The 144,179-nt window shown below is 35.8% G+C and overlaps 1 protein-coding gene across 1 annotated transcript; it reads left to right on the top strand.

The window, feature by feature from the left end:
- Positions 1-24,263: 24,263 nt before the first annotated feature.
- DTWD2 (DTW domain containing 2) lies at positions 24,264-141,631 on the top strand. The gene is made up of 6 exons (XM_059919425.1): positions 24,264-24,547; positions 48,691-48,781; positions 52,764-52,858; positions 55,681-55,873; positions 135,971-136,099; positions 141,454-141,631. The coding sequence occupies exons 1-6, from the start codon at positions 24,330-24,332 to the stop codon at positions 141,622-141,624; spliced, it is 897 nt and encodes a 298-aa protein (XP_059775408.1). The 5' UTR covers positions 24,264-24,329; the 3' UTR covers positions 141,625-141,631.
- The last annotated feature ends 2,548 nt before the right edge of the window (positions 141,632-144,179 follow it).

Here is a 144,179-nt window from a genome sequence, read left to right as displayed (position 1 = left end):
TGTAAAATATCATTAAGAAAAATGTTACTTTCTCATATTTATATTTAAATTCTCAGTTCTTCCTTTTTATCATAAAATAGAATTTTATTATTAATATTAGGTTTATTTAAGAGTTAACTTATAGGCTAAAGGAAAGAGGGGGGAAAAGGAAGGATGCAAAGAAGGAAGAAGGAAGGAAATAAAAGACAGGAAGAGAGAGAAAAAATAAATCTATTTACAAGGTGAATGTTCTATCTTTAAATGACTTTCGTGAATCATGTACTTTAGCAATATGTCATTTGACCCGCAGATCCATGCCTCTAAGGAGCAAATATAAGAGTAAATGAGCACTGAAGCCCTGACTTAAAATTTTTTTTATCGAAGTATCATTGATGTACAACATTATATAAGTTACAGGTGTACAATGTAGTGATTCACAATTTTTAAAGGTTATACTCCATTTATAGTTATTATAAAATATTGGCTATATTCCCTCTGTTGTACAATATATCCTTGTAGCTTATTTTACATAGAATAGTTTGTAATAATTAATCCTCTACCCCTATATTGATTACCCCTCCCCACTTCCTGCTCCCCACTGGTAACCACCAATTTGTTCTCTGAAGCCCTGATTTTGATCTCAGACAAAAAGGAGGTAATATCACTTCATCAATGAGCTACTTATTAAAAAAAAAAAAAGCTTCATTAAAAAAAAAAAACCTCTTATTTTTTGCCTGTCATCTCTGGTTCAGTTTTAGAATAGAAAGGAATAAACACAGGTGCATTCTCAGACCAGTACTTGCTTAATAAGAACGGTTTATCGCATGATATAACAAAACATCTCTCAACCCTTTAGAGAATAAAGAAAAATGCAAGTCTTTTACTCTAAAGCTACTATAGAGATAAAATGAAAATGTAATAGAGAAAACTGTAAACACACTATGAGGAAATCTGTATTAAAAATTAATTATAGTTAAAAAATTAATTGGAAATGTAAAAAAATCGTGGGGTATTCACAAAAATATTCACAGTAGGACTCTTTACATACAGTCTACTTCATTTTACTAACAAAAATGATATTATAAATTAGTGGGACAGATCCAACCCTCTTAAAGTAGAAATGTCCTTTGATCTTCTATATTTGTCTATATGGAAAATTCTATCATAAAGAAACTTTGTGGTGAAGAATAGAGAGTACAGTTATTTATGAGGCTGCCCTTTAATTCAACCAATGAGTTTAGTGGAAATGGTTTCCTATGACTTCCTTTGTCAGTCAGTGAGGTGCCCCTTCTCTTCCAGTTGGAGACGTCTTCCTCCTCAAGTTCTTAGCTGTGTCTAGGATGTTATGAGTGATTCCATCACTTGGAACCAGAATGCTGGCATTGATCTATTTGACCATCATCTGCCATTTGAACACCTGAAATCCCAAATAAGTCATGAAACAGTTCTGAGCTTGCCATAGCCATTGGATCTGGCTGTTGTTTTCACTCAACCAGGGTTAGCTTTCCAACTTCTACCTGGATTCTAAAAACAAAAGACCATGATTTAAGTCCTTGTTCTGCCACTATTTTTGGTGAATGAGTAAAGAGAAGTTGGATTGTCCAATAAATGACTGTAGAAGTCCTCTCTGGGTTGTCTGGATGAACTAGCTGGGGCAGGGGACCCTGCTCCCCTCACCAGTGGAAGGGGCTGTGTCTCAAACAACTTCTTGTGGCACCAGTGGTTTCCTTTCTCCCCATGGGAAGAGCTGCACAACAAGCCAACTTCCCACAGGAGCTAACGGCTAGTGTTCACAGACAAATGACACCTAAGCTCAGACTATTCAGCGCCCAAGCCCAGACTTTATGTCCCTTGCTTCTAAGTCCACTCTCATCTTGCCCTATAAAGAGAGAGCAACAGGGGGTGGTATCCCTCTCTTGAAGCACAGTCCTGTTATACATCCCACTTCACCCTGGCCCTACCTAACTCATCTCTTTGCAAGATGAACAGAGTATGGGGGACCCTTCTGCCTAAGGCATACGCAGAGTAATACTGCTGATGTTTGCAAAAGTGGTTGGCTTTTGGTATGATATTTTACTTCTTTGACCTTTAACTTCCGACTCTGTGAAAAAAGGAAAAAACAATACTTATCTCACAGGATTGTTTTGAAAGTTAAATTTATCTAGTCTTTCAACCCATTCCCAAAACACTATTGAGTTAGCTCTTGTTAAAGAGAAAAACCACAGGCCCCAAATGGCATCACTTTACTAAAGCCCATGATACCAAAGCTAGATTTAATACCTAACCTAATTGCAGTTTTTCAATCTTCACCAGAAATGTAAGCTGAATCAACCAGTCTGGAATTTTCTGGTTAGCACCAATGAAGTAATCTGCCACGTGGGCCCTCTTTATCCCCCCCCCCCACCCCAGGGGAAATAGGCAATTTGCATGATAAAACTCTTTCACCTTTCCCTTCTCCCCGACAAAAGATGTCCTGGTCCCAAATTAATCCTTTCTTTTGCTAATAGCTTCCTTGCCCCATCTATACAACCCCTCCAAGCTCCCTTCCAGTTGCTAGATGGAATGTTGCCCAATTCCTAAGTGGCCTAATAAAGCCAATTAGATCTTCAAATGTACTCAGTTGAATTTTGTTTTTTAAGACTTGCTTGCTGCACTGGTTAAAATAAATCACCATTGAGAGAGTTGTGGTGTTATGAAGAGGGAGTGGACTTTTGAGTTAGAATTGGCTTTATAGTCTAAGTTTGTTGTTTTGTGCCTTTGTGACCTTGAGTAAGTCCTTAACTCTCTGAACTTAAGGGGGCATGAATATTAAATATGATGTGTATAAAAGGAATGAGCACACTTGGTACCTAGTACATGCTCAATAAACTGTTAATTTGCCTTCCTGCTTCCCTGCCTTCCTTTCTCCTTTCCTCCTTACTTCCACTCAGGCTTGCTTGCTTCTTATACCATTCTGACTTCTTCTTTGTTCCACTTATCCTGACTCTTTACCCCACCAAATCTTCCCCAGATGGATACGAAATGCTTTTCAACATTCCACAAATTCCTAATATGCTGCATGGAATGCAGGCATGAATACTTAGCTGATGTGGGCATAGGTCTGAAGGCACTTTCTGGAGGGAGCCCTGACTTACTACACATGAAGAGGCCGAGCAAGGAACATCCGTGTTTGTGATAGTCATTTTTAGTTCACCAAAAAGTGTGGTTAATTCTCACATCAGTAGTGAGAATTTTCATTTTCATGGATATCTGGGCTGTTCTTTGCTTCCTTCTTCTGCTGAGTTCCTTTTTAGATTTTTTTCAGAGTGCATCTGTAATTTGGAGGGATGTAGTACAAGGGTTGCAGTACAAGTCAATAATTCCAGAGTAGCATTCAAATGTCACCCCTTCCATCCCCTACTTTCTTGGCATCTGAGATGGTGTTGTCGTTTCACACAGTGGACTTGCTGTATCAATGGAGCCAGAAAGACTAAGAGAAACTGAGACTTGGAATTAGACATTCTGTTGAGGTACTGGGTAAATAGAACCCAGCTGGGATGATAATGAGAGCTCAGTTACGTTGTTGGAGGGGGACTTCCCTGGTGGTGCGTGGTTAAGAATCTGCCTGCCAATGCAGGGGACATGGGTTCGATCCCTGGTCCAGGAAGATCCCACATATCACGGAGCAACTAAGCCCTTGCGCCACAGCTACTGAGCTTGTGCTCTAGAGCCCACGAGCCACAACTACTGATCCTGCGCATCACAACTACTGAAGCCTGTGCACCTAGAGGCCGTGCTCCACAACAAGAGAAGCCACTGCAAGGAGAAGCCCATGCACAGCAACAAGGAGTAGCCCCCACTTGCCGCAACTAGAGAAAGCCCGTGCACAGCAACGAAGACCCAACGCAGCCCAAAATAAATAAAATTTAAAAAAAGATTCTCTTAAAAAAATAATAATCTTAAAAAAAAATGGTTGTTAGAGGGGCTCTCTCTCTAGAGGTCTAACTCAGATGGCTTCAAGTCTCAGGCAGTTAAGCAAATTAATAAAGGGGCAGGTGTAATACAATAGGGAGTGCTGGAGACTGTGGCAAACTGGAGAACATATTTTTGGCCTAAAGACATTCACCTTTTAAAATTTCAAATACTGATAATGCCAAACCAACTGTTAGTGGGCCAAATTTGCCCTTTGGGCCATCTGTTTGTTACCTCCCCAAGACTTAACAGAACTTAATCCCTAGGAGATATGACAACAGATAATAGTGGTGAGCCACAGAAGTGGTCACCATCAGGAAGGCTTAACCAGATGTAAAAGGAGTGACCTGAAAGTGATGTTATAGCAAGCATTAAGAGGGAAATAAGCCAGCAGTTAATGGGTTTCAGGAATGAGACTGGCAAGAGGCAGGCTCAGTGAAGGTCTCTAAGCCCTCTGTGATAGTGGAGGGAAGAAAATAGAGTTCCCAACCAGGAAGGCCTAGGGTCTGAGAATGGTGATCATTACTGGGAATCAGAACTAGGATGTAACAAAGGGCAAGACCAGGTATCACTTATTACTGAATCACTTGCATATTGAACTCGTAATCCTTAAATCCTTTAAAAGTATTTTTATTGCTTCTTAAAAACTGATTTTTAAACTTGCTTATATAGAGAATTTAGAAAATACAGAAAAGCATAATAAAAAAGAACTTTTGAACTGTCCCACTGAAGGAAAGACAGCACTGTCTGCAAAGCATGGGGCCAGGCAGGGAATCAACAGTTTCTGTCTTTGGGAAGAGAACTTTGGGATATGGGGGCAGGAAACTGTGTTAAGAGCTAGAAGTGTGTTGGCTAGCCTTCATGGGTTATTTAGAGCAGGACTGATTTCAGACTATTTTAGATAATTCATCATGATTTTTGGTTTGAAAATATTGTAGTTAAGAACCAGAATATAAAACCTCACTCCTAGGACTTCCCTGGTGGTCCAGTGGTTAAAACTCCACGCTTCCACTTCAGGGGGAATGGGTTCGATCCCTGGCTGGGGAACTGGGAAACTAAGATCCTGCATGCTGTGCAGCCGAAAAAATTTTAAAAAACCCTAGCTCCTGTCTAGTTAGATCTTCAGTATTCATAATACAACCTAATCTTTTTAAGGAGTTGTGAATTCTCAGGATGTCAAATATCCATGTCTTACTAAAATGCATGTCCTAAATTCCTTTTTGGAAATTATGGACTATTTTGGATCATATACACCACTGATGTTTCACATCATTGGATTATATTGTCTTAGAATAATTTTGGTTTGGCTAAATATATGCATAGAAAAATATGAATTTTTTTGGTCTTCAACTATTGGCCTGTTTTATGTAACAGGTGTGGGTCAATGTATGTGTTTTTAGTATAAGAGCACTTCCAGGGCAAGTAACAAGTCATTGTGACTATAACCATATGTCTCAGACCAAAATTAATTCTTGTCAACTAAGATGTTACCGTATTGAGTTCTAATTCTGGAGTTTGTATTCAAAAGCTATTATTTGACAATGATTTTGTACAAAAAAAAAGAGATATTTTAGAAGAGAAAGATGATACTTAGAGGAGAAAATTTCAACTTACGATTTTCTGGGCTAGTCTTAAATGGTACTCACATCTTTTCTAAAATAAACTACAAAAAATCATCCATCATATGCCCATATAATGTGATTTTCACTGAATAGGGGCTTTGTGTATAACAGGTCTCAAAATGGAACATGTAAAACGTCAGATTTCCCATATGTGACTGCCACAATGAGTCTACTCAAGCATCCTAACACCTGATATTCTAACATTTATTTGTACATTTAGTTTTTCTTAAACTTCCTCTTTTTTTTTGGCCACAGCCACAACTGCTTCAGCAATTTTGTGATTTTTAAACTTCCTCCTGCAAGAGAGTTTTAAAAACATGAATTATCTCTGGAAACTTGAAAAAAAATGTAGTAAAAGTGGTAAGAAATTGAATTATAAGCATTCTTAAGAGAATTGATGCCAGGTATATTTTGCTCATAGGTTTTAGCTCAAGGTATTTATGTAGTAGAAATGATTTACAGTGGTAAACATCTCTAGCTGAATCATCAGTGAATGTTTAATGGATTAGTTAAGAAACAGCACCTTAGGAAATGTAGGTTCTAATCTTAGCTCTTTCCTATATAATTTCATGGTGTAAAGACACTCATTTCACTCTAAGTTATCTCAATTTTGTTTATTATGAAATTAGGGAAACGATTAATAAATATCCACTTAACGGTGTGGAAAAAATTAAAGAAGTTTTATGGTATCACAGAAAGAAACAGCCTCAGAGTTAGAAGATCTGGTTTTTGAACACAGTCTTGTCACTTAAAACAGCTATTTTTTCGATCCCTGGTCTGGGAAGATCCCATATGCTGCGGAGCAGCTAAGCCCCTGCGCCACAACTACTGAGCCCACGTGCCACAACTACTGAAGCCTGCACGCCTAGAGCCCACGCTCCGCAGCAAGAGAAGCCACCGCAATGAGAAGCCCGCCCACTGCAACAAACAGTAGCCCTGTAGCCCCCGGCTCGCGGCAACTAGAGAAAGCCCGTGTGCAGCAACGAAGATCCAACGCAGCCAAAAATAAATCAATCAATAAATAAGTAAATAAATAAATAAATAAATTTAAAATAGCCATTTTAATTTAGACAAACCATTTCATTTTCAGAGGCTGTCATTTTTCCTTATCTGGCAAATAGAAATAAAAATAAACATCTTATTTACTTTGTAAGGCTGTAGGGAAAAACAAAATGAAATAATGTTGGTAAAGAGACTTTATAAATTGTAAAGTGCTATATAAATGTAAGTTATAATTTCAGAAATAACACCAGGGCTTTACTATAGTACCATCTGCTTCAGCATGGAATTCAATATAATGCTGCTCTATTTGAACTGTTCAAAGGGTTATGTCAGTGGCATGGCTATAGCACATTCACCTTTGCAGAAATTTTGAGGTTAGTGTTATAATGAAATTCAAAAGATATTTATTTTAGAATTCTAGTTCTGTTAAGTCATATATATGCTATTTCAATGATTTACATTTGTTTTGAGAAATATCAGATTTTTCCCTGTTCATGTGTTCTCCATTCCTTTCACTACCAGTCTTACTCCCGAACAATAAACTAAAAACAGATATAGAAGCATCAATGGTCACCTTCATGTTCCAGGCCTCTTGAAAATATATAATATAATCAAAGGGATTGGAAAAGATCTATGGAGCTGGCTATAGTAAAAGCGACATATAGTACAGTGATGGCTTGTTTTATTTGCCGTTCCCTCTCAAATCAGACAAACCCCTGGTATTTCTAGGGTATAGCTGAATCTCTGGTTGTTTTTTTTTTAAATCAAAAGCACATTTAGTAACATCATGAATATAACTAACGCTGCTGTATGTTGTATATGAAAGTTGTTGAGACTAAATCCTAAGAGTTCTCATCACAAGAAAATATTTTTTTCTGTTTCTTTCATTTTGTATCTATATGAGGTGATGAATGTTCACTAAACTTATTGTGATAATCATTTCATGATGTAAGTCCAATCATTATACCTTAAACTTACACAGTGCTGTATGTCAATTATATCTCAATAAAACTGGAAGGAGAAAAAGCATATTTAATGTTTCTATCCCTGTCTTCTCCCTCATAGTCCAGATTCTTATATCCACTGCATACTTGATATTTCTGTATTAATTTCAGTGTTGGTACTTGAAACATGGCATGGACAAAACAGCATTCTTGGCACCCTGTTTTGATACCCATCTCCCCCAGACATGTTCATCACTCCAGTCTTCCCTATCTCAATTGATGACAGCATTATCACTCAGTTACTCCCATCACTAATCCCCCACAGGTTTGCTGGGCCAGGCAGAGACAGTGCAACACAGAGAGCAATTTGTGTGTGTGTGTGTGTGTGTGTGTGCTTTCTAAGGTCTTGAAGTGTTTTAATTTTTTTAAAAAAATTGGCATATAGTTTACTTACAATATTGTATAAGTTTCAGGTGTACAGCATAGTGATTCACAATTTTAAAGGTTATGCTCTATTTATAGTTATTATAAAATATCGGCTATATTCCTTGTAGCTTATTTATTTTAAGCATAGTATCCATAGTTTGTACCTCTTAATCCCCTACCCTTATCTTGCTCCTCCCCCATTCTCTCTCTCCACTGATAACCACTAGCTTGTTCTCTATGTCTGAGTCTGTTTCTTTTTTGTTATAGTCACTAGTTTGTTTTATTTTTCAGACTTCACTTATAAGTGGTATCATAGATTATTTATCTTTCTCTGACTTGTTTCACTAAGCGTAATACCCTCCAAGTGCATCCATGTTGTTGCAAATGGCAAAATTTCATTCTTTTTTACGGCTGAGTAGTATTCTGTGTGTAAGTGTGTGTGTGTGTGTGTGTGTGTGTACCACATCTTCTTTATTCATTCATCTATTAATGGACACTTAGCTTGCTTCCATATTTTGGCAATTGTAAATAATGCTGCTATGAGCATTCGTGTGCGTATATCTTTTCGAATTGATGTTTTCCTTTTCTTCGGATATATACCCAGGAGTGAAATTGCTGGATCATATGGTAGTTCTATTTTTAGTTTTTTGAGGAACCTCCAGACTGTTTTCCATGGTAGCTGCCCCAATTTACATTCCCACCAACAGTGTAAAGAGGTTCCCTTTTCTCCACATCCTCTCCAGCATTTGTTATTTGTGGTCTTCTGATGATAGCACAGAGAGGAATTTTAATAAGTCGACTTTGCTAGGTTCCTCCCTGTCTACTACACCTAGTTCACACTATAGTTATCTACAGTGGTAGTTTCCTTCTTGGAATAGGTCCTCTACATTCTTTAGGCAGTTAAGGGAAAAGTCAAAATTTCTTCCTGATTCTTTTGGGTTTTCATTGTTTTCAGCTTGGAAATAATCCACATGCCAAAGAGACATCTTGGGGTGGCAAATTTTGTTCCCCTACAGGACCTTTAAGAAAACACATGAAAGGAAGTAAGGACTTGGCCCTATCTAGTACTGCATTGCTGTCAGGTCTTTCATTAGTAACTTAAGATGTGTGGTCCTCAGTTTTCTTAGCTATAAAATAAATAGATTATAGAAGGTTATCTCTGAGGAGCGCAGTGGTTCTAGAATTCCATAATTCCATGATGATGATTTGTGTTTCCATATTTTTGTTGCCGGAAAGAAAGTGGGGCTGGAGAGGATGGTCACTTCCCAGGTCTCAGGTGAGTGCGCTGCCAAATGTGGGTTCTTGGCTTCTCCCAGGAAAGAATTCAAGTGTGAGCCATAGTAAATGAAAGGTTTATTCAGGGAGATACACACTCCACAGACAAGAGTGTGGGCCATCCTAGAAGGCAAGAGAGGCACCAGGGTACAGGGTTGTCAGTTTCTATAGGGCTGGGTAATTTCATAGGCTAATGAGTGAGAGGATTAGTCCAACTATTTTGGGGAAGGGGTGGGGATTTCCAGGAATTGGGCCACCGCCCACTTTACTGCCTTTTATGGTCAGCCTTGGAACTGTCGTGGTGCCTGTGGATGTGTCATTTAGCATATGCTAATGTATTAAAATGAGCGTATAATGAGGCTCAAGGTCTAGTGGAAGTCAGCTTGTCCGCCATCTTAGACCTATTTGATTCTAACCAGTTTATGTCGTATCCTCCGGCTATGTCATTCTTTTAAAGGTTGTGCCCTGCCCCCTTCCTTTCTCATTTTCACCTCAGGATGAATTCTAGCACCATTTTGAAGCTCCTTGTTAATGGATGGGCTCACTACATCAAGAATAGGGTGATGAAAGGCACAGTTGTTGAGTTCAAGGTCCTAGCAGGTTGCTATAGGAGCTCACATACAGGGTTGTTGCTTTGAGTAAGGAAGATGAACAAAACCTGTCCCCTCTCTCTGCTCAAGGATTGTGACTCTATATACTGGTTTTGGAACTTCAACTTTGAAAACTAAAAGTTATTTAATAATTACTTTTGCAACATTTTCCCTCAAGGATATTTGAGGATGAAGAGCAAAACATAATTGCCAGGTTGCTTTTAAGCAAAGTTCATATTTCCCTCTATACTTCAATTCAAAACACAGAGAGAATTAAAAGGAGAACTAGGGTTGGGGCATATGCCTTTTAGTTATTGGCTCAAATGAGGTATTGCCAACAGATGACTTGTTAGATCAAGATGCCCTGCAGCTCAAAGCTACCAGGAGGTGTTTTTCCTCAAGGAATTTCAAGGTTGAAATTTTTTTTATCCCCTTAGAGAGACGGTTTAACAGACAGGATGTCATTTCAGGATGTCCCTGAAAGCAGAAAATAAATTTCTCATATGGAAGGTGCATTCCCTGCATCTGGAGGTAGAAGGACAGGCTTATCACCGGAGATAGGGAATTTAGGGTGGAGAAGCCTATATAAACAAACATTGTTACTACTTTAATTTATTACCCCAACGACAAACTGTTTAGGTTCTTCACTATTTAAGCACCCAAAGCCCAAGTTTCTTTGTCCTCTCAACTCCTCACAAATTTACTGTTTCTTCATCTCAAAAGTATAAAAGCTGTATGCTTTGGTCACTACCTAGATCCCGTTTCAATGAGACCTCCATGCACATTAATTAAAATTGTTTCTTTTTCTCCTGTTAACCTATCTTGTGTCAATTTTATTATTAGTTCAGCCACAAGAACTCAAGAGGGGTAGAGAAAGTTTCTCCCTCCTCAACAGTGGTAACAAATTATTGTGGTGAAAATGTCCCCTTAAATAGGATTGTAGTATATTAAAAAACAATTATATCTGCCAACAAAAGCACAGACTGACAATTTTAAAAGATAGAGGAGAGAAATTATGATTACATTCTGTTCTTTTCCTATGAGAAAAATCACCACTTTAGGTAAGATGCAATGATTCTCAACTTTGGTGCTCATCTGAACTACCTAGGGAGTGACCGATTCTGCTTCATTAGGCTGGAGGTAGAACTTTGGGCTTTATCAAGTAGTTATGACTGTTCTAAAGAGGGTCCTAAGCATCCCTGTCTGGGAGGGAGAGATTTTCCTCTACCCTCCAGGTTCTTCAGGCTGGTCTAAAAATTGACACGAGCACATTAACAGAAGAAAAATCGAACAAAAGTGTAATAACATGTATACATGAGAGAGACTCAGGAAAACTGAGTAACTTGCCAAAATGGCTGAAACCCTCACCTTAAGTACCATTTTCAGTTGAACATAACGGAGCGTGTTGGAGGTGGCGGTTTGGGGTTTCTAAGGGGAAAAGGAAATTGACTTCTAGTTAGAAAAGCAAATGTTTGGCAGACAAATGTTTGCTGGGCCGTGCAGAGTCAATGGGACACAGAGGAATTCTAGCAAACAGACTTTTCTGTCTCCTAGTTATCTATAACTGGAACAGGTCATCTACCTACATTCTTTTAGGCAGTTAGGGGGAAAGTCAAAGTTTCTTCCTGAGTCTTGGGCCTTGATCATTTTTTCAGCTTGAAATAATCTGCATGCTAAAGAGACATTTTAGGGTGGCAAATTCTGCTCCCTGACACCGCAAAGATTGGGAACAACAAGGGCAGGGGAAAACTCACTAGGTTAGAAGTCAGGAGTTTAAAATTTTCTACCTGGCCATTTCCCCTCTTTGGGCCTCAGCTTCCTCATCTGTAAAAAGCAGGATTTTAGGATTAGTGGTTTTCAACTCAAGCTGCAAGAAGAATACTGATGCCTGGGGTTCCCTCTTTCTTTCCAGGTTCTGATTTAATTGGCTTTGGGTGGGGCTCTTCCTCTGATTCCCATGTAAGACAGGCTGGAGAAGCACCGTGTTAGATGATCTTCAAATTCCCTTCCTGCTCTAAAACTCAGTTGTTTCTAATAATAGAGGTAATTCTTGGCCATAAAAATAGTTAAGTTAAAAAATTTGCCAGTCATCTGAATTGGATTTATAAATTTTAATTATTTAACTCTATGCAGGGATATTTAATTCAAAATGTAAAAATGAGTGTCTCCAAAACTAATTGGTAAAACAAACAAATCTAAGCAAACAAGATGCTTTAAAAATAAAAAAATCCTGTGAGCAGAGGATCAAAGTTGTATGTGTAGATAAGGGATAATAAATTTCCAAGTTAATTAAACCTAGAATTTTTAGAAAATATGAAAGCATAACTGCATAGTCAGGAAATATAAAAATTAGAGTAGATCCTTGAGGAAAACCAGGCAGAAAAGCAAGCATATTTTTATATAGAGTCATATTCAGGAAAATTAAAGAAAGAAAAAGACAAGCATTATACCAATGATGTAACTACTGAAGACATGGTGCAGGTGGTCTGGGAGAGAAGCTGGGTTAAAAGCACAAAGCTGTGAAGGAAGGCCTTACCCTGAGAAGAAGAATCTCAGCCCCTTCACTGGAGTCAGAGGGAGCAGCAAAGGGTCCAGTGACTTGGGGGTGAGGGAAACGCAATCACCTCCCTATCATCAACTGGGTCACTTAAGAGCAATTTATGTCAAAATAAGCATGACACATGTACTTAGGGAACTTGCATTAAATAAAAGAATCACTAGACTCACTACTAATTCACATAAAAAAGGCCCAAAAATACAGTCTTAAGGAAAGGTAGCCTAAGGAAAACAAGGAATGGAATTAATAGAAACCATCTTCCACTTTATATTACTTGCCATTAATCATACCATTTAATATTCTGATATCTAGTTGTTAATGTTCTGAATTCTTCTTTCTGAAAATGTGGTTTACATGGTCATTGTGCAGAACATTTGTAAGATAGAGGAAAACACACACTCACACAGAGACTTCTAATCCCAGCACCTTGGTGTAAGTATCAGTAATACTTTGGGTATATATTTTTCCTTTTTCTTTTTCATGTGAAGTTTGTATGAATTGCATCCGTAGATTTAGATGTGCAGATATGGAAGGTAAGATTTTGGCCCTCAAGTTCTGCACTCTCTGGTGTTATGCCTGAGACTATGTTACTTTACACAGCAAAAGGGAATTAAGGTTGCAGATGGAATTAAGTAGTTAATCAGTTGACTTTAAAATAGGGAGATTATCCTGGATTATCTAGGTGGAAAAGGAAGTGGAAAAGGAAGTGGAAAAGGAAGGCAGAGAATGAGTCAGAGAGATGTGACTATGGAAGAAGAGGCAGGAGAGAGTCAAATCATGGAGGGATTCAAAACCTGCCATTACTGGCTTTGAAGATAGAGGAAGGGGATGAGTTCAGAATATGCTCCCCCAAATATATGCCTCTCTGGCATATTGACTCTTTTGAGTTAAAGCCATGTGAAAATCTGCAGATAGAAGAAAACCACTCTGACTTTACTTTTTTTTCCCTAAAAGCAGGAAGTGAAATTCCTATGTGAAAGATATCCTCCCTATACCAGAAGGAAGGTACATTCTAATCATCAAGGACAGGAAGTTAAGATCAAGAGAATGCTATCCAAACAGACTTTGTTAAAATAATTCTTATCTTCCTTTAGCTTGCCCACATAGTTGAGTCACTTTTCCACGACTGCCTCTTTGTTCAACCTAATATAAAAACAAGTTGGTGTCATATCTTTGGATCTTATTCCTTATGAAGGGTCTCGTGTGACAAAAAGCTTGTATTAAAAAAATTTGTGGGGCTTCCCTGGTGGCGCAGTGGTTGAGAATCTGCTTGCCAATGCAGGGGACACGGGTTCGAGCCCTGGTCTGGGAAGATCCCACATGCCGCGGAACAACTAGGCCCGTGAGCCACAGCTACTGAGCCTGTGCGTCTGGAACCTGTGCTCCGCAGCAAGAGAGGCCGCGATAGTGAGAGGCCCGCGCACCGCAATGAAGAGTGGCCCCCGCTTGCCACAACTAGAGAAAGCCCTCGCACAGAAACGAAGACCCAACACAGCCAAAAATAAATTAAATAAATAAATTATTTTAAAAAAAGAAAAAAAAAGTATGCCTTTAAAAAAAAAAATTGTATTCTTTTCTCCTTTTGATCTGTCTTATGTCGATTTAATTCTCAGGCCCAGCCAAAAAGAACTAGTTGGGGAGCGGGATATTTCCCCCTCTACCCCTCTTGAATTTTTGTGGCTTGACTAATAGTAAAATTGACACAGACAGATTAACAGAGAAAAAGAAACAATTTTAATTCACGTGCATGGAGGTCCCATAGAAATGAGACATGGGAAGTGGCCAAAGCAGGCACTTTTTATACTTGTTAGGTGACTTTGTGAGAAATTGGCAGGACAGTGAAATGTAGGTTTTGAGTGCCCAATTAGTGAAGAATTTAAACAGAGTTTGGGCTTGACTAGTAAATTAAAGAAGTAACAATGTTTGTTTACACAGGCTTCTAGGCTGGAATTCCTTATCTTTGGCGACAAGGGCGGCCTTCTACCTCCAGATGCAGGGGTGCACCTTTCACATGAAACACTTATTTCCTGCTTTCAGCGAGACAGAAAGGAAGGTCGGAGTGTCCCTGTTGTGTTGGCTGTTTCTTAAGTAACTTTAATTCAAAATAATCAATATGCCCTTGAGGCACACTTTGCACAACCTACTCTGGGCCCCAACAGTTCCCTCCTCTGAAACTTCCCTGGAAGTTTCACAGAGTCAGAGCTGAGCTGGTGACGGTGGAGAGAGAGAACAGGTTAGCAGAGTCCTCCATTCCATTGAACCAGTTTCTTAGTTCTGAGAACAGGTCATTTAAACAGTTGTATCTCATTTCAGTGATGCAGCTGGGCTCCCAAAGCTAGGTCTATGGTGCAAGGAGTCGGGTATTTAATAAGAGGCACTTCTATGGCAACAAAAGAAAAACAAAGGTTAAGAATTGGAGCAGATTATAAACCAGTTTTTTAGCCCAGGGGGCAGTCAGTCAAGAGGATTTCTAGATATCAGTGTCCAAGCATATTTGCAGTTTGAAATGTCTCTGATGATGTCATTGGGTGTTCAGGTAAACTTTCTGCGTGACTCATACAGTAACAGGCACAAGGATTAATTAAATATAAGCTGTTGTGGCAATTTCTCTGAAGTTTATATCAAGTCGTTTAGCTTCAGTTTGAAGGGCTTCAGGAAAAGTTTTAGGTCTCCGTGATTCCAAGTCAAAAGGATGGGAAGAAATTGGAAAAGTTAGTTTAGAGAGTTGTAGCCAGATATTGGAGAAAACTCAAAAAATTCAGTCTAGTTTTTAGGTAAATTACAAAACCTCAAGGAAAGTTAATAGCAAAAAAATCTAATATCTACAAGTATGTATTATAATTTAATTGAAACGTAACTATTCTCTCTAAAATCTCACCCTAATTTCTAACAAAGATAGCCGAATTAACACTAATTTGTTTGCAAAGTAAGTCTAGATTTAATAAACTTGACCTGATTATTTGTATAAGTCTAGCAAGAGTAGTGACTAACCATATAGGATCCTTTAAATCTGTATTGCTTGAACTTTTATAAGGAATCTCTGGATTGAATTTTTAAATGCCTTTTGAGGCCAGGAATCCATACCAAAGACTTGCTTATCAGACTTGCCTGTAATACCTATAGATTTGGGTGAATTCCTCCCTTCCTGAGGTCCCCCCAATATCCTGAGTTTCCTGCACCTGCCAGGATGCAACCTTCCTTACTCACCTGGTAAGGCTGCTGGGACCCCTGTAAGCAGGGGATTAGGCTGTTTTTACAAGGGGCTTTATTGGTTCCATAAAGTCAACCTTAGTTCCTTTAAGCTGTCTGGTCATATCTGAATCTACATGTGTCTCTCTCAAATATGACCATTCTTGGGAATTCCCTGGTGGTCCAGGGGTTAGGACTCTGTGCTCGCACTGCGCGGGCCCCAGGTTTGATCCCTGGTGGGGGAACTAAGATCCCGCAAGCCGCAAGGTGTGGCCAAAAAAAAAAGACCATTCTAGTCAAAGCCTTGGTAATATAATCAGTGCTTCCAATTGTGTTCTGTTATAAGGAGAAAAGATTCTTCTTGAACTTATGCAAATAACTATATTGCCAAAAAATAAGGATACTCACTGAGAGTTTCTGAATTCTGATCAGGTAGAGAGGAAAAAGATGTTTCATTTCTGCTTACAAAGGTATAATTTACCAAACTGCTATAAACCTTTAAAAAAATAATTCCTTGTATCTGGAAAACAAAAGATTTAAAAATCAGTAATATTTTAGACAAAAAGTCATAAAAATTGTAACCGTATTCATTAGTTCATTCAATCCCATGTAATTAATTCTTGCTCTTCGAGTCCAGTTTTTCCATTAGTTCTGTTGTCCTTGCCTGATAATTGAGAGTGACAGGGGCAGTGATAATTCCAAGAAGTTTGCAAGGCTTTTGTTAAGGCTGGTATGATTTACCCAGTGAAGTGGGTACGTTGATCACTGGAGATTACAGAAAACCTCAACTGGAAAACATGTTTTTTTTTAACTGTCTCTTTGCCAGTGTGAGGGCATCAGCCTTGCAGCGAGGGAAGGCTTCAAGCTATTGGGAAAACATACATATAGTAACAAGAACATTTTGATAACCCATACTAAGTGGCAGTCGAATGAAGTCCAGCTGTAGGTGTTCAAAGTTACCAGAGAAAGGAGGTCTGAGGTCTCTGGGGACAAAAATAGTTTTTCCCAGGATTATGGACCTGACCTGTCAGACATTGCTGATAGGCTGTTTTTGCAATTTTATTTTTATTTTTTAAAAATTATTTTTGCAAGTTATCACACACTAGGTGTAAACCTTTTTTACTTATATTATCATTCTTTTTTTTTTCTTGTTTTTGGCCCCCGCCATGCCACATGCAGGACCTTAGCTCCCCGGCAAGGGATTGAACATGCGCCCCCTGCAGTGGAAGCGCAGAATCTTAACCACTGGACAGCCAGGGAAGTCCCTGTTTTTGCAATTTTATAGAAATCTTCTTACCAATGTCTGTTTACAATTCGAGTCATTTTAAGTGAACTGTGGTGAGGGAGGAATCCAAGAAAAAAAAAATGAGGTTTGCCACGGGGCTGGGAAAAATCAAGTGGCTGTCTTGGGTTTCCCATAACCCAACTCTTTGTTTAATTTATAGCTATTGTTTACCCATCTTAATTTCTCTGATTCAGGAGCAGACTGTTGCTATGGTACGAGGATATCAACATGGCAAAAGTTTGGCAATAAGCAGTCAATTTTTTTTTTTTTTTTTTTTCAGAAGCAGAATGGACTTCATTCACACGTGTCACCATCCTCACAGATTCTGGTGTTGCTGCCTTTGAGTGAAAGTCAGTTAGGGCATTTCCCTGATACCTGGGTTCAGTCCCTTTAGTGTGAGTCTCAATTTTGATGACAGACAACATTTTATGCCAAGACATATACAACTTCCAGGAATTTCACATTATTTTTGGAACACTTATAATTCATATCTATACAGACACAACATAAAGAAGGCTTAATGTTACTTTTTATTTGATGACTCTTCCTATGTAATTTAACCTATCAAATACACCTAATTAGTTTAATCTTTGTCTTTTTATAAGGAGAGAGAACAAATTTTTGAGATATTTCAGGGGCCCTATGAAATATTTCATATTCCAAAGTTAGTTCTAAGTCAAAAAGACTTCATTTAGAATTTGATTTTTGGGAAGTTTGTCAAAAATATCAAAAATGTTTTAAAATGCTTAGTTAAATAGGTCTCTGTGAAACAATGCTTAGTTATTCATTTAACCAAAATAAGAATTAAAGATTTCATAGGCAAATTTAGAAGGTTATATAGTTCTGAGCAGAACTTAGCTCTTTTAAAATTGAGAGGATTTGGTTTACTTAAGTAATCAAAGACCTGACAAAGACACCACAGAACATAAGTGATTATTTTGACAAGACATAAGATCTATTTTATTCCTAGGCAGATTACTTAAACGTAATGAAAAACCTTTCCTAATCTCTTATTAATATCAAGAGAAGACCAATGGGGGGAAAAAAACTTTGTCTTTTTAACAGAGAGAAAACCAAATTCCAATTTTGCACCAGTTTACTTTTGATATTAAAACTCATTTACTTAATTAAATTCATTCCAGTCTTATCCAGTCCTAGACACATATAAAATTCCTTCCCAAAGACTCCTTTATTTACAAACCTTTTATAATTTTCTATGTCCATGTTAGTTAGTCTCTTGTTTTCTTTCCCACTTAGAAGAAATCGCACTTGGACAAAATCACTTTCTTTTTCCTTAACAAAAACATCGCCATACCTTATACCTCTTCTTACTCCCAAACACATCCTATTTCTATTATTATATCCACATATATTTAACCACAGCTTTAACCACATATATTAATTAAAATTATTAATCCTTTGAAATCTTAATTTTTAAAAAAAATTTATTTATTGTTTATTTATTTTTGGATGCATTGGGTCTTCATTACTGCACGCGGGCTTTCTCTAGTTGCGGTGAGCGGGGGCTACTCTTCGTTACGGTGTGCGGGCTTCTCATCATGGTGGCTTCTCTTGTTGCGGAGCACGGGCTGTAGGCGTGTGGGCTTCAGTAGTTGTGTCACGTGGGCTCAGTAGTTGTGACTTGCAGACTCTAGAGCGCAGGCTCAGTAGTTGTGGCTGGCGGGCTTAGTTGCTCCATGGCATGTGGGATCTTCCCGGACCAGGGCTCGAACCCATGTCCCCTGCATTGGCAGGCGGATTCTTAACAACTGCACCACCAGGGAAGCCCTGAAATCTTAATTTTTTAAGTGAAAATAAAGAAGTAAACACGTGTGAACTGAATACATTTTGTGGCTTGGCAAACTTACAAATACGTTTTAATTTTTAGAAACATATGCTACTTCATAGTACAATCTTTCCATAAAGCACAAGATATATTTACTAACAGAGCCAAGCATACTTAGTCTTGAAACTGAGTCCCCCTAAAACGAATTTCCTTTGCCGAGTTTATGTTTAATCTCTCGATCCAAAATGTCATTCCCTGTCTTGTCCAACACCTGTTCCCCTCAAGATTGAGCAGTATCAAAGAAAGAGGGGACACGGAAAGACTTTTGTACCCGGGAGGGCCCCAGAGTGTCCTGCTTGTTTCAATTCCCCCTTTTCTCCTAGTAGTTTTGGGGTATATTTGTCTATTATCATAAGTCTTAGGGTAATTATTATTAAAATTTTTTTCTTAAGTACAGGACAATTTTGCTCCAATATTCTGATCTTTTATAATGCCTATAAGCTTTTTGAGAGGAATAGGTAAGGTCTTGAGAAGAGTAAAGATAGGTGGGCCCTGACATGCTTCTAGAGTTGTACTTCTGGTTTTGTAGACATTTACGAGACACAGACAGTTGTTTCTATTAGCCCTTGAATATTGGCCTCCAGCTGATTTATTTCCTGATTGTTTGTAGGAGGGTCTGGAGAATTGCGTTGGAGATGGGGCAGTTTTTAAGAAGGGAAATTTATGTTGGATTTTTGTTTCAAGTCTAATTTCTGTTCTTTCAGCTTAATAAGGGCTTCTTTAAGGCTAGTTGTTATACCTTTTCTCTCCTTTTGATTCTCCCATGAGTACCAATATGACAGCTGTTTATGATGAGAGCTCTCAAAATATATTTTCTTTTTAAATACAGCCAATTTAAAGGATCCATCATCTGGCCATTGATGAGTAGAATCTTGTATTAATTTCAAATAGTGACTCAAACCAATAAGCATTTTATTATGGCTTAACTAAAGATTCAAGAGGTGTCTCACAAGAGAGTGTATATAACCCTAACAAGATCCAGAAAGTTCACTCCTTGTGAACTGCTTGTGACTTCATGTCTCAGAACACCAGTCTTTTTGACTGGCCACCAGGTACACCCTGGTAAGTGCACCTTTAAGATGGCGGAGACCAGAAAGAATATTCTCACTAGAGACAAAGCCAGGATTTCAGGACATAGAACAAGATGGAAAGAAAAAGGTCATCCAGTTTTTCATGGAGGACTGACAACAAAGTTTGTCTCAATAGATACCGACCTGGTAAGAGCTGTTAGTTAACTCATTGCCTGTGAGACTGGCTCTAACAGCAGGCTTATGAGGCTTATGCCTGTGTTCTGCCCTGTGCTTCTTCCTCCTTATGACCAACAACACAATAGACAGGGACAAAGAAAAACGGTGACCATCTCTGGGAGGAAAAGAATCCTCTTGAGTTGCTAATCCAAGGAAATAGCTCCACAAATATTTTCTCTTGCGTATCTAAATTGAAAGAGAGAGAGAGAGAGAGAAGAGGGACCCTCACCACTTTCCCTTCTAACAGACTTTGCAGGCAGAGATCCTGGAGGCTGATGTGATCAGAAATCTTACCTTCCACAGGCCTTTGTCATATGTGGCATGATATCTTGGCTGTAGCAGCCTCAGGACAGAAAGCAAGGTCCAACCAGCTTCCTGGTTGGCTCACCAACTTTCGGGGGGGGGCGGGGCAGGAAATTTCCTCCTCTACCCCTCCTGAGTTCTTGTGGCTGGGCTAATAATGAAATTGACACAAGACCGATTAACAGGAGAAAAAGGAACAAATTTTAATTCATGTGCATGGAGGTCCCACAGAAATGGACCTAAGAAGTGGCCAAAGCAGGCGGCTTATATATTTTTTAGACAAAGAAACAATAAATTCTCGAGGAATTGACAGGACAAAGAAACAGATTTTAGGTGCCCAATTAGTAAAGAATCTAAATAGAGTCTGGGCTTGGGGTGTTACATTAAAGAAGTAACAAGGTTTGTTTATATAGACGTCTAGACCTGAATTCCCAATCTTTGGTGAGAAGTATGTCCTTTTACCTTCATATGCAGTGAGTGCACCTTTCAAATGAGAGATACGTATTCTTTCAGGGAGACAGAAGGGAGGGTCAGAGTGTCCCTCTTGCGTTGGTCATTTCTTAAGTAACTTTAAGTCAAAATAATCAATATGCCATTGAGGCACATTTCGGGGTGGCCTGCTGTGGGCCCCAACAAACTTTAAGAAGTTTAGTAAATATAACAATTTGCCTCCTCCATAAGTCAAAGAACATGTGTGACCTTTAGGAGCTGGGAACAGCCCTCAGCTGATAGCCAGCAAGAAAATGCTAACCACTAAGAACTGAATTCTGCCAACAACCTGAAGGATAAGCAAGGAAATGGATTCTGCCTTAGAGCCTCCAAAGGAATGCAGCCTGCCACCGCCTAGATTTCACCTCTATGAGATCTTGTTAGATTTCTGACATACAGAACTATAAGATACTAAATATATATTATTTTAAGCCACTAAATTGGTGGTAATTTGTTACAGCAGCAATAGAAAAGTAATACAGCAAGGAATGTTTTGTCTTTACTTCATTTAAATCAAAGTTTATCCAATACTGAATCCTTATTCTGTTGGGCTGGCAGGGTATTCAATCCGAGACGTTACTGAGGCCCTTTCCCGTACCGGTGACACACAAGGTTCCAAGGATCTTACCATGAGCCAAAATATCAGGGAGGCTCCCTTGGACCTTCTGTTATCACCGTTATCATCTGCTACCAATGAGATGCCATAGTCCCTGCTTTCTTGGTCCCATGTAGTCTGGTGGCAGCAGCAGGATCTTCACAAGGGGGGGAAACCTGGGATCTAGGGTTCATCTCCTTTAGGCATACAGGAAGTCATCCCCTCATTCCTCCAATCTGGATGCTCCATCATTACCTGGGAGCACTGGGGGGTTAGGAGTGGGGTTTTGGTTACCCTTTGTCCCTTTCTGAGTTAGGGGAAATCTTCCCTCTAACAGTCTATAACAGTTTTTGCTTTTATCCTAAGGACACATCCATCTCACCCCTAACATACATGTGCACAGACATCAGGCCTGATACTGAGGTCATCGCTAATCTGTTTTTACCTCTCAAACTCCCTTGAAGCAAAGAATCATGATGGTCTGGTTACTAGGAGTTGGGAGATAAATAAAATATAAATTAACATCTCAGTAGATTATTTTGCAATATTGATGCACTGGTAAGTTGGTTGCATCCCTTAAAGGAATTTTTGCTTGCCTTTCTAGTATCTTGGTATTTCTCAGAGGTTTGGTCACTGACGGTCTTTATTTTGATACCAGGGTCTGTCCCAGGCTGGTAACATAAAGTAGCAGCTCGCTGGATGGGTGATACATTTCCTCAGGCTTCTCAAGGTCAGGGTTCATAAACCTGGATTCTTGCTTCCAGAGAGAAAAATGACTCTCTTTTCTCCCAGCTCTGGCTGTATCCCTCCCACATGGGAATTTTCTTTGACTCTGGTCAACCTCTGGGAGAATGGACTACAGAGAAGCAAGGATGGAGCAGGGGACCACTTATGTGCTTATGGCAATAGTCTAGGCAAGAGATGACAGGGGCTTGAATCAGGGCAGAAGTAGTAGGAGAGATAAACGGTTGGATTTTGAATATTTTGATGGGTAGAGCCAGTGATCTCATGTGGGGTATTAAAAGAGAAAGCCAAATATAAATAGGCTTGTTAGGACTCACCTGCCCTCACATAACTCATAGTTGGGAGTCTGGAGTGACCTTAAATGACTTAAGAGAACATTCCCCATCTTGAGATTGGAGACGAGAGTTTAAGGGTTGTCACAGGAGAATTTAATTTTGGTAGTTAAAGAACTGGTTCTCCAACCTAAATCTGCAGCCATATTTCTTTATTTTCGGATTCACCTCCTTTTCTGTAGTCTCTGGGATTTCATTATCTCCCAACTCCAGTTGGCATTAAGTTCCAGTTTTTTCTTCCATCCTACGTCCATCACCAGGCAGGTTTTTCAGCCTTTTTCTGTCCTCCCTTAGAGTACTCCAAAATAAATGACAGGTGCCATTTCCAGGGGAAAAGAATGCGGGAAAGTTGAAAACAATAGCCCTGTTTTCTATATACAGACTTGATTTTAAGATGACTAAAAACTTAATAGTGAGATAAACACTTTATTTTAAGAAATACAATACTGCTCTATTACTGTTAGTGATAAATCTACTTTGTTTTATATTTAATCTTTCATAGCTCTAGAATCAAGATAATTATGATTGCAAAACTTAGCTCATATGACTGGTGAAAACTTAATTTTTTTGTTTAAAACGATGAATGTTGGTAGAAGTAACAAAGTATTAATAAATTAAAAGAATCAGCACCGATATAGGGCAAGAAGTAGTCCCACTTTCATTCTAACGTGAAGTTCATTCTGGCTTTTAAAAAACTGCGGGTATATTGCTGTTTTCAAGAGCTGTAAAAACTTGGGCAAGGTAGTTATCTTTCTGTGGCTTATTTTTCCCCTCATACATGAAATCTCAGCTCTCTTACTGCCTTGGCTCTTAGGGGCCTCGGACAATTTAAAAACCGCATTTAAACAAATGTTTAGTGTCTAGCGTAAAATAGTATGCTTGATGACGAGTAGAAATACCAAGTACAAGACACAGGACACAGGTCCCTGCCCTTCTAGAGCAAGAAATCCGCTGAGGCAGACCAGCCGTGAATTCAACTTTCAATCGGTACAACCTCTCCTTTGTAAGCCTGAAACAAGTACACAAGCTGATCAAGTACATCAGATGCTGAGACTGCTGTGCGCACTCACCCAGCTAATTATTTTTTAAAATTTAAAAATTATTTTTTAAAATTTTACATTAATTAATTAACTAATTAATTTTTGGCTGCATTGGGTCTTTGTTGCGCGCGGTCACCCAGCTAATTCTTAAACTGCCATCCTAAGGCGGAAAACGCAGAATTCCATTTTATTTTCACTTTTTTTTTTTTTTATAAGGAATAGCAGGGTGTGGGAGGGAAGATTGCAGTTTTATTTTTCATTTTTTAAATTTAATTAAATTTATTTATTTATTTATGGCTGTGTTGGGTCCTCGTTTCTGTGCGAGGGCTTTCTCCAGCTGCAGCAAGCGGGGGCCACTCATCATCGCGGTGCGCGGGCCTCTCACTATCGCGGCCTCTCTTGTTGCAGAGCACAGGCTCCAGACGCGCAGGCTCAGTAATTGCGGCTCACGGGCCCAGTCGCTCCGCGGCATGTGGGATCCTCCCAGACCAGGGCTCGAACCCATGTCCCCTGCATCGGCAGGCCGACTCCCAACCACTGCGCCACCAGGGAAGCCCTATTTTCACTTTTAAAGGGGTGAAAATAAAGAAAGTACATTCAAGTTTGCCACCTGAGGTGTTTTCAGAGGAGATTCCTTTACTTCTCCCCGAGACGCTTTCCTAACCTCACCTGCTCCCCAGAACAATCCACACTTTCCTTCCGGGTTCTAGGTGAACTGGCCCACTGGGAACAGACCAATGGGTTCATTCCTTGTCCGCTGCGGGGCGGGATCTCCAGCCTGGGCTTCGGAGACCCGCCCCCCGTACGTGGCGTGCGTGCGTGGCGCCAGGCGGCGCAGGCTGGTTTCTCCAGCTTGTGGCGCCCCCTGGCGGCAGCGGGGCTTCAATGTGACGGTCGGACCTGAGCGCCTGCCATGGAGCCGCAGAAAGAGGCGCGAACACCCAGGGACCCCGTCGCGCGGCTACCCGGGGCCTCTAGCTCTCAGAAGCTGGACGAGGAGGAGCGGCGGGAGGGCGGCTCAGCGCCGGCGGCGACTGCCTTGGACGCGGAGGCGGACGGGGCTAGTGCGGCCGGGCTGTGGGAACTGCCCGTGGAGCCGGCTGAGCGGAGGCCCGAGTGCAGCCGCTGCAGGTGACCGCCGGGCGGGGGCGGGGGCGGGGACTGAGGCCGGCGGCCGACTTGGAGGGGGTTGTGTGTCGCGGTGGCTGCCGCGCCCTCTGCCGGGGAGGCGGCTGCTGCGGCTCCAGTCCGGGGGAGCGCCGGTTCTGGCATCTCCGCGCTTGGGGCGGCAGGGTCCACTGGTTGACCTTGGAATCACTGTGAAATACCTGTCACAGCTCTTTAGTAAGAAGCCATTTCTCCAGGTTCAGGATTATTTAGCCTTACCTCCTGCAAGACACTGAGCGGGTCATGGGATGAGTAGACAGAAGTTCCGCTGTCAAGAAGCTTGAGCGTCTGATAGGGGAAGTAAGGCGTAATGACAGTAATATTTGTAAAAACACGTTTATGCTTATGTGACATAGTCATCTCACAGTAAAAAAAAATAAAATGGATCAGAGGAGACAATCAAGGTGGCTATTACAGTAGTTGAGATTGTATTCAGAATTATGAATTCACTTAGAAATATTTATTGAGCACCTACTGTGTGGCAGGCACTGTTCTAGGTTCCTAGGAACCTAGGCATGGATAAAACATACGTTATCTCTGCGCTCACTGGGTCATTTATAGTCTAATGGGGAGAGAGTTTATTAACTAGCAACACCAACAATTAACATTATTTGACCATTGAATTACGCTGGTGTACTTTCAGGATTGTGAGGATTGCTTTCCCTGCTTGTTTGAATCTCATGCTATACAGATATACTATTATATTTACCTCCTGGGTGTTCAGGATCATTTATCTTGGTTACTACCTCTCTGTTGTCCTTCACACTTTTAACAATTAGTGTCTCTACTTCCTCACCTGGGAATCACTCTGTAATTTGTTCTCAGATCCTACGTGCTCTGAAATGGCTCTCACTAAGGTCACCATTAACCTTAATGAGGTGAAATCTAATGGATCATTTTCTGTTCACTTTTTACTGGACCTCTTGGCAGAATTCTGCAGTTGAAATACTCCTTGAAACACTCTCTCTTTGGTTTCGCTTTGATTTATCTGACTTCTGTATCCTAGTCTTCTTTGCCTGTTCTGTTAAAACTCTAAATGTTGGGCTACCTCAAGGTCTTGGTTCTAGGTTCTCTTCTAACCCCATACACTTCTCACAGGTGATCTTACCATTTTTCATGGCTAAGTTAGCACCTCTACCCCAGTCTCTCTAGCTCAGACCTTTCTCCTGAGCACCAGATGTACTCATTCATTTAATCATTGAGTACTGAGTGCTTTGCTGATTACTGGTAATATGGTGGAGTCTTTGTCCACATAGAGTGTTCAGTTTGTTATTGGATACAGATGATAAACCAGTAAACAAGCAACTAAATATGTAATTACAGATTGGAAAAAAAAAGAACAGCAATGAAAGAAAGAAGTGGGATGCTGCCATAGAAAATAGCAGGATGGTGTCAGCAAAGATTTGTGAAGAGATAGTCTTTATATTGAGACTTGAAAGATAAGGATTCAACCAAGAGAGAAGTGTTCCAAGAAGGGGAACAGAAGGGCAGGCTCGTTGATTGTCTTTAACATTTGCATACTTGGAGTCTCTCAGGGCCATTTTGACCTTTTCCCAGAGCTGAACTGTAAGACCTCAGAGGAAGGATCTTGAGTGTAAGGATCTTCTTATATTTTCTGAATGTACTATGTGCAGTAGATACTCAGTAGACCTTTGACAAGGGTAAATAATTTGTGTCTAAAAGAGACTGTGTGTTGGAACAGAAGGGGTGTGTGAATACAATTTATTTAAATAAGTTTTCTAAAGTTGTTAGGAGATAGCACTTAATGCTTCGGGGCTTCCCTGGTGGCGCAGTGGTTGAGAATCCGCCTGCCAATGCAGGGGACACGGGTTCGAGCCCCGGTCCGGGAAGATCCACGTGCCGTGGAGCAACTAAGTCCGTGTGCCGCAACTACTGAGCCTGCGCTCTAGTGCCCGCGAGCCACAGCTACTGAAGCCCATGCGCCTAGAGCCCATGCTCCGCAACAAGAGAAGTCACAGCAGTGAGAAGCCCGTGCACTGCAACGAAGAGTAGCTCCCGCTCGCCGCAACTAGAGAAAGCCTGCGCACAGCAACGAAGACTCAACACAGCCAAAAATAAATAAATACATAAAATTAAAAAAAAAAAAAAGAATGCTTCGAAGGGGTCTCACTAGGATATGGAAAGAAAAGTGTTTCAAATACAAATCCAGAGCTAAATTATGCTAGCTTTATCATGTAGTTTTTAGTCTACTCAGAACTGCTAGTTATAATAGTTTAAAAATTAGTCTTCTATAGCTAGCAAAGATTTATAATTTTTCTGATCTCCTCCTCTCTGCCCCATTAATAGACTTTATTCTTTAGAGCACTTTTATTTATTTTTAAAAATATTTATTTATTTAATTTATTTATTTTTGGTTGCATTGGGTCTTTGTTGCTGTGCCCTACTTTCTGTAGTTGCAGCGAGCGGGGGCTACTCTTCGTTGTGGTGCACAGGCTTCTCATTGCAGTGGCTTCCCTTGTTGCGGAGCACAGGCTCTAGGCACGCGGGTTTCAGTAGTTGTGGCTCGCGGGCTCTAGAGCGCAGGCTCAGTAGTTGTGGCGCATGGGCTTAGTTGCTCTGCGGCATGTGGGATCTTCCCAGACCGGGGCTCGAACCCGTGTCCCCTGCATTGGCAGGCTGATTCTGAACCACTGCGCCACCAGGGAAGCCCTAGAGCACTTTTAGATTGACAGCAAAACTGAGAGGAAGGTACTGAGATTTCCTATATACTATCTGCCCCTACACATGCATAGCTTCCCGGTTATCAACATCTCCTACCAGAGTGGTACATTTGTTACAATTGATGGACTCCATTGACACATTATTATCACTTAAAGTCCATAGTTTACATTAGGGTTCACTCTTGGTGTTGTACATATTTTGAGTTTGGACAAATTTGTAATAACATATATCTACTATTATAGTATTGATAGCATACAAGAGTGTTTTCACTGCCCTAAAAATCCTCTTGCCTCTGCCTTTTCATCCCTCTCTACCCTCTAACCTGATCTACTGTTTAAAAACTAAAAATGACTTGCTGGATTTTAGCTTGTTTTCAGTTTCATTTAGTTAATCCTTTAGAATTATAATTCATTCTGACATTTCTGCACTTTGTTTTTTCTAGTGAAATTTTCTACCTTTTAAAGACTCTTCTCTCCCTTGGCATGCTATGCATTTTGTTTGTTTTAATTGGTTAGAGTGCAGTTCTAGAATTATGGAGAATATTTAGGTGTCATCAGTATAATATTTATAGCTCTTTATATTTTATTTTATTAGGCGGTTAGGGTTTTAACTAGTTCCCTGAGTGAACTTCTTTACATTTATGCTTATAGTAGTTTTTAAAATTAAAATGCATTCTTAGATTTGGGTGATCAGTAAGTCACAATTATTTGGCCATTTATTTAAAACGCTATTCATTTCTCTAAACACATTACTATAATTGTCACAGCCTAAAGAGTTCTAGAGATTGGTTTTGTTCAGGAGGTGCAAACTCAATTTAACTTCTCAGCAGAATCTTGCTCGTTAGAAATACAACGTATCTTAAACATTAATGAAATATTCTTTAAAAGATCCCAAACTAATTTGTTATTGCAAGATACAGATTTTATAAAAAGTGTGTCCCTGTTAGAAGGAACAGCATGTACAGGAGTACATTGTATAGAGTACAGTGTATTTGGAGAGCTTGGCAGAAAGGAAGGAGAGATGAGGCTGCAGAGATTAATGGTGGTTGCACTGGGAAGGGCCAAATAAACTGTGTTAGGGAGTTTGAGCCTAAAGCACTAGAACCCAACAAAACAGCCACTGAAGTATTTTTATATTTGAATGGAGGTTACAACTTGACTTCTATAGGTGCCTTTTATCACAATTTGTACTCTGTTTTATATATTAAGAAAAATGCAAACTGAATGGTGATACAATGGTAAAAGGCTTGACTGGGAAGAGTTAGGGCCTTATTCCAGTAAAATGCCAGACACCTAAATTATTTTTTTATCTCTTCTGTTTATATTCCTGCCTGAGGACAAGAGTTAGAAACCACTTGAAATTCATTGATCATAAGAATAATGGAATAATGTCTAAATACAGAGTATTTTTTAATTTGTCTGAGGGAGGAAGACAGCAGGGAGAACATGTACACAAACTGACACAGATAGGCCCTGAGACAGAAATTTTTCTCTCTCCAGTGCTTTCTTCTTAAAAAAGTACAAAGTTGTAAGGATTATAACAAGCCACATCAATATATTTAGCACCTGTTTATTAAGCACTGGTCATCTGCAGGTTATTCACCAAGCCTAGGTGCTTTATGTATAATATTTTATTTATTTCTCATAACAGCATTCTAGAATTGATGATATCATTAGCTTTTAAATGATAAGAAGGTAGAGGTAACAATCAAGTAGCAGAGTTGGGTCTCCAGCTCCAGTCCGCTTGGCTCCCAAGCTCTTGCAAACGCTTGGCTTTGCTCTTGCTCCATGCTTGCTGAAGAAGCCTTATGATTTTGTTTGCTGAGTGGATGTAGTCACTAGTTGAAGTGGAGCCACTAAGGCTGCAGGAGTAGCTCTGATTTTCATACTTTTTAAGCTGAAGTATGTTTACTTCAAGCTTAGTAACAAGATTCCTGAGCTTTGGTGTTCTTTAGCTCCTTTTTTTAAAAATAAAAATTAAGATATATTTGTTGTATAATTTTATATAAGTTTAAGGTGTACATCCTATTGATTTGATACATTTATGTATTGCAGTATGATTATCACTGGTAGTGGTTAGCTGTTTTCACCTAATTATCATTTCTTTTTTTGTGCTGAGAAGATTTAAGATGTAGCCTCTTAGCAACTTTGAAGTATATTAGACAGTATTGTTGACTATATCACAATGCTGTGCATTAGATCTCCAGCATTTATTCCCCTTCTAGTTCCAACTTTGTACCCTTTAACAACGTCTACTTCTTTATTCCATGTCTTAGCCTTTTCCGTATTCTTTAGGCTTGGTTATTCTGGAGAAGAAGGTGATGGGGAGAAAATAATGAGAAAGCCAAGCAGGGAAGGTTGCAGGTGTTTAAGAAGAATACAGGAGCCACAAACTGGCAGCCCCACGGAAGTTTTGTTTAAAACTATATTTTTACCAGTTTTAAATTACCAGTTGCTAATAGTTAAAAATGAAGGTGTTTTATATCAAAATCCAGATTTCTGTTTTCTGTGAGAATGGGAAGATCTAGCAGCTCGGGGGCCAACTTCCTGAGCAGTAGTTGGCTGCGCGGAGTATTGGTTGTGCCTTTAGATTGGGTGTGATCTGTCCAGGTCATCATTGCTCCCAGTCATTCCTGCTTAATTCAACTATGATTAACTGCCTGCCTCTCATAGGCATTTGCTTTTTGATCTGGGTCTCATGTACATCATTGTGGGCTGGTCAGCCTGAGCAAGAGGGTAAATCAGTCTGCAGGTTTTGCAGGTAGAAGTGAAAAATGGTAATTCCCAAAGCAATTAGTTTACAATAGTTAAGATTGTTGAATTGGTATCAACACTTAGAAAACCAACTGTTTTGGTAAATTTAAAATAAACTAGATTATTGACGGTAATTTTTAGGGTAAAAATTTTGATGGTCTGCAAATTTAATTCTTTGTGCATTAACTAAGTTAATTTGTTATTTCTTGTTAATATAGAAAATATGTTTATTCTTTGAACTAGTTCGTTCCTAAGATATGTGGGAAGCTAACTGATTTACAAATTACTGTGCAAGCTAATCATATGTTCAAAGTTGAGCAAAGATGATATATCTCAAGAGGAAATTTTTTTCTTAATTAAGTCTCCAAAGAGGAGTGACCAATTTTAAGAAACCACTTTAGAGCTTTCTAAATGTTTGATTTATTTTCCCCAAGAAAAATAAGAACATTATTATTACCCTGTGATAGATAGAAGTGTTCTTCAAAGAATATCAAAGCACATTAATTTTTTAAGTGTGTTTACATTTGCCCCAAATTAATAATTCATAGCTCTGTTAGTGCTTATGTAGTGAGAGAATATATTCCTTAATAGTCTAGTCTAAAATTTGTCTTTTTCATTTATTTTTAAAAATATGTAATGTATTTTATTTTTTTCCTCCAGTTTTATTGAGATATAATTGACATACAGCACTGTATAAGATGTACAATATGATTTGACTTACATACACCATGAAATGATTAAGTTTATTGAACATCTATCATGTTATGTAGATAAAAAATAAAAGAAAAAAAATTTTTCCTTGTGATGAGAACTCTTAGGATTTACTTTATTTATTTATTTATTTATTTAGATCGCTCTGCGTGGCTTGTGGGATCTCAGTTCCCCGACTGGGGATTGAACCTGGGCCACAGCAGTGAAAGTGCCGGATCCTAACCACTAGACTACCAGGGAAGTCCCAAGATTTACTTGATTAACAACTTTCATTTATAATTTACAGCAGTGTTAATTATATTATGTTGTACATTATATCCCTGATACTTATTTATCTTACAACTAGAAGTTTGTACCTTTTGACCACCTTCATCCAATTCTCCCGCTCTCACCACTCCTCGCCTCTGGTAACTACAAATCTGATCTTTTCCTTTAAGTTTGTTTGTTTCTTGAAGTATAATTGACCTTCAGCACTATGTTAGTTCTTGGTGTACAACATGGTGATTCGATACTTCTATACATTAGAAAGTGATCACCACGATAAGTCTAGTTACCATTGTCACTATACAAAGATATTACATAATTATCGACTATATTCCTCACACTGTACATTTCATACAGGTAACATTTATTTTGTAACTACAAGTGTGTACATCTTGTATTTCCCTCACCTTTTTCACTTATCCTCTCACCCACCTCCCCTCTGGCAACAACCTGTTTGTTCTCTGTGTCTAAATAAATTTGGCATTATTTTAAAAGACTTCACAGGTTACAAAGTGCTTTCTTACATGTACGTTTTTATTTACTATATAAGACAACTTTGTGACTTAAATAGTTATTCTCTTTTATATATTCTTAAGGTCAGGTGAGTAGTAGAGGCAGAGCTGCTTTAACTTTCATATTTTCATTACTGCATCACGTAATAATGAATTATACTGAAATGAACAGTATGACTTTCTTTGTTTTCCTGTTGCATAGAATACATACTTCCAGTGAGGTGTTCCTTTGCCTTCTTCTAATCCATAGATTCTTTTCCTTTTCCTTTTCCTTTGTCCATGGCTATTTTTAATTATTTTGAGATGGGCAATTTTATTGTCTTTTTTAAGGTCCACCTTTTACCTCCTGAATCCTTTACCTGCCTATGGTCAGCTTCTCATTTCACTTGGTGGCTCTCCACATTTCAATTAGAAAGGCAAATTTGAAGGTATGATTGATTGATAGGATTTTTTTTTTTTTTTTCCTCTGCTGAGTTTTTAGTTTGCTTGTTTCTTGTTTTTCGTCTGCTGGAAGCCTAGTGGAAAAGTTGTGGGGAAAAAGGGAGCAGTGAAGTGAAGTAAGTAGAAGTGTTCCAGGATTAATCAAGGAAAAAAATGGAAAGGTTTGGAATGATTCTCCTGACCTTGCAAAGAGTTAGAGAGATTGACCTGATAGAAATGTGTCTGATCTCACAGGTGTGACCCCTAGGAATAAATAAAAATAAGAATTAAAAAAAGAAAAAAATACTGAACAGACATACCAGTGACTCCACACTACAAGAGGAGGGAGTCTGCAGGTTAAGTCCAGGCAAGTTTCCAAAGAACAGCAGCCAGAAAAATTAAATAGAATCCAGAGTTTCTACACTATACTGTCTAAAACGTCTAGTTTTTAACCAAAGCTTACTAGACGTGCAAAGAAACAGGAAAGTGTGACTCACATACAGGGAAAACAACAGCAAATAGAAACTGTCTTTGAGTGGATCCAGATTTTGGATATAGTAGAAAAATACTTCAAAGCAACTCTTATAATAGGTTCAAAGAATTAAAGGAAAAAAATATAATGACCATGACTCAACAGAGACTCAATAGAGAGTTAGAAATTATTTTTAAAAGTCTATGCAAACTGTCAGTGTAGGTTCATCATTTGTAACAAATGTACCACTCTGATGGGAGATATTGATAATGGGGAGGCTATGCATGTCTTGGGGCAGGGGGTATATAGAAAATCTCTGTAGCTTCCCGTCAATTTTGCTGTGAATCTAAAACAGCTGTAAAAAAAAAAAAAGTCTTAAAAAAAGAGATGTGTATTATCTACTTGTTTATGTAAATCTGTTACTTGGCAGGTCAATTTAAAAAAAAATCATGTTAATATGTATATAACATATTTATCATTTGAACCGTTTATAAGTGTACAATTCAGTGGCGTTAAATACATTCATAATGTTGTGTAACTATCACTACTATCTATACCCAGAAAATTTTCATCATCCCCAGTGTAAACTCTGTACCCATTAAATAATATCTTCTCATCCCCTCCTCCCCCCAGCCCCTGGTAATCTCTATTCTCCTTTCTGTTTCTATGAATTTACCTATTCTAGATACTTTGTATAATCATACAATATTTGTTCTCTGTCTGACATTTCACTAAGAATAATGCTTTCAAGGTCCATCCATGTTATAGCATATATCAAAATTTCATTTTTATGGCTGAATTGTTTGTATATGCCATCTTAATTTATCTGTTTTCCATTCTTTTGTTGATGGACACTTGGTTTGTTTCCACTTTTTGGGTATTGTGAATAGTGTTGCCATGAACGTTGGTATACAAATATTTATTCTAGTTCCTGCTTTTAATTCTTTTGGATATATACCTAGGAGTGGAATTGCTGGGTCATATGGTAGTTCTGTGTTTAACTTTTTGAGGAATTGCCAAGCTGTTTTCCATAGCAGCTGCAACCATTTTACATTCCCATCAGCAATGTACAAGAGTTCCAATTTCCACAAAATTGAAGGTACACAGTTATCTGAGTAGTTAACAAAGCATATATATCACCCTTAATGTACTTGAAATTGAATCTTTAATGCAAACCCTCAAAGAAAGAAATCACTGAAAAAATGCAGCAATTACCATTGCTCCAGCAAAACATGGATTCTTTTTTATATTTTTATTGAGGTATAATTGACATATAACCTTATATTAGTTTCAGGTTTATAACATAATGATTTGATATTTATATACAATGCAAAATGATCACCACAGTAAGTCTAGTTAACATCTGTCACCTTAAATAGTTAAAAGTTTTCTTTCTTGTGATGAGAACTTTTAAGATCTACTCTCTTAGCAACTTTCAAATATGCAATTTATTTTATCACTGAAAGTTTGTACCTTTTGACCACCTTTATCCATTTTTACCACCCTCTCAACAAATAATGAATTCTTTGAGAGGAGAATCTAATGTAGTATGTACAAGTTTTACAGTGGCAATGATGACTCATTATTATTATTACTTTCTTTTGGAGTATAGGAGTTGGAATTTGGCTACTGATTGATTTAATTTTACCTGAAAAATAATTTTAGACTTACATGTTGTAAAAATAGTACAGAGAGTTCCGAATACCTTTTTGTTTTGTTAATAGTTTCCCTTGCTGTGCCAAAACTTTTCAGATTGATGTAATCCCTTTGTTTCCCTTGCCTGAGGAAATGTATCCAAAAAAATAGTGCTAAGACCCATGTCAAAGCATACAGCCTATGTTTTCTTTTAGAAGTTTTATTTATATATTTATTTATTTTTAAAAATAAATTTAATTAATTAATTAATTTATTTATTTTTGGCTGAGTTGGGTCTTCATTGCTGCACGCAGGCTCTCTTGAGTTGCGGCGAGCAGGGGCTCCTCTTTGTCGTGGTGCGCATGCTTCTCATTGTGGTGGCTTCTCTTGTTGCTCAGCACGGGCTCTAGAGCACACGGGCTTCAGTAGTTGTGGCATGCGGGCTCAGTAGTTGTGGCTCGTGGGTTCTAGAGCTCAGACTCAGTAGTTGTGGTGCACGGGCCTTTTAGAAGTTTTATGATTTCAGGTCTTACATTTAAGTCTTTAATCCATTTTGAGTTCATTTTTGTATATAGTGTGAGAAAGTAGTTCAGTTTGATCCTTTTGCATGTAGCTGTCCAGGTTTCTCAACACCATTATTGAAGAGGCTGTCTTTGCCCAATTGTATATTATTGCCTTCTTGTCATAGAGTAATTGGTTTATTTCTGGGCTTTCTATTCTGTTCCATTTATGTATGTGTCCGTTTTTGTGCCATACCATACTGTTTTGATGACTGTAGTTTTGTAGTGTACTTTGAAATAAAGGAGCGTTATACCTCCAGGATAGTTCTTTTTTCTCAAGATTGTTTTGACTATTCAGGGTCTTTTGTCCTGCTATAAAAATTTTTAGAATTATTTGTTCCAGTTCTGTGAAAAATGTCATTGGTATTTTGATAGGGATTGCATTAAATCTGTAGATTACCTTGGATGGTATGATCATTTTAACAGTATTAATTCTTCCAATCCGTGAGCATGGTATATCTTTCCATTTGCTTGTGTCATCTTCAGTTTGTTTCATCAATGTCTTATGGTTTTCAGTGTATGGGTCTTTCACCTCCTTGGTTAGATTTATTCCTAGGTATTTTATTCTTTTTGATGCAATTATAAATGGGAATTTTTTCTGAAACTTTTTTTCTAAAAGTCCATTGGTAGTGTATAGGAATGCAACAGGTTTCTTTACATTAATTTTGTATCCTGCAACATTACTGAATTCATTTATTAGCTCTAATAGTTTTTTTGGTGGTGCCTTTAGGATTTTCTATATATGGTATCGTGTCATCTGTGAACAGTGACAGTTTTACTTCTTGCTTTCCAATTTGGATGCCTTTTATTTCTTCTTCTTTTCTGATTGCTGTGGCTAGGGCTATGTTGAATAAAAGTGGTGGGAGTGGGCATCCGTGTCTTGTTGCTGATATTAGAGAAAATGCTTTTTACCTTTGAGTATGATGTTGGCTGTAGGTGTTTCATAAAAGCCTTTATTATGTTGAGATATGTTCCTTATATATCCACTTTCTTGAGAGTTTTTATCATAAATTGATGTTGAATTTTGTCAAAAGCTTTTTCTGGATCTATTGAGATGATCATATGATTTTTATTCTTAAATTTGTTAATGTGGTCTGTCACACTGATTGCTTTGTGGATATTGAACCATCTTTGCATCCCTGAGATAAGTCCTACTTGATCATGGTGTATGTTCCTTTTAATGTATAGTTGAATTTGGTTGGTTAATATTTTGTTGAGGATTTTTTTTTTAACATCTTTATTGGAATATAATTGCTTTACAATGGTGTGTTAGTTTCTGCTTTATAACAAAGTGAATCAGCTACACTGTTGAGGAGTTTTGTTTCTATGTTCATCAGTAATATTGGCCTGTAATTTTTTTCTTGTTGTGTCTTTGATTTTGGTATCAGGTTGAAGCTGGCCTCATAGAATAAGTTTGGAAGCATTCCTTTTTCTTCAAATTTTTGGAATAATTTAGGAAGCAAAGGTGTTAACTCTTCTTTAACTGTTTGGCAGAATTTACCTGTGAAGCTGTTTGGTCCCTGACTTTTGTTGGTGGGAATTTTTTTTATTACTGATTCTATTTTGTTGCTGTTAATTAGTCTATTGATATTTTCTGTTTCTTCCTGATTCAGTCTTGGGAGATTGTATGTTTCTAGGAATTTTTCCATTTTTCTTAAGTTCTACATTTTATTGGTGTATATAGTATTATATCGGTGTTCATAGTGATCCCTTATGATTCTTTGTATTCTATGGTGTTGGTTTTTACTTCTTCCCTTTCATTTCTGATTTTATTTCCTTTTTTTTTGGCCGCACCATTCAGCTTGCAGGATTTTCCCCAACCAGGGGTTGAACCCAGGCCACTGCAGTGAAATCCTGGAATCCTAACCACTAGGCCACCAGGGAAGTCCCTGATTTTATTTATTTGGGTCCACTTATTATTATTTTTTGATGAGTCTGGCTAAAGGTTTATCAATTTTGTTTATCTTTTCAAAGAACCAGTCTTAGTTTCATTGATATTTTCTTTTTTTTTTTAGTTTTTATTTCATTTACAGTTGACCCTTGAACAACGCAAGTGTTAGGTGTGCCAACCCTCTGCACAGTCGAAAATCTGCACATAACTGTACAGTTGGCCCTCCTATCCGTGGTTCTGCATTTGTGAATTCAGCTAGTTACAGATCTTGTAGTACTGTAATACAAATTTATTGAAAAAAATCTGCGTACAAGGAGACCCATGCAGTTTGAACTCATGCTGTTCAAAGATCAATTGTATTTTTGCTCTGATCTTTGGTATTTCTTTTCTTCTACTGACTTTGGGTTTTGTTGTTCTTTTTCTACTTCCTTTAGATGTAAGGCTAGATTGATTGTTTGAGATTTTTCTTATTCCCTGAGATAGGCTTGTATTGCTATAAACCTTCCTTTTAGAACTGTTTTTGCTGTTTCCCATAGATTTTGGATTGTTGTGTTTCCATTTTCATATGTCTCCAGATATTTTTTGCTTTTCTCTTTGATTTCTTCAGTGACACATTGGTAGCATATTGTTAAGTGTCCATGTGTTTGTGTTTTTTGCAATTTTTTTTTATTGTATTTGATTTTTAGTCTCATATCTTTGTGGTTAGAAAAGATGCTTGATATGGTTTCAGTCATCTTAAATTTGTAGAGACTTGTTTTGTAGCCTAGCATGTGATTTATCCTGGAGAATGTTCCATATGCACTTGAAAAGAATGTGTATTCTACTGCTTTTGGATGGAATGTTCTTTCTTTGAGCTTTCTTTGACTTTGACTTTTTGCTTCTTCCTTGTCTCTTTCAGACTCTTAGGTTTATCACCAAATATTTTAATTTTAGTGCTAGGCCTTCTGGGACCTAGGGCAGCTCTACAGAGTTATGTTAAGACTTTTCATTGACATTAAATGCTTTTATGGAATCAACAAAATGTATTGGTTAAGGGCATACACTTTGGAATTAGAACAGGGTTCTAGCCCCAGCTCTGTTTTCTCTTGAGAAAGTTATTTAACCTTTCATAGCCTTGGTTTCTTCATCTGTAAATTAGGGCAATAATACTACCTTTCTTTGACAGGTTTTGTAAGAATTAAATGAAGGTAAAGTATTTAGCATAGTGCCTATAGCATATGCACATATGCACAAAGTTGTGCAGTTGTTAAACTCTTCCTCTTTCCCTTTCCTCCTTGTTCTCATCTCTTATCTTTTTCTCTTTCCTCCTCTTCCTTCTCCTTTCTTCCTTCTCCTCTTTTTCTCCCTCCTCCCTCGTTCTTTTTCTCCTCCATGAATTATCATTATTATTATTTATGAAATTGGTTTATTTTGTAGTTAGTCAACTTCTTCCCTGTTTGGGTTGTTTTTCTAGATTCAGAGATTAAGGGCAAGTAAATAACTTTGCATGTGTTAATGTTGCAGGTCACCATAATTAAATTGCCTCATGATGGAGATTTTATAATCCTAGGACTTTTAAAATACTCACTTTCCAGCTACAAATAAATATTCCATTGATGAAAAATACTTTTTTTAGGGACATCAAAATCGGTGGCTTATTCATAGCATTATTGTGTTCTCTTATGTAGTAAAGTAACCCTATCTTAAACCTTATGTATTTTTCTCTCTTATATCAAAGAAAATTCTCAATTCTCTTTTGAAGAAATGGACCTTTATATAAATTTAGGAGGAATATTTCCTTAATAAATCAGGTATTCCAAATCTGCATTTTAAAATATAGACAGCTTTTAGGCAAGGGAAAGGAGAAGAAAGAATAAAGAAAATGAAAATGTTTTCTAGTAACATGGTCCCTTCATTCTATGCTATTCTTTGTAAAATATCTCTACTGAGCTATAGCTGGTCCTTGGGACAGTTTAACCTCTGACTCCTTGCTTGTCAGGATGGCCGTTCATGCTGTTCCCTTTAGTTGACCAATGGCTAAGGAGCATAGAATTCTGCTGCACATGGACCTGGAGGCTTAATTTGATGAATCATATGGGTAGTCTTTGTTCATTCAATCATTATTAATTCAGTATCCAGTAAAGGCACAGCTTGGGTCATAGAAAAATAATTAAGAAATTGTTTCTTCTAGAATTCATAGTGAATTGAATGTGAGGGAAAACATGTCTATGTAATAAATATTTAAGACAAATTATGAAAGTATAAAGTAAGAGTTTGTAGAGCAAAGAGTGATTTACTTAACTTGCTATTAAGAAAGATGTTTATTTTTTTATATTTGTTTTATTTCTATATAAGAAGACAAAGTAAATAATAGGATAATTGACTATAGATGATTACTTTATGACAAGATTCTCAGTTGATCTGTCATTTTGTCATTGCAGCTCTAGTAGGGGCTTTATATAGATGCTGCATATAGTCATCTCTCTGGACACAAGGCTTTTGTTTTCCAAGCATCTGGCTCCTCTGAAGGCTTCTTTAATTATAATAACACTTACTAAAATTTTTCTTAGTTATAGATCTTGTAGTAGGAACAAGCTTATCTCTAGGCCAGTGATCTCTAAATTATTTTGAATACATACCACAGTTGGTTAAAATATTTAGGATGTAATTCTAATAGGTATACATATTTATCTATGATAATATACATTTATCATATACTAATGTATGACTTGCATCTTAAACCATAAAAAAACATAGATAAAAGGGAAGAGATAATGGTGAAATAAACTATTTAAAAATGTTTTACTAATTGTGATGGAGTCCTAGTCTTATTATTTAGTATTTTTGAGACATAATATATACTTACAGTAAGGTTTATGATAGTAACTTACTGATAGTAAGATGTGATTTCGCAGTTCAAATAATCTTTATAATTTCTACTTTTTAAAGTTATTGTCATCTGATTAGATTTATTAACTCTAATGAAGAGTTTGAAGTAGCTGTAAGAAAGGAACAGCTCTGCCATATACTTGTTTATTTGTGATTATGTAATTAGAATTTCTTCAGTATAGACTCTTTGTGGGTACATACAGTTTCTTTGAGGGTGCTGTTGTTAACACTTCATGTTTTGAAACTCCTTCTTTTCTATTAGGATACTGCATATCCTGACACATTACCATGTGATATACATCCCACAGAGGGAGTGTTATTCTATGTACTAAATATTAGTTGTTTAATTAAAAATAGAAGTGATAATATTGATACTATCTTCTTGCACCCCATTGGGATATTTTACTTAACTCACTTTGGATACCACTCTTCTAAGCATGCCTAGGTCAATATGTCTCATCTAAAGATATTATTGTCTTTAGAGAGTTACTTCCTCTCCTATGACAGTGATTTTTTTTTCTAAGTCTATTGTTCCTCTACTGAAGGCATTTATAAAATAAAATAATGTAGTGATAAAAAACAGATTTAAGGGGTTATGAGAATATCATTTTTTTTACACTTGAAGCAATCAGACATGGTTGAGATTGCTTCTCTTTATGAGATGAAATTTTATTATAATATTATATTAATAATGAAAAACTGTTTCTTCTTTCATTGATTGTATTAGATATAGTTTCAAAAATGTAAAACCTAGAGTTTATTTTACAGATTATTTGTTTATTTAAAGTGACAGTAGAGGGCACTGTGGCATTTTGTTTTTCAAAGTCTGTTTTAAAATTAGAAAGTTGTTGCCATTTTTATGTGTAATGCAGTGTATCTATTCAACTGATCTATTGAAAAGTAATGAAACTCTTTGTTCTTTGCTTTTTCACTCTATGGGACTAAAAATTTTTTGTTCAGTGTTGGAAAATTTGAGGTGCGTTATCTTTCTGGGTTCTACATTTGCTTTTGTTTAGTGGGTAAAATAAATTCTTTTTAAGATAGTGATTCTTGTAAATCTATTCACTGATCTTTTTTTTTAAGATTTAATTTTATTTATTTTTGGCTGTGTTGGGTCTTCATTGCTGCGTGCGGGCTTTCTCTAGTTGTGGCAAGTGGGGGCTACTCTTTGTTGCGTTGCATGGGCTTCTCTTTGTGGTGGCTTCTCTTATTGTGGAGCATGGGCTGTAGACGCGGGAGCTTTAGCAGTTGCAGCACGTGGGCTCAATAGTTGTGGCACGTGGGCTCTAGAGCACAGGCTCAGTAGTTGTGGCGCACGGGCTTAGTTGCTCCGCGGCATGTGGGATCTTCCCCGACCAGGGATCAAACCTGTGTCTCCTGCATTGGCAGGTGGTTTCTTATCCACTGTGCCACCAGGGAAGTCCCGTATTCGCTAATCTTTAAAGTATGCCTTATTAGTACTATGAGAAAAATAGCTTTCAGTGAATATTATGTTAGAAATTAATTAAACTTTCAAATATTAATTAAACTTTTGGAAGATGTTTTTGTAGGTTTTAGCATCTCTAGTCATATGTCAGATATAATTTTATTTCCCTGCAGGCTGTCAAAGATAGCATACCCAGAGTGACAGATTACCCCTGTTTTACAGCATTCACTTCAGAAGCCAGTCAGTCCTAGTCTGACAGAAAGCCTACGTATTTATTTCTACAACCTTATTGAGAAAAGAAGAAAAAAAGCTTATTTCATAAAATTTGTTCAGGGAAATTATTTGAAAATTCCATTTATATGTTAAGAATATAATTAACATTAATTGGTTGTATAGATTTTAAAGAAGATAAACCCCAGTGATAGAAAACAGTATTTATAATACATTTCAGTGTGTTGTAAGTGTAGAAGAGGGAAAAATCTCAGCTCTTACTTTGGTCATTCTGTTATAAGTTAGTTGAAAAATAGTCATAAATGATTACATTTTTATTACATTTGCCTGTGATTCAGTAGTTATTCACCAGAACTTTCTTGGTGCCTTATTACTAGTTCTATGAAGAAGGAAATTGAAAACCTCTGACACAGTCAGGATCACATAGCAAGACAATGATATTGTCAGTGACATATCTTAATAGTTACTCCCTAAACCTATACCCAATTTACCAGTTGATATTTATTCAGATACTAATTTTTCTTCCTTAGATCTATATAAATTCTAGAAGTAGTTTGATTTTTATTTTAAGATGAATGTTCATTATTTATTAATAATGATAAATAATAAATAATAAGTTTTGATGTGTAGTTATCTGATCTGTTTTTTTCCTATCATCCATAATAGTTCATAGAAAGCAAGGAACTTTTAAAAAATTTTTTCTGACACAGTGAAAACATACACATTCAATGAAAGCAGTAATCTTTCTCTCTTTTATTGTCCCAAGTGCCTAGTGTCTGGTACATAGTTAGATGTACAGTAAATATTTGAATAAAATTTTGTTGAATTTACAAATTATTTAATCCATTATTGAGTTGAAATATTTAAACCTTCAAGGATTAAGTTTGAATGTAGGGAGATTTTTTGTTCTTTGGAAAAAGATTTTATTTTTATTTAAAAATTTTACTTACTTTTTTGTTCAATTTTTTTAAACTAAAAAATACAAAAACAGTTCATCCATTTCTCCCCCTTCCATCCCCTGCCTCTGGCAGCCAGCAATCTTTTCTCTGTATCTATGAGCTTAGGTTTTTTTGTTTTGTTATGTTTTTTTAAAGATTCCATATATAAGAGAGATCATATGGTATTAATCTTTCACTGTCTGACTTATTTCACTTAGCATAATGCCCTGGAGGTCCATCCATGTTGTCACAAATGGCAAGATTTCATTCTTTTTTTATGGCTGAATAATATTCCATTGCATATATATCACAATTTCTTTATCCATTCACCCACTAATGGACACTTCATCTGTTTCCATATCTTGGCTATTATAAATAATTCTGCACTGAACATGGGAATGCAGATATCTTTTTTTTTTTTCATAGCACCATTAATTATTATTTATTTATTTATTTTTTGGCTGTGTTGGGTCTTCGTTTCTGTGCGAGGGCTTCCTCTAGTTGAGGCAAGCAGGGGCCACTCTTCATCTCAGTGCGCGGGCCTCTCACTATCGTGTCCTCTCTTGCTGCGGAGCACAGGCTCCAGACGCGCAGGCTCAGTAGTTGTGGCTCACAGGCCTAGTTGCTCCGCGGTATGTGGGATCTTCCCAGACTAGGACTCGAACCCGTGTCCCCTGCATTAGCAGGCAGATTCTCAACCACTGCGCCACCAGGGAAGCCCAGATATCTTTTTGATTTAGTGTTTTCATTTTCTTTAGATAAATATCCAGAAGGGGAATTGCTGGATCATATAGTGGTTCTATTTTTAATTTTTTAAGGAATCTCCATACTGTTTTCCATAGTGGCTGCACCAATTTATATTTGCACTAACAGTGTAGGAGGGTTCCCTTATCTCTACACCTTCTCCAGCATTTATTGCTATTCTCTTTTACAGTAGCCATTCTAACAGATGTGAGGTGATATCTCATTGTGGTTTTGGTTTGCATTTCCCTGATGATTAATGATGTAGAGCATCTTTTCATGTACCTGTTGGCCATCTGTATATCTTCTTTAGAAAAATGTCTGTTCAGATTTTATGCCCATTGTTCAATTGGATTGTTTGGTTTTTTTTTTTTGCTCTTGAGTTGTATGAGCTCTTTATATCCCCTTATGAGATATATGATTTTCAAATATTTTCTCCCAGTTTGTAGGTTGTCATTTCATTTTGTTGATAGTTTCTGTTTCTGTGCAGAAGCTTTTTAGTTTGATGTAGTCCCACTTGTTTATTTCTGCTTTTGCTTTTGCTTTTGGTGTCAGATTAAAAAAATCATTACCAAGACCTAAGTCAAGGAGCTTACTTCCTATATTTTCTTCTAGGAGTTTTATGGTTTCCAGTCTTACACTCAAGTCTTTAAACCATTTTGAGTCGATTTTTGTGTATGGTGTAAGATAGTAGTCCATTTTCATTCATCTGTATGTCTAACTTTCCTAACACCATTTAGAAGAGACTGTCCTTTCCCCATTGTATATTCTTGGCTCCTTTGCAGTTAATTGACCATACATGCATGGGTATATTTCTAGGCTCTGTGTTCTGTCCTGTTGATCTATGTTTGTTTTTATGTCAGTATAATACTGTTTAAGTACTAGGGCTTTGTTAGTATAGTTTGAAATCAAGGCAAACGATGCCTCTAGCTTTATTTGTCTTTCTCAAGATTGCTTTGGCTGTTTGGTTTAATGGTTCCATACAAATTTAAGGAATTTTTGTCCTATTCCTGTGAAAAATGTCATTGGAATTTTGATAGGGTTTGCATTGAATCTGTAGATTGCTTTGGGTAGTATGGACATTTAAAAAATGTTAATTCTTCCAATCCACAAGTACAGAATATCTTTCCATTTATTTGTGTGTTCTGCATTTCCTTTCATTAATGTCTTATAGTTTTCAATATACAGATCTTTCACCTCCTTAGTTAAGTTTATTCCTAGGTATTTTATTCTTTTGGAAAAAGATTTTAAATTGAGGAGAGCAATTTCTCTGCACTTATTCACTAGTTTGGTAAGAGATGGTTTAACATTTGGATAGCTAGTCACCAGCATAGTACATGCAGACAATTGTGGAGTAGGAAAGTATGAGAAAAATTGCTGTTAATAATAAATAAGCAAAATTCTTAATTAATTAATAAGGTTAATAAAGGGGACATGCTTTCAAATAAATGGGTAATGATATTTTATGAGCATGTTAAAGCATAAACCAAAACAACTAAGTTTAGCTTAAATCACAGTTACAGTGTTTGTACGTAAAGTGCTTAGCTGTTTTTTTTTTTTTAAGTAAATATTTTCTTCAGTAAATATTTTGGCCCCCTATATGGTATTGCTTACCAGAAAGATCACAAATGATAACAAAGGAAGATCTGAGGGAATTCCCTAGTGGTCCAGTGGTTAGGACTTGGAGCTTTCACTGCCAGGGTCCAGGCTCGATCCCTGCTTGGGGGACTAAGATCCTGCAAGCTGGACATTGCGGCCAAAAGGAAACAAAACAACAAAAATGTCAAAGGAAGATCTGAGACTCTGAATTTCATTTATAATACAAACTAATTGCTTTAGTACTAGAGAGGAAGTGAGGGAGAGATCAGTATTTGATATGCAAGAAAATGAAAGGATAGGATAAGAAATTGTGTAGGAGGAGAAAGGAATTTCAAGGTTGAGGTAAGAGGGAATGCAAAGGTATTCCCTCATGTATTCAACAGTATTTATTGATAGTTGACTATGCTAGGTGCTGGGATATAAAAGTGAAAAAAGTAGGTCAAGTCCTTGCTCTTAGGTAGCTTACATTGTAGAGAAGGAAACCTACCTTAACATAACATGATGTCAAATAGTGGTAAAATGCCTCTTTCTTACTAATTAGGTTGAACATTCTTTTTTCATTGCATTTTTATATTAAAAAAAAAACAGCTTTATTAAGATACGATTCACAGACCATGGCATTTATCCTACTAAAGTGTATAATTTAGAGGTTTTCTGTTATATTAGCAAAGTTGTGCAAACACCACCAGTATTACAATGATTTTAGCAGATTATCTTTGAGTATCTCTTTACAACATCTTTCTTTAAAGCTGCCTTCTTCTTTTGGTATTGCATCCTGTCCATTAGGCTCCACTAATTATCAGTTGATCATTTTATCATTTCCATACAGTGCCCTGGAGAATAAATTGCTCAGCAGTCTGATCCAGTTAAATTTGGAGAGGGGTAGTTTTTGAGGCCACTCTGAGTTTTTTTCTGACTGCATGTGTGTTCTTCTTAGCTGTCTCTTTCCATGGTTCTTTCTGATAAACTAGCTGGCCTATGATTTAGCTGTTGCTCTTAATTAAGAAGAGTTATTGTTTTTGAGAGCACCCTTAGGCTTGAACTTCTCACACTCCATTTCAAATAAAGTCAGTTACTTTGGGGAGAGCTTCAGAGCTCTCTTTTCTTATAGTCTGCCTCTCCTCTAGGGTGGATTCTCTGAGCCACTGTTCTGGGCACAGGGCTGGTCAGTAGCCTCTGACTTGCTGCTTCTGGTGTAGAACTTCTGTCCTACAAGTGAACTGGGGTGAGAACAGTTGGGGTCCCAGCATTTTCAGCCTACTGCACTGTGGTAAAGCTTCTGTTTTTTAAGTGGAGGCTGGGTGGAGGAAGGGAGACTGCTCTGTTGGCCACACTCACCAGGAATTTATTTTCTTCAATTTGGAGTTGGAGGGATGAGAAATGCTGATGGTCTACCTTTCTCTGTGACATATGGTAAGTCTTGATTGAAAGCTGAGAGGAAGCTCTGTTCTCTTGGCCACACTTACCTGGAGTGGAGTTTCTGTCAACCTAAACTGGGGCAAGGTAGTAAATGGGTTATGGATCAAATGCCACAAACTATCCCAATACCAAGTTTTCATAGATTTTCTTGAATAATGTTTCTTCATTTGAATATGCCCTTAGGACAATTTCCAGAGACTTTATTTATTTTTTTAAGTTTTTAAAAAAAGATTTATTTATTATTTATTTGTTTATTTTATTTATTTTTGGCTGTGCTGGGTCTTAGTTGCAGCACGTGGGAACTTCTTTGAGGCACGTGGAATCATTTGTTTGTGGCGTGCGGGCTCTTTGTTGTGGCGTGCGGGTTTCTCGTTGTGGTGCGTGGGCTTCTCTCTAGTTGTGGCGTGTGGGTTTTCTCTTCTCAAGTTGTGGCACGTGGGTTCCAGAGTGCATGGGCTCTGTGGTTTGTGGCACGCAGGCCCTGTAGTTGAGGCGCACGAGCTCAGTAGTTGTGGCATGCGGGCTTAGTTGCCCCGTGGCATGTGGGATCTTAGTTCCCTGACCAGGGATCGAACCCGCGTCCCCTGCATTGGAAGGCGGCTTCTTTACCACTTGTCCACCAGGGAAGTCCCGCCAGAGACTTTAAATGGTTGTTTTTTAAAACAGTATTTGTCAGTTTTGCTTGTTTCACTGGAGAGTGGGTCTCTGAAGCAACTTTCCTTGTTATCCTGGAAGCGGAACTCTCCAAACTACTTAATTCTAAATCTTCCTAAAGATCAAACATGTCCTTCCAGTAAAGAAATTACTATCCCAGGTAACTTTTTTCCCCCCCATGAACAGAGGTTTTGGTCAGACATGAAACCCAGAGCTATCAATAGCTAAAGCAGTTCTTTGCACTATCCTGTCATACTAAGGACTTTTATAATTACTATATATGTCATGAGCTAAAGATGTTATTTTTAGTGTTTATTTTACCTAGTTTTCTGCTCCCCGCAGAAATCTACAGCTTTCACTCAGCTTGTTTACTTGTTGGGTTTTGCAGTTCTTTGGCCCTGCTGATATGTAGATGCTTCCTACATAAAACATATGACATTTTTGCACTCTTTCATATTCTTAGAATCATATAATTTATAAATATGTAAGTTGATATCCAGTTAAATTCTGATTTTTTAAAAATGGCTTCATCTGATCTTAAATTACATTTTATGAAAGAATTTTACTGACATCTGATCATGCATTGCAGTCATATGCAGAGTTTCATATAAAAAAATCAGAAACTTAGGGACTTCCCTGACAGTCCAGTGGTTAAGACTTTGCCTTCCAATGCAGGGGTTGTGGGTTCAATCCCTGGTTGGGGAGCTAAGATCCCACATGCCTCGGGGCCAAGGGACCAGAACATAAAGCAGAAGCAGTGTTGTAACAAATTCAATAAAGACTTTAAAAAAATGGTCCACATCAAAAAAGTCTTTATAAAAAAAATCAGAAACTTAAACTTTTAGAATTCTAATGTATCTTATTCTCTTCCTCCTCCTGTTGAATGGGAAATCCTTTCTAATTGCAGCCCTTGATCTGTTTGTCAGTATACGTAGTCCCATCAGTCACTGCTCCTGTGTTTACTTATGTTTAAGTGGTCTTCTTGGGACCACTGAAAGACTCTCCATTCCTATAAATCTGCTCACATTCCTGAGAAGGAACCCATTGTAGGACTGAGTAGTCACACGGAATCATTTCAGACATCACTGGAAAGCAAGTATATTGATTTTCCTTTGGTTAATCATCCACTCTGGGTTCAGTGGTGGAGAGGGGAAGTGGGGTCATGTTGTACAATACATTTCTACCTCTGCGTAAGATATTATCTAGATGATTTCTTCAGCAGGAACAAAGGTTTGACAGTTTCTTGCAGAATGAGGTGGTAGATATAATTGAACCAATTTACTCACACTGTGTTTTATTAATATAAGTATTTCTTACCTTAGGCTATAACTCAACATAAGTAAAATTGAGGGAACAGTTGATAACGATCAGTTTTCTAGTAGTAAATATGCTGTTGGGAATTCCCTTTAATATAACATTCACTTGTATACTGTTGTAATGGCATGTAACATCTGCCTATAATAGTGATCCACTGTGAAAATTTACTTCCATCATATACTGTATCTGGCCGTTTGTTGAATTTCATATTATAAACACACATATTAAATATAGGATATAATGGTAAACTACTTCAGTACCTTTGGAAGGACACACAAGAAACTAATCACTGGTTGTCCTTAGGGAAGAGAATGCACCAGGCTGGAGGACTGAGATGGGAAGTATACCCTTTTATTCCATCTGAATTTTGTAATAAGTATTTTTGAAACAATAGTAAAGCACTAAAAAGTAAGTAAAACAAAAACAACAAAGTAAACAATAACAAAAGGGAAAACAAATGGATAGACTGGCGTTCTGTGGATATAATTCTAGCCAAATATACTTTGGTGGCCCGTTTGGGTTTCTTCTCACAATTGGTAAGCTCTCCATGTTGACTGATGGCTAAGTTTGATTAGAACTCTCTTCTAGGTGGTAATTATATTCTAATATTTTATCATCATTTTGTTCCCTCCAACTTCAGATGATTTAGATCAGTTGCCAGGTTTCTCTTTGACATGAGATCTGTTCTTGATTTGGAATGCAAATTATTAGAAGTATTTCTTCATGAATAAAAAGACAATGGTGGTGACTTATGAGTATTCTTCCATTGAAGATAATTAAGGCAAGATCTTTTGAGGTACTTTGATCTATATGGATGGTAAAAAATTTACTTGAGTCTTTTTTCAAATTCTCATATTGAAAATATGATTGATTAAATTCATTCTTGGTATCATTTTAAAAGAAGGCAGCTTTAGCAAATCTATATAATGAAGTGAGATTATATTCAAATTTTAGGTTATTGTTATATAATTTTATTTTAAACATACAGGTTTTCATTTTTTTTCTGCCCTTTAGCCGACCTCAGAAAGTGTGTTTGTGTCCATTTCTACCAGTGCATCCTCTACACATCTCTACCCACTTGTACATAATTCAGCATCCAGCAGAGGTAAGATGTCATAAAATGCACAATTTCAGATAGAATATTAGGACACAAGAGGGAGCATACGGATGAACATACTCGTCCCTTTCAGCTCTTCAGCATTTTTGAAAATAAATTGATGATAAATGCTTTCTCTTTGGGAAAAAATAGTTTCTTTTATATATTATATGATAGTATAGTATCATATGCTTTATAGACAGACAAAAATTGTGTAATTTCATAAAAAGTACATTACTGAATTGTATAATGAATATTGAATATATAGAAATTTAGAACTCCAACAATTTTGTATGGAGGAAAAAAAGAGATTTTGTGAGTAGAGAGCTAAGAAATTATTGCTTTTTAAATTTTGGTCATAGCTTGTATCCTTTGATGTCTTTTCTTGTTAGGGCAGAGGTAACGCTCAGCATTTTAGTGTTATAAAATGAATGCGTAAAATAAATTTTTTACTTCTTTAAGTGAATAGAACAAATATGTATATTTTACATGTATATATAAAAATAATTATATAAAATATGTATACGTGTTGTATAGAAAGACTTTTTAGTTAATTTCATCTGTTGGTGAGAATTATGCATGTGCTAGTGTGTACGTATGTTAGTAACTCTTGATTAACTGCAGTAATGAAGAGAGGAGAGAAGGAGATCATAGAAAACCAGAAATTATCATCAATACCAAACTAGTTGATGCATGGTACAAAAATGGGTTTAGTGTAAACTGAAGTTAAAACTCTTCCAGGCTTTCGAAGGGGGAATAATTTTTTTCTTAAATTTCTGAGGTGTATACCACTTGAAGACTTTAACAAAGACATTAAAGGATATTAATCTGTCACTTTCCTTTTCCAAATGATGAAGCAATTATTCTTTTATTGCAAATTGTTAAATATTTCACTTGTCGGGCAACCTTTTTTTTTCAGTGTTAACAACATGCTTTTGTCAGGATTGTGACACTTTAATCACTAGCATTATTTTACTGCGTTTAAACTTACAACACGGTGCAGCTCAAATTTACATAAAATGATAGCTTACTGGCCATAACAGTTGTGGCTAAAACTTGACTTTTGATGATGAATGCTGTTTTCATTTTGCCATATACATAGTATGGGGCCTTTTCATTGTTGTATGGTTCCAGACATAAGATGGCTTCTAAAATGTAGGTGTTTTCATTGATTTGTGGCAGTTTTAATGTTTTCATATCTCTTATTTGTTCCTTTTTTTGTTCATTCCTCTCTTGTCCTCCACATCCCCTCCCCCACTTTCTCCTCCTCTCCCTCCTTCCCTTCCTTCCTTCCTTCATAGTTAATTCACAGTTTAGATGATTCATCCATAATTGTGTGTGCTATAAATGTATTTTATGTATGTACAAGTACATCCATATTGTTTTTCCTTAAAGTTCCAAGGAACTTTACAATCTTAATCTACGTCAGTCATACTTGGCTGCCTTGTGCTTAATCTCAGCATACTGTTTTCAATAAAAGAATAGGCCAATTTGATGACTTCCCCTAAAAAGTGATTGAAAACCATTTGGATAGGCTCTAGGAGGGGGCTTTGAGAAAAGAAGACTTGATGGAGTGGATGAAATGGAGGTGATATGATGGAGCATTTAAAGAGTAGGTATATGCATATAGAAAATTACTTAAGGATAAAAACAAAACAGTTATCTCAAGAATAACAAAAAACTTTACAAGAAAGAAACGTTGTGTTAAATTGCTTGGCCTTTTGTGAACAACGTATATGTAGGCATTAATGATGTAAATACTGTTTATTGATTTAACTAAAAATATTAGAAGATGTAAGGGTAAGGAGTGTTGTCAGAAATCTAAATTTTCATTTATTACGAGAGGCTGTAGTTATAGAATGCTGTAGTTAAGAGTAAGGCTCAGGAGTTTAAATCCTTAACAGCTCTGTAAACTCTGTAACACTGGGCAAGATAATTAACCTCTCTGTGCTTCAGTTTTGTCGTTAGTGAAATGGACATAATAAAAAATATACTTCATTACTTGTTTGTGGTGCATAGTAAATGAATAATATATAAAATGCACTTAGAATTATATACGTTAAAGTTAGCTATTATGATGATAATAAATGGTAGTTTGTAGATAATATCTAAAATTGATAAGAAATAGCAAGACATATATAGAAATATGGACATAACTACTGGAAGAAATAGCTAGAAGAGTTAAAGTGATTGCCTCTAGGAAGTAGTATTGGGGAGTGTATCTGGGAACATTACAAATCTTTAGGCACCATTTAATTTGACTATTATACATGTGTTACTTTGACAAAAGTTTGGAAAGTGATTTAATTATGTGTCGAAGTCTCAATAGTGATGGTAAGGAGGGAAGAAAACAGTATGAGACACTGGAAAATGTCCTGAAACTTCCCTCTCGCCTATCTCCTGCTAGTCCCATTCATCATAGGAGCTGCTCCAAATAGCTGTTTTCAGGCTTCTGCAGAGTGCCAGCCTGCTACATGTTCTTTTTAGTTAAAATCCCAGCAAATTCTGACTCTTCTGTTTCCTTTTTGAACTTTTTATTAGGTAGATCAGTTTAACTACTCTCAGCATCTGTAAATTTACCTTTTACATGTTATTTTGATCAATACTTCCAAGACCCAGGGGTGAAAGAGGTAAACACAAAAATGTCCCTGAGGGTATATCTATGTGTGTGTTTGTGGTTGTTGAATACTGTTACTACAGTACTTTTGGTTTCTGTTTAAATGTAAATAATGTAATTATAAATTTATTTTTAATTACTTTTATAAATTCATATATAACTTTATTATTTTGTATATCAATTTGCTAAATAACTCTGATATTCCTAAAGGAAAGTAAGTAATATTTGATATTCCTTTAGTACATTGTCTTTTTTACAGACACAAGTTATTCACTGTGAGGATATATATATGCAGGATTATATAAACTGGTAAAGATAACATTGGGCTCTATGTAAGTAAACTGATTAGAGAGGGCCTCTGTCACTTATTTGATCAAGCATGACATTCCCAGATGGGCCAGTGGAGAAGAGCCAGGCAGTGACTGAGCACTATAGACCAAAATAACCAAGAAAAGTACGAGGCTAAAGCAGAATAGCTAAGCACCTGACTTTACTAGGATTAAGAATGGAATTCTTGTGGCAACCAGAAAGGTGGTTTTTAGTGTTGGAAGTTAGGATGTTGAAAAAAACCCACTGATTTATGGTGAACATTAACTATGATGATAGTTAATGCAATTTACAGAAATGGTCACCAGCTTTTTTCACACTGAAGTTATAACTTTTTTCTCTTTCCATACTTTATTCCTTGGAAGGAAAGCCATAAATCCAGCCCACACTCAAGTAGGAGGGAGAGATTAAACTCCACCTCCTGGAGAGGGGAGAGTTTATGTTTATTACTTGGAATTCTTCTATGAGGAAGATTTGTCACTTCTCTCCCATTTATTTATTCATATCAGTCTAGACTCTGTATTTATTTTATACTTTGGGTTATAATCCAAATACTGTTATTTTGTTGCTTAAGTTGTTCCATTGGGTGCTCTTTAAGATTGGCTTCTGTGACCCTTTGATATGCCCTATTGTTTTGTTTTTTTTGAGCACTTCCTTGCTTTCGGGGCATAAATATCTAGGCAGTTATCTTCAAGTTGACATACTACAAAATGTAATTACTAGTGAAATAAGAAGTTTGTCAGAATAAATGATTCAACTTAGTTAAACACAAATTTACATTTTTCATAATCTTTATTATTTAGATTAATGTTATCCTTTTTGATCAGTAAACATGTAAACACACCCAAATCAAATAAAAATATACACTTGTATTATATTTAATACTGATAAGTCAGAGAAACTATAGCTCTTTTTATTAAACTGTGGTCTGTAGTAAAAGACTTGTGAAAATTATACATAATGCTGTGAATCAGATGTTCATCAAAAAGTTTTAAAAGCGTGTTTATCTAATTAGAATCTACATTTTAATAAATTTTTTAATTACAGGAAAACAAGGTGTTGCGGACAGTTCCTCTGCTAGCAGCTTGTCTCCCCCAAGATAAGTGTAAAGTCAAGATTGGTCGTCGCTTCAGTGAGGAAAGGTAAATTAACTTTTAGGGCAATTTAAACAAATTCTTTTTTTACTTTAAAAATGGTTTCCTTCAAGTTATCTATTAGACCTAGAACATGGTACATTGGAAATGGTTAAAAAATTTAATTTCTGCCTTTTCTCTCAAAATAATACAAGATAAGCAAAACATAAACAAAAACAGACCAAAATGGAATAAACAAATTATAGCATTATCTAAATTCCATGGTATATATGTTGAGCCTAAAAGGCATGTATATTTCCTGTTTATTTCATTTTTGTTAAGATATTTTATTTCAGGATGTTAGGGTACTTGTATTAGATTTAGTTAATCTTTTTCTTTTACAATTATATATGATACACATTTACATAAACATATATTCATTTCTAGCCCATGAAGGCTTTCCTAAGGTACAGTGACTAGGACTATATTTAGTGTTCCAGTTACAGGCACATCCATATTTTAAAAAAATGATAGAATGCCTTCTCTTGTTGTGTTTAAAATATATATATATATTTTTTGATGAGGCCCAGTATGTGCAGCAGTTTGTTAGTTGATATCTTCACAGACAGTTCTGTAATATTCTTGGATCTTATTTTACACTGTATTACAGAACCCATTATTATAAATATGTATAATATGCTGGATGTATATTGAAATTTTTCTACAAGTTGTTTCTTACCTTTGAAGCATATTTGTTGCTTTTCTACCTATTCACAGGCTTCACAAATTACCTTGATCCTATCTACACAGTTAAATATATTTTTAGATGCAAAATTTAATTTCTCTTGAAAATATTGAGATTTCTTTTTCAGTTCACTTATGAAAATGCTAAGTAAGACTAGTGCCAGCACCAAGCCCAAGGAATTGACCAAACTTTTTCCTTCCTTTATTATTTTAGCTTTATATTACAAAAATAACATCATGTTAGAACTTTATAAAATCATTTTTTCCTTTCTCTGAAACTATTGGTTAGGCATTCTTTTCTCATATAGATTTTTCTTTTGCACAGTTTGCATTGCCTTGTCCCCCAGAGGTGAGCTTTGCTCTGGGCTTGGTGCTGCTGTTGCAGATTCTGCTGTTTCGTTGGGAGTGGAGGCACCATCCAGAGCTCTTCACATGGGGAGCAACCACATAATTTACACTGTGACACTTCTTTCACACAGAGGCTCTTTATAATGATAGTTTCTCTGTAATTCTTGGATAGGTGTGGATATATAATCTGCCAGCTTGGATCTCGGTTATTTTATTGCAAAAATGGTGAGCATCTATGGTGGTAGAAGTGGAAACTATCTGAGTCATCCCTGACATTTGGCTATCTAACCCTTCCACAGATGTGCGTGGGGATGAGAAACTTGATATTTTTCTAAATAGCCTATCCCATTTTGAGCCTATGATATTAAGTTCAGTATTTTTGATGGTACCAAATATAGTGCTTACTCAGTAAATTATTATTCACTTATGGATTTTAAACTAAAGCTGGTTAAGATTATTGACTTTATTAATCTGGTAATTGAATGATTGATTTATTTTTTTCATAAATGTATTTATTTTATTTATTTATTTTTGGCTGCATTGGGTCTTTGTTGCTGCATGCGGGCTTTCTCTAGTTGCGGCGAGTGGGGGCTACTCTTCGTTGCGGTGCGCAGGCTTCTCACTGCAGTGGCTTCTCTTGTTGCAGAGCACAGGCTCTAGGCGTGCGGGCTTCAGTAGTTGTGGCACGTGATGTCAGTAGTTGTGGCTCGTGGGCTCTAGAGTGCAGGCTCAGTAGTTGTGGCGCACGGGCTTAGTTCTCCACAGCATGTGGGACCTTCCCTGACCAGGGCTCGAACCCATGTCGCCTGTAGTGGCAGGCGGATTCTTAACCACTGCACCACCAGGGAAGTCCTGAATGATTGATTTAGTTTTTTGTTAGAGTATGTGATGTAACCATGGGGGAATGATTAAGAGACTTACTACTTTTAGTATCCTTTGTAAATGGAATTTAAAAATACTTATTTTCAGTTTTTTGCCACTAGTATATAAGAAAGCAGTTGGGCTTTGTATATTAACCCTGTATACTATGACTTTCTAAATTTATTTGTTAGTTGTAGAAATTGTTTTGTAGATTCCCTAGAACTTTCTATGTAAGTAGCATTATCTGCAAATAGAGTCATTTATATTTCTTCCTTTCTGATGTTTATGCCTTTTATTTCTTTTTCTTGCCTTATTGTAGTAACTGGGACCTTCAGTACAATGTGTATTATGAGTGGCGAAAGCCCCTATCTTTACCTTGATCCCAATCTAAAAGGATGTTGTTAGAGCTGGTATTGGCTGTATATTTTTGTAGATGCCACTTATTATTATAGTTTGAAGATTATACCATTTATTGTCTTTAATTGACTTTTAACTTGTCTCCTTCCCCCTCAAGTTTGTTTTGTTGCTTGCAGAGAGAGGCTGTGTCATTCTTTTTTTTTTTTTTTTTTAATTTATGTATTTATTTATGACGTGTTGGGTCTTCGTTTCTGTGCGAGGGCTTTCTCTAGTTGCGGCAAGTGGGGGGCACTCTTCATCGCGGTGCGCGGGCCTCTCACTGTCGCGGCCTCTCTTGTTGCGGAGCACAGGCTCCAGACGCGCAGGCTCAGTAGTTGTGGCTCACGGGCCCAGTCGCTCCGCGGCATGTGGGATCCTCCCAGACCAGGGCTCGAACCCGCGTCCCCCGCATTGGCAGGCAGACTCCCAACCACTGCGCCACCAGGGAAGCCCTGACATGTATTTTTGAATGAAGTTCAATAAGAATAATAAAACTTCACCCCCACCCCAGGCTAATAAAGACTTTTATTTTAAACTTTTAGAGATCCTGAACTTTCAGCTGTTTGTCGGAAGTCTGATACATTAATATTATATCCAGGGGCTGACGCTGCTAATTTGGAAGAATTTATATTAGCTTCTCCTATTTATCCTTCCACAATCATCATCATCGATGGTACATGGAGCCAGGCTAAGGACATTTTCTACAAGAATTCCTTGTTCCGGCTGCCTAAACAGGTAAACTAGTATTTTAACATAGAGTAAATACAGATGTATAGTTACACATGTAGTATATATTTTCTGTGAGAGGACACACACATGCGTTTATATATGAATTTGATGGTGTTTAGCTATGTGAATGTATGTACAGAGGTATGTATATGCTTGTGTGTATGTTTTATATGTAAGTAGAAAATTTCAAATTTGTCCTTCTTTGTCAATTACTACCATCAAATTTCACCATAGTTTAGGCATTTAGCTGTATTAAAAGTTTCTCAGACATTTAATCAGAGAAGTGTAAGGATTATTTATTTCTATGTGTATTAATGTTTTTGTTAAGAAGTGTTATGTTTAAATATTTTTGGGATACTAAATTACTTTGTTCTTATTAGGCATGACTGAGTTTTTATGAAATAATTTTTTTGTCATTCATGATTATAATCATATGGTTTATCCTTCAATTTGTTGATATAATTGATGATACACTTCCTAATGTGGGACTGTTCTTGTGTTATTAGAATGAACTCTACTGGGTCATATTGTACTATCCTTTTGATATATTACAGAAGCTTATATTTTATTTAATGACATTAAATTATAATTTATATATTTTATGTACTTTTATTATAATATTTGGGTACTAAGATAATGGTAACTTCACCAAATAAGTAGGAGAGATTTTAATATTTTTCTATGGCTTGGAATAGTTTAAATAATAGTTAACCTAACTTCATTTAGGTGAACTTGAGGTGCTGCCATTTTGTTGTATATGTACAGGATGGTGAGCTGGGAAGCCTTTGTCACGAACCTATAGTACCTATTTCAACTGCCCCCTAAATGACTCCTTCCTGAATTTGTTTTCCTTGGGGGAGGGGGGATGGATTGTACAATGAATAAGAAGTATTAATTTTTTTAAAGATAAATTGACTTTGAAGATATAAAAAGTTCACTGCAAGAAATAAAAATTGTGAATGAAGAAAAAAAAAAAAATAGTTTTGCTCCTTAGAAATTACATGGAACTCTATGGTGAAGCCACCTGATACTGGTCTCTTTAAAAATGGTAACTTTAAAACCCTTCTTTCAAACTCTTTTATGAAAATTATTCAAGCTTTCTACTTCTATTTACTTCAGTTTTTAATAGTTTATCTTTTCTGGGGAATTATTCCTTTCTCTTGGGTTAACAAATTGTTTGCCATATACCTATATATTCTTAAGTACTTACTTTAATTTCTTCTGGATGTTTCCCTTTTTTTTTCTAATCATACACACACACCCCCCCACACACCCACACACTTTTTTTCCCCATGAACAGACTCAAGAGGGGTTTCCCTGTTTATTGAGCTTTTAGAAGTATTAGCCTTTAGATTGTTTTAATGGCTATTAAACTTTATTCTTACTTCATCAATTTGAACTTTTACCTTGATCAATTTATTTTACCTTTTTCAGCTAAATTATTTTTTCTGATTTTGTAAGATTTGTGCTACAAGTACTATGTTTCTTTATTAAGATTAGTGAGTTTCTTCTTTAATAATAAAGGGAAAGAAGACTGTAATGTTTCTTCTTAGTATAATTGTCATTGTATCCTATAGTTTTGGATTGATGTGTTTTTGTATCTATAGCATTGATATAATTTGTAATTTGTTTTGATTTCTTTCTACCCATGGATTATCAGAGTTCTTAATTCTCAAGTGTTATAACATTTTTGTAGCTATTTTTATTTTTATTTCTTATTTTGTTGGATCATGATAAAATAACATTGCCAACAATATTGTGAATAATTTTATGATTTTTATGAGGGTAAGTACATGGCAAATTTTTGTGCATGTTCTATGAATATAAAAAATTTACCTTCTCTACTTAGCAATGAAAGTGTTTACATTTTTTTAGAGTTTGTTATTTGCGGTTTTACTTTATGCTTTTATTTTTGGCATGCTTGGGCTATTTTATATTGAAAAAGGTATATGGAAAGCTTCTATTTGTGTGTTTTTAATGAAGTTACTCCTACATTTTCTTCTTTTTAAATTTATTTATTTTATTTATTTATGTTTGGCTGTATTGGGTCTTCATTGCTGCACGCAGGCTTTCTCTAGTTGAGGTGAGTGGGGGGTACTCTTTGTTGCGGTGCGCGGGCTTCTCATTGCAGTGGCTTCTCTTGTTGCAGAGTGCAGGCTCGAGGTGCAGGAGCTTCAGTAGTTGTGGCATGCGGGCTTAGTAGTTGTGGCTCATGGGCTGTAGAGCGCAGGCTCAGTAGTTGTGGTCCCTGGACTTAGTTGCTCCACGGCATGTGGGATCTTCCTGGACCAGGGCTCGAACCCGTGTCCCCTGCATTGGCAAGTGGATTCTTAACTACTGCACCACCAGGGAAGCCCCCTTTTTTTTTTCTTCTACATTTTCAATAGTTTTTGTGTTATGTATTTTTTTTAACATTTTATTGGAGTATAATTGCTTTACAATGGTGTGTTAGTTTCTGCTTTATAGCAAAGTGAATCAGCTATACATACACATATTTTCCCATATCTCCTCCCTCTTGCGTCTCCCTCCCACCCTCCCTATCCCACCCCTCTAGGTGGTCAGAAAGCACCAAGCTGATCTCCTTGTACTATGTGGCTGCTTCCCACTAGCTATCTATTTTACATTTGGTAGTGTGTATATGTCCATGCCACTCTCTCACTTTGTCCCAGCTTACCCTTTCCCCTCCCCGTGTCCTCAAGTCCGTTCTCTACCTCTGCGTTTTTATTCCTGTACTGCCCCTAGGTTCTTCAGAACCATTTTTTTTTTAATTCCATATATATGTGTTAGCATATGATATTTATTTTTCTCTTTCTGACTTACTTCACTCTGTATGACAGTCTCTAGGTCCATCCACCTCACTACAAATGACTCAATTTCATTTCTTTTTATGGTTGAGTAATATTCTATTGTATATATATGCCACATCTTCTTTATCGATTCATCTGTCGATGAACACTTAGGTTGCTTCCATGTCCTGGCTATTGAAAATAGAGTTGCAATGAGCATTGTGGTACATGACTCTTTTTGAATTATGGCTTTCTCAGGGTATATGCCCAGTAGTGGGATTGCTGGGTCCTATGGTAGTTCTATTTTTAGTTTTTTAAGGAACCTCCATACTGTTCTCCATAGTGACTGTATTGCTTTACATTCCCACCAACAGTGCAAGAGGGTTCCCATTTCTCCACACCCTCTCCAGCATTTATTGTTTGTAGAAGTTTTGATGATGGCCATTCTGACTGGTGTGAGGTGATACCTCATTGTAGTTTTGATTTGCATTTCTCTGATGATTAGTGATGTTGAGCATCCTTTCATGTGTTTGTTGGCAATCTGTATATCTTCTTTGGAGAAATGTCTATTTAGGTCTTCTGCCCATGTTTGGATTGGGTTGTTTGTTTTTTTGATGTTGAGCTGCATGAGCTGTTTGTAAATTTTGGAGATTAATCCTTTGTCAGTTGCTTCATTTGCAAATATTTTCTCCCATTCTAAGGGTTGTCTTTTCATCTTGTTTATGTTTTCCTTTGCTGTGCAAAACCTTTTAAGTTTCATTAGGTCCCATTTGTTTTTGTTTTTATTTCCATTTTTCTAGGAAGTGGGTGAAAAAAGATCTTGCTGTGATGTATGTCATAGAGTGTTCTGCCTATGTTTTCCTCTAAGAGTTTTATAGTGTCTGGCCTTACATTTAGGTCTTTAATCCATTTGCAGTTGCTTTTTGTGTATGGTGTTAGGGAGTGTTCTAATTTCATTCTTTTACATGTAGCTGTCCAGTTTTGTCAGCACCACTTATTGAAGAGACTGTATATTCTCCATTGTATATTCTTGCCCCCTTTATCAAAGATAAGGTGACCATATGTGCATGGGTTTATCTCTGGGCTTTCTATCCTGTTCCATTGATCTATATTTCTGTTTTTGTGCCAGTATCACACTGTCTTGATTACTGTAGCTTTGTAGTATAGTCTGAAGTCAGGGAGTCTGATTCCTCCAGCTCCGTTTTTCTTTCTCAATATGGCTTTGGCTATTCGGGGTCTTTTGTGTTTCCATACAAATTGTGAAATTTTTTGTTCTAGTTCTGTAAAAAGTGCCATTGGGAGTTTGATAGGCATTGCATTGAATCTGTAGATTGCTTTGGGTAGTATAGTCATTTTCACAACGTTGATTCTTCCTATCTGAGAACATGGTATATCTCTCCACCTGTTTGTATCATCTTTAATTTCTTTCATCATTGTTTTATAGTTTTCTGCATACAGGTCTTTTGTCTCCTTAAGGTAGGTTTATTCCTAGGTATTTTATTCTTTTTATTGCAATGGTAAATGGGAGTGTTTCCTTAATTTCTCCTTCAGATTTTTCATCATTAGTGTATAGGAATGCAAGAGATTTCTGTGCATTAATTTTGTAGCCTGCTAGTTTACCAAATTCATTGATTAGCTCTAGTAGTTTTCTGGTAGCATCTTTAGGATTCTCTATGTATAGTATCATGTCATCTGCAAACAGTGACAGTTTTACTTCTTCTTTTCCAATTTGTATTCCTTTTATTTCTTTACCTTCTCTGATTGCTGTGGCTAAAACTTCCAAAACTATGTTGAATAATAGTGGTGAGAGTGGACAACCTTGTCTTGTTCCTGATCTTAGAGGAAATGGTTTCAGTTTTTTACCATTGAGAATGATGTTGGCTGTGGGTTTGTCATACATGGCCTTTATTATGTTAAGGTAAGTTCCCACTATGCCTACTTTCTGGAGAGTTTTTATCATAAATGGGTGTTGAATTTTATCAAAAAGTTTTTCTGCATCTATTGAGATGATCATATGGTTTTTGTCCTTCAATTTTTTAATATGGTTTATCACATTGATTGATTTGCATAAATTGAAGAATCCTTGCATTCCTGGGATAAACCCCATTTGATCATGGTGTGTGATCCGTTTAATGTGCTGTTGGATTCTGTTTGCTAGTATTTTGTTGACGATTTTTGCATCTGTGTTCATCAGTGATATTACCCTGTAGTTTTCTTTCTTTGTGACGTCTTTACCTTGTTCTGGTTTCGGGGTGATGGTGGCCTCGTAGAATGAGTTTGGGAGTGTTCCTCTCTCTGCTATATCTTGGAAGAGTTTGAGAAGGATAGGTGTTGGCTCTTCTCTAAATGTTTGATGGAATTCGCCTGTGAAGCCATCTGGTCCTGGGCTTTTGTTTGTTGGAAGATTTTTAATCACGGTTTCAATTTCATTACTTATGATTGGTCTGTTTATATTTTCTGTTTCTTCCTGGTTCAGTCTCAGAAGGTTGTGCTTTTCTAAGAATTCGTCCATTTCTTCCAGGTTGTCCATTTTATTGGCATAGAGTTGCATGTAGTAATCTCTTGTGATCCTTTGTATTTCTGCGCTGTCAGTTGTTACTTCTCCTTTTTCATTTCTAATTCTGTTGATTTGAGTCTTCTCCCTTTTTTTCTTGATGAGTCTGGCTAATGGTTTATTAATTTTGTTTATCTTCTCAAAGAACCAGCTTTTAGTTTTATTGATCTTTGCTATCGTGTCCTTCATTTCTTTTTCATTTATTTCTGATCTGATCTTTATGATTTCTTTCCTTCTGCTAACTTTAGGTCTTTTTTGTTCTTTCTCTGATTGCTTTAGGTGTAAGGTTAGGTTGTTTATTTGAGATGTTTCTTGTTTCTGGAGGTAGGATTATTGCTATAAACTTCCCTCTTAGAACTGCTTTTGCTGCATCCTGTAGGTTTTGGGTTGTCGTGTTTTCCTTGTCATTTGTTTCTAGGTATTTTTTGATTTCCTCTTTGATTTCTTCAGCGATCTCTTGGTTATTAAGTAGTGTATTGTTTAGCCGCCATGTGTTTGTAGTTTTTACAGGTTTTTTCCTGTAATTGTTATCTAGTCATATAGCACTGTGGTCAGAAAAGATACTTGATACTATTTCAGTTTTCCTAAATTTACCAAGGCTTGATTTGTGACCCAAGATATGATCTATCCTGGAGAATGTTCCATGAGTACTTGAGAAGAAAGTGTATTCAGTTGTTTTTGGAGGGAATGCCCTATAAGTATCAATGAAGTCCATCTTGTTTAATGTATCATTTAAAGCTTGTGTTTCATTATTTATTTTCATTTTGGATGATATGTCCTTGGTGAAAGTGGGGTGTTAAAGTGCCCTAATATTATTGTGTTACTGTTGATTTCCCCTTTTATGGCTGTTAGCATTTGCCTTATATATTGAGGTGCTCCTATGTTGAGTGCATAAGTATTTACAATTGTTATATCTTCTTCTTGGATTGATCCCTTGATCATTATGTAGTGTCCTTCTTTGTCTCTTGTAATAGTCTTTATTTCAAAGTGTATTTTGTCTGATATGAGAATTGCTACTCCAGCTTTCATTTGATTTCCATTTGCATGGAATATCTTTTTCCACCCTCTCACTTTCAGTCTGTATGTGTCCCTATGTCTGAAGTGGGTCTCTTGCAGACAGCATATACACAGGTCTTGTTTTTGTATCCATTCAGCCAGTCTGTGTCTTTTGGTGGGAGCATTTAATCCCTTTACATTTAAGGTAATTATCAATACGTATGTTCCTGTTACCAGTTTCTTTATTGTTTTGGGTTTGTTGTTGTAGATCTTGTTCTTCTCTTGTGTTTCCTGACTAGAGAAGTTCCTTTAGCATTTGTTGTAGAGCTGGTTTGGGGGTGCTGAATTCTCTTAGCTTTTGCTTGTCTGTAAAGGTTTTAATTTCTCTGTCGAATCTGAATGAGATCCTTGCTGGGTAGAGTAATCTTGGTTGTAGGTTTTCGCCTTTCATCACTTTAAATATGTTCTGCCACTCCCTTCTGGCTTGCAGAGTTTCTGCTGAAAGATCAGCTGTTAACCTTATGGGGATTCCCGTGTATGTTATTTGTTGTTTTTCCCTTGCTGCTTTTAATATTTTTTCTTTGTCTTTAATTTTTGCCAATTTGAAACTGTGTGTCTCGGTGTTTATTGTTTTATAGGATAAAAGGATTTATCCTTTTATGGGATAAAAGCGTTTATCCTTTTATGGGACTCTCTGTGCTTCCTGGACTTCATTGACTATTTCCTTTCCCATGTTATGGAAGTTTTCAACTATAATCTTTTTAAATATTTTCTCAGTCCTTTTCTTTTTCTCTACTTCTGGGACCCCTGTAATGCGAATGTTGGTATGTTTAATGTTGTCCCAGAGGTCTCTGAGACTGTCCTCAATTCTTTTCATTCTTTTTTCTTTATTCTGCTCTGTTGGTAGTTATTTCCACTATTTTATCTTCCAGCTCACTTATCCGTTCTTCTGCCTCAGTTATTCTGCTATTGATTCCTTCTAGAGAATTTTAATTTCATTTTTGAGTTGTTCATCATTGTTTGTTTTCTCTTTAGTTCTTCTAGGTCCTCGTTAAACATTGATTGTATTTTCTCCATTCTATTTCCAAGATTTTGGATCATGTTTACTGTCATTACTCTGAATTCTTTTTCAGGTAGACTGCCTATTTCCTCTTCATTTGTTTGGTCTGGTGGGATTTTACCTTGCTTCTTCATCTGCTGTGTGTTTCTGTCTTCTCATTTTGCTTAACTTACTGTGTTTAGGGTCTGCTTTTCTCAGGCTGCCTGTTCGTAGTTCCTGTTCTTTTTGGTGTCTGCCCCCTGTGGCTAAGGTTGGTTCAGTGGGTTGTGTAGGCTTCATGGTGGAGAGTACTAGTGCCTGTGTTGTGATGGATGAGGCTGGATCTTGTCTTTCTGGTGGACAGGACCGTGTCCAGTGCTGTGTTTTTTGGTGTCTGTGGCCTTATTATGATTTCAGGTAGCCTCTCTGCTAATGGGTTGTGTTGTGTTCCTGTCTTGCTAGTTGTTTGGCATAGGGTGTCCAGCACTGTAGATTGCTGGTTGTTGAGTGGAGCTGAGTCTTAGCGTTGAGATGGAGATCTCTGGGAGAGCTTTTGCTGTTTGATATTACGTGGAGCTTGGAGGTCTCTGGTGGAGCAATGTCCTGAACTTGGCTTTCCCACCTCTGGCGCAGGCCTAACACATGGCCGGAGCACCAAGACCTTGTCAGCCACATGGCCATGTACGTGGGGAGTTTCTTGCCTTTTGGGAATTCTGAGGTCTTCTGCCAGCGTTCAGTAGGTATTCTGTAGGAGTTGTTCCACATGTAGATTTATTTCTGATGTATTTGTGGGGAGGACGGTGATCTCTAAGTCTTATTCCTCCACCATGTTGAAGGTCTCCCTTGTGTTATGTATTTATCTACTCTCTTTTTGGGTTTATACAAGCCATGCACTTGGTGAAAAATAAATGTAAAACCCTGATTCTGAGATCTTAATCTCAAATTCTTCATAGTTTTCTTTCTCTTTGACTAAAATTTTGGCATGGTTTTTAGATGAGACTCAAATATGCATAACAGTTCCAAAATACAGTTAACATGTTGAGTGCTTTGAATGGGCCAGTCCCATTTCCAGGTGCTTTACATATATTACCTTATTTAATCTTTCTCCAAATCCCATGAGGTAAGTATTGTTATTAGTTAACAGATGAGGAAACTGAGGCTCAGAGATGTTAAATAATTTGCTTTAGAAAACCACAGTACTTCATAGTAGAATTGCAATTTGAACCCGTCTAGTTTAGAGCCAAAGCCTCTGCTCTTAAACAAAGTAGTATCCCTCTTCTAAAATGGAAATTTTCTATCTGGGATATTTACATATAATAGCTTCTGTAGGTTTATCTAACTTCTTTAGTCCCTGTGTTCTCAAGAGCCAAATAAAAGGAATGCATGCTGTTAGAATGTAGCACATTCCAGGTAAAATTTTATGTTCACATTACATTTAGATATTTCTCAATATACAAAAAAAAGTTTTGATGAAAGTGTTACATCTGTAAAACATTTTTGCAGATATTCGAATTTTTTTTCTTTTTTGCATGGATATGCTATGTCTGCATCTCTAATCTTTCATTTTGTGGTAACTACATGACTACCACAGAAATGAAGTACATAGTCACATTAAAAAGATTAAAAGCTATTTTAAAAATGAAAATTCACCAAAACTATTTATCTCTTTTAAATTGAGTAGCAGATAAGGAAATAGGTAAATAATCTTCCTAGTCCTACCACGCCATACATTTCTATCTTCTTTTCCTCTTCTTGTTTTTCCAAACTAGAAGCAAATATAGTCAGATATATATTAAACCTTTAAATGGGTATCTCACAACCAGAAGATAAAATAAAATGCTTAAAAGAAACATCAGATAGATTTGAGATGGGGGAAAATACCACCATAAACTAAAGTGAAATGGTGAATGGCTCTTGAGAAGAGTATGAATTAGAAAAACGCTTCATAAGCTTGGAGTTCTTAGAAATGAATAAGATAAAGTGAAAATCTCAAAAAGTGGGTTGTAGATATAAAAACAAAGTTTGCAAAATAGAAAATAAATGTACTTTTAAGGATCATCATTTACCCTAGTAATCATATGTCAACAAGATACTAAGTTGTAAACTTATATGCTGAAATAATTTCAAACTTAAAGAACAGTTTCAAGAATAATACAAAGTTCCCTTAAATACCCTCAACTACTAACTTTGTTCCATATATGTTTATCATGCTCTATCTCCGTATAATTATGGTTTTCTGAACCTTTTGAGAGTAAGGAATAGATATCCAAGTTTTACTTTTTTAAAAATGTATTTATTTATTTATTTTTGAGTTTTATTTATTTTTTTATACAGCACGTTCTTATTAGTTATCCATTTTATACATATTAGTGTATATATGTCAATCCCGATCTCCCAGTTCATCACACCACCACCACCCCCCCACCACATTCCCCCCCTTGGTGTCCATACATGTGTTTTCTGTATCTGTGTCTCAATATCTGCCCTGCAAACTGGTTCGTCTGTACCATTTCTTTAGGTTCCACATATATGCATTAATATACAATATTTGTTTTTCTCTTTCTGACTTACTTCACTCTGTATGATAGTCTCTAGATCTGTCCATGTCTCTACAGATGATTCAATTTCGTTCCTTTTTATGGCTGAGTAATATTCCATTGTATATATGTACCACATCTTCTTTATCCATTCGTCTGTCGATGGGCATTTAGGTTTCTTCCATGTCCTGTCTATTGTAAATAGTGCTGCAGTGAACATTGGTGTGCATGTGTCTTTTTGAATTATGGTTTTCTCTGGGTATATGCCCAGCAGTGGGATTGCTGAATCATATGGTATTTCTGTTTTTAGTTTTTTAAGGAACCTCCATACTGTTCTCCATAGTGACTGTATCAATTTACATTCCCACCAACAGTGCAAGAGGCTTCCCTTTTCTCCATACCCTCTCCAACATTTGTTGTTTGTAGATTTTCTGATGATGCCCATTCTAACTGGTGTGAGGTGATAACCTCATTGTAGTTTTGATTTGCATTTCTCTAATAATTAGTGATGTTGAGCAGCTTTTCATGTGCTTCTTGGCCATCTGTATGTCTTCTTTGGAGAAATGTCTATTTAGGTCTTCTGTGCATTTTTTGATTGGGTTGTTTGTTTTTTTTAATATTGAGCTGCATGAGCTGTTTATATATTTTGGAGATTAATCCTTTGTCTGTTGATTCGTTTGCAAATATTTTCTCCCATTCTGAGGGTTGTCTTTTAGTCCTGTTTGTAGTTCCCTTTGCTGTGCAAAAGCTTTTAAGTTTCATTAGTTCCCAATTGTTTATTTTTGTTTTTATTTCCATTACTCTAGGAGGTGAATCAGTAAAGATCTTGATGTGATTTATGTCAAAGAGTTGTTTCCTACCTTTTCCTCTAAGCGTTTTATACTGTCTGGTCTTACATTTAGGTCTCTAATCCATTTTGAGTTTATTTTTGTGTATGGTGTTAAGGAGTGTTCTAATTTCATTCTTTTACAGGTAGCTCTCCAGTTTTCCGTGCACTGCTTATTGAAGTGACTGTCTTTTCTCCATTGTATATCCTTGCTTCCTTTGTCATAGATCAGTTGACCATAGATGTATGGGTTTATCTCTGGGCTTTCTATTCTGTTCCATTGATCTATATTTCTGTTTTTGTGCCATTACCATATTGTCTTGATTACTGCAGCTTTGTAGTATGGTCTGAAGTCAGGGAGTCTGATTCCTCCAGCTACGTTTTTATCCCTCAAGACTGCTTTGGCTATTTGGGGTCTTTTGTGTCTCCATACAAATTTTAAGATTTTTTGTTCTAGTTCCGTAAAAAATGCTGTTGGTAGTTTGATAGGTATTGCATTGAATCTGTAGATTGCTTTGGGTAGTATAGTCATTTTCACAATATTGATTTTTCCAATCCAAGAACATGGTATATCTCTCCATCTGTTGGTATCATCTTTAATTTCTTTCATCAGTGTCTTATAGTTTTCTGCATACAGGTCTTTTGTCTCCCTAGGTAGGTTTATTCCTCGGTTTGTTATTCTTTTTTGTTACAGTGGTAAATGGGAGTGTTTCCTTAATTTCTCTTTCAGATTTTTCATCATTAGTGTATAGGAATGCAAGAGATTTCTGTGCATTAATTTTGTATCCTGCCACTTTACCAAATTCATTGATTAACTCTAGTAGTTTTCTGGTGGCATCTTTAGGATTCTCTATGTATAGTATCATGTCAACTGCAAACAGTGACAGTTTTACTTCTTCTTTTCCAATTTGTATTCCTTTTATTTCTTTTTCTTCTCTGATTGCCATGGCTAGGACTTCCAAAACTATGTTGAATAATAGTGGTGAGAGTGGACATCCTTGTCTTGTTCCTGATCTTAGAGGAAATGCTTTCAGTTTTTCACCATTGAGAGTGATGTTTGCTGTGGGTTTGTCATATATGGCCTTTATTATTTTGAGGTAGGTTGCCTCTGTGCCCACTTTCTGGAGAGTTTTTATCATAAATGGGTGTTGAATTTTGTCAGATCCTTTTTCTGCATCTATTGAGATGACCATATGGTTTTTTTTTTCTTCAATTTGTTACTATGGTGTATCACATTGATTAATTTGTGTATATTGACAAATCCTTGCATCCCTGGGATAAATCCCACTTGATCATGGTGTATGATCCTTTTAATGTGTTGTTGGATACTGTTTGCTAGTATTTTGTTGAGGATTTTTGCATCTATATTCATGAGTGATATTGTTCCGTAATTTTCTTTTTTTGTAGTATCTTTGTCTGGTTTTGGTATCAGGTTGAGGGTGGCCTCATAGAATGAGTTTGGGAGTGTTCCTTCCTCTTCAGTTTTTTGGAAGAGTTTGAGAAGGATGGATGTTAGCTCTTCTCTAAATGTTTGGTAGAATTCACCTGTGAAGCCATCTGGTCCTGGAATTTTGTTTGTTGGAAGATTTTTAATCACAGTTTCAATTTCATTAACTGTGATTGGTGTGTTCATATTTTCTATTTCTTCCTGGTTCAGTCTTGGAAGGTTGTACCTTTCAAAGAATTTGTCCATTTCTTCCAGGTTGTCCATTTTATTGGCATAGAGTTGCTTGCAGTACTCTCTTAGGATGCTTTGTATTTCTGCGGTGTCTAACTTCTTTTTCATTTCTAATTTTATTGATTTGAGTCTTCCCCCTCTTTTTCTTGATGAGTCTGGCTAATGGTTTATCCATTTTGTTTATCTTCTCAAAGAACCAGGTTTTAGTTTTATTAATCTTTGCTATTGTTTTCTTTGTTTCTATTTCATTTATTTCTGCTCTGATCTTTATGATTTCTTTCCTTCTGCTAACTTTGGGTTTTGTTTGTTCTTCTTTCTCTAGTTCCTTTTGGTGTAAGGTTAGATTGTTTATTTGAGATGTTTGTTGTTTCTTGAGGTAGGATTTTATTGCTATAAACTTCCCTCTTTGAAGTGCTTTTGCTGCATCCCATGGGTTTTGGATCATCGTGTTTTCATTTTCATTTGTCTCTAGGCGTTTTCTGATTTCCTCTCTGATTTCCTCAGTGATGTCTTGGTTATTTAGTAACGTATTGTTTAGCCTCCATGTGTTTGTGTTTTTTACGGTTTTTTCCCTGTAATTGAATTCTAATCTCATAGCACTGTGGTCAGAAAAGATGCTTGATATGATTTCAATTTTCTTAAATTTACTGAGGCTTAATTTGTGACCCAAGATGTGATCCATCCTGGAGAATGTTCCGTGCACACTTGAGAAGAAAGTGCAATCTCCTGTTTTTGGATGGAATGTCCTATAAATATCAATTATATCTATTTGGTCTATTGTGTCATTTAAAGCTTGTGTTTTCTTATTAATTATCTGTTTGGATGATCTGTCCATTAGTATATGTGAGGTGTTAAAGTCCACCACTATTACTGTGTTACTGTCGATTTCCTCTTTTACAGCTGTTAGCAGTTGCCTTATGTATTGAGGTGCTCCTATGTTTGGTGCATATATATTTATAATTGTTATATCTTCTTTTTGGTTTGATCCCTTGATCATTATGTAGTGTCCTTCCTTTTCTCTTATAACATTTTTTATTTTGAAGTCTGTTTTATCTGATATGAGTATAGCTACTCCAGCTTTCTTTTGATTTCCATTTGCATGGAATATCTTTTTCCATCCCCTCACTGTCAGTCTGTATGTGTCCCTAGGTCTGAAGTGCGTCTCTTGTAGACAGCATATATATGGGTCTTGTCTTTGTATCCATTCAGCAAGCCTGTGTCTTTTGGTTGGAGCATTTAATCCATTCACGTTTAAGGTAATTATCGATATGTATGTTCCTATGACCATTTTCTTAATTGTTTTGGGTTTGTTTTCGTAGGTCCTTTTCTTCTCTTGTGTTTCCCACTTAGAGAAGTTCCTTTAGCATTTGTTGTGGAGCTGGTTTGGTGGTGCTGAATTCTCTTAGCTTTTGCTTGTCTGTAAAGCTTCTGATTTCTCCTTCAAATCTGAATAGGATCCTTACCGGGTAGAGTAATATTGGTTGTAGGTTCTTCCCTTTCATCACTTTAAGTATATCATGCCACTCCCTTCTGGCTTGTAGAGTTTCTGCTGAGAAATCAGCTGGTAACCTTATGGGAGTTCCCTTGTACATTATTTGTCGTTTTTCCCTTGGTGCTTTCAATAATTTTTCTTTGTCTTTAATTTTTGCCAATTTGATTACTGTGTGTCTCAGCCTGTTTCTCCTTGGGTTTATCCTGTATGGGACTCGCTGTGCTTCCTGGACTTGGGTGGCTATTTCCTTTCCCATGTTAGGGAAGTTTTCGACTCTAATCTCTTCAAATATTTTCTCGGGTCCTTTCTCTCTCTCTTCTCCTTCTGGAACCCCTATAATGTGAATGTTGTTGTGTTTAATATTGTCCCAGAGGCCTCTTAGGCTGTCTTCATTTCTTTTCATTCTTTTTTCTTTATTCTGTTCCGCAGCAGTGAATTCTACCATTCTGTCTTCCAGGTCACTTATCCGTTCTTCTGCCTCAGTTTTTCTGCTATTGATTCCTTGTAATCTATTCTTCCTTTCAGGTATTGTATTGTTCATCTCTGTTTGTTCTTTAATTCTTCTAGGTCTTTGTTAAACATTTCTTACATCTTCTCGATCTTTGCCTCCATTCTTTTTCCAAGGTCCTGTATCATCTTCACTATCATTATTCTGAGTTCTTTTTCTGGAAGGTTGCCTATCTCCACTTCATTTAGTTGTTTCTCTGTGGTTTTATCTTGTTCCTTCATCTGGTACATAGCCCTCTGCCTTTTCGTCTTGTCTGTCTTTGTGTGAATGTGGTTTTTGTTTCACAGGCTGCAGGATTGCAGTTCTTCTTCCCCAAGTTTTAGTTTTTGAAGTTGAAATATTGCCAGCTCTAGCCCAGAAAGATTATCTTTTCCTAAATATTTTTTTGCTTGAAATAAAAAATAGTAATTTAAAACATAATTTATAAAAGCTCATTTTATATATCTTGAGACAGTTTCATCTTAATGTATTTGGGAAATATGGGTCATTTAAAAAATAATACACAATAATATGCATGGCTTTTTAGAATATCATACTGTATCCATCCCTCATATGTGAATATGGCTTAGTTAGTAAAGATATGTTTCTAGTTGTTGCAATAAAACAATGAAATCTGTATATTTACTCTTTCTTAAAAAAGCATTTGAATATATACTTTGTATATAAATTATATGTATAATATATACAATATAAATATATAGTTTGTATATTTATATTTTGTATATTTGTAAATGTATAATTTTTGTATATAAATATAAATATATTTATATATAAATTTACAAAATAATTTTGTATATTTATAAATATAAATATATTTATATTTTGTATATCTTTGTATACTTTGTATATACAAAGAGAAATAGTAAGATGAATTGAAAAATGGATTGATTTTTAATGGTAACTATACACGTATCCTTAGACATCTATACAATTATAAAATGGTATTGATAATTGTAGTGATTTTATAGTAAGTTTTGAACTAATTTCTGTAACACTAAAAAAGTTTTAGTGTGTTTTTAGCATATCTTCTAATTCTTGAAAACTTTCCCATATCTGTGTGATGATTTTTAGTTAATTTGTAACTTTGTTTCTCAACTTTCATGGAAAAAAATTTTTATTTTATTACATAATAGACTTTCCTAGGTGCCCTGCTTTAATATATGCATACAAATAAGTGTATGTAACATGTCTCTCTCATGAGTAGTGACAGAAATTCAACTCAAACTAAACAAAAGGAAGTATATAGGTCATGTTACTGAGAAACTCATAATAGATAGGAATGGTCTCAGACTTGGCTGAACCTGGTTCTCAAGCAGCTCTGTTTTTCGGGTTTGATTCCCTTTGTGTTGTTCTGATTTTCTCTTATTATGAATGGACTTCCTCCCTGCCACTGGAAGTTGTCTGTGCGAAGCAGCAGATTAGTCTCCTCCTGGTTTTATTTATCTTAATGGAAAGATGATTTCTCCTTCCCAGAGTAGAATCCTGGGTGGTCCGTTCGTTGGAGTTGGTGTGGATGGTGGTGCCATTACTGACAGAAGGGCCATAAGAATTAGGAAGAAGTTCCTTAGGGGACTTGGGCTGTTGCTGTCAGTAAGATGATTTAAAAGCATGAATGGGCAGACCAAAAACCCCATAGATAACTACAGTCTACTATACATCACTTGTTTACTTGTAAAGCATGCTTGTTTATGCTTTTCTTGGTTCATTCAAAGCTAGTGCTCTATATAAATATTTTAATAATTCTTTCTTACAGTCTTGTTCACCAAGTGAAAAGTAAAAATGAAAAAGGAAATTTTAATTTCTTGTCTAAGTTTCCCAAATCTATAACTAATATAGTTTAAGTTAATTAGGTTTTATTTCTAAATGTAATTTGCTTGTCATTTTTTTACCACCCCCTCAATACACATATACCCATGTACCTGCTTTTTGCATAAATTCGTCTTAACTATTATTCTTAGTTTAGTTGATCTGTTTAGTTTCTGTAGTAGTATAAAATTTTTGCTTCAAATACATGAGAGAAAAAATTACAGAAAGAGAACACAAATCAGAATTAATGTCCAAAGTATTGGTTTTTTTTTTTCCAAATAAGAAAGTAATCACATGTGAACTTCATACTTACCTAATTGAGGAATGAAAGAATTGTAATGCAAACCCATTAACTTCGCCTCATTTTAATCTGAATTTCGAATATATCCAGACTATTTGGCAATGAATGAATCTCTTCTCTCAGAAGAATTTTACACAGGAGACTCTTGACGTGTGCTAGGAGTAAGTCCAAGGTGAATATGGAAATGTTTGCAGAGGCTCCTGGCTTTCTTCATAAACTTATTTTCAGCCAGTGTTTTTGTATCCTTGCTTTATTGCCTTTAAAACTTCCACTAAAGCTTAATTTCTCACTTGATAAGCAGAGCACTTTTGGGAGCTCTCACTGGCTAAGACGTTTCCATAAAAACTTTTTCTTGTGTCTACATAGAGCTGTTAAGGACTGGTTCATGTTACATCTAATCTGTTGCCAAATTCAAATTCATCATTATCCTCAAAATTTTTTTTATTGAGGTATAATTGCCATATAACATTATATTAGTTTCAGGTGTACAGCATAATAATTTGATATTTGTATATTGCAAAGTGATCTCTACAGTAAGTCAAGTTAATATCCATTCGTATACATAGTTACAGAGTTTTTTTTCTTGTGATGAGAACTTTTAAAATCTACTCTTCTTAGCAACTTTCAAATATACAATACAGTATTCTTAACTATAGTCATCATGCTGTACATTACATTGCCATGACTTATTTTATAACTGAACTTTGTACCTTCACCCATTTTGCCCACCCCTCACCCCCCTACCTCTGGCAACCATTAGTTGTTTTCTGTATCTACAAGCTTGATTTTTTTTTTAAACTTCACATATAAGTGAGATCATACAGTATTTGTCCTTCTCTGTTCTCTGACTTATTTCACTTAGCATAATGCCCTCAAGGTGCTTCCAAGTTGTCACAAATGGTAAGATCTCCTTTTTTATGGCCTAATAATATTCCATTGTATATACATATATTACATTTTCTTTATCTATTCATCCATTGATGGGCATTTAGTTTGTTTCCATATCTTGGTTGTTGTAAATAATGCTGCAGTGAACATGGGAGTGCAGATATCTTTTTTAGTTAGTGTTTTCATTTTCTTCAGATTATCTTTTTAGTTTTATGCAAAATTTCAGTTTTTTTTACTTCTATCACCAGCATTGGGAATTGGCTTACTTTTTTTTTTTTTTTAAATTTTTATTTATTTATTTATTTATTTTTGGCTGTGTTGAGTCTTCGTTTCTGTGCGAGGGCTTTCTCTAGTTGTGGCAAGTGGGGGCCACTCTTCATCACAGTGTGCGGGCCTCTCACTATTGTGGCCTCTCTTGTTGCGGAGCACAGGCTTCAGTCGTGCAGGCTCAGTAGTTGTGGCTCTCGGGCCCAGTTGCTCCACAGCATGTGGGATCCTCCCAGACCAGGGCTTGAACCCGTGTCCCCTGCATTGGCAGGCAGATTCTCAACCACTGCGCCACCAGGGAAGCCCTGGCTTACTTTTTAATGCCCTTTTCCCCCTAAAAAGAAGCAAATTTTTTTTTTTTTTCTTCACAGAGTTAAATATGTAAAAGTTTCCAGAGAACTAGGGAACATACATCTATATTGAGATGTAGATTCTGAATAGCCTGTTCTACTTCCTGTTTGTTAAATGACTTGTGTACTTTACCTTCCAGTAAATATGCTTTCATTTAGTACTGCAACAAAGTAACTATTTTGTGTCATGAAACGTCTGTGTCCTTTGGACTTAGTCAGAACCATTGGGTGTTAAATGCAGAATGCCAAAGACTTACTATTATCAGTGATTAACTCTTTTGACTCTTGCATAGTATTTATAGTTTTGTTGACAGAATGTATCCATACCTTCTGGATCTTTCTGGCTCATGTGTTGGGCTGTTGTGTACTCCTCACAGGCTATAAGGCTGATCTTCAAGGTTGTAGATAGCATTACATTTACATGTAGAACTTGAGTTAACTTGCTTTTATTATTCCAGGTGATAGAATGTGAAGTGATAGGAACTATGATCTTGCTATATGTAAAGGACAGTTTAAAGAAAGTTATCAGAGATCTCAATGTGGAATTCCTCGCCTCCCTAGTTCCATCTGTTCTTTACTGAGTTCTTAAGTGTGTACTCACTTCCCTTGCTGAGAAAGATTCTCAAATCCCTTGGCAGATAGTAGTATAATTTTTGAACTGGAAAGAATCTTAAAGATTAATAAATTCTCAGCATTTCAAAAGTGAGAAAGGTAAAGGCCAGTAATAAGTGACTCTTCTAAAGTTGCAGCCAGGTAAGGGGAGAACTTGGAGTATAATATGGTTCTCCTGCTTTCTAATTCAGCATATAATGCTATCCCTAGAATATGCTAATTTAAAAAATTCGGATTTAATTTATTTTAAAGTTAACCTAAATTTAGGACTTCCCTGGTGGTGCAGTGGGTAAGAATCTGCCTGCCAAGGCAGAGGACACGGGTTCGAGCCCTGGTCCAGGAAGATTCCACATGCCATGGAGCAACTAACCCCATGCACCACAACTACTGAGCCTGTGCTCTAGAGCCCACGAGCCACAACTACTGAGCCTGCGTGCCACAACTACTGAAGTCTGCGTGCATAGAGCCCGTGGTCCACAGCAAGAGAAGCCACCGCAATGAGAAGTCCCCGCTCTCTGCAACTAGAGAAAAGTCCGTGTGCAGAAATGAAGACCCAATGCAGCCAAAAATAAATAAATAAATAAATTTTTAAAAAAAGAAAAAAACCTAAATTTATGATTTTATGTCACAAATCATTTGGTCTAACTTAGTGCCTTAAATATAAGGTATTTTCATCCTCAAGTATAGTAAGTAGAGGTGTACAGTAGCAGAGTGTGAAAGGCTGTGCTCTGCCTTCCTTCCCAATGTGATTCATGGACTAGCCAGCAGCACTGGCATCAATTGGTAGTTTGTTAGAAATGCAGAATGTTAGGTTCCACCTTAGAACTACTTAGAGTCTTCATTTTAACAAGATACCCAAGTAATTCTTTTGCAGATTAAAGCTTGAGAAGCAATGCAGTCTATATGTTTTTAAATTGAGATATAATTCACAACCTTAAAATTTACCCCTTTAAAGTGTACAATTTGGGGCTTCCCTGGTGGCGCAGTGGTTGAGAATCTGCCTGCCAATGCAGGGGACGCGGGTTCGAGTCCTGGTCTGGGAAGATCCCACATGCCGTGGAGCAACTCGGCCCGTGAGCCACAATTACTGAGCCTGCGCGTCTGGAGCCTGTGCTTGGCAACGAGAGGCCGCGATAGTGAGAGGCCCGCGCACCGCGATGAAGAGTGGCACCCGCTTGCCACAACTAGAGAAAGCCCTCGCACAGAAACGAAGACCCAACACAGCCATACATACATACATACATAAATAAAAAGAATGTAAGCAGACAAGAATAGCATTAAAAAAAAAAGTTAAAGTGTACAATTCAGTGGATTTTAATATATTTGCAAAGTTGTACAACTATCTTTTCCCACAGTATTTTCATGTTCAGTACCCATTAGCAGTCAGTTTACCCCTTCCTCCATTTCCAAGTCCAGGCAAAGACTAATCTGCTTTTTTTGTCTTTGTAGATTTGCTTATTCTGGACATGTCCTGTAAATGGAATTATGTAGTCTTTTGTGTCTGGCTTCTTTGACTTCGCCATGGGTGCTTCAAAGTTCATCCATATTGGAGCACAGGGGTCTCCAACCCCTGGACCACGGACTGGTACCGGTCCATGTCCTGTTAGGAACTGGGCCGCGCAGCAGGAGGTGAGTGGCGGGTGAGTGAGCGAAGCTTCATGTGCATTTACAGCTGCTCCCCATTGCTCGCGTTACCACCTGAGCTCCGCCTCCTGTCAGATCAGTGGTGGCATTAGGTTCTCATTGGAGCGCAAACCCTACTGTGAACTGTGCATGTGAGGGATCTAGGTTGCACGCTCCTTATGAGAATCTAATGCCTGATGATCTGAGGTGGAGCTGAGGTGGTGATGCTAGCGCTGGGGAGCGGCTGCAAATACAGATTATCATTAGCAGAGAGGTTTGACTGCACAGAGACCATAATAAATCAGTTGCTTCATATTAAAACCCTATCAGTGAGTGGCAAGTGACAGTTAAGCTGCATCTTACCGAGTAGACTGGACATAAGCAACACACTTTGGGTGTCACTGTCTCCCATCACCCCCAGATGGGACCATCTAGTTGCAGGAAAACAAGCTCAGGGCTCCCACTGATTCTGCGTTATGGTTAGTTGTATAGTTATTTCATTATATATTACAATGTAATAATAATAGAGATAAAGTGCACAATAAATGTAATGTGCTTGAATCATCCTGAAACCATCCGCGCCCCACCCCCCCCGGTCTGTGGAAAAATTGTCTTCCATGAAACCGGTCCCTGGTGCCAGAAAGGTTGGGGACTGCTGTTATAGCATGTATCAGTCCTTCATTCTTTTTTTTTTTTTTTTTTAAACAATTTAAATTTATTTATTTATTTATTTATGACTGTGTTGGGTCTTCGTTTCTGTGCGAGGGCTTTCTCTAGTTGCGGCAAGCGGGGGCCACTCTTCATCGCGGTGCGCGGGCCTCTCACTATCGCAGCCTCTCTTGTTGGGAGCATAGGCTCCAGACGCGCAGGCTCAGCAGTTGTGGCTCACGGGCCTAGTTACTCCTTGGCATGTGAGATCTTCCCAGACCAGGGCTCGAACCCATGTCCCCTGCAGTAGCAGGCAGATTCTCAACCACTGCGCCACCAGGGAAGCCCGCCTTCATTCTTTTTTATGGCTGAATAATATACCATTATATGCATGTACTGTCCTACATTTTGTTTATCATTCATCCATTGATGAACATTTGTTTTGTTTCTACTTTTTGGCTCTTGTGAATAATGCTGTTATAAATATTCATATTTGTGTGAATACCTATTCTGAGTTTTTTTGGTACATATCTAAGAGTGGAATACTTGAGTCATTTACTGACTCTATGTTTAACTTTTTGAGGAACTGCCACACTGTTTTCCAAAGCAGCTATACTGTTTTACATTTTCTCTATCCAATTGAATTTCTCCATATCTTGACCAAAACTAGTTATGCCCCCCGCCCTTTTTTTTAAGTTGTGGCCACCATGGTTGGTATGAAATAGTGTCTCATTGTGGTTTTGATTTGTGTTCCCTAGTGACTTATGACGTTGAGCATCTTTTTATGTGCTTATTGGTCATTTGTATATCTCCTTTGGAGAAATATCTTTCAAATCCTTTGCTGATTTTAAAATCTAGTTATTTTTCTTTTTATTGTTCAGTTTTAAGTGTTCTTTATATATTCTGTAGAATAACCCCTTATCAGATTTATGACTTGCAAATATTTTCTTTCGTTCTGTAGGTTTTTTACTTTCTTGATTATGTTCTTTGATGCAAAAAAAAGGCTTTTAATTTTGATGAAGTTCAGTTTATCTATCTACCTGTCTCTCTATCTATCTGTCTAGGTTTCTTGACTACTAGATATTTTAACACTCAGAGAAAAAAGTAAGGAATGAAATATTGGAGGCTCCAATTTCATATTGGAGTATAAAGTAAAAGGAAAGTTCAGATTTGGGAGAAGTGCTTAAGATTCCTTCAGTACCAAATGCTAGAAATATTTTCAGGAGTCAAAAAGCTGTTACTCTGTTCTTTATTAATATAATTTTTTTCCCAAACATTCTTATTATGGTTATTATGTCTCAGTCACTTTTCTAAATACAAATATTAACTCATTTAATTGTCATAATGATTTCATATGCTAGGTGTTATTAAGATTTCTATTTTGTAGAAGTAGAAACTGAGACACAAAGGTGCTCAGTAATGTCATATAGCTAGTAAGTGATGGAACCAGTAAAGAGTTCTAACACATATTTTTCAAGTTTATATATAAAATGTGATGTTATTAAGAGGTTGAAAGACTGATTCCTCATCTTGATCACAGAGAAAGGTGGACAAGATATTGTGTGAGAACATATTGAGAATGGGTTAGGGCTGGTTTGGAAAATTTTGCTGCAATTTGGGTAAGCATCAAATACCATTCTAGTATTTTTTCAGGTGTTTTATCTCTGGGGATTCATTAAATAAACTTCATTTTTGTTATTTTAAATTAGACTTGCCTATATACTACTTAAATATATTTTATATACCTTTCTTATGAGAGTTATACCGTTCCTATATGTAGATGGTAATTATCAGCTGACATGGTGTCATATGTTTGTTTTGGTTTTGGCTGTAGGGTTTACTGCATTGGTCTTGGGCTAGATTTTTTTTAAAGCTAACTTTGCTTGGGAGAGGGGCATCCTATCAGGGCCTATTCTTTAAACAAACAAGGTGAAAATAGAACCTGAGTTTAGCTGGGAGCACTATCTTATAACTTGGCTTTTAGCTTTGCGTGTTAGGTAGCGAGAGGAAGCAGAATTATTCCCTTTCTTTATAAAATATTATTACATTGAAGATAATTTACCTGATAATTTTGATATCTTAGCACATAAGATATAGTTTGTAATATAGGATAAAAAGGCATTAGAAGAAACAAATGCCCTTTAAGTGTGTATCTAATTTAGATAACTTTTTATTTAAAATAAGATTCAATTGAAGAATATATTGTTTTATTTTATTTTTCATTAATGGAAAAACATCATTGCCGGAGGTTATATGAAAACTAAAAAATAACAGGTTATATAAAATCTTAAATATTTAGAGTCAACACAATAAATACATTTTTCTTATGAATTCTTACATAGATGGTCAGAATTTTCAATGCAAACTTTCTCAGGAATGGCAAAAACAATCATTCAGTAATAAAAGAAATTGAAATTTTTGTTTCTCAGGAGTTTCTTGTTGACCTTTTAGAACTATATATCAAGATAACTTTCTATAAAGATCTGTTATAGGACCTTCTTTAGATACCAAAGGAGGGAATGGTGTAGAAGTTCATGACATCTATCTGTCCTTTTTTTTACTTTTTGCTTTTCTTTTTTTGTGGTGTTGGAGTGTCTACTGCTCCATGGTAGATACATAGTCTCCAATGGTAATTTCTGAATTGTCTTTTATCATTTGCATTATCCTGCCCACAGGATAGTGAATTGGTATATTCTGACATCTTGGATTTGTCATTAGTAACCCAGTAAACACATTGTCACAATTCCATTGTGTGGATTGTTCTGGTGTACAGATGCCTATATGAATAATCTTTACACACTTTTCTTCCCATAAAGCCTCTTAAAATTTTCATATATCATTGCCTTGTATTTATTTTTGGAATGTATTATAATCCTTTTCCCCTTTTTATTTTAACTCTCATGCAATAAACTGCACATGTTTAAAGTGGACAGTTTGTTAAGTTTCGACATATGTATGTACCTGTGAAACCATTACCACAATGAAGATAATGTATCTATCACTTAACAAGTTTCCTTGAGCTTTGTAATCCTTACTTCCTACCCTTCTCCTATTCTTAGGCAACCAATGATATTCTTTCTGTCTCTATCAACTGGTTTGCATTTTCTAGAATTTTATATAATCATACATTGTATACTTTTTTGGTATGACTTCTTTCACTCTGTGTAATTATCTTGCAGTTCATTCTTGATCATGTGTCATAAGTTCCTTTCTTTTTGTTGGTGAATAGTATTCCTTTGTGTGGATATATTATACTTTGCTTATCTGGACATCTGTTGATGACCATTTGGGTTGTTTTCAGGTTTTGGCTATTACAAATAAAGTGCTATGAACATTTATTACAAATCTTTGTATGGATGTATGCTTTCTTTTCTCTTGCTTTCACCAGAAGTATATATGTTTTCACCTAGGAGTGGAATGCCTGGATTTGTATGATAGGTATATGTTAAACTTTTTTTTTGGCAGTTTTGGAAAATTGCCAGACTTTTTTCCAAACAATTGTACCTTTTTACGTTCCTACCAGTAGTTTATGAGTGAACCAGTTTCTTCATGTCCTTGACAGTGCTTGATATGGACAGTTTTTAAAAGTTTAGCCATTTTAGTAGTTGCATAGGGCTATCTCATGTGGCTCTAATTTGCATTTACCTAATGGCTAATGATGCTGAGCATCTTTTCATGTCCTTAATTGCCATCCATATAGCTTCTTTGGTAAAGTGTAAATCAAATCTTTTGCCTGTTTTTATACTGACTTCTTTGTTTCCTTGTTAATGAGTCTGAGATTTCTTTATATATTCTGGATACAAGTCCTTTCAAATCACATGTGTGATTTGTAAATATTTTCTCCTAGTCTGTGGCTTCCCTTTTCATCCTTTTAGCAATCTTTCTGAAAGTTTAGAATTTCTTAATTTTGATGAAATCCAATTAATCCATTTTAAAATTCATATACACGAATTTTAAGATAAAAAAATCTACCAGATAAGTCAGCTTATTTTACCTTTATGCACAAAGGATGGAAAGAGATAAAGTTTCAGAGTTTTTATGTTTTAACAAAGCTATGTTACAGGTATTTGTATCTTCAGAAATAGAAATGAAATTTACAGTATTCTTACCAATATTCTTGCATTCACTTATCAAGCAAGACAACCAATTAAAAAAAGAGATTTTTTACATACAGGTTAGAGTCACAGGACCTACGAAGATTCTTTGAATCTAGATGACTAGAGAGACTCCTTTGTTACAAATAAACATTTATAAGGATGTTTTATCATAGACAATAGAACAGGATGATTATAGTTGTAACTTAACATGCAGCCTCTATGCTAGACTTACGGTGAATGCTTTCTGTTCTGTATGTTATCAAGACAGGTCCTCTGACTCAGAATGTTCTGCCCGCTGCAGCTGTAGGAGAAAGAGCCTGAGCATCTCTTGTTTTTCTGAGATTCCTTTCACTAGCAGTTGCTAATTAGGAGCGCCTGTCTTCTAAAAGATAAACCAGAAATTGCATTCGTTACTAGCTCCTTGGAGAAAACAGCAAGGCCATGAAGCTTAAAATTTACAATATGAAATAGAAAAGGGAAAATTTATTTTAACAAATCAAATGTGTGTAATGAATTTTTTGTTTTTAAAACACACTGATGTAAATGTGTATATACATAAATATATAACGCATATACACTTATATACACTCAGGTATATCAATAAATATACACACACACATATAATGCAGTTGTTAACAGAGGTTGCTTTATCTTTTAAAATTTAAGTATGATTGTCTCACTTTCCTTATCAAATCTGCTGTGGAAGTTTTTTGCAAAAAAGTTATAGTCACCTCTTGCTCTGAGTTCCTACTCTGCTGTACTTTCTTTTTTTTTCTTCCAGTTTTATTGAGATATAATTGACATACAGCACTGTGTAAATTTAAGGTGTACGGCATAATAATTTTACTTACATACATAATGAAGTGATTACCACAGTAAGTTTGGTGAATATCCATCATCGCATATAGATACAAAATAAAAGAAATAGAAAATTAAAAAAATTTGGTGATGGGAACTGCTAGGATTTACTCTCTTAACAACTTTAAAATGTTTAAAGCAGCCCTAGCATAGTGTTGAAGTGCTATCTAGTGTTCCTGAGCACAAGAAGGCTGTGATGTGCCTTATGGAGAAAATAACATGTGATAGGTAAGCTTCATACAGGCATGAGTTACATAGTGCTGTTTTCCAAGAGTTCATTGTTAATGAATCAATGATATATATTAAATAAGGTGTCTGTAAACAAAAACACACATAAAATAAGGTTATGTATTGATTGATCAAACCAAAAGTCTTGTGACCAGAGGCTGAAGGGAACCTAATCTTGTATTTTCCCTAAGGGCAATGGCTCAGTATTTGCTAATTCCATGTTTACACTAACTTTATAAAACCTATCACAAATAATAAGAATCAATTGTATATAAACTTCTTATTAAAGTTTAAGTTATATAGAAGTTGGCCCAAATCATGTGTTCAGCTCCATGAATCTTCACAAAGTCAACATACCTATAAGCAGTACCCAAATCAAGAAACAGAATATAACCAGAATCCAGAAACCTGCATGTCCTTTTCCTGTCAAATGCCCTCCCACCCCTGTAAAAGAAACTGACCTTTATCTTGACCTCTGAAAGCATAGTTTTGCCAGTTTAAAACTTCATATAAATGGAATTATGTAGACGTACTTTTTAATGTCTGGCTTCTTTTATCAATATTAAGTTTATGAAATTCATTCGTGTTGTTACTTGTAGTTTAGTTTTTATCCTTGTAGAGCATTCCATTGAATATACTACAGTTTATCCATTCTGTTGTTGATGAGAATTGAGAGTATTATAAACAGTGTTAATATGAACATTCTGGTACTTGTTAGCCTAATATTGTTATTTTTAAAAACAATTCCACTTAAATTATATGGAATACAAATATGAGAAGTTACTTATTATCATATGAACATCTCTAAATAACTGTAAACAAAATAATGCCGTATAACTTTATGTAAGCTTAGCAGACAAGGTATTACTATGAAGATAATAAGGGCAAAGCTGTGACAATGGACTGAATAAAGGATAGCTTAGTTTGCAGAAAAGAAAAACTTTTATCCATCCAGAAACTATAATCATAATCCTGACACATAAATAAGATAAAGTATTTTGTTTTAAGATGGACTGGGTAACAAAGTTAATAGGGTAAACAAAAAATCACTGATGGAAAAAACTACCCAGAAATTTATTTCCTGCTGTACCTACTAGCAAAAGTTCTCAAAATCATTACAAAATATTTATGTATTCACATATATTTTACATTCTCTCAGGATTCACCCTAATTATAAACTGCCATATGCGAATAGAATGAAATTTGTGATTATTTCTAATAATGATTGTTAAAACTTCTAGTACCAGTTTATATATTTTCTCTTAGATACTTTGCCTGTATTTTTTGATAACCACAATATAATCAATACCATGTGATCTCCCTTTAAATTGCAAAATTCTAAACATTGGAAAAAAAGGGGAGGATTCTAAATGCACATAAATGCATATGTTACATCGTAAGTATGCTTGGCGATCTAACATTATCAAATGTTAAATTACATTTAAAAACATAATGAAAGTAAAGAAGTAGCGTTAAAACAATACAATTTGGGGAAGACCAGACACTACATAGTTTCACAATCCTGATCAGTTTAGTTTTTAACAATTTAATTTTTACTGAGAATCAAATTATAATAGAGACCAGAATGCCCCAGATGATTCCTTCTCTAAAGCTTACTATCTTGCCTAAGTCATACCTTTCATGTAGTTGAAGAAAATACTATACGTAGGTATACAGTATAGTGAGGTATACCATGTTGAGTTTAAAGGAAGGAAATATATTTTTTCTAGTTAAGTATTACAGTGGGCTGCAGGTTGTGTCTGAGACCTGTTAACATAGATCAGAGAAGTTCTTTGTGTGTCCTAATTATCCATAAAGTAGATTATCAACTCAGATCAAGAGATCAAAATGACTTAGTTAGGAATATTTATTTTTAACCCAAGCTAAACACAAAATGAAATCAGATGGTTCACTGTAATCTTAAATTCTTCTAAGTGAATCATACTTAATTCCTTTTTATTGTATCTATATTTTGGGTAATTTACCATTAAATTTTCTAATAATATGTATGATCACATAACAATACCTTTTCTCATTTTATGCCATATAGATATAGATACCACTGTATCAGGTTATCCTCTAAGAAACAAAATAAATAAGTACTAGGGAGATAATGTATAACATGATGAGTATAGGTAACACTGCTGTATGATATACAGGAAAGCTGTTAAGAGAGTAAGTAAATCCTAAGAGTTCTCATCACAAGGGGAAAATTCTTTTACTTTTTTCTTTTCTCCTTTCTTTTCTTTTTATTGTATGTATAAAAGAAGATGGATGCTAGCTGAACCTATTGTGGTAATTGTTTCACAATATTTGTAGATCAAATCATCATATTGTGCACATTAAACTTATACAGTGATGTATGTCAATTATTTCTCAATAAAGCTGAAAATTTATCTTCTGATTCTTTACTGATCAGGAATTCATTGTTTTTACCCAGTTATCAACTGACCTTTACATTAGTACTTTTCAAATGAGGTAATGTGTATCCTTCAGAATAAATTTTTATCAAGATCAACTTTTAGGAGACTTCAAATGTACCAGTATAAAACACTAAGATTAAGAATCAGTTTTCAAATAGTAATTTTACTTTGAATTTATTTGCCATGATGCATATTTTAAAAGAGTATCATTTAGTGCATTTTGTTTTACACAGATTCCTTTTAACTACTTTTAATTTAGTGTTTTCACAGGAACAGAAGATATGCCATTTTAGGCCAGTCTGGCCAGTGGTTGGTACAGCCTAATATATTGTTTTGTTTTTTTTTTTATATTGTTTTTGACAGTAAAGTGTGGCTGTTGTTCCAGTTGTCTATTGTTACATGTGCAGAAAGCAATTAACACAGCAGGTTTGAGACTGCTATCCTTAGAAACATTCTTGCAAGAATGGCCTTTGGCATCTGAGAATGTGAATGGTAAACAGTTTCCTGCACAGATATAAATTTTCCCTAAAGGATGAGTGGCTCACTGTTGTACAAACGATGTGGTGTATAATGAATACTTGCTTTTCTGTAGGAGCCTGAGATTTTGGTGCGTGCCAGGCAGAGGGTGTCTATGTAACTAATCTCCAGTAAAGACCTTGGGCACTGTGTCTCTAATGAGCTTCTCTGGTAGGCAGCACTTAACACAGGTTGTCACAGTTTAATGCTGGAGGATTTAAGTGCATCCTCTTCGACTTCACTGGGAGAGGACTCTTGGAAGCTTGAGCCTGATTTCATTTGGACGTGTGTCTTTTCCCTTTGGTAATTTTGCTTTGTGTTCTTTTGCTGTAATAAGTCTTAGTCATACATTGAACTAGATGCTGAGTTCTGTGAGTCCTAGTGAATCACTAGACCTGTGAGTAGTCTTAGGAACCCGTGACAAACTGCATAACAAAATTCTGCAAAACTTAGTATCTTAAAACAGCCATATTATTGTATCTCATGATTTTGTTGGTCAAGAATTCAGTTTGACTTGTTGACAGAGGTCACTCGGTGATTTTCATCTAATAGTTGGTTTGGTCTGGTGGGTCCAAGAACTTTCTCCATGAATCTGGCACTTTGGCAGCAATGGATGGAAGGCTGTGCTCAGCTGGGACTGTTGACTGGAATGTCTACATATGGCCTCTCCTGTATTACAGCCCTAAAATGCCAATTAAGAATCAGACTACCCTGAATAGACAGATCATTTATTTATTTTATACTGCTGAAATAGCTTATATTATTATTTTTAGCTGGAATAATTGGAGTTCTGAATTCCCTGTATTACCACATATTTTGTAATGTGTGGTTATTAATTCCTTTTGTTTTCCCCAAACTACCTTCCCTTCGAGTGTTAAGGGATATCTTTTTGTTGTGCTGAATAATTCTGTGTTCATGTTACCTATACTCTATGTGATTTTATTAACATGTAACATCTTCTTTCGGCTTTCATATTTCTAAGAAGAGAATGTTTTTATTATATCCTCTTTAGAGAGTGACTATTCTAGTTATTTTTATCTTAACCATTTCCAGGTTCATTTTTTCATTTGAAAATGAAAAAATCTGACCTATATGCAATATGATAGGCTGAGATGCACCATATATATATTTTTTTCCTCCAGAAGAACCATAGAGGTATGAATTCCCTTTGCAGAAAATATTATTACTTTTTATGGCTAGAAATTATTCTTAAGTGGAAAATTTTCAAACCTGTGATTAGAAATATTTCTTTTTTACTCACTGGTTTGTAGTTCCTTGAGAGCCCTTGGAGCCTTTTTTTAAATGAATAACATGAAAAATTCTTGAAATCTTTCAGTGGCTTTTACAAATTTTAGCTCATAGTTTGATAGCTTCACATTTGAGTTCCTTCAGGACTCCTGAGTGAATGTTATTCAATCCTAATTTATTTGTATTCAACAATCATGTTTATTTTTTGGTATTAACAATAAATGACATCTCTGTTGGATAATATTGCATGTTAGAAAATAATTTTAGCATGCATTATATAATTTCATTCTTTAAGCAAATTGTTAGATGATTTGAATAAGTATTTTTTAAAAATTGAATCATAATGTTTTATAATAGCAGTTAATTTGGCATTCTGTATATGCCATGGATTGTAATATTTCATATTTGTGAATATTATGTGGCTCTCATTTTAAGAAGTTGGCTCTTTTCATAGCTTACTCCAATATATTTACAATACTATTTTTTTCTGTTTTTGAGATTCAAATAAAAATAATCTGCTCTAAATTAGAACGTTAGACTTAGAAGGAAGTTCAAATCTCTGGGTACTAGGGACACAAGAGGTTTTTCATTATCCTCCTTGTACTTATTTTGAAAATTTTCTACTTTGAGCAGGAAATTTCAAAAAGGAAAATAAAAATTGCTTGAAATCCTACTATCCGTAAATAATCATAGTTAGCATTTTGGTCATTGCTTTTCTTCTCCATCTTCCTGTGGATTTGAATAGTATTGTTAATTATCCCACCTCATAGATGAGAAACCTGAGGCTCAGAGTGGTTTTTTAAGTTTGAAAAGAGAAGAGCTAGAGTGAGAATGGAGATCTTATGACTCCAAATCCCACTGCTCATGGGCATCTGTTCAGTTTTAGGGGCACCACACTACCACCCTGAGTCCTGGTGTTTAGATGATTGTTGTTGTTGTTAATGTTGATCAAGGCGGGCAGGATATTATGCAGTCCACTTGCATCAGGGATGTTCTGAGATTGATATTTGGATACCTGAGGTGAACCCTGGACACTCATGATCACAGTGAGTCTCCCCTCTGCTTTACTGCACTTAGAGTGCTCAGTTAGGTGATTGAATTTCAGCCTTGATTTCTGACTTATCATTCCATTTCCCCCAGTGGGATTGAACTCTGTCTTAAATCCCCACCTCCCTAGTTCTTGCTCCTAGAAACTGGACCACAAAAGCTCCACCCACTGACTGGAATCTTGTTCCAAAGATAGGATCATGGTGGTACCATCCACCTGACTCTTCTGACCTTGTCTCACTCACTAGTTAGAGTGCTTTTGGCTATTTGACCACCATTTCAGTGTCACTAAAGATATGGATGTTTGCACTGTTGGTCACTGTCTTTGGGGGGGCAGCCCTACAGTGTGGACTCACTCATATCCACTTTCTTCCTTTTTCTCACCAGCATATATATATTGAAGTTGAAATAGTAGGGACTTTCAGGTTTTTTCCATCAGGGTATACTACTTCCTTAGGATAATCCTAAACTATTAATTAGATATTGAATCTCTGCACTTACCATGTTTTCATATATATATATATATATATCTTCTGAACTATTCCCAGTAAAATGAACTTGAGAATTTAGAATCCCTTTAAAGTAATAATTTTCAGTCTGAAGTTTACGGGAGTGGTTAAAGCCTGAGGTATATACATTTGTGAGTCATTTCCACTTAGGTGGCAAGCAAAACTAGGTTATGGATGATATTATCTAGAATGAGAATATGGAATTAAAAACAAGTATTTAAGATTGGACCTTGAGGAACTTGAGTATTTAATAGCCAGGAGAGAAGGTTGAAACCACAAAGGAGACAAAGAATGTGTAGCCAGATGGGTAGAAAGAAAACTAAAGGAGTGTGGTGTCTTGAGAACAAAGGAAGAAGAGTGTTAGCAAAGTTGAATGCTCCTGAGAGATCAGTTAAGGTGAGCACTGAGAAGTATCCATTAGTTTTAGTGACATGACGGTCATTGTTTATTTTAGTCAGAGTGTTACAGTGGAGTGATAGGATGGAAACCAGGCAGTCAGGCTTAAGTGGCAAGTAGAGGTGAAGAAATGGATCCAGTTGGTATAGAAAACTATCTTAAGTAGTTTGGTAAGAAGAGAAGTGAGGTAGAAACAAGGGAATTGTGAAGTTGGTGGAAGGTGTTTTCATTTATTATTATATATTTCAAGTAGGGGAGACTTAAGTATAATTAAAAACCAGCGGGAAGGATTTAGTTGAGAGGGAGAGGTCAAGTGTATCACAGAAAGAAAGGATGTTTGATAGTATATTATGTTTCTGAGGAAGCAAAAAGGCTGCATAAAGCTGCTTTGAACGATCTTTTACAAGTCTTTTTGTGTTGCATGCTTTCATTTCTCTTCAGTAAATACCTAGGTGTGGAATTCCTGTGTCTTTTGTTTAACTTTATAAGGAATGGCCAAACAGTTATCCAAAGTGTTTATACCATTTTATTTCCTCATCAGCATTGTATAAGAGTTTCAATTGTTCCACATTCTTGCCAACACTTGTTAGTGTTTTCAATTTTAGCTAATCTAAGGGCAGAGTAGTGGTATCTCATTGTGGTTTTGATTTGCATTTTCCTGGTGATTAATGATGTTGAGCATCTTTGCATGTTTTTAGTTGATCATCATATTTTTTATTTAGTGAAGTGTCCTTTTCTATTTTGGGGAGATTGATTGTTTTATTATTGAGTTACAGGAGTTTTAAATATATTCTGCAGAATAGTTCTTTCTCAGACATATGTATAGCAGATATTTTGTTCTGATCTATGTTTTGCCTTTGCATTTCTTAATGTTGATTTTGAAGAGCAGAAGCTTTTAATTTCAATCAAGTCCAGTTTATCAGTTTTTTAAAAAATGGTTTGTATATTTTATATCCTAAGAAATCTTTGTCTACCCACAGGTTACAAAGATTTTCTCCTACTTTTTCTTTTAGAAGTCATATATTTTTATTTGAGTGATACATTTTGAGCTGATATTTTTGATTTGAGTTAATTTTTTGTGTGTGGTGTGAAGAAAGTAAAATTTCATTAAAAAGATATGGCTATGTAGTTGTTCCAGAACTTTTTGTGGGTAAGATTTGTCATTCCTCTAATGAATTACTGTGATTCATTTGTTGAAAATACCTTGACCATCTATGGGTCTGTTTCTGTTCCACTTATGTATGTGTTTATCTTTAATGTCAATACCATTCTGCCTTGATTATTGTAGCTTTGTGGTAAGTCTTAAAATCACATAGTGTAAGCCAACCAACTCTATTCTTTTCCTTTTTGTGTGTGTGTGTGTGTGTGAAAATTGTTTTGGATTTCCTTTGCATTTCTGTATACCTTTTAGCATCTGTTTTTTATTTTCTAATACAAAATAAGTGGGAGTGGGATTGTATTGAATCCCAAGTGAGGATGGGTAGAAAAAGTGAAATGACCTTTTCCAATCAGATTTACATTTTAGAAAGCTCACTCTTCTGACAGAGTGCAGGAGTGCATAAAAAAGAGAGTAGGATTGGAGACAGAACAACTTATAGTCCAGGTGATAGATGGTGAAGACTAGAAGAAAGACATTGGTGCAAGTAGATACTTTTGAAACCTCTATCAGTTTTCTATTGCTGCCCTAACAAATTACCATGAATTTAGTGGCTTACAACAACACAAATTTACTATTTTATAGTTCTGAAGATCAGAAGTCTGGTACAGTTCCTGGACTAAAATCAAGGTGTTGATCTACTATGTTTTTTTCTCCTGTGTTGCTTTCTGGAGGATCTTGGGGAAAATCTGTTTCCTGCTCCTTTGGGTTGTTGGAAGGATTCCATTCCTGTGCTTGTATGTCTGAGATTCCTGATTTTTTGATGGCTGTTGGCCAAACGCTGTTCCTAGCTTCTGGAGGCTGTCCGCCTTCCTTGGTTAGTGGTACTCATCATCCATTTTCAAAGCCAGCAATAGCAGGTTGAGATCCTCTCACGCATCCTTTTTTTTTTTTCTTCTTTTTTTTTTTTCCCTTCAGTCTTATCTCTCTGACCAGCTGGGAAAGGTTCTTTGATTTTAGAGGCTCATGTGATTAGATTGGACCCACCCATATAATTCAGGATAGTCTTCCTATATCAAGATCTGTAATTTAGTTACATCTATAAAAATGAAAACTGTATAAAAACTATACTCAGAGAAGTCTCACTCTTTTTCATATCCCTTCTTCCTCGTTTCCACATATTCTCCATGGGTAATAACTTTGACTAACTTCTTGTTTATTCTTATACTATAGGATTTTTCAAGAAGCAGGCAGATACATACATATATTCATAGTCTCATTTCTATGTTTTTTACACAAAACTCTCTTTATACATATTCTTTTGCATGTTTTTTAACTTAACACCATTATCGTTGAAATCACTCCATATCAGTTTATAGAGATCTTCCTTATTCTTTTGCTTATAGTACCTGTACTCCTTCTATCCTTTAAATAGATGAAGTATATTTTATTCAGCCAGTTTCCATAGAAGGGCATTTAGATTATTTCCAGTGTTTGCTCTGACAAATAATGCTGCATTAAATAATGTTGTATATATGTTGTTTCATGATTGTGTAGGTGCTTCTTTGGGCTAAATTCCTCGACATGGGATTGGTAGATCAGAGGGTAAATACTTACGTAGTTTTATAAATATTAACAGATTCCTTTCCATCTATTTTCTCTCATTTTACGTACCTATCAGTAATGTATGAGAGTGCCTGCTTCCGAACAGCCTTTTCAACAAATTTGTTGTCAGGCTTTTGAATTTTTTTTGTCAATTGGATAGGTGAGAAATGGTATCTCATTATAGTTTTAAAAAACTAACTTTACTGAGGTATAATTTATAGGAAGTAAAGTGAATTTATTTAAAATATACAGTTGATGATTTTTGACAAATGCATAATCATGTAACCACCACAACAATCAAGATGTAGAATGTTTCCATGATCCCTTAGAGGTTCCTTGTCCTTTTTGTGCTCAATTTTTCCATCCTTCATCCCAGCCCCAGACAATCACTGATATGATTTCTGTCTCAATAGATTCCCCGCCCCCTGCCTTTTGGAATTTTAAATAAATGTAATCATATAGTATGTACTGTTTTATGTCTGATGTCTTTTGATTAGCAAAATGCTCTTGAGAGTCATCCATGTAAGCATGTGCATGATTTATTCATTTTTTTTACTCAGTGGTATTTCATTGTATGGGTAATTATTTATCTGTTTACCTGTTGATAGATATTTGGGTCCTTTCCAGTTGTTACTATTATTAATAAAACTGCTGTGAAAATTCTTATACAGGTTTTTGTGTGGACATATATTTTCATTTCTCTTGGGTAGATACCTGGTAGTGAAATTGCTGGTAAGTGTATGTTTTACATTATAGGAAACTATTAAACTGTTTTCTAAATACATATCATTTTATATTCCCACCAATAGTGTTTGAGAACCAATTGCTTCACATCCTCTATAACATTTGGTATAGCCTGTGTTTTTAGTTTTAGCCACTCTAATGGATGACTAGTGGTATGTAACTGTGGTTTTAGTTTTAGTTTGACTGTTGACCATTTATGTATCTTCTTCTTATTAAGTTATCTTTTTATGAATGAGTTGTAAATATTCTAGATATCAGTATATTGTCAGATATATGCAGTGGATTTTCTTCCACTTTGTGGTTTATCTCTTCATTTTCTAAATAATGTCTTTCACAGAGCAGAAGTTTACAATTTTGATGAAGTCCAACTTATAATTTTTTTCTTTTATGTTTCATGTTTTTCATATCCTAAGAAATTGTTACCTCCTTCCAAATCACAACTAGTTCTTTTATGCTTTCTTCTAGAACGTTTGTAGTTTTTAAAAAAAAATTTATTTATTTTATTTTTTATTTTACTTTTGGCTGCATTTGATCTTTGTTGCTGTGTGTGGGTTTTCTCTAGTTGCAGTGAGCGGGGGCTACTCTTTGTTGCGGTGTGCGGGCTTCTTACTGCAGTGGCTTCTCTTGTTGCGGAGCATGGGCACTAGGCACACGGGCTTCAGTAGTTGTGGCTCGCAAGCTCTAGAGCGCAGGCTCAGTAGTTGTGGTGCATGGGCTTAGTTGCTCTGTGGCATGTGGGATCTTCCTGGACCAGGGCTCGAACCTGTGTGCCCTGCATTGGCAGGCAGATTCTTAACCACTGCGCCACTAGGGAAGCCCCATTTGTAGTTTTGCTTTTATGGTGGTCAATTCTGAGTTAATTTTGGGTAAGTGTGACATAAGGGTTGAGGTTTATTTTTTTCCCAATGACTATCCACCATTTATTGAAAAAATTATCTTTTTTTTCATTGAATTACTTTAACATCTTTAAAAAAATCAGTTGAATATGTATGGGTAGATCAATTTCTGGATGCTGTATTCAGTTCCATTGATCTGTGCCTTTCCTTATAGTGATAATACTCTGTCCTGAATACTGTAGCTTTCTTTATAGACCACCTTGAAGTCTGGTATTGTAAAGTCATACAATTTTGTTCTTTTTAAAAATTGATTTGACTAATTCTCAGTCATTTGCATTTTCATGTAAATTTTAGAATCCTCTTGTCAGTTTCTGCCAAAATGCCTGCTGTGATTTTGATTTGGATTACCTTAAATCTTTAGATCAGTTTTGAGAAAACTGACTTCTTAACACAATTGAGTCTGCCAGTCCATAAATGTGAACATGGTATATCTTTCTGTTAATTTTTCTTCCTTAATTTGTTTTAACAAATTTGTGGCTTTCAGCATTTAGGTCTAGCACATATTTTGTTAAATCTATCTGTAAGTGTTTCATGTTTTTTGATGCTATTATATTGACATTGTATTTTGTTGATTTAATTTTCTAATTGTTTGTTGTAATATATTGGAATACAGTTCAGTTTTGTATATTGACCTTGTTTTCCAGAGACCTTTTAAAATGTACTTAATATTTACAGTAGGTTTTTAATAGATTTCTTAGGTTTTTAAAAACTTACGTGATCACATGTAAGTCATTTTTAGATGGTGAAGTGGTAAAAAAGATGATTATGTTGTGGAAATTTTGCTAAAAACTTAGGAGAATACAAAAAATATAAGATTTTCACTTAAGGCACTGTACAGTAGCTCATAGGATGTAAGATCTTTCCCACAATAGCAAAGATTAGTTGATTCAAAATTTGAAAACTTGCATGTATTTTATTTAGTTTATATGAGTCATGTGGTAAAAGAGACACAGTCCAATTAATACTTTGGGTAAAAAATAATTTGGTAAGCTCAAATGTAGGAAGAAGGTGGCTTTGGGTAAGCCACTGCCAGGGTCCCATGATCCAGGGACAACCTCCCCGAGAGAACACACGGCATGCCTCAGGCTGTTGCAACTGTCACACCGGTCTCTGCCACCACAGACTCACCCCGCAATCCAATTATAACTACCGTACTCCTCCCTCCCCCTGGCATAGGTGAGCCAGAGCCCCTTAATCAGCTGCTGCTTTAACCCCATCCTGTCTGGGTGGGAATAGATGCCTGAGGGTGACCTACACCCAGTGGTGGGGCCAAAACCAAAGCTGAAGCCCAGGAGCTGTGCAAACAAAGAAGACAAAGGGAAATTTCTCTGTACAGCCTCAGGAGCAGTGGATTAAATCCCCACAATCAACTTGATGTAGCCTGAATCTGTGGAATACCTGAATAGACAACAAATCATCCCAAAATTGAGGCACTGGACTTTGGGAGCAGCTGTAGACGTGGGGTTTGTTGTCTGTGACTGATTTGTTTCTGATTTTGGTGTTTATCTTAGTATAGTTTTTAGTGCCTGTTATCATTGGTGGATTTGTTTATTGGTTTGGTTGCTCTCCTCTCTTTTTTTATTATTAATTTTTAAAACTTTTAATAATAATTTTATTTATTTATTATTATTTTTATTTTATTTTATTTTATTTATTTTCTTTCTTTTTTCTCCCTTTTCTTCTGAGCCATGTGGATGACAGGCTCTTGGTGCTCTGGCCTAGTGTCAGGTTTGAGCCTCTGAGGTGGGAGAGGCGAGTTCAGGACATTGGACCACCAGATACCTCCTGGCCCCACGTAATATCAATTGGCGAGAGCTCTCCCAGAGATCTCCGTCTCAATGCTAAGACCCAGCTCCACCCAATGACCAACAGACTCCAGTGCTGGATGCCTCATGCCAAACAACTAGCAAGACAGGAACACAACCCCACCCATTAGCAGAGAGGCTGCCTAAAATCATACTAAGTTTACAGACACCCCAAAACACACCACCGGATGCGGCCCTGCCCACCAGAAAGACAAGATTCAGCCCCACCTACCAGAACACAGGCACCAGTCCCCTCCACCAGGAAGCCTACACAACCCACTGAACCAACCTTAGCCACTGGGGACAGACACCAAAAAACCCCAGAAATTACGAACCTGCAGCCTGCAAAAAGGAGACCCCAAACACAGTAAGTTAAGCAAAATGAGAAGACAGAGAAACACACAGCAGATGAAGGAGCAAGGCAAAAACCCACCAGACCTAACAAATGAAGAGGAAATAGGCAGTCTACCTGGAAAAGAATTCAGAATAATGATAGTAAAGATGATATAAAATCTTGGAAATAGAATGGTGAAAATACAAGAAACGTTTAAAAGAACCTAGAAGAACTAAAGAGCAAACAAACTGATGAACAACACAATAAATGAAATTAAAAATTCTCTAAAAGGGATCAATAGCAGAATAACTGAGGCGGAAGAACGGATAAGTGACCTGGAAGATAAAAGAGTGGAAATAACTACCACAGAGCAGAGCAAAGGTAAAAGAATGGAAAGAACTGAGGACAGTTTCAAGACCTCTGGGACAATATTAAACGCACCAACATTCGAACTATAGGGGTCCCAGAAGAAGAAGAGAAAAAGAAAGGGACTGAGAAAATATTTGAAGAGATTATAGTTGAAAACTTCCCTAATATGGGAAAAAATAGTCAATCAATTCCAGGAAGTGCAGAGAGTCCCATGTAGGATAAATCCAAGGAGAAACATGCCAAGACACATATTAATCAAACTATCAAAAATTAAATACAAAGAAAAAATATTGAAAGCAGCAAGGGAAAAGCAACAAATACATACAAGGGAATCCCCGTAAGGTTAACAGCTGATCTTTCAGCAGAAACTCTGCAACCCAGAAGGGAGTGGCAGGACATATTTAAAGTGATGAAGGGGAAAAACCTACAACCAAGATTACTCTACCCTGCAAGGATCTCATTCAGATTTGACGAAGAAATTAAAACCTTTACAGACAAGCAAAAGCTGAGAGAATTCAGCACCACCAAACCAGCTTTACAACAAATACTAAAGGAACTTCTCTAGGCAGGAAACACAAAGGAAAGAGAGACCTACAATAACAAGCCCCAAACAATTAAGAAAATGGTAATAGGAACATACATATCAATGATTACCTTAAATGTAAATGGATTAAATGCTCCAACCAAAAAACATGGACTGGCTGAATGGATACAAAAATAAGATATGTATATACGCTGTCTACAAGCGACCCACTTCAGACCTAGGGACACATACAGACTAAAAGTGACGGGATGGAAAGAGATATTCCATGTAAATGGAAATCAAAAGAAAGCTGGAGTAGCAGCCAACATCGTTCTCAGGGGTGAAATACTGAAACCATTTCCACTAAGATCAGGAACAAGACAAGGTTGCCCACTGTCACCACTGTTATTCAACATAGTTTTGGAAGTTTTAGCCACAACAATCAGAGATGAAAAAGAAATAAAAGGAATCCAAATAGGAAAAGAAGAAGTGAAGCTGTCACGGTTTGCAGATGACATGATACTATACATAGAGAATCCTAAAGATGCTACCAGAAAACTACTAAAGCTAATCAATGAATTTGGTAAAGTAGCAGGATACAAAATTAATGCACAGAAATCCCTTGCATTTGTAGACACTAATGATGAAAAATCAGAAAGAGAAATTAAGGACACACTCCCATTTACCACTGCAACAAAAAGAATAAAATACCTAGGAATCAACCTACCTAAGGAGACAAAGACCTGTATGCAGAAAACTATAAGACACTGATGAAAGAAATTAAAGATGATACAAACAGATGGAGAGAGATACCATGTTCTTGGATTGGAAGAATCAACATTGTGAAAATGACTATACTACCCAAAGCAATCTACAGATTCAGTGCAATCCCTATCAAACTACCAATGGCATTTTTCACAGAATTAGAACAAAAAATTTCACAATTTGTATGGAAACACAAAAGACCTCGAAGCGCCAAAGCAATCTTGAGAAAGAAAAATGGAGCTGGAGGAATCAGGCTCCCTGACTTCAGACTATACTACAAAGCTACAGTAATCAAGACAGTATGGTACTGGCACAAAAATAGAAATATAGATCAGTTGAACAGGATAGAAAGCCCAGAGATAAATCCACACACATATGGTCACCTTATCTTTGATAAAGGAGGCAAGAATATACACTGGAGAAAAGACAGCCTCTTCAATAAGTGGTGCTGGGAAAACTGGACAGCTACATGTAAAAGAATGAAATTAGAGCACTCCATAACACCATACACAAAAATCAACTCCAAATGGATTAAAGACCTAAATTTAAGGCCAGACACTATAAAACTCTTAGAGGAAAACATAGGCAGAACACTGTATGACATACATGACAGCAAGATCCTTTTTGACCCACCTCCTAGAAAAATGGAAATAAAAACAAAAACAAACAAATGGGACCTAATGAAACTTAAAAGCTTTTGCACAGCAAAGGAAACCATAAACAAGATGAAAAGCAGCCCTCAGAATGGGAGAAAATATTTGCAAATGAAGCAACTGACACAGGATTAATCTCCAAAATATACAAGCAGCTCATGCAGCTCAATATCAAAAAAACAAAAAACCCAATCCAAAAATGGGCAGAAGAATAAATAGACATTTCTCCAAAGAAACTATACAGATTGCCAACAAACACATGAAAGGGTGCTCAACATCACTAATCATTAGAGAAATGCAAATCAAAACTACAGTGAGGTATTACCTCACACCGGTCAGAATGGCCATCATCAAAAATTCTACAAACAATAAATGCTTGACAGGGTGTGGAGAAAAGGGAACCCTCTTGCACTGTTGGTGGGAATTTAAATTAATACAGCCACTATGGAGAACAATACGGAGGTTCCTAAAAATCTAAAATTAGAACTACCCTATGACCCAGCAATCCCAGTGCTGGCCATATACCCTGAGAAAACCATAATTCAAACAGAGACATTTACCACAACGTTCATTGAAACACTATTTACAATAGCCAGGACATGGAAGCAACCTAAATGTCCATCGACAGATGAATGTATAAAGAAGATGTGGCACATATATACAATGGAATATTACTCCTCCATACAAAGGAACAAAACTGAGTTATTTGTAAGGAGGTGGATGGACCCAGAGTCTGTCATACAGAGTGAAGTAAGTCAGAAAGAGAAACAGAAATACCGTATGCTAATGCACATATATGGAATCTAAAAAAGCAGTACCGATGAACCTAATGGCAGGAGCAGAATAAAGATGTAGACAGAGAAAACGGACTTGAGGACATGGCGGGGGTGGTGAAGGGGAAGCTGGGGCGAAGTGAGAGAGTAGCGTTGATACATATACACTACCAAATGTAAAATGGATGGCTAGTGGGAAGCTGCTGCATAGCACAGGGAGATCAGCTAGGTGCTTTGTGGTGACGTAGAGGGGTGGGATAGGGAGGGTAGGAGGGAGGCTCAAGAGGGAGGGGATATGGGGATATATGTATACATATAGCTGATTCACTTTGTTGTACAGCAGAAAGTAACACAACATTGTAACACAATTATACTCCAATAAAGATATAAAAAATTTAAAAAAGATGAACCAATTTTGTCAATGTGTATGAAAATATTGAAGGCATGTGTTTATGTGGTACTTGAATGTGTTATTAGAAAACTTTGAAGTATATTTGGAACAACTTAGATACATGAACTACTTTTTAAACTCTGATGAGATCTAAATACAGATTAAAAATTTATGTTTGATACTTGGCCCCTTAATTAAGATGTTATGTATATATAAAATATACAATGGATTTCAAGGACTTGGTTTTAAGAAAAGAATATAAAATCTCTTAATAACTTTTATAGTGATTACATGTTAAAATATTTTATTTTTGATCTTTTTGGTTAAATAAAATATATTATTAGAATTAATTTCACCTTTTCCCTTTCCTTCTAAAAATGCAGCTATTACAACATTTAAAATTACATACATATGTTGCAATATATTTTTATTAGACAACATTGAGCTAGATTATTTTATTGTCTTGCTTGCATAACAGTTTGTGAGTGTCTTCTGGATGCTTGAGGTTAAGAGAAGTTTAAGATAAGGGCTGTTTTGGTCTTAATTCAATCAGTAGTAATTCCTTGGTTATCCTGGTCACTTCAGTGACTGTTATAAGGTTTGTAATGCATTTTATTTGTTAAATATTAATGGTTTGATCCAATGGATCTTACTGGGTTGTGATATGTGAAAGTACTAATGTGAAATGAATTTGTGTTTGTATATAAATTACTGTAACTTCTTGTGAGCCATATTATGATACTGACGGCATTTAAGCCTCTAATTGACTGCATTCTTTCAGAGGAGTACATTATTCAGAGATGTTTTGCACCCAGTTTAGGGTGGGATGTGAGTGGCAGTGGATGCAGTGTAGACTTTCTTGCAACAGCTGTCACAGTTGGCAAAGGTAATGCTGGAGAAGCACCGCATTAAATTGGCCCAGTGGACACAATTATTTCAGAGAAAGAAGAGCTGTTTGCATAGCGGGCCTGCTTGGACTAGTTGGGCAGCTGGTATGATTATGTGCCTCACTTACAGGGCATGGTCGATAAAACTGCCTCTGTTTATGAAGTGATGTGGATGATGTAGTTGGAACAGATGGCTAAAAAATACTTGACCTTCTAATACTTTGATATACTAATAATGAAAATAATTTTTTTAAAAAGAAGCAGGAGAATTCTTTATAGATTTGGGAAACAACCTGAATACAAATGGAAAAATGTAGCCAAATTTAGTCAGAAGAAAGAAGACATACTAAAATATCTCTTTTATTGCATCTACAGATTACTTATGAAATCTCATTTTTGATAAAATTGTTATATAAATATGTAAGAATGTCACCCTGCAAAATTTCACACTTAGCCCTCCATGTATTTTTGTTCTGTTCTTTTACCTGATTAATAATAATGCACTATATACATTTAAAAAAACACTTTCTGCCTGTGCCTTTATTAGACATCTGAATTAAAGAAGGTAATTCATGTAATTAAAGCACAAAACTTGTGAAACTAGGAGTTTGCCTTTTGGTGACTTGCTGTAATTTATATCCTAAGGAATGCATTCTATCTAAAAAGTAAGGTCCACCAGTTTTCAAAGATACATAGATCCTAGAGAAATGGAAATAAAAACAAAAATAAACAAATGGGACCTAATGAAACTTAAAAGCTTTTGCACAGCAAAGGAAACCATAAACAAGACCAAAAGACAACCGTCAGAATGGGAGAAAATATTTGCAAATGAAGCAACGGACAAAGGATTAATCTCCAAAATTTACAAGCAGCTCATGCAGCTCAGTATCAAAAAAACAAAAAACCCAATCCAAAAATGGGCAGAAGACCTAGACATTTCTCCAAAGAAGATACACAGATTGCCAACAAACACATGAAAGGATGCTCAACATCATTAATCATTAGAGAAGTGCAAATCAAAACTACAATGAGATATCACCTCACACCGGTCAGAATGGCCATCATCAAAAAATCTACAAACAAGAAATGCTGGAGAGGGTGTGGAGAAAAGGGAACCCTCTTGAACTGTTGGTGGGAATGTAAATTGATACAGCCACTATGGAGAACAGTATGGAGGTTCCTTAAAAAACTAAAAATAGAACTACCATATAACCCAGCAATCCCACTACCGGGCATATACCCTGAGAAAACCATAATTCAAAAAGAGTCATGTACCACAATGTTCACTGCAGCTGTATTTACAATAGCCAGGACATGGAAGCAACCTAAGTGTCCATCAACAGATGAATGGATAAAGAAGATGTGACACATATGTACAAAGGAATATTATTCAGCCATAAAAAGAAATGAAATTGAGTTATTTGTAGTGAGGTGGATGGACCTAGAGTCTGTCATACAGAGTGAAGTAAGTCAGAAAGAGAAAAACAAATACCATATGCTAACACATATATATGGAATCTAAGGAAAAAAAAAAAAAAGAAAAGGTCATGAAGAACCTAGGGACAAGACGGGAATAAAGACACAGACCTACTAGAGAATGGACTTGAGGATATGGGGAGGGGGAAGGGTAAGCTGGGACAAAGTGAGAGTGGCATGGACATATATACACTACCAAACGTAAAACAGATAGCTAGTGGGAAGCAGCCGCATAGCAAAAGGAGATCTGCTTGGTGCTTTGTGACCACCTAGAGGGGTGGGATAGGGAGGGTGGGAGGGAGGGAGATGCAAGAGGGAAGAGTTATGGGAACATATGTATATGTATAACTGATTCACTTTGTTATACAGCAGAAACTAACACACCATTGTAAAGCAATTATACTCCAATAAAGATGTTAAAAAAAAAAAGAGGGCTTCCCTGGTGGCGCAGTGGTTGGGAATCTGTCTGCCAATGCAGGGGACACGGGTTCAAACCCTGGTCTGGGAAGATCCCACATGCCGCGGAGCAACTAGGCCCGTGAGCCACAATTACTGAGCCTGTGCGTCTGGAGCCTGTGCTCTGCAACAAGAGAGGCCACGATAGTGAGAGGCCCGCGCACCGTAAAGAAGAGTGGCCCCCACTTGCTGCAACTAGAGAAAAGCCCTCGCACAGAAACGAAGACCCAACACAGCCAAAAATAAATTAAAAAAAAAAAAAAGATACATAGAAAAAATTTTTTAAATTAATTAATTAATTTATTTTTGGCTTCGGTGGCTCTTCGTTGCTGTGCATGAGCTTTCTCTAGTTGAGGCTATTGGGGGCTGCTCTTCGTTGTGTTGTGCAGGCTTCTCACTGCGGTGGCTTCTCTTGTTGCGGAGCTGGGGCTCTAGGCATGTGGGCTCAGCAGTTGTGGTGCACGGGCTTAGTTGCTCCGCAGCATCTTCCCGGACCAGGGCCGAACTCGTGTCCCCTGCGTTGGCAGGCAGATTCTTAACCACTGCGCCACCAGGGAAGTCTGATACATAGAAATTTAAATGAATTAATTCAAAATCTGAGAACTTCAGAGTTTATAAAATATGAATTACTGAAGAGTATATACAAGATTATCTGCCTAGAACTTTATTGTACCTTATTTAATGGAATGTGTAGGACAGGCCTCATGGCCTAATGAGTATCAGCCCAGGCCCTGATGTCAGACTGCCTCTCTTTATACCTGGCTCCACAACTTACCTTCTGTTTGACACGGCAAGTTACCTCTGCTCTTAGATTCTTCATTTGGAAAATAGATATAATGATAGCATTTACTTAATAGATTATTGTGACATTCAAATGAGATAATACAGGCAAAGTATTTAGCATAGCTCCTGGCTCATAGTGTGTACCTACTAAGTATTATTTACTTATAACGTATATAATGTCGTTGGCTAACTGAGGCTTGCCTAATTCATTTACTTTTTTCTTAGTTAATAAATTGTACTTTGCTTCATATTACCACATAGTAACAGAATATAGTATATATTTCTGAAGCTAGAGGGTCTTGAGTTTCAATAGAAAACTGAGTAAAGTTCTTCATTCTTTCCTAAAAAACTGTATTTTTTAAGGGATACAGTTTAGTCTCAGAAAGCAATGACTTAATCTTTTTCTTGCATCACAATAATTAAATAATTGTTGAAAAGTATCATGATAAGTATCATTCAGTTTTTTGAATTTAATTTTTAATAAAAGTGAGATATTCACATGGCTGAAAATTTAAAAGATATGAAAGAGTATAGAGTGAAAAGTCTTCTTCTCGCCTCTATACCCCGTGTACCCATTTCCCCTTCCCAGAGGTAACCAATATATCAAGTTCTTATGTATTTTTCCAGATTATTTTATTTATATACAATTAAATCCCCCCTTTCCTAGATATGTGGTAGATACCTGCTCCTCTGTTCCTTGCCTTTTTCATTTAACAATTTATTTTAGGACCTGTCTGTATCTGCATGTAAAGAGATTCCTTATTCATTTTTAGCTGCCTTGTATCTCACGTATGGATGTACTGTAATTTATTGCTTGATGTTAAATTATTCTTCCTTTGTCATTTGTTTTTCCTATTCATTTTTCTCCTTAATTTTCTGGTAATACCTTTGTATGGATCCTGTGTTTGTTTCTTTTTTCTTTTTTTGCTTACTCATTTTTCTTTGAGGCCTGTTAATGCAAGGAGTTACCTGTGAGAGAAGGACTAGAGCCCCGGGAGAAGTTTTCTTTATTATCTTAGGTTTGTTTAAGATTTCACCCAAAGCACCATCTGTAAAGGAACAAATTGACTTGGGCTTTCATCAGAATAAAAACTTCTGCTTTTCAAAAGTCACTGTTAAGAGAATGAAAAGAAAAGCCACAGACTGAGATAAAATATTTGCAAAGAATAGGTTGAAGAAAAGACTTGTATTCATAATATGTAAAGAACTTTCAATTTTCAGTAATAAGAAAACAAACATCTCAGTTAAAAAAATGGATGGGCTAAAGTTTTGAACACTTTTACCAAAGAAGATAGATGAATGGCAAATATGCACATGAACAGATGCTTAATATCACTAGTCATTAGAGAAATACGAATAAAACCACAATGAGATACTATTACAGACCTATTAAAATGGCTAAAATTAAAAAAGACTGTTCACACCATGTATTGGCAGAGCTGTAGAGTAACTGAAACTCTCATACACTCCTAGTGGCAATATAAAATGATGCAGCCACTTTAGACAATAGTTTGTCAGTTTCTTAAAAAGTTAAACACACACCTAACATATGGTCTAGTCATTCCACTCCTGGGTATTTATGCAAGAGAAATGAAAGTAAGTGTCCATGCAAAAACTTCTTCATGGATGTTCATAGCAGCTTTATTTGTAATAGACCCAAACTAGAAACAACCCAAATATCTATCAACAGGTGCATGGATAAACAAAGTGTGGCATATCCATACAATGGAAAACTACTGAGCAGTAAAAAGCAATGAGCTACTGATACACAGTATAACATAGATGCATCTGATAATAATTATGCTGAGTGAAAGAAGCCGGATAAATATGAGTACATACTGTGAGATTCCATTTATATAAAATTCTCAGAAATTGAAATTAATGTATCCTGTCATAAAGGAGATCATTGTTTGGCTGATTGGGTGGAGTGGGGAGAGAGGGAGGGATGAGAAGAGATTACAAAGGCTTAAGAGGGTGATGGTTATGTTTGTTATCTTGATTGCAAGATATATATGCAATCTGTGAATGGTTTCACAGATACATACATATATGCATATGTCAAAGCTTATCAATTGTATACTTTAAATACGTGCATTTTACTCTGTCAATTTTACCTCAATAAAGTACTAAACAAAAAAAAATCTAAGTAAATCAGAAGTTCACATAGCTAGCATGATCAGCAATACAGTCCCAGAGCTCAAAATTCTTGCCTGGGTGTACACCAGTTGCAGTTGATAATGTCAAGTGAGTGAGAATCTCATTAAAATGTTTAGAAGTTCAACCATTCCCCTTTGGACAGTCTTTTATATACAAAAGGCTTGAGCAGTATATTAATCTGGATATGTTCAGGGAACCATCTCATGTGGCCGGTTGTACTCCATCTGCCTCATAGTTAAACAGTATGTACTGTGAAAGTACAGATCTGTAAACTTGAATGTGAACTCAGTCTTAATTGATCACTGTTACCCTTCCCAGACAATCAAAACCTGGTCCAAGCACGTGACTGAACTTAGTGCCAGTTGTCCAGAACAAGAGTCAAATTAATTGGAAATTTTTGTGAATCATTCTAGTAAGTCCTTGTATCAACTTTATTAGGGTCCATCCCTGTATTTCCTGTTTTGAAACAAACTTTTAGGAAATCAGACGTTGTTATCACAAAATTTAAGTCAAAAGACCATCTAGGAGGTTAAGTAAGTGGCAAATCTAGGATTTGAAACTGGCTCTAAAGCCTTCATTCTTTCCACTATACCATTCAGCCACTCAAACCTGTCAGAAGAAAGTTTTGCTAATAACAGTAATTTCCAACTGGTTTTCTCTAACTTCTTCCTTTAGGAAGAACATCCAAAATAGATAAACACTTTTAAAAAATAGATAAACACAATATTTTTCCTATTGTTAATTTGGATTTTTTATTAATATTAATTTCTTACCTAAATTTCCTACTGTTGTGAAATTATTAGAATCAGAAAATCAAAGGATTATATTTTCTTACTAATACTATGCTAAGAAGTTTAATTCTAATGTTCTTTTAAAAAAAAACCTCACCTAGCTTTTTAAAATTAAACATTATTTTAAAAATTGAAGGATAGTTGATTTACAATATTAGTTTCCCGTATACAACATAGTGATTCATTATTTTTATAGATTATACTTAATTTAAAGTTATTATAAAACAATGGCTATATCTTCCTGTGCTGTAAATATATCCTTGTTGCTTATCTATTTTATACATAGTAGTTTGTAATCTCTTAATCCTATATCCTACCTTGCCCTTCCTTCCTTCTTCTCCCACTGGTAACCACTAGTTTGTTCTCTTTATCTGTGAGTCTTTCTGTTTTATCATATTCATTCACCTTTTTTATTTTTTATACACCATATATAAGTGATATCATACAGTATTTATCTTTATACCACATCTTTATCCATTCATCTGTTGATGGACACTTAGGTTGCTTTCATATCTTGGCTATTATAAATAATGCTGCTATGAATATTGAGGTACAGTGCATGTATCTTTTGGAATTAGTGTTTTTATTTTCTTCTTATTTGTATACTCAGGAATGGAATTGCTAGATCATATGGTAGTTCTTTTTTTAGTTTTTTGAGGAACCTCCATACTGTTTTCCACAGTGACTGCACCAATTTACATTCTTACCAGCAGTGCACAAGGGTTCCTTTTTCTCCCCATCCTGGCCAACATTTGTTATTTGTAGACTTTTCAATGATAGCCATCCTGACAGGTGCAAGGTGATGTCTCATTGTGGTTTTCATTTGCATTTCTCTAATGATTAGCGTTGTTGAGCATCTTTTCATGTGCCTGTTAGCTATCTGTATGTCTTCTTTGGAAAAATGTCTATTCAGGGCTTCTGCCCACTTTTTAATTGGGTTGTTTGTTTTTTTGATATTGAGTTGTATGAGCTATTTATATATTTTGGATATTAACCCCTTATTGGTCATATCATTTGCAAATAATTCCTCCCATTCAGTATGTTGTCTATTCATTTTGTCAGTGGTTTCCTTTGCTGTACAAAAGCTTTTAAGTTTAATTAGACCCCACTTGTTTATTTTTGCTTTTGTTTCCTTTGCCTTAGGAGACAGATTCAACAAAATATTGCTACGATTTATGTCAAAAGGTGTTCTGCCTATGTTTTATTCTAGGAGTTTTATAGTTTCTGGTCTTACATTTAGGTCTTTAATCCATTTTGAGTTTATTTTTGTATACAGTAGGAGGACGTGTTCTAATCTCATGATTTTACATGTGGCTGTCCAGTTTTCCCAGCACCACTTATTGAAGACACTGTCTTTTCTCCACTGTATATTCTTGTCTCCTTTTGTCCTAGATTTATTGACCATAGGTGCATGGGTTAAATTAAACCTTTTATTTTGTAATAATTGTAGATTCACATGCAGTTGTAAGAAATACTTCAGAGAAATATTTAGCTTTTTAAACCTTACAATTTCAATAAAAACTTAATATAGCTGAAATAGTATTGGATAGAGAACTTGTAGTACACAGCATCATCTCTCTCCACTAGCCCTCTGAACTCTATGTCCACTAATAATAGATTCTTTGTGGTTCCCTGACTTCTTCATGAATTCTCCCACCTCTTGGTTTTATGTGACATTCCCTGTGTCTAGAAGCCCCATCCCACATACATTTCTCTAATTAACTTATATTTGTCCTATAGGTCGAGCTTTCAACTTCCTTTCCTCTAATTGTCTTCCTTGACACGACTCTGCAAGATTAGGCTTTTCTTCTAGGTATTTTCATAGTACCCACAACTTATTCCTGTCCCAGGGACTTACTCCATGCTATAATAATTGCCTGTTTATTTGCCTGTGTTTTTCTAGATTGCATGATAATTGAGAAAGGGATTGTCTCTTATTCATCCTTGTATTCCCAATGACTGTTAACTCTTTGAAGGCAAAATATTCACTTATTTTCTCTAGTGTCCAGAACAATGCTTGTTACATACAGGAACTCAGTAAATGTTGGAGGATGGATGAGAAATTATGGAGCAGAGATGAATAGACAATTATATTTTAATTGAATAGTAGTTCCACTGAATAAACACAGTCTATAAGAAAAACAGAAACCAGACTAGAGTGTATAGTGGTTGCTGTATGGATCTGGCTTATTAGGAAAGCCTTAGTTCTTAAAAGGTTATTTTAACTGCCCAGAGACATGGTATAGGAAGTCTTAGAGGATGTTTGAAGAAATACTTTTTGTGAAAAGAAAAAACTATAGCTGAAATAATACTGGATATAGAACTTGTAGTATACAGCATCATTTCTCTCCACTAGCCCTCTGAACTCTGTGTTCACTAATAATATATTCTTTGTGGTTCCCTGACTTCTGCATGAATTGTCTAGAAAGAAAAAACTATGCATATGATTTTTTAAAAGTTTAATTGGCTAGAGTAGAGATTAGTGGTGAAATATTTTCAGAAAACAAGTTCTTTTGGGTTGAGTAAAGTAATAGAGTGCCTATACTAAAATAGATTTAAATATGTATTTGGTGAACATTTTATGTAAGTATGCCAATACTTTAGTTCAACTTTAGTTACACCAAGTTCATATAAAAAGGAACTGTTCTCTCCTGTCATTAATTTCTGAAGAAAGGTAGGAGATTAATAATATGGTGCATAATTAACATCTCTAGACCTCATATTAAGTAAAACAGCATAATATTTTATTTCTTGAAATAGCCAAAAAGAATGAAGGATTTAATATTCTTCACCTTCTGTGGGTGACTTTTTGAAATGCATACAAAAGGAGCTTCATGTAGTCCATGTATATAAATACATAAATTTGTTAGTGAAGTGAGAAGTGTACATTTCTCTTAAATTTTAGTGCTTCTGGAAAATTTTTATTAGCAATATTCTATATATGGTTCAACAGAGATGGGGAATGTTCATCATAGTTTCCATGTTTCTCTTTGCCTGTTCCTTTCTCATTTGATAACTGCAAAGTTGTATCTACAGAAGAAGAACCCTTGTAAATTTACAAAAATCTGATGTCTAATCTTTGTTTTTTTTAATTTTTATTTATTTATTTATGGCTGTGTTGGGTCTTCGTTTCTGTGCGAGGGCTTTCTCTAGTTGTGGCAAGCGGGGGCCACTCTTCATCGCGGTGCATGGGCCTCTCACTGTCGCGGCCTCTCTTGTTGCAGAGCACAGGCTCCAGACGCACAGGCTCAGTAATTGTGGCTCACGGGCCTAGTTGCTCCGCGGCATGTGGGATCTTCCCAGACCAGGGCTCGAACCCATGTCTCCTGTATTGGCAGGCAGATTCTCAACCACTGCACCACCAGGAAAGCCCCCTGATGTCTAATCTTGAACTATACTATTCTGTCTCTTCTACTCATTAGGGACAAAAATATAAATATTTGTCAAACTCATAGCACCACCATTTTCAAGTGTCATTTTTGCCAGCTGTTTATTTTTTGAAGTAATTTTACCCTCTAAGATCAGTAGTGTTTGATTTTCCTCTATTTTTTGAGAGAATTGTTGATGTTCTAGAAAAATGAGTTTCAAATAATGTTGGTAGTCATTAGAAGGAAATGATATTTTCAATTGACAATACTCTTATAAACCATGTTATTTCTTAGGTGTATGAACTTTCAAAATCTCAAATCTCATTTTTTCAAGTAAGCAATGGAGGTTTAAAAAAAAATCTTAGATCATGGTATTTAGAGTCATAGGAATCGGGTAAAAAAGAAAGCAAAAACAAAAAACAAAAACAAAAAACAAAACAAAAAAAAAGAAAGCAAAGATAGCATTTGGATCATGTTCTTGTAAGATTCATGTCACTGAATAGATATGTTGAAAATTGGTATTTAGACCTTCACTGTTTGCTTTTTCTGTGTGAATTTGAACATATGATAAATACAAGGTAGTGTTCTTGTTAAGTGTTTTGTTGGAGAAATAAAATGTATATTCCAAAATAGATGTATATTAGAATGCATTCAAAATCTGATATAAAACTAAAACTGTGAGATTAATTCGTTGTACAAAGTTACTAGTCAGTTAGGATGATCGAATCATTTGCATGTAATGTTTTGCTGATAGCATCAGAATTTTAAGGTGATTGAAATGATTTTCAGTGTGCTTCAGTAAGCTATATGAAAATACCAAAAAGCATACTTACTTTAGTTGTTAAGGAAAATCCCAAAGCAAAATACTTACTTAAATTAGAGAGTTTAGGTCTTGGTTCGTATATAAGTTTGAATGCATTTTAGTACTTGATATTTGCCAGTAGTGTGAGTTTATAGAGGTCCCAAAGCCTAACAAATATGTGAGAATTGAAATAATATGGGAATGGAAAAAAAAACTGAGAGGTATTTTTAAAAAAGAAATAAGGAAAAATAATAACAAGTTAGTTGTGTCTGGAACCTAATGAAAAAACCCATTCCAGTTGAAAATTAGGCAGTGTGTTTTTAAGAGATTTTTAAAAAGTCAAAAGAGAATCCCAACTGTTAGCACTTGATTATGATGAATGTTTTTGAGTTCATTAACTTTTAAAACAGTTTGTTTCTGAAGTTTAGGAATCTAAAATTCTATTTATTATAAGACATGTTCTAATTTTAGATATGTTGAAATGTGGAGAGAGAATGCGTGTCTAAGAATCAGTAAAATACAAGGCTATTGTTTACAAGCAGAACAAGGTAGAAAAACTTGTCTAAAGTTATAAAAAGTGGTTAACAGTCTAGATGTGAATCGAGTTCTAGTCTGGCTTTAGAATTCTTTCTTTCAGCCACTAAAATACAGTGCCTCACCTATAGACATCTTTGTATGTCAGTACATAAGATATACAAAAAAAAAACCCCAAACCAAAAAACTGTACTTCATGGCATTCCATTGAATAGATGTGCTGTAGTTTATTTAACCATTTCCCTACTGCTGTATATTTAGTTTGTGTCCAGCTCTTTGCTGTTATATAAGCAGTGCTACAGTAAACATCCTAATACATGTGTATACATGTGTATTTATCTGGTGGATAACAGGAAGTAAAATGGCTGTGTCAAAGAGTATTCATGTTTCAAATTTTGATAGAAACTATAAAGCTGCCATATCGGCTTTGGCCATTGGGAGTTCTTTCAGATTGGTTCCTTTCAGATTGGTCCTTCTGACATGTCTCAGCCTTTTTTTCCCTCTCTCTCAAGTACTTCCTTACCTTCTGTCACTATAATGTACTCCAGGCTCATCTTCCATTTTTCCTGCCCCAGTCCTAAAATTTCTCCAGCTCAGCCATTTCTCCAATGATCCCTGGTTCCTTCCATTGACAAATTATATTTAGAAACTAAGCTGTGGGCTGTAGGTATGCTTGCTGCTACTGGGGTGTCACTTTGATAGGGCCTCTCAGTTGACAGCCCTAGAAAATATATGTGTACATACATCTCTAATTATTTCTGCATCTAGCTATTCTGTATCTGCATACATATTAAAGCAAGTGAGTTTGTACTGATGTCTCCAACTGTAATCCAGCACCACAGGGTTCATTCCAGCCTTTCTCCCTTGCTTATTTGTAAATTCGTTCTCTGACCTTGAGGAACCTCGTTTCCATTACTACAGTTTGTCTATTTGTTCAACCTGAATTCAGTGCATGTAAACTAGTTTCAGAGTTATTAACTTCCGTCCCCATAAGAAAACACACCAACAAGACTACTATGTTTATGTACAGTTCTTTTTATCTTCAGCTCAGTAGTATCAAGTTAAAATACCATTTTCCAAAGTTACTTAGGTCAGTTTTATTTTTTCTCATCATCTCCAGGGATATTATTTTATATCACTTTTAATCAATTTTTTAATTTATTTTTTTAACATCTTTATTGAGGTATAATTGCTTTACATTGTTGTGTTAGTTTCTGCTGTATAACAAAGTGAATCAGCTATATGTGTACATATATCCCCATATCCCCTCCCTATATTTTTTTTTTAACATCTTTATTGGAGTATAATTGCTTTACAATGGTGTGTTAGTTTTTGCTTTATAACAAAGTGAATCAGCTATACATATACATATATCCCCATATCTCCTCCCACCCTCCCTATCCCACCCCTCTAAGGGGACACAAAGCATGGAGCTGATCTCCCTGTGCCATGCGGCTGCTTCCCACTAGCTATCTGTTTTACATTTGGTAGTGTATATATGTCCATACCACTCTCTCACTTCATCCCAGCTTACCCTTCCCCCTCCCCGTGTCCTCAAGTCCATTCTCTATATCTGTGTCTTTATTCCTGTCCTGCCTCTAGGTTCTTCAGAACCTTTTTTTTTTTTTTAGATTCCATATATATGTGTTAGCATACAGTATTTGTTTTTCTCTTTCTGACTTCATGCCGTATGACAGACTCTAGGTCCATCCACCTCACTACAAATAACTCAATTTCGTTTCCTTATATGGCTGAGAAATATTCCATTGTATATATGTGCCACATTTTCTTCATCCATTCATCTGTCGATGGGCACTTAGGTTGCTTCCATGTCTTGGCTATTGTAAATAGAGCTGCAGTAAACATTGTGGTACGTGACTCTTATTGAATTATGGTTTTTTCAGAGTATATGCCTAGTAGTGGGATTGCTGGGTCCTATGGTAGTTCTATTTTTAGTTTTTTAAGGAACCTCCACACTGTTCTCCATAGTGGCTGTATCAATTTACATTCCCACCAACAGTGCAAGAGGGTTCCCTTTTCTCCACACCCTCTCCAGCATTTATTGTTTGTAGATTTTTTGATGATGGCCATTCTGACCGGTGTGAGGTGATACCTCACTGTAGTATTGATTTGAATTTCTCTAAGGATTAGTGATGTTGAGCATTCTTTCATGTGTTTGTTGGCAATCTGTATATCTTCTTTGGAGAAATGTCTATTTAGGTCTTCTGCCCATTTTTGGATTGGGTTTTTTGTTTTTTTGATATTGAGCTGCATGAGCTGCTTGTATATTTTGGAGATTAATCCTTTGTCAGTTGCTTCATTTGCAAATATTTTCTCCCATTCTGAGGTTGTCTTTTCATCCTGTTTATGGTTTCCTTTGCTGTGCAAAAGCTTTTAAGTTTCATTAGGTCCCATTTGTTTATTTTTGTTTTTATTTCCATATCTCTAGGAGCTGGGTCAAAAAGGATCTTGCTGTGATTTATGTCATAGTGTGTTCTGCCTATGTTTTCCTCTAAGAGTTTTATAGTGTCTGGCCTTACATTTAGGTCTTTAATCCATTTTGAGTTTCTTTTTGCGTATGGTGTTAGGGAGTGTTCTAATTTCATTCTTTTACATGCATCTGTCCAGTTTTCCCAGCACCGCTTATTGAAGAGGCTGTCTTTTCTCCATTGTATATTCTTGCCTGCTTTGTCAAAGATAAGGTGAACATATGTGCATGGGTTTACCTCTGAGCTTTCTATCCTGTTCCATTGGTCTATATTTCTGTTTTAGTGCCAGTACCATACTGTCTTGATTACTGTAGCTTTGTAGTATAGTCTGAAGTCAGGGAGCCTGATTCCTCCAGCTCCATTTTTCTTTCTCAAGATTGCTTTGGCTATTCGGGGTCTTTTGTGTTTCCATACAAATTGTGAAATTTTTTGTTCTAGTTCTGTGAAAAATGCCATTGGTAGTTTGATAGGGATTGCATTAAATTTGTAGATTACTTTGAGTAGTATAGTCATTTTCACAGTGTTGATTCTTTCAATCCAAGAACATGGTATATCTCTCTATCTGTTTGTATCATCTTTAATTTCTTTCATCAGTGTCTTATAGTTTTCTGCATACCTGTCTTTTGTCTCCTTAGGTAGGTTTATTCCTAGGTATTTTATTCTTTTTGTTGCAGTGGTAAATGGGAGTGTTTCCTTAATTTCTCTTTCAGATTTTTTCATCGTTAGTGTATAGGAATGCAAGAGTTTTCTGTTCATTAACTTTGTATCACTTTTAATCATTGATTATTAAAATTATGGGGGTGTATAAAATAATGATATATTGTATGGTAACCTGACATATTGGCAGAAAAATAAATAGATAAGAAACCTTTTGTAGCTTTTATTTCAAATAATATTTTAACATAGATCTATGATAAAAAAGATTTCAAGGAAATATGGATATTCATTTGTTTTTCTGAGTAGTTCTCTTTAAAATGGAATTATTTTCTCATACATACTATCTTTAATACATTTAAAAGTTCAGATACACCCAATTGTAATAATTTTTTTTCTAAGATAGGAAAATAATGTAATTAGATAAGATTATTATTTCATTGGTTTATAGAACTATAAGGATGAAGGAATCTATTCTGTTTATTTATTTGTTCATTTTACCTTATTTAATCTTCGCTAGCCTATCATGAATGAGGGAATATTATTAGTAAAAGCTAAGGGTAAGAAAAACAAGTTAGAAGAATAATGAAGTTACACAGTGTTCTGTTTGCACATATTTTTAATTAATGGGAAGTCATTTCCTAATCCAGCTAGGGAATTTTGTTTAGCTTCATTGTTCTATAGTTTTGAAAATCTCATAGTGTTCCTGCTAAAGGTTTATTAAAAAGTGAGCCAAATCTAAATAAGTCACAGTAGTTAATTCATCAGTCTCTTAACCAAAATCTAATTTTTTTACTTTATATATTTCTGTTTGTTTAAAGTGGTGTTTTCAACAGCAAATAAAAATTTGCACATGAAATATAAACTCTGGAATATCATTGAGTATCAGTTTGGGAAACAGGTTTGTCCTTTCTTTTACTTGTTTAGTACTTTTACTTAAAAAAATTCTATTACTGTCATGCTAAATCGTTTTTAAACAAATCACCTTCCTGAAGTCGCATTTTAATATTTACTGAACTGTTGTTACTGGACCAGATTCCTTATCCTTTTTTTACTTTTAAGAGTAGCTCCCATAATAGAGACAGGAAACATATTTGGAGCTGTGCAGTATTTTGTGATTCAGAGTACTTATGGAGAGCTGTGCTATTGTATAAAATTTTTATTTTCATAACTATCACTAAGTATCTGAGTACAGAAACTGCTTTTCTATTTGCTGTCTTCTTCATAAATCTTAGGTACTTTTCTGTCAGTTAATGAGACCCTATTCCAGGGTACTTTCCTTAGTGGTGAGGAAAAAGGGATAGAAAGAATTAGAAGGTAAAGCTCCTCCTTTCTGCCCTGGGAGGGGAGTGTGAATGGTTGGCTTGTCTGCTTGTTTACTTGCGTGTGTATTTATAAAGCAAAATTATATTCAGCACCTCTTATGTGCCAGGCCCTTTCTTAGGTACCATAAACACAAATATGTGGAAAAAGCAAGGTTTCTTTTCTCTAGTTGCACAGTCGAATTGGAGGAGACGAATGTGTAAATATAATTACAGTACAGTGTGTCAAGAACTTGATAGTAGGTATTTTGGAAGAAGAGAAATATCATGTGTCCTGGCAAGGGAAGTTATGGAATGTTTCCTGTAGAAGAGGTGTTACCCTCCTAAGGAATGTGTTGAGTCACCCAGAGAGAGTAGCAAAGAGAAGGAAGGACGCTTCTGTAAAGGGGAAAGTGGGAGCACAGTCTCAAGAGAAAAAGCATCATGTATGTAAGGATGATCAGGGTCCTTAGAAAATAAGGTACAAGTAGTAAAAGGGCAAGAAAAGACACTAGTGAGTAAGATAGGGCCTAGATTGGGGATGAGTATTTAATGCCATCCTTGGTATTAATACCTGGCATTATGTAATGGAAAGATCCTTTCCATTTTTTACTGTGTTAAAATACATATGACATAATATTTACCATTATAACCATTTTAAGTGTACATTTTCAAGTGTTCAACTATCTTATTGTTTAGATAGCAGAAGAAGATCTCATTTTGAAATATACAAAGCTCTGTGATTCCTTTAAGACCAAAGTGAAAGTTTACACGTGTATCAGTTACATGTTGCCACAATAATTCTGTGTAACAACCAACTGGAAGCATTTTAGTAGCACATAATCTTAGTAGTATATAATAAGTTTATTGCTTACAGAGTCAGGTGGGTGTTGGCTAGGCAGCTCTGCTGGTCTTGGCTGGGCTCACTCTTATAACTGGTGTAGACTGGCTCTTGGATGGTCACCGACATGATTAAGCTCTTCCACTTCTCATTCTCCTGTAGGCTATCCCAGTCATACTCTCATGATGATGGCAGACGTGTAAGAGGAAGCAAGCGAGTATAACTGTATGAGCACTTTTCAAGTGCTCCGTCTAGGGCTGCGTGTTCCCCACTATAGAGGAAAGACCTTTCTGTGTACTCTGCTCAATAACCTATGAATCATGAGATTTTCTAGTCTGGCTGGTGGGAACAGGCCCATACCCAACCTGTGTGTCTGCAGGTACCATTGTCACTCTTCTTTTTAGATGACTTTGGTGTCTAATATTCCTTAAACATAGTATGAAAAGCAATAACCATAAAGTAAAAGGTTGATAAATTATACTTCATTGATTTTAAGAACGTCTAGTCATTAAAAGACATTAGTAGAGTTAAAATGTACTTTACAGTTAGAAGATGTTTGTAATACATAATATAAAGAATAGTACAAATCACTAAGAAAGAGGCAGAAAACCCAATATTATAAAAATTGGAGCCAACACATACACATAGGTTTTACTTAAGTGAAAAAAACAAAACTTAAAGCTCACACACACACACCGATAGGAAAAGTCACTCACCTAGTTAGGGTCAGAGTAGAGACTACTATTGAGGTCACTTAAATTTTTAAAAACTTTTGTTTTACTTGTAGCTTAGTCAACTTTCTGGCTTTTGAAATTATAAATTGCACAGCATAGATGTGCAAGTTTGAACATTATCAGCATTAAAAATGTTATTAACTCTATATTTGTAAAGCATTTTACAGTTTACAGAGTGATTTACCATACTCATATTCATTTGATCTTTCTCATATCTCTACCAAGGCACAACAGATACTATAGAAAACTAAGACTCACAGAAGTTAATATTGCTTGGCCAGAGTCATAAAGATGTATTTGGTGACCCTAGCATTAGAACTCTTTTATCTTCTCATGCCCAATCTAATGCCTTTTCCACTTCACATGGATATCTTTCCAAAAACGCTCATAAACCTCTTATGTTCAAGATAATGTCAGATTCTAAGGATGTCAAGATACAAGTCAGCCCACCTTCAATGGTGTGACAGGCGACTAGTAGAAATTACTAAACCAAGATTCCTCCAGAATCCTAGGCTGGCGTCGAAATTGAGGTCATTCATAGTAACGATCACTTTTGTTTCACTGGTTCCTGCTCCTGCCTCATAGGGTCTGACCATGGTCACCAGTAAATCTTCCACCATTGGCGATTGCTGAAAATACTCAAATGGTGTTCTATGTGAGCTCTGGAAACAGTGTAATCAGCTACCCAGATTTAATTCTTACTTACAACTCTGAAGTTCTGTTTCTGGACCAAGCTTGTGTCTATTTTCTTTCCTTTTGAGCAGTTTATTGTTTTTTCTTCAGAGGTCTCTAAGCTTCTTATATACACGTATTTCTGTTGGGTCTTTTAAAGATGTCCCATTTAAGATACGCATCCACATTTCTTCTTTTGTAAGTAGATGAAAGGAAAAATACAAAATATCCACAATGAGAAACTCTTTATTCCCATCAGATTAACAAATATTTTAAAATGTCTGATGATATCAAATGTTGGAGATGCAATGGAACAAGTGGAGCTCTTATTCGCTGCTGAAGGGTGTATAAAATATTACTACTTTGGAACACAGTTTGCCATTATTTCATGAGGAAAGCATAACCCAATACTTTGATATCAGTTTTACTCCTAGATACGTACTCTGGTGAAACTCCTGCACTTCTGTACTAGGACACACAAATTTTTATTAGTTTGCTTATAATAGCAAACAACTCTAAACAGCTCAAATGTTTCAGTGAATATGTAAATTGTGGCAAATTCACATACAGGGATACTGTAAGACAGAAATGAAAATGAATGAACTGCAGCTATAGGAATAAATATGGATGGATGAATCCTGAAATATAATGTTGTTAAAAAGACAAGTCACAGACGAATATAAACCTTTTTTATAAAGTTCAAAAAGGTAAAATTGAACAATGTGTTATTTAGGATACCCAAAACTAAGAGAATAATAAAAAATTAAGACTGCTGGTTATCTTGGAGGAGGTCAAGTTTATTAGGAGAGGTTTCACTGTTTTACTAAAGATATTCTTTTTCTTTTTTTAAACTGAGGTATAGTTGATTTACAGTATTATATAATTTCAGGTATATATCATAGTCACTTACAATTTTAAAAGGTTATACTCCATATATAGTTATTATAAAATATTGGCTATATTCTCTTTGTTGTATATTTTTGTAACTTATTTATTTTATACATAGTAGTTTGTATCTTTTACCATACCCGTATCTTTTCCCTCTCTCCTTCCTGCTTCCCACTGGTAACCACTAGTTGGTTCTCTTTATCTGTGAGTCTGTTTCTTTTTTGTTGTATTCACTAGTTTGTTTTATTTTTTAGATTCCACATATAAGTAATATCCCACAGTATTTGTCTCTCTCTGTCTGACTTAACTTCACTAAGCATAATACCCTCCAAGTCCATCCATGTTATTGCAAATGGCAACATTTCCTTCTTTTTTATGGCTGAGTAGTATTCCGTGTGTGTGTGTGTGTGTGTGTGTGTGTGTGTGTGTGTATGTGTATACCATATATATATAATCTCACATCTTCTTTATCCATTCACCTGTTGATGGGCACTTAGGTTGCGTTCATATCTAGACTATTGTAAATAGTACTGCTATGAACATTGGAGTGCATGTATCTTTTTGAACTAATGTTTTTGTTTTCTTTGGCTGTATACCCAGGAGTAGAATTGCTGGATCATACAGTAATTCTATTTTTAGTTTTTTGAGGAACCTCCATACCAGTTTCCACAGTGACTGCACTAAGGACATTCTTAACTGAAATTAGATGTATAGATGGATCTATCTGTCTATCTGTCTATCTTTCTATCTGTCTATTTCTCTGTATTTCTGTGAGTGTGTGGAGCATACTGGGAGGGGTATCCTGAGAGTGTCAATCATTTTGGTTATTTCTATTGTATTTCTTAAATAGTTACTAAAAGATTCAGGGATGCCAGTTTTAGTCATTCTTCATGACTCAAATATTGCATATTTTCTTTTGTAGATATTAAAATTTTATAATTATGTATTAAAAATTAAGGTGTTGGAAGAAATAATACTGTATGGTAGTCATTTTTTCTTGGTGGTGACATTACAGGGTACTCTCACTTTTTATATTATGCATTTCTAAATCTTATAGGTCTTTTATAATTGACATGCAATTTTAATATCTAGAAAAGACATAGATGATTATTGAAAGTAAAAGCACAAATTCAAAGTTTTTTCTAATATTTTGCTAATGAGATGTTAACCTTGAGTTATATGCTAGTCTACAAAGCTGTCGTGTCAGACTTAATACTAAGGATATTTGTTTTTGAAAATCACCAAGCCCAGCGCATTTACTCTCACTTGAGACTTTCAGATAAGCATATTTATCTTTCACCAGAATTTTAATAAGTCCAAATTTGGGTCAGTGTTTTCTACACTGATATAAAGTATATCTAAATTTAAAACTAAAGCTGACATTTGAGTGGTCAAAAGACCACTAATATATGTTACATTGTTACAGATACAGTACTTAAGTATCCACTAGTATGCAGTATTATTAAACAATTCCAAAACCATTCACTATAAATAAAAGTTTATTTTGTAAGTTTTTCAACAAATATCCTCTGCATGGCACTTCATCTTTTTATAATTTCTTTTAGCACCTGTAACTAAATGTAAATATGTTATTATGAGAAGTCGGGGCAAAAGATTATAAACATTTTTATTTAAAGGGAAGAAAATAGAAATGATGTGGTTACTAAAAATGAGTCTCTGTGATTATTTGAAAATCTTTTAAAAAATTCCAACTTTATACAGAATGTTAAATGTCTTAGAAACATATGAATGATATAATGTAAGTGACCATGAAACACTGGCTTCCCATGGTATCAAGTTTATACATATTCTTGAGTTGACAATTTAGAAGCTTTTGGTATCTCCATTTTTATGGTAGAATAATTATGCATGTGTTTATGTACATATATATGTGATTAGACAAATATAATAATTATAGAAAAGGTTTTTGTGACTTACTTTCCTTATATGATTTTATAATTTAAAAAATTGCATGACATTTATTCCCTTTAGAATTTTTTCTCCAAATAGGTGCTCTAAAAATGTCACTTTGAATTAAAGCATAGTGTTTGGAAAAGATAACTTATTTATGTTCTTGATGTAGATTTCAATAACATGCTGAGTTTTGCTCTGGTTGAATTTTTCCAGTATCTCAAAAGAAATTGCTGAAAATATTTAGATGTAAGGTTTTCAGATTTTGCATTATAGAAAACAATGTTAGAATTGCATAGAATAAAAGAAGGTAATCCCTTTAAAATTCCTAGAAGAGGATTTGATATGCACCATATATATATACATATATATATTTTTTCATTAAACAGTTCATATTTGCTTCACAAAGTCCAATTTTTTTTTTTTTTTTACAAATTTCTCGGCTTAAAAGGAATTGCATTTCTTTTCCTGTAATATGAACAACTGGCTAAATTTCTAGTTCTTAAAGGATTTGTGTGACGTCAGTGGGCTCTCCCTGCTTAATAAACTTACTAGGCCTCTCACCTTCTGAGATGGCCTGAACTCTGTCTGTGGAGGGTGTTTCTCCCTTGGCCGCTCTCACTTTCCAAGATGACCGCATGCCCTGGGGCCACTCTTGCCTTTTGAGATGGTCTGCATTCTGTCTATGGAATGTGTATCTCTAAATAAATCCACGTCTTACCTAAAAAACAAAAACCAAAAAAATAAAACACAACTTACTAAAGTCCCTCAAAAGAGATAAATTATGACTAATAATATTTGTTTCCCATTTCCAACTTTTCTATATAAAATTTAATAATTGAGTAAAGCAGTTGTTTATCAACTTTGTAAGTTTATTTTACTTATTTATTTTTTCGGCCTATGTTACGCAGCTTGTGGGTTTTTAGTTCCTCGACCAGGGATCGAACGCAGGCCCTGGCAGTGAAAGCGTCAAGTCCTAACCACTGGACCACCCAGGGAATTCCCTCAATTTCATAAGTTTAAATTCAGACAGAGAACCCTAATGTCTTTATACAAATCCTTTCTCCACTTCTCATTTCCAGGTCTCCTTGCCCAGTAAACTTACCAAAAACCCATAAATTTAAGTATTTAATTGCTGGGTTTGAATTCATAGCTATAGTTTTTTCTTTTCTAATGATTATCATCAGCGTTCATTCATTCAACCAGTATTTATTGAATACCAGCCACTATGGGGCACTGTTATTGACACTAGAATACAGTAAGTTGTTAGTAAAATAATCCATGCCTTAATGGAGCTTACTTTGTGTGGAAATAGCCACTTAGGTCAGTATATAATTACAAATTAAATTCTGTGGATGGCATATAGGGGGTGCTTTAAAATGGCAATTTGATTGAAGTTGGGAATTCATGAAGACCTCTTTAGCTTTTGAGAACTGAAGGATAGTAATAGTTAGCCAGACAAAGAAAAGGTAAATACTTTTTTATACTTAGGCTGGCTATGTAGTGAGGGAGGTGGGGAAAGAGTGTTCTTCATGAAATGGATAGTTTATAGACCATGGTAAGGAGTTTGCCTAGTGGCAAGCTAAGTATTTTAATATGAGTAATATTGTGATCAGTTTGTTTTTTAGAAATTCACTTGGCTGATACATATAGAAGGATTTATAAGAAGATTGAAGTGGAAGCAAGATGTCCAGATAGGCATTTGCAGAGATTCAGTCTAGAAAGGATATTGACTTGGAATTGAGTACTGTTGTTGGAAAGAATGTTATTTAAAAATAAAAGTCATGCTAATAGTTACAAAGACATATGTGTTTGTGTCTCTGGCTTAGACTGTTAACCTTATCTAGTAGAAAAAGAACTAATTAATACAGATAGATGGAATTATGCTCTAGATGTTGCCAATAAATTAAATATATGCAAATAGCTTTTATATGGATCAAGGAGTTGATGGGAATCTTAATAAAATAATAGTAAGTTAAAGTACAGAACTTTTCATTAAGCAGATGGTGAAAAGCAACATAACAGTAAACCACAATTTGTTAAATATTGTGTATCATCATAGTGATACTTTTATTGTAATTAATGCTTTCCATAAAGAAGTGTGGAATTAACATGCCAATGTTTTATTTATTTATTTATTTATGAGGATGATCTGTCTTTTATTTATTTATTTTTTTAAACTTTTAAAAATGTACAGAAGTATTGAATTTTTCTTTTAAACATCTTTATTGGAGTATAATTCCTTTACAATGGTGTGTTAGTTTCTGCTGTATAACAGAGTGAATCAGCTATACATATACGTATATCCCCATTTCTCCTCCCTGTTGCATCTCTCTCCCACCCTCCCTATCGCACCCCTCTAGGTGGACACAAAGCATGGAGCTGATCTCCCTGTGCCATGCGGCTGCTTCCCACTAGCTATCTGTTTTACATTTGGTAGTGTATATATGTCCATACCACTCTCTCACTTCATCCCAGCTTACCCTTCCCCCTCCCTTTGTCCTCAAGTCCATTCTGTACATCTGTGTCTTTATTCCTGTCTTGCCTCTAGGTTCTTCAGACCTTTTTTTTTTTTTTTAGATTCCGTATATATGTGTTAGCATACGGTATTTGTTTTTCTCTTTCTGACTTACTTCACTCTGTATGACAGTCTCTAGGTCCATCCACCTCACTACAAATAACTCAATTTCATTTCATTTTATGGCTGAGAAATATTCTATTGTATATATGTGCCACATCTTCTTTATCGATTCATCTGTCGATGGACACTTAGATTGCTTCCATGTCCTGGCTATTGTAAATAGCGCTGCAGTGAACACTGTGGTGCGTGACTCTTATTGAATTATGGTTTTCTCAGGGTATATGCCCAGTAGTGAGATTGCTGGGTCGTATGGTAGTTCTATTTTTAGTTTTTTAAGGAACCTCCATACTGTTCTCCATAGTGTCTGTATCACTTTGCATTCCCACCAAAGTGCAAGAGGGTTCCCTTTTCTCCACACCCTCTCAAACATTTATTGTTTGTAGATTTTTTGGTGATGGCCATTCTGACCTGTGTGAGGTGATACCTCATTGTAGTTTTGATTTGCATTTCTCTAATGATTAGTGATGTTGAGCATCCTTTCACGTGTTTGTTGGCAATCTGTATATCTTCTTTGGAGAAATGTCTATTTAGGTCTTCTGCCCATTTTTGGATCGGGTTTTTTGTTTTTTTGATATGAGCTGCATGAGCTGCTTGTATATTTTGGAGATTAATCCTTTGTCAGTTGCTTCATTTGCAAATATTTTCACCCATTCTGAGGGTTGTCTTTTCGTCCTGTTTATGGTTTGCGTTGCTGTGCAAAAGTTTTTAAGTTTCATTAGGTCCCATTTGTTTATTTTTGTTTTTATTTCCATATCTCTAGGAGGTGGGTCAAAAAGGATCTTGATGTGATTTATGTCATAGAGCGTTCTGCCTATGTCTTCCTCTAAGAGTTTTATAGTTTCTGGCCTTACATTTAGGTCTTTAATCCATTTGGAGTTTATTTTTCTGTATGGTGTTACGGAGTGTTCTAATTTCATTCTTTTACATGTAGCTGTCTAGTTTTCCCAGCACCGCTTATTGAAGAGGCTGTCTCTTCTCCATTGTATATTCTTGCCTCCTTTGTCAAAGATAAGCTGACCATATGTGTATGGGTTTACGTCTGGGCTTTCTATCCTGTTCCATTGATCTATATTTCTGTTTTAGTGCCAGTACCATACTGTTTAGATTACTGTAGCTTTGTAGTATAGTCTGAAGTCAGGGATCCTGATTCCTCCAGCTCAGTTTTTCTTTCTCAAGATCGCTTTGGCGCTTCAAGGTCTTTTGTGTTTCCATACAAATTGTGAAATTTTTTGTTCTAGTTCTGTGAAAAATGCTATTGGTAGTTTGATAGGGATTGCATTGAATCTGTAGATTGATTTGGGTAGTATAGTCATTTTCACAATGCTGATTCTTCTAATCCAGGAACGTGGTATATCTCTCCAACTGTTTGTATCATCTTTAATTTCTTTCATCACTGTCTTATAGTATTCTGCATACAGGTCTTTTGTCTCCTTAGGTAGGTTGATTCCTAGGTATTTTATTCTTTTCGTTGCAGTGGTAAATGGGAGTGATTTCTTAATTTCTCTTTCAGATTTTTCATCATTAGTGTACAGGAACGCAAGAGATTTCTGTGCATTAATTTTGTATCCTGCTACTTTACCAAATTCATTGATTAGCTCTAGTAGTTTTCTGGTGGCATCTTTAGGATTCTCTCTATATAGTATCATGTCATCTGCAAACAGTGACAGCTTTACTTCTTCTTTTCCTATTTGGATTCCTTTTATTTCTTTTTTGTCTCTGACTGCTGTGGCTAAAACTTCCAAAACTATGTTGAATAATAGTGGTGAGAGTGGGCAACCTTGTCTTGTTCCTGATCGTAGTGAAAATGGTTTCAGTTTTTCACCATTGAGGACGATGTTGGCTGTGGGTTTGCCATATGTGGCCTTTATTATATTGAAGTTAAGTTTCCTCTGTGCCTACTTTTGGGAGGGTTTTTATCATAAATGGGTGTTGAATTTTCTCAAAAGCTTTTTCTGCATGTATTGTGATTATGATATGGTTTTTACCCTTCATTTTGTTAATATGGTGTATCACATTGATTGATTTGCATATATTGAAGAATACTTACATTCCTGGGATAAACCCCCTTGATCATGATGTATGATCCTTTTAATGTGCTGTTGGATTCTGTTTGCTAGTATTTTGTTGAGGATTTTTGCATCTATGTTCATCAGTGATATTGGCCTGTAGTTTCTTTCTTTGTGGCATCTTTGTCTGGTTTTGGTATCAGGGTGATGGTGGCCTCATAGAATGAGCTTGGGAGTGTTCCTCCCTCTGCTATGCTTTGGAAGAGTTTGAGAAGGATGGGTGTTAGCTGTTCTCTAAATGTTTGATAGAATTCTCCTGTGAAGCCATCTGGTCCTGGGCTTTTGTTTGTTGGAAGATTTTTAATCACAGTTTCCGTTTCAGTGCTTGTGATTGGTCTGTTTATATTTTCTGTTTCTTCTTGGTTCAGTCTCGGAAGGTTGTGCTTTTCTAAGACTTTGTTCATTTCTTCCAGGTTGTCCATTTTATTGGCATATAGTTGCTTCTAATAATCTCTCATGATCCTTTGTATTTCTGCAGTGTCAGTTGTTACTTCTACTTTTTCATTTCTAATTCTATTGATTTGAGTCTTCTCCCTTTTTTTCTTGATGAGTCCTGCTAATGGTTTATCAATTTTGTTTATCTTCTCAAAGAACCAGCTTTTAGTTTTATTGATCTTTGCTTCAATAAGCAATCATTTCCTTCATTTCTTTTTCATTTATTTCTGATCTGATCTTTATGATTTCTTTCCTTCTGCTAACTTTGGGATTTTTTTTTTCTTCTTTCTCTAATTGCTTTAGGTGTAAGGGTCATTTATTTGAGATGTTTCTTGTTTCTTGAGGTAGGATTGTATTGCTATAAACTTCCCTCTTAGATCTGCTTTTGCTGCATCCCATAGGTTTTGGGTCATCATGTTTTCCTTGTCATTTGTTTCTAGGTACTTTTTGATTTCCTCTTTGATTTCTTCAGTGTTCTCTTGGCTATTTAGAAGTGTATTGTTTAGCCTCCATGTGTTTGTATTGTTTATACATTTTTTCCTGTAATTGATATCTAGTCTCATAGTGTTGTGGTTGGAAAAGAAACTTGATACAGTTTCAATTTTCTTAAATTTACCAAGGCTTGATTTGTGACCCAAGATATGATCTATACTGGAGAATGTTCCATGAGCACTTGAGAAGAAAGTGTATTCTGTTGTTTTTGGATGGAATGTCCTATAAATGTCAGTTAAGTCCATCTTGTTTAATGTATCATTTAAAGCTTGTGTTTCCTTATGTATTTTCATTTTGGATGATCTGTCCATTGGATGAAAGTGGGGTGTTCAAGTCCCCTACTATGATTGTGTTACTGTTGATTTCCCCTTTTATGGCTGTTAGCATTTCCCTTATGTATTGAGGTGCTCCTATGTTGGCTGCATAAATATTTACACTTGTTATATCTTCTTCTTAGATTGATCTCTTGATCATTATATAGTGTCCTTCTTTGTCTCTTGTAATAGTGTTTATATTAAAGTCTATTTTGTCTGATATGAGAATTGTTACTCCAGCTTTCTTTTGATTTCCATTTGCATGGAATATCTTTTTCCATCCCCTCACTTTCAGTGTGTATGTGTCCGTAGGTCTGAAGTGGGTCTCTTGTAGACAGCATATATACGGGTCTTGTTTTTGTATCCATTCAGCCAATGTGTGTCTTTTGGTTATAGCATTTAATCCATTTACATTTAAGGTAGTTATCAATATATATGTTCCTGTTACCATTTTCTTAATTGTTTTGGGTTTGTTGTCATAGGTCTTTTCCTTCTTTTGTGTTTCCTGCCTAGAGAAGTTCCTTTAGCATTTGTTGTAAAGCTGGTTTGGTGGTGCTGAATTCTCTTAGCTTTTGCTTGTCTGTAAAGGTTTTAATTTCTTCGTCGAATCTGAATGATATCCTTGCTGTGTAGAGTAATCTTGGTTGTAGGTTTTCTCCTTTATAACTTTAAATATGTCCTGCCACTCCCTTCTGGCTTGCAGAGTTTCTGCTGAAAGTTCAGCTGTTAATCTTATGGGGATTCCCTTGTATGTTATTTGTTGTTTTCCCCTTGCTGCTTTTAATATTTTTTCTTTACATTTAATTTTTGATAGTTTGATTAGTATGTGTCTTGGCGTGTTTCTCCTTGGATTTATCCTGTATGACACTCTCTGTGCTTCTTGGACTTGATTGACTATTTCTCTTCCCATATTAAGGAAGTTTTCAACTGTAATCTCTTCACATATTTTCTCAGTCCCTTTTTCTGTCTCTTCTTCTTCTGGGAACTTTATAGTTCGAATGTTGGTGCGTTTAATGTTGTCCCAGAGGTCTCTGAGACTGTCCTCAATTCTTTTCATTCTTTTTTCTTTATTCTGCTCTGTGGTAGTTATTTCCACTATTTTATCTTCCAGGCCACTTATCCATTCTTCTGCCTCAGTTATTCTGCTATTGATTCCTTCTAGAGAATTTTCAATTTCATTTATTGTGTTGTTCATCATTGTTTGTTTTCTCTTTAGTTCTTCTAGATCCTTGTTAAGCATTTCTCCATTGTATTTCGAAGATTTTGGATCATCTTTACTGTCATTACTCTGAATTCTTTTTCAGGTAGACTGCCTATTTCCTCTTCATTTGTTTGGTGTGGTGCATTTTTACCTTGCTCTTTCATCTGCTGTGTGTTTCTCTGTCTTCTCATTTTGCTTAACTTACTGTGTTTGGGTCTCCTTTTTGAAGGCTGCACGTTCATATTTCCCGTTGTTTTTGGTGTCTGCCTCCAATGGGTAAGGTTGGTTCAGTGGGTTGTTTAGGCTTCCTGGTGGGGAGGACTAGTGCCTGTGTTCTGGTGGATGAGGCTGGATCTTCTCTTTCTGGTGGGCAGGATTGCGTCCTGTGGTGTGTTTTGGAGTGTCTGTGGACTTACTATGATTTTAGGCAGCCTCTCTGCTAATGGGGGAGGTTGTGTTCCTCTCTTGCTAGTTGTTTGCATAGGGTGTCCAGCACTGTAGCTTGCTGGTTGTTGAGTGGAGCTGGTCTTAGCATTGAGATGGAGATCTCTGGTAGAGCCTTCGCCGTTTGATGTCACGTCGGCCCCAGAGGTCTCTGGTTGACCAATGTCCCGAACTCAGCTCTCCCACCTCAGAGGCTCAGGCCTGACACCCGGCCAGAGCACCAAGACCCTGTTAGCCACTCGACTGCTTGTGTTGGAGGGGCTCTTGCGGAGGCGGGGGGTGGCTGTGGCTCACCATGGGGACTAGGACACTGGCAGCAGAAGTTCTGCAAAGTACTCCTTGGCATGAGCCCTCCCAGAGTCCACCATTAGCCCCACCAAAGAGCCCATGCCAGTGTTTTGATTAACCATCTAATAGAATTTTCATTTAAATCACTTGAAAAGTGACTGATAAGCTTTGGGGAAATTATGTTTTAATTTGAAATCAGAATCTTTTCCTACTGAATAGAAAAGAAATCCCTGTAATTTTTAAAGAATTCTTTACCTTGTATTCTTTTCCCATATTATTTTTACTCTTCATTGCAGTTATCGGTCTTTCATCCCTTTTTTTGGGTGGTAATTTTTCAGCCTTATTTGTGTCACTAAAAACTAATTCACTTGTCAAATTCAGTATCTGACATTTATGCACATATTCTTCATACTATAAAGTTGACAGAATTATGTTATATTTCTGAGGTGAATATATTATATCATTAATGGCTATTATGCAGGGTACTTTATGTTGTCCAAATTGTGTTTGAATGGATTTATTTAAGAAACGCCAATTCACTTTTTGGATTTCACTAGCTCTATTACATAGTCTAAGAAAATAATTAACAGACGTGGAGGCATCATGCACCCTGATTTCAAACTGTACTACAAAGCTATAGTAATCAAAATAGTATCGTGCTGGCACAAAAACAGACACATAGATCAAAGGAACAGAATAGACAAACCAGAAATAAACCCACACTTATATGGTCAATTAATCTATGACAAAGGGAGCAAAAATATACAATGGGGGTAAAGACAAACTCTTCAATAAGTGATGTTGGCAAAACTGGACAGCTATGTGCAAAAGAATGAAACTTAAGCCACTGTCTTACACCATATATAAAAAATAAAGTCAAATGGATTAAAGCCTAAATGTAGGACCTGAAACCATAAAACTCCTAAAAGAAAGCATAGGCTGTATGCTCTTTGACATAGGTCTCAACAGTATTTTTTTGGACCTGTCTCCTTAAGCAAGAGCAACAAAAGCAAAAGTAAACAAGTGGGACTACATCAAACTGAAAACCTTTTGCATAGTGAAGGTAACTATCAACTGAATAAAAAGGCCCCTTACTGAATGAGAGAAGACATTTTCAAATGACAAGTTCAATAAGGGGATAATACACAAAATATGTTAAAAAAAACTCATACAACTCAATATCAAAAAACCCAAACAATTTAATTTAAAAATGGGCAGAGGACATGAATAGATATTTTTTCAAAGAAGACATACAAATAGCTAACAGGCACATGAAAAGATGCTCAACTTCACTAGTCATCAGGGAAATGCAATCCAAACCAAAATGAAATAATTACCTCACACCTTTCAGAGTGGCTGTTATCAAAAAGACAAGTAATAACAAGTGTTGGCAAGAAAAGAGAACCCTGGTACAATGTTGGTAGGAATGTACATTGGTACGGATGCTATGGAAAACAAAAAATTAAAAAATTGAACTGCCATATGGGTCAGCAATTTCACTTCTGGTTATTTAACTGAAAATGAAAGCACTAATTAAAAAAGATACATGCATACCAGTGTTCGTTGTAACATTATTTACAATAGCCAAGATATGGAAGCAACCTAATTGTCTGTGAAAAGATGAATGGATAAAGAATATGTGGTATATATACACAATGGAATATTACTTAACCATAAAAAGAACAAAATCTTGCCATTTGTGACAAAATGGATGGACTTAGAGGGTATTATGCCAAGTGAAATAAGACAGAGAAAGACCAATACTGTATGATATCACTTTTTTATTTTTATTTTTGGCCACTCTGTGTGGCTTGTGGGATCTTAGTTCCCCAAGCAGGGATTGAACCCGGGCCATGGCAGTGAAAGTGCTGAGTCCTAACCACTGGACCGCCAGGGAATGCCCCTGTGTGAATCTAAAAAACAAAGCAAACATAATAAAATAGAAACAGACTCATAGACACAGAGAACTCACTGGTGATTGCCAGAGGGGAGGTGGGTAAAGGGATGGGCACAATAAGTGAAGACGATTAAGAGGTACAAACTTCCAGCTATGAAATAACAAAGTTATGGAGATATAATGTACAACAGGGAATATTGTCAATAATATTGTAATAACTTTGTATGGTGACAGCTGTTAACTATCCTTATCCTGGTGATCATTTTGGTATAAAATGATCAAAGGTAAAAAAAGGTATAAAAATATCAAATCACTATGTGGTACACCTGAAACTATTTAACATTGTAAGTTAATTATATTTCAATTAAAAAAATTGTGATATTCTGCAACTCACAATTTCTTATCATTTAAGTATTCTGTACTCTGTATTCTTCAAAGGAACATAGCAACCTATTGTTAGCCAATTCTTTTTTATGTCCGTCTGCCAGTTTTACTGTCATAAAATCAATTAAACATTACAGATAAGTTACACATGTGCAGAGGTAGAAGAAGAGAAAATATATTGAAAATATTAGGCAGATAAGAGTCATGCAAGGTCATTCAAGAAATGAAAAAATTTCATTTTAAAAGTATTTTCAAAAATCATTATAAATTCTTGGTCTGTCTCTTCTGTTACGTGGTGTTGTTTGGGAATGTTTTAAAGAACTATCAAAGATTTAGATACAAGATTCAGTACTTTGGGGAATATTGCACATTTTAATGATGCTTAGATCATGTACTTAAAGGGCAAAAGAGTAAAATATGAATATTTTCCTTGTATATAAATTATATCTTTAATGAAAATATTTCTGCCTTTGTTTTTCAGGATTCTTACTGTTAGGAATATTTTATTTATCTGGCAATGTAACTTGTTCTTCTCTGTTATTCAGTGAAACTCTTTTCTGGTTCTTTCTCCTGCTTCTAAGACTGCTTTTTCTCTACCTGTTCAATAGCTTTTCTTCTTCCATCTTGTAAAATTTGACATTCTTCTGGCTCTAAGTTTTATCTTATCCCACACTCTTGGTCAGGCTACTCATCTGGCTTTATTGCGATAAAGCTGAGTTGCTTCACACTTATTCATTAGATTGTGAAGAAAGCATTGTAAATCATCACTAGCACTCTCCTGGTTAACATCAGTAGCATCAGTACCACCCTCATCAACATCTTTGCCTGTATTGCGTGCTTACTGTATGGCAGGCATTGCTGAGTACTTCACATATATTAGCATCTTAAAGCACAATAATTCTTTAAGGTTGTTAATGCTTTAGGCTCTCAGAGTTTAAATGTTGTTTGAGGTCATACTACTATTATGTAGAGTTAAATTTAAATAAGTCTAATTTCCTTTCTTATGCTTTTAGTTGCTGTGCTTTTCTGTCTCCCAATTCATGCACATTATTTTAATTCAAGGTTATAGAAAAGTGTTGTTAATAAAGTAAAAGAGTGCACAATTTAACTCAGTAAATTTTAAAATAAAAATTTTATGTGACAAATTGAACTTATGAAGTAATTGTAAAATGTGTGCTTTATTTCACACCTAGGCTAATTTATGATTTATTTTCCAATAGCTGTTTATGAAGCCATGACAGCTTTTGAAATGAGTAGAAATGATAATTGTTAAATGAAATTTATCTTTGGTGAGAAAATGTTTCACTAGCAAGACATTATAAAATTGGTTATTACTTAGGTGAGACTAGTAAATCAATTTCTAATATCCTAAATCAGTTTCTGTTCTAAGTTTCCTAATAAAGGATATAAATTGATGTAAGCCCAGTATGAATAAATGCATACATGTAGACATGCTTAGTTTGGACAATTTCAATTTCAGGAGATATCACAAAAGTTAGTTTCTATAGCATTATTCAACAGAGACTCGTCTTCATTAAGTATTGCTGTGAAAAATAGCAGCAGAAAGTAATGCCAAGACGTGTAATCTATAGTCACATTATTCTTTCTGGCTTGTTTAATGGTGTAATGTTTTGTTAATTTACTGAAATCACTCTGAAGTTATTGTAGCCAATAATGTTTTTTTTTTTTTTTTTTAATTTTTTTGGCTGCGTTGGGTCTTCGTTGCTGCGTGCGGGCTTTCTCTAGTTGCAGCGAGCAGGGTCTACTCTTTGTTGCGGTGTGTGGGCTTCTCATTGCGGTGGCTTCTCTTGTTGTGCAGCACGGGCTCTAGGTGCGTGGGCTTCAGTAGTTGTGGCATGCGGGCTCAGTAGTTGTGGTTTGCGGGCTCCAGAGCACAGGCTGAGTAGTTGTGGCACACGGACTTATTTGCTCCGCGGCATGTGGGATCTTCCCGGACCAGGGCTCGAACCTGTGTCCTCTGCATTGGCAGGCAGATTCTTAACCACTGTGCCACCAGGGAAGCCTTGTAGCCAATAATCTTAAGGAATTTTTGTTTTCATGCCTCTATTAATTCTTTTTTTTTTAAAGAGGAAGCTTAAAAACTCAGATAAAACTTTTTTTTATTTAAGAGAAATTATTATATTTCAATATTATTTTAAACTTTAATTCTGTCATTCTAAACTTTTTAAAAGAATAATTATGCCTGAGAACGTGGAGATTACTATTTGACTTATAAAGATAACTTCCAATTCTGTGATCTCATGAATCTATGTGTTTTTACTTTCCTTCTCTAGATATTTCCATACCCATAGTTCTTAGTGACTTCAGATATGCACTACTTGGAGTTATGTGAAAAACAGTGGTAGAGTAAATATTTTTATTAGTAGGAAAAAACACTAGTCAAGATATTTGATTAAATATGTCACTCAACAGAATTTTAATTTTGTATCATTATTTAGATTTGCTTAAATTTGAAAATTGTAAGTGCTTAATTTTTAGGCTTCTGAATTGTATGTTTGCAATTTTAACATCAAAGTTTTTGTGTGTTGGAAAAGCAATGTGTAACTTTAATTATCATTTTAATGTGTAAGAAAGTACTAAATTTTAAACCCAATGTCTTCTACAAGTTCTTTGGTAATTTTGGAATTGTGCTTTACCATAGAAACTGTTATGAAATGAAGTTTCTCAGGTCAACTCAGAAAAAAAAAATTTTAAACAATAATGTGTTTTGGAAGTAGCACAATATTATCATTTTATCTATAACTAATGCCCCCTTTAACCTTATTTTTATCAAATTTTCTGAATTTCAACATTAATCCTGGAATCTTAACTTTCTGTAAAAACTTTACAGGCTTCATAGTGTGGGAAGATGGGAGCAAGACATATAGATATTGACATTTGTGAGAAACTTTCATTCTTGAGAAGACTCCTTCCCATATATCATTTTTTATTTTTACACTGTGTTCATAAGAACCCTAAAATTATTCAGGAGTCCCTCAGCCTTGCTTTCCAGCAGAATAGCTTTGTTTTATTTGTTTTATATGTTGGGATTTGCCTAAGAATTCATCCATTTAATTATTAGCCTAGTTATGAAGAGCTCAGGCTCTCAAAGAAGACTTTATAAATTCATTTATCTGCTTTACCATGATTGATTTTGGAACCTTAGGTAAGTTGCTTCACCTCTCTCTACTTTGGTTTCCTCATCTGTAAAATGGAGATAATAGTACTTACTTCATAGGGTCTTTGCGAGAATTAAATGAGACAATATATGTACATTTTCTAGAATAGCACTTAGTGTCCAAGTGCATGAGACTTTGCATATAAGTGGTTAAGTCTCTATTCAAACTGGCAACTGTCTGATGCCAAAGCTGGACTCATCACTATTAGATCATAGTGTTGAACTAAACTGAGGAAATGAAAGGAATGAAGTAGATGGAGGGATTGGGGCTAGAAGAAAAGATTTAGTACCTCTCCTTCAAAGGGCAGCTCATAAGCTCAGATACTGATTCTTGTTTGTGAAAGATCATAGAAAAAAGGGTGCTTCAGAAAGGAGGGTTTTTATGTGTGTCTTCCACTGATAAGGAATTCAGAATGTTAGTAAAACGTTTATTTTAGCTTGTTCTAGACTAGGGTTTTTGAGAAAGCCTGCAAAATAGATTGATTTTCCTAGAAACCTTTAAGGAAGCTGATCAACTGATTAGAAAGTCTTGTGACTCTTAATAATTAAGTGAGAAGCACAGTAGTTTTATGTAATAATGAAACTTGTCTTAAAAGAGCCTGAGAACAGATAACACGTAATCACCATCAAATTATAAAAATACAGCATTTGTTGCATGGCAGGGGGTGTGAAGATGATTAAAATTTTAATTTTGAGGCCTTTTTTAGTTTATTTTTCTTGACAAAAGAATTAACTATATTATAGTAAATTATTTTAAAGACATGTTATGCAAACATAAGCCATGGCATGTTAATCCTTTGGATATTTTTTTGAGTCCTAAAGGTCATTACTAAACCACTGAACATGCTATGACTTCTACACTATTAATGACACAAATCACAAAAATAGCTAAAGGTCTATCTAGGAAGGAGACATTTGAAAAAACCCTTTTAAAAGGCATCTGAACAGTGATCATAGCTGTCAAACTGTTACCTGGTATTCTTATATATTAAATATATATTTAATATTTAATGGAAGAAAAAAAGGAAGGCATTAACAACAAAATAATTTTAAGGAATTCAAATTTTAGCCAATCCAGAGAATCAGTGGAAAAGATCTGAAGCTCAGTCTAGAAGTAAAATTTGGATGAGTTGGCTGTTTCTAAAATGGGAGTTATATTATAGGCTTACAACCTATACCCGTAGAATTCTAAACCAACCAGTGATACTCCTGTTCCTAAAGAAGTCACATTAAGAGCACTCAGACAACTACCCATGGAGAACCAACTTCCAGGAAGATCAAAATTATTGAAGCATTCTTTGCATCAACATGGCTTCCAAATATTGGAAATGAAGATTGTATATAATAATTATACATAATGTATTAATAATAATGATATATAATTAATGTAGCATTATAATTACATATACATTATATGATCTTGGGATTGATCACTAAAAAATAGGTTTTAATACCATCAGGTCCAGCTATCTGATTTTTATCAAGTGAGCAGGAACTGAGAAACTAAATGACTGAAATTAAGTGATTAATTATTGTCAACTTTGATATAATAATATTGGTCTTTCAATAGTTCCTCTTTCTACATACCATACTTTCATCATATGTTAATTTTTTTCCTTTCTTATAATAGTTAATTTTGCCTTGGATTTTCTTGAACTTTTATTCACGAAGATGAGGCAGTTTCTGAAAAATTATTATGATGCTTATGACTTCTCAATAAGATGGATCAACAGGGTTTCTTTTTAGTCTTGCTCATTTACTCACTGAATTAAGTGTGTGATGAAGGTGATATAGCACATAAGCATAAAAGGAGGTGCTGTGAGATCACATTAGCATGCTTTAATAACATGTATCGTAATAATATGGCAGATCTTAGTTATATATACTCTTTTAATATATCCAGTTACTAGATAACTCCCAGAGAGATGATTTGTGAAGGATATTCTGAAGTCTTTTAACAAATGATATATTTCAAATTGTTTTCATACAGCCATGTGAGCCACAGTAAGAAATAAAACACCCTCCTGAAATAACAAATTTCTTTTAAAAATCAAATTAATTCCAATAAACAAAATCCACTGTGAATTTTGCATGGTTTCCAAAGGTTTTGTTTTAATCAGATGCTTGTTATAAATTCCTCCAGTGATGACTTGGAATTAAGTATTGAAAGCAGTAGTTGTCTGTACTCTGTTCTACTAGTTGACCTGATGAAATACCAAAGCTTTTAGTAATTACAATTAATCAACATCATGAATTATTCTTACAGTTATTTAAACATAGGCTTTCTTTTATCATTATACATGTTTCTCAACCATTTTCTTCCATCTCTTTCTCTCCCTGCATCTGTTTTTCATCTTGTCCATTGGTAGAAATGCAGAGTAATTTTAATATGATATCTAAAACATAATTAGTCAAATATGCTTTAAAGAATATATTCCAAAATCATATATAGGGCAATACATTCTATAGTGAATCTTTTATGATGCCCACTTTGCTTCCCTCTCTCTCTCCCTCCCCCTTTACCCCTCATCTCTTTTTGAGGAAGGAAAGGAAACAAGTTGTAGAGGATAATTTTTTGAACAAAAAGCAATCAGAGTGGAAAAACCATATTTCTCATCACATATCCTTAAATGTGATTTTGATCAGAGTGTGGGCTTTATGAGTGTAAGCTTACTTGAGTTTCATTTAATTAAAGTAGGAATCAGACGACCAAAATGCTGACATTCAGTTTTCTATTGCCTTTCTCATGTCTGACTCTGTCTCAGCTAAAATATTGTCTCGATGGAGAAAAGTATCTGTAGTATGCAACTTTTATCTAAAAAGAGGAGATATATATATATGTGTGTGTGTGTGTGTGTGTGTGTGTGTGTGTATGTGTGTGTATCTCTGTGTGTTTATATAGATTTACACCCACACAGACATATGCTTATCAGTTTAAGAAATAATGGAAGAATAAACCAGAAAATAAAAAATCCCAATTATCAATTCTCCAAAGTGATTAAACCATTTTCACTCCCACTTCAATGTATGAGAGTTTCACTTGCTCTATCCTCATTTGGTGGTGTTAGTCTTTTCGATTTTAACTGTACTAATGAGTGTGAAATGTTATCTCCTTGTGATTTTATTTTATTTTATTTTATTTTTATTTATTTATTTTTGGCTGTGTTGGGTCTTCGTTGCTGCACACGGGCTTTCTCTAGTTGCGGTGAGCGGGGGCTACTCTTCATTGTGGTGTGAGGGCTTCTCATTGCGGTGGCTTCTCTTGTTGCAGAGCATGGGCTCTAGGTGCACGGGCTTCAGTAGCTGTCACTCACGGGCTCTAGAGCGCAGGCTCAGTAGTTGTGGCCCACGGGCTTAGTTGCTCCGCGGCATGTGGGATCTTCCCGGACCAGGGCTCAAACCCATGTCCCCTGCATTGGCAGGTGGATTCTCAACCACTGCACCACCAGGGAAGCCCCTCATTGTGATTTTAATTTACATTAAATCATGTTGAGCCCTTTTACATGTACCTATTTGCTACTTGTATATCTTCTTTTGTGAAGTGTCTATTCACTCTTTTGCCCACTGGAAGGGGGTTATTAGTCTTTTTATTTTTGATTTGTAGAAATTTGTATATATTTTGAATACGTTTTCTTTGTCAGATGTGTAACTGTCCTCTTGCTTCTATTTAACAAAATAATAAAAGGATATTATATATAGAAGATATTGATACATTTAATATTTATAAACTGGCAATTTTGGAAGGAAATTAGAATAATTAGTATTTAAAATACAGACCTTATAGTTTTAAACTTAAAACAAAAATTACATTCTATTCTGTTTTTGATTTCAGGTGCAATTAAAAACTAGCATTTCTAGTCAGTATGTAATTCGGGCACAACCAACTAATAGATGCCTTTCTACACTGGAGTGTGCAGCTGTTGCTCTTTCTATCTTGGAGAAAAATAATTACATACAAGAGGTATGTCTTTGGAAAGTTATATAGTTTTTGAAAGTAGGAGTTTGGTTAGATTTTTGTCTAGAAAATTTAAAAATGCATAACTTGTTAAATTTGTAACTTAAGTGACAAGTAGACTATATCTGTGATAGAAATTTGTGCACTTTTATAACCTTCCTTTCCCCTCTGGTGTTTTCCTGTTAGTTTAACGTTCCAGATTGCATTATTTAAATATTCATTCTAAGCTGTGCAAACAGCATTTGTAATATGCTAAATCGTTTTTAAGTAGCATAACATTAAATATAGTTTTTTTGGCTAGATATGTCTTTCAGTAGTCTGTATTTCTGTTTAAGTATTTTGTGTTCTCTTGTACTAGACTTTTTTTATTTAAAAGAACATTTTACAGCAAGATTTTTTCCATTGGTGCTTTTATTCGAGGAGATATACCAACTCCCTGTTTATCTTATTAACCTTGCTTAGGGTATAAAAAGATATAATTTTTTTTTGAGAAAAAAGCCTACAGAATATGAAAAGGTTATAACCTGCAATCAACATTTTATTTAATTTCCATGAAAGCCTGATGATTTCATATATAATTCATAATCATTAGTAAATAATAATGTTTCAGTGAGCTCACCAACATCTCAATCTTTTAGAACATGTTAGAAACTTTACAGTTATGACAAGAGAAAAAAATAGCGAACTAAATGGAGTTTTATAACTCCCTCCTCTGACACACACACACACACACACACGCACGCACAAAGTATGCTCTTTCCTGCCTTCTTTCTCTCTCTCTCATTATACACCATGGTTTCTATTATAAAAGTGTGCCTTAGCCATGAGGGAAATTCTAGTAATGGATAAAAGCTTAGGTCAGAGTAACTGGATAAGTGGATTAGTTACCAAGAAAAAGAACGAAAGACCTCCAGAGCAAGGGACGTTAAAGAATGCCAGAAGCAGCATTGAATTGCCCTTTTCCTCTCCCCTACCCTAAGCCATGGTATGTGTCAGAGTTGGAGACTTTCTTCTTTTGAAAGAAGTAGGCTTTCATGAGTAGGCTATTTTTGTGTGTATCTGTGTGAGTAGACTTAGTTTTGGGTCTAGGCAATTTCTCTTTCTCTCTTTTGAGGAAAAAAATGCGTGAGGGATCCTAAATCCTTCCTCCAAATGACCAGGGAGTGTTCTCAGACTTTTTTTTCTCCCCTCTGACTTTATCACCTACTCCCGTGTACCTTCCATCAATATAACAGTTACTATACCCCTATACTTGTCTCTCTGTTTTGTTTATTAACCATCATCTGTGTATGTTCTTCAGCAGAAAACATTATTTTTAGGTGTCTTAAAGGAAAGATGAAACCCAGGGCTGTTGTTTAAGCTTGCTTTCTGTACAGTCTCTGTATTTTCCTTTTTGTTGATGTAAAATCCTAGGATCAGCCAACATCAGACATAGGCCTCATTAAAAGTTTAAATCTTGAGGGAAAAATATAATGGTCTTTGGCTATAAATTTAAAATTTCTTTCCTCTTCTTCTTCTGGTTTATAAAAAGAATCTTCTATGGATTTATATTTATTATTCCCACAATTGGAATTGGATCTTTACTGCATTCCTAAACAGAAGCGTTAATGTTGGTAACGGTGGTGTTTTAGTAGTAGTAGTTATAGTATAATAGGGCTAGGGTTTGGCATAGGGTTTGTACTACTACTACTACTACTACTACAAATGCTGCTACGGCTTCCCCCTTTCCAGTTTTATAAGATATATTATTCTGGTGTTAATTACTGTCACAGCAGGAAACCTATCTTACGTTTTTAGTATAATATCTAACAACAGGCAAAGTTTAAGATACAGAAGGGTATCAGGATCTATCATCTCTTCAGCTTTTGGAGCTTTTATTTTTTTCTATCGATCAAATTGAACATAAAATCCCAAAGCAAAAGTGGGGTCCTAGAGTTCTCATTCTTTTTGCTTTGGTCACCAGGAGTGGTTATGCTATAGTGACCAGGAGTAGAAGAAGGATGCTTGATAATCAGACATGTGATTTGGGAGGTGCTGATAAGATGGTCGTAGGAACATGAGCAGAAAAAAAGCATATGAAACATCCCAAGTTGCTTATTATTACATCTGGCAAACAATTAGCTTTCTTAGTGGGGGAACACCAAGTCCAGCTTGTTTAAATCTAGCTACAATAAAAAAATTAGTACATTCTTCTGAACATCTGCTCTGAAATAGGTGTTTTCTTTCCTTCCTGGGGAGGAAAGCTATAACATGCCTTTTCCCCCCAATAACCTTTTATTAGGGGCATCCTAATAAAACCTTAAGATGATGGAGGAGAGTAGTAATTTTTCAGCTGGCTTCATTCTGTAGAGGTAGGGCTCCTCAAAATAAAGAACTTGGCATAGAATGGCCTTCTTAGTCTGTTGATTCATTCTCTTCCTTTATTCTTGAGCAGTTTTCAATCACTTGGAAATAGCATGATATGAGTTTTGAAGCAAGTTTGAGTTAAAACTTTATCACTTAGCATCAGCAGTTTTTGCCAGAAGGCAATTCATGTAATCTCTTTGTGTTTGTTTTCTTATCTGTAATATACAAAAAATAGTTACCAAATAATATTGTTATGAGAATCGAATGGGATAATGTATGTTAATTGCCTGACACCGGGCTCTCAGGAAGAGTTCATCTTTTTGCCTTTCCTCGCCTCTGATTCTTGTCTATAGATTGACAGAAAAATTGAACTGAAAGTTGGTGATTTTCATTTTGCCATTATAACATCTACCAGGGTTACTCATACCTTGGAAGCCTTATGAACTTTTGAAACTAGACGTGGCAGAGCTTTGTGCTGTAACCTAAATGTCTTAGCTCTACTCATCACCAGTAGTTGTTAATAACGGTCTTTTGAAACTGTCACGTTGCATCTGTAGACAAAGGATTTACAGAACACTGATTTTCCCCCAAATAAACTTTTAGAAACTAATTTTGTAAGTAGAGGATTTTCTTTATTCTTCTGAACCAGTAAACCTCTCATATAGCTTCACATTGCCCCAGATATAATGTTATGAATGTAGAGAGAAACATTATCATTTATTATCAATCAAGTCATATGCTAAGCACTTTAAATGTATCATGTAAGTGCACCATAATAATAACCTTATAAGGTGGACATAATATTCCTCACTTTACAGATGAAGAAAGCGAGGCAAATAGAGGTTATATAACTTATCTGGGAACACATAGCTAGTAAGTGTTTGCATCAGTCACTTAAAACCCCAAAATCAGAATGGCATAACACACTGTCTGTACAGTGGGATTGCCAGGGGGACCTCTGCTAATTATAGTCACTTAGGGATCCAGGCTGATGGATGCACCATCTAGACACATCATTCTACTTTTATTAAGGAAGGAATAAAGAGAGGTGGGGAATCATACACCACTTTTAAAGCATCTGCCCAGAGGTGACACACATTATTTGTGCTCACATTTCATTAACCAAGTCAAGTTATATGGCCATGCCTAACTTTAGAGGGGGCTAGAAAATGCAGTCTGATCATGTATCATGAAAGAGGACTGGTGTATTTGTGAACAGCCCTAGTGACTACCACAGATCTGTCTATCTCCAAAATTCATTCTCTTAATTACTCAGAAAATTGATAGAATCTTATCTTCAGGAAGTAAAAGTTGGAGGCCTTTAATCATAGGAGTATTAATACTCTTCTATCTATGAAGAATCTAATAAATGTCATAAAATAGCAATAGAAACTTCAGTTGTCTCAGTCTGTATATGGTCCAAGGTATGTTTCCTAGGTATGATGTTTCAGGATTCAATCACTTCCTTATGTTGACTCTGTAAAGTAATATATAGTCATTCCTGTATTTCTTCTCTTGTTTGAAGAATTGAAGATACGAAAAGAAATGAGAACATACCTAAGAGACTTTCTGCAATAATGTCAGGCAGAGCTTTTCCAAGATGTTTGTCTTTTTCTTACTGGTGTGTCTCAGTTAGGAGTTAACATTTAGTTGCATGTAACAGAGCCCTTACTGCAGTTGTTGAGCCATATATGAGTTTATTTTTCTCTTGTAATAAGAAATGCTGAAGTTAGTGGTCTAGGGCTGGGGATGCAGCTGAAAAGGACTTCAGACACCCAGATTTCTTCTGTCTTTCTGTCCATCACTGTATGTATTTGGCTTTAATCTTCGTGTTTATTGTCCTGTAGTCACATAGTGGTTATCCCACAACTAGCAATCATGTTCCAGGCAAGAAGAAAAGGCAAAAGCCTATGCCTGCTAGGTCTGTCCCAACCCAAGGCCTTCCACTTACATCTTGTTGGATAAACTGTCATTAGTCAATGTAGTATTACTAGCTGGACACATTGCCACCTTGAATAAAATTTTAGATTTTTTTTAATAAGAAAGAAAAGAATGGATATGGAGAAGCAACTACCAGTGACTGCGACATATTTGTAAGAGTTCATTGTAAATTAAAGCTGTTAAGCCCTTTGCTGCCACTTTTGTTGTATATGTGGGGCAATACATTTTCACATAGACATTGTGAAATTTTTGTAGTTAAATCTATCTTTGTTCCTTTTATTTTCTTTTTAAACAATCTGCACCATCAAGTTTGTTATTTAAAAGTGTTAGATCAGGGATCTCAGGCCCAAGGAAAGACTCTGACTCAAATATGTTTAAAACACTGGGTTAATGTTTTTTTTTTTTTCCTAATTTTTGAATTTGAATAACTTTAAGAAGGACATGTGCTCAGTTGTTTGACAACCTCCACCATTCTCTGTTACCTTATAGGTCCACCTAGGTCACATGTTTATGTTATATGTCTGGCCCTATAGGTATTTGAGTTTAGACAGGTATGTATACAGTTACAGTTATTTCAAATGCACCCACACCTGGTTATCTAACTTGTATGTGGGCCATGGAGTAGTGTGAGAGAATTAGTAAACTTACCCATTGCTGCCATCATCCAGTTGTTAGCAAGTAGCGGGAAGTTTGTGTTAGTCTGTGATTGAAACTGAATTAACTAATTTGTACCTAAATGTCTCTTTTAGTCTGCTGTTACAGATTAGTTATTATAATGGCAACAATTTTTGTAGTGTTTGAATATATTAAAGTATAAAACTAAATTTAGACTTTATCACCTATATGGAAAATTAGTATTTGTGTCTTACTGGAATTCCTTAGTGGTATGTAAGGTATGAATTTAAATGAATTATTTATTTAGAAGTTATCATATATTTGAGTGCCTATTGCTTTTCATAGTTAAAAGCTAATAATAAAAAATATAATAATCCCTGTTTCTAAGGAAAAAATTTAGATAGAATATCATGATTTGTCACACTATTTTTAGTATCTTTTTTTTTTTATCTTAACAGACTTTGCTTCGCCCTCTTCAAGCTTTATGCTCTTTCCAGCTTCAGCATGGTGCTCAAATTCGCCTCAGCAAGGAACACCTTCTGAAAACTGGATTATATCCTAAGCCGATGCCAAAGAACAAACGCAAACTCAGGAAAATGGAACTATTAATGAACAGCATTAAAATTTAGTACAGTTGTTCTTATGGTGCTAGTTTTGGTGTCTTCAGCTGACAATACCAGCTTAACTTTTTATACATTTTAAGTCTGTGGGTTTTTGTCTAAAGAATGAAAGTTACATACTAAACTTACCCAGAAGAAGAAAGTAATCCAAATAGCCAAAAAACAAACAAACAAAATTCAGTGATTCAGTAAAAAGCAAGATTTCGTACTGTATTTGTTTTTAAAATGTGCCTCTAATACATTTTTTCAAGTCAGTAATTTGAAATGTGATTAGTTGTTGAGCTGGGTTAGAAGTTCTTATTAATAAAAGGGAATGGAAGGAAATTGATGTGCCTGACTGGTTCAGTATTGTTTCCATTAGTGTTTATAGATAATTAGGTGTAGACCTATAATAGAGTATACGTACCTCAAGTTGCCTTCTTGCACATGAACTTTATAGTTTGAAATAAGTAACAAAAGAAAATAATAATCAAGTAATTTAGGTTGAATTTATTTATTTCATAAATAAGTATTCTTTAGGGACTAAACTTGAATTCAGCCAATGTGATTTAAGTGTGCGATTAATTGCCCATATTTTTAAAGTTAAAGTTTAATTAGAAAAAGTATATTCACTGTCTAACATTATTTTCAGGTGTACAACATAATGATTTGGTATTTGTATACACTGCAAAATGATCACTACAATAAGTCTAGTTAAAATCTGTCACCTTACATAATTAGAACAAATTTTTTTCTTGTGATGAGAAGTTTTAAGATTTACTCCCTTAGCAACTTTAAAATATACAATACAGTATTACTAACTATAGTCACCATGCTGTATATTACATTCCCATGGCTTACTTGTTTAAAAACGGCCCTTTTGACCCTCTTCACCCATTTCACTCCCACCCTCACCTCCACCCCTACCTCTGGCAAACACCAGTCTGTTTTCTTTATCTTAGAGCTTGTCTGTCTGTAAGCTTTTTTTTTTTTTTCCAGATTCCACATTTAAGTGATATCATTTCTTTTTCCAACTTACTTCACTTAGCATAATGCCCTAAAGGTCCATCCATGTTGTTGCAAATGGCAAGATTTCATTATTTTTTATGGATGAATAATACTCCTTTATATATATATATGTGTGTGTGCGTGTGCATGTGTGTTTCACATTTTCTTTATCCATTCATCCGTTGATGGGATGCTTAGGTTGTTTCCATATCTTGGCTGTTGTAAATAATGCTGTAATGAACATGGTGGTGCAGATATCTATTCAAGTTAGTGTTTTCTTTGGACAAATACCCAGAAGTGGAGTCACTGGATCATATGGTAATTCTGTTTTCAATTTTTGAGGAACCTCCATGCTGCTTTCCATAGTGGCTGCATCAATTTATATTCCCACCAACAGTGCACAAGGGTTCCCTTTTCTCCACACCCTTGCCAGCATTTGTTATTTATTGTCTTTTTGATGACAGCCATTCTGACAGGTGTGAGGTGGTGACTCATTTTGGTTTTGATTTGCATTTCCCTGATGATTAGTGATGCTGAGCATCTTCTCATGTACCTGTTGGCCATCTATATGTCTTCTTTGGAAAAATGTCTATTCAGATCCTCTGCCCATTTTTAAATTGGATTGTTTGTTTTTTTGATATTTAATTGTAATAGTTCTTTATATATTTTGGATAGTAACCCCTTATTAGATATATGATTTGCAAATATTTTCTCTCATTAAGTAGGATGCTTTTTCATTTTGTTGATGGTTTCCTTTGCTGTGCAGAAGTTCTTCAGTTTGATGTACTCCCACTTGTTTATTTTTGCTTTTATTGCCTGCCTTTGCTTCTGGTGTCAGATTCAAAAAATCATTGCCAAGACCTATGTCATAGAGCTTACTGCTTATGTTTTCTTCTGGGAGTTTTACGGTTTTAGGTCTTACATTTTAGTTCTTAAATCCATTTTGAGTTGATCTTTGTGTATGGTGTAAGATAGTGGTCCAGTTTCCTTCTTTTGCATGTGGCTACATGTGGCTGTTCAGTTTTCCCAACATCATTTATTGAAGAGACTGTCTTTTCTCCATTGTATATTCCTGCCTCCTTTGTGGTAGATTAGTTGACCATATAAGTGTGGGTTTGTTTCTTGGCTCTCTGTTTGTTTCATTGATCTATGTGTCTGTTTTTGTGCTAGTACCATACTGTTTGATTACTGTAGCTTTGTAATATAGTTTGAATTCAGGAAGCATGATACCTCCAGCTTTGTTCTTCTTTCTCAAAATTGCTTTGGCTATTCATGGTCTTTTTTGGTTTCATACACATTTTAGGATTATTTGTTCTATTTCTGTGAAAAATGCTATTGGAATTTTGATAGATATAGCATTGAATCTGTAGATTGCCTTTGATAGAGCCGTAATTTTTAAAGAGGTGCATGTAATTTTGAAATAGCACACATTTTCATTTGTATGCAATCTGGATAAGTTTAGATTTCTCAGTATTCATTGAACAAGTTTATTGACTGTGATAAACTACTTACATTGAAGTTTTCACATGGAAATAACTGTAGAATATAAGACAGCTATAATTTTGAGAACAAATATA

Source organism: Balaenoptera ricei, chromosome 3 (assembly GCF_028023285.1).
Source record: "Balaenoptera ricei isolate mBalRic1 chromosome 3, mBalRic1.hap2, whole genome shotgun sequence".
NCBI classification, from domain to species: domain Eukaryota; kingdom Metazoa; phylum Chordata; class Mammalia; order Artiodactyla; family Balaenopteridae; genus Balaenoptera; species Balaenoptera ricei.
This window is presented reverse-complemented; position numbering and strand designations above follow the sequence as displayed.

Coding starts and splice junctions, on each gene's coding strand:
- DTWD2 (XM_059919425.1), top strand. CDS start 24,330: ATGGAGCCGCAGAAAGAGGCGCGAACACCCAGGGACCCCGTCGCGCGG. Junction 48,782..52,763: donor TAATTCAGCATCCAGCAGAG/GTAAGATGTCAT, acceptor TTTTAATTACAG/GAAAACAAGGTGTTGCGGAC. Junction 136,100..141,453: donor AAAATAATTACATACAAGAG/GTATGTCTTTGG, acceptor TTATCTTAACAG/ACTTTGCTTCGCCCTCTTCA.